This window comes from Arachis hypogaea, chromosome 5 (assembly GCF_003086295.3).
Source record: "Arachis hypogaea cultivar Tifrunner chromosome 5, arahy.Tifrunner.gnm2.J5K5, whole genome shotgun sequence".
NCBI classification, from domain to species: Eukaryota; Viridiplantae; Streptophyta; class Magnoliopsida; order Fabales; family Fabaceae; genus Arachis; species Arachis hypogaea.
Genome location: NC_092040.1, coordinates 10,065,785 through 10,209,963, shown reverse-complemented (window position 1 = coordinate 10,209,963; position 144,179 = coordinate 10,065,785). Strand labels below are relative to the sequence as shown.

Sequence of the window (144,179 nt, the reverse complement as noted above, 5' to 3'; positions counted from 1 at the left end):
CACACCCCTTCCTGGCTCTGCTATGTGTGTTGCTCGCGTCGTTCCCTTTTGAACCCTAATGTGTATTTCTCCGCCACTGTCTTCGTCGCCTTCGTCTACCTTCGCGATTTTATAAAACTACATCACCGATCGCTCATTCAGCGGCACTAACCATAACCAATGGCGTCCGTCGAGCAGCCATTGAAGAAGCGAAAGCATGAAACTCTCCCGGAATCTCCACTGCCACACCACCGCCGCTAGCACCGCCGCCACAATCTCCTCAAACCTTAGCTCGTTCGCCTACTCCTCCTCCTTCGCCTCTGTCACAGGATGAGGTCGTCACCAAGCAGAGGAACAAAGATGAGGTTCGAACCATGTTTGAGAGCTACCGTCGCATCAAGCTCTTCTTGGCAAAGAAGGAAGGTGATTTCATCCATGACCTTGAACAGAGCTTCTTCGCTCTCATAAATGCTTCCAAAGGTAAACACTACTAAACAACACTTCATAGTTTATTCTCTATCTTTTTGGAGGGTATAAATTTGAAATTAAGGTTAATGAATTTGAGTTTGTTTATACCATTCAGACCCTAATGTACCATTCTTCTCTTCTTTAGAATATAGCGTTTTTCTATATCTTTCTAATTCAGTATTGCTTGCATCACCATTTGCAGGTCTGTGAACTGGACTTGATATTCAACTTCCATAAGGTTTGTCCCCACAACTCCATGTCATGATTTATGTTAATAAACAAATAAATTGTAATAATAATTAGTTATTTCCATTGATTCTTTAAGGTGGCCATCCTGAACAAAAAATGCTATGTTTCCCTAATTCCCTTAATCAAATATTATTTTGTGTTTTCAATGCTTGGTTCATTTGTCATAACTAAATAATCTTATAAGAGTAGATGCTTTATTTGAATTTTGATCTGAACTATCATTTCCTGCGTATAATATTGTTTGAAAATTATTCCCAACTATTTATAAGGTTAGTGTCTTGCTTCACGATGCAAAACTAGAAAGAACAAGTTGCTAACATAGACCTTAATCACGCTAACATGATGATCTTCATGGTTAACAAATGAATGCAGTTTCTCAATGGAATAGAGAATTAGGGGAATAACAAAGTACTTCCAAGTCTGCAATGATAAAAAGGTAGGTCATTCATATTCTTTTGTTCTTTGACTTTATTTGATAATGTTTTGAATACTAATTAAAATGAAAATCAAGACCTGAAACTAGAGCTTGCGAAACTAAAAATGAAGCTAAAAGCGATCAAGAATTCCACACTGATCATATCAGAAATTAGCAGCCCTATGGTAAGTGCCTTGCCTTCTATGCATTGAGGCTCTTTATGATTTCCAAAGCATCTTGGTACCTACTTTCTCTGGCTTGGGCATGGATAGGGACTGTAGTAACTGGGGTTAGTTTAACATGCATATTTTACTTAATCCTTATTGTCTGTTTGAAAAATTTTTCTCACTCCTATCTCTAAGAAACTCATCTACGCTTAACATCTTTGTAATGTTCTCTTTTTGCTATTTCTTTGTTATAGGCCATGACTGTCCTCACAAATCATTTTCAAAGAAAAAATTGGTTGAGGACATTGTTGGAGCTCTAGTTTCTTTGCCACTAATTTTTTCATATAAGCCATGGCGATTTAAGCATGACAGACACCATGCAAAGATGGACATGTAAGTAGTGTTTCTCAATAATAATTTTAGTGGAAGATTTTGTAAATTATCAGCAGTTTCCTTATTGTTTTGTTGTGCTTTCAAAACTGTAATATCTCCATTGTTATAGGTTGTATGAAGATATTGATTGGCTCCCTGTTTGGAAAGATGAGTTTGATTCATCTCCTGTTTTGCAAAATGCAATAATATATTTCGAACTTGGATGTCTATAACTCACTAGTATGGTACATTATGAGATTTTTATTCTATGTGATCAACTATGCCCTCTAGCAGGTTGATGTGGCACTTTGATTTGAAGAAGTTCAGGACAAATGAAGTAAAGAGGGTCAAGATAAGTTTAGCTTGTGTTTTTGCCTTTATGACGATTGGATGGCCGTTAATTATTTATAAGACAGGAATCATGCGATGGATCAAATTTGTTGGGAATAAGACACCATTCCCCCTTGAGAAAACACCTTTGACAGAGAAATAAAATAGACACAATCACAACATAAGAATTTAACGTGGAAACTCCAATTATCGGAGAAAAAACCACGGCCGTTGTCAAATGACAACCAGAGAATATCACTATGTGAAAATTGTTACAATACATAGACTTCTTTCTCTCTAACACCGGCACCCCAGTACACCCACACTCTCTCAAAATAAATATCTAACTACACCTCACAACACTCTCTAATCAAAGAGTACAGAGGAAAAGAAAAATCAGATACAAGTTTAAAGTGTTTCTGACTGGTGCAAAAATAAATGGAAAACTTAGCCTCATATTTATAGCCTAGGCCACCCACTCCATTTGCTATCCTAAGCAATGTGGGACTAATTCAACCAAATCCTAACAATCTCCACCTTGATTGAAATAGTCACACATCTTCAGCTTCCATTGTCAACACCGACAATTCTTTGCTGCCATTGTCTATACCGACAATCATAGTTCAGAGAACTATCATACTCCACCATGAAAGTATACTCACTTGGAATTAGACCACTCCAAGCATTTCGCCTTGGTACAGATCGAAATCTTGCTGAAAATTCATGGTGCAACTTTCAAATTGGCTTTTCTTGGAAGTTCTTCAGCCATCGACCTAACTCTGCCACACACCTTGCATCTCAACGCCAACCAATGCCTGTGTGCAATTTGTGGACCCGATTGCCTCAACTTATCCTTATCCATGGCAGTGCGGTAATACCATGAGGATACTTCTTATCTTCTAGAGAACATCATCTTCTCTCATAGAGAGAGCAACCAGAGATCTTCTCCTTCAACGCCTTGTGCAAACCTGATTGTATCAACACATCCTTGACTTGTATCTGCCACGAGCCAAAATTGATTCTTCCATCAAATTTCTCTATTTCAAGCTTCACAGCACTTGAATATCCTGACATTGTTGCAATCGTATACTGGAATAGTATAACTCAACTGTAGACCGTGCACTAGGAAGAGTCCCCAGGAAAGAGAGGTGTGTCACAATGGACACACTTAAATACCAGGTCTTTCCTTAGCCAGAACCTTTCCAAACTGCACTCTCACAGTGTCACACTGCCTTTCAGCAACAATAACAGCAACCAAAGATCAACCTCAAGCTACAGGACAAAATTCTTTTCTGATGTGGAAGGTCAGACTAGGCTGCAACCACAGAGCATACTAAGAATAAATCCCACCGAACCGAAGCTCTGATACCACTTGTTGGGAATAAGACACCATTCCCCTTGAGAAAACACCTTTGACAGAGAAATAAAATAGACACAATCACAACACAAGAATTTAACGTGGAAACTCCAATTATCGGAGAAAAAACCACGGCCGTTGTCAAATGACAACCAGAGAATATCACTATGTGAAAATTGTTACAACACATAGACTTCTTTCTCTCTAACACCGGCACCCCAGTACACCCACACTCTCTCAAAACAAATATCTAACTACACCTCACAACACTCTCTAATCAAAGAGTACAGAGGAAAAGAAAAATCAGATACAAGCTTAAAGTGTTTCTGACTGGTGCAAAAACAAATGGAGAACTTAGCCTCATATTTATAGCCTAGGCCACCCACTCCATTTGCTATCCTAAGAAATGTGGGACTAATTCAACCAAATCCTAACAAAATTCTGGTTCATGCCATGGCTGGGTAATTTCACTTTACATGTAAAATTTGATATATGGTTATACTATTGGAGTTGGTAACATAGTTTTCAGTATCATATCATATTATATCATAACATGTAAAATTTGATATATGGTTATTTATAAGTCGGTAATTTCGTCGGTAACTAAAAATCCGTCTGTAATAAAGACTAAATCTGTCTGTATTAATCCATTTTCTAGTTGTGTATTCGTAGTTTTTAGTCAACAAAATATCGTCAGAAACTGCTTCACCCTATAGTGGTTTCTGCTACAAAATTCCACCTAAATTGCTATACTCTGTAACGAATTACGTTCAATTGAAAATCACTACACCTTGTAATAATTTTTATAGATATAAAAAATTGTAATTTCGTGTACTGTATTAAAAAGTTATAATCTGATCAATTTAATTTCCAAACCATTCATATTAGTAATTTGTCCCAAAAATTAATTTCTAAAAAAGATAAGCATTTATTCTATATTTTATTCATTTATTTAATCTTTTAAAACAAAGCAAGAACAGAAAATAATTCGTTTTTCTTTTTTGATAAATAAATAGGGACATGTGAAAGAAAAAATATGGAAAAATTAATATTACAAATCTAATTCTATATGTTTTTTGAAAAAAGCAAATATATTCATTTATAAAATATAAAACAATAACCACTGTAAAATTCCTATAAGATTTTTCTATTGCACTATTTTTAGTGTGATAAATTACATTGTGGTTATTATTTGTTAGATCTAAAAATTTAACTCCAATTAAATAAAAAATATACTAATGTGTACACAATATGTGGGTATATTTAAAAAGATTTAATTAAAATGTCATTAACAAAATAACATAATCATTATATTCTATTAAAAATTTTTATGTAATTATTTAATTTAAACCAACAATTAAATATATAATTTAATTTTGATATACTATTAAAACAATTATATACGTGCATCTAATTATATAATTTTATATGAAAAATAACCTATTTTTTACATTAACCATGTGAATAGTCATAGAAAATAACTGATATAATAAAATAACTGTGTAAAATATTTTCTATTGTGAATGTATAAATTAAACTCTTAAATATATAACTAAATAATTATACATTTTAACTTTAAAAAATATCATGTTTTGTAAAACAATTTATTTTTTGACAAATATAATTATAATTTGTTTTATAAAAAATCAACTTATATACTTATCATATTCAAACAACTAACTTTTTATAATTCTAAATAAATATTTGTATATATTTTTCTTAAGGTAAAAAATTCACATGCAATTATGTTTATATAAAATTATTAATTAAAATTTTTTAGATAATTTGATATATTTAACTAAATTACTATTTAACTAATGATCTCAACTAATGACTTCATATAAAAATATCTGCCTATGAGTTTATAGAAAGGAAAGAAAGGAAAGGAAAGAAATTGAGTGAATTTTTATTTTTCTTAGATGTGTTTGGATGAAATGAAAATAAGAAAGAAAGAAATATTATAAAAGACAATTTTACCCTTATATTATAAAATATATTAAAAAATAAAAGGATAATATTGAAAATAGAAAAAGATTTAGTTTTCTCTCCATTGTTGGAGGGAAAAAAATTGGTGAATCCCACCAATATTTTTCAACCCATTTTCCTTTCACTCCTATTTCTCTTCTCAACCAAACAAGGAAAAATAATTATTTTCCTTCCAATTTCTCTCTCTCCCTTTTTTTTCCTCTCATTTCCACCTCAACCAACATAGTGTTAATGTTTTCCTTTACCATAAAAGAACACACTGCTAAATAGAACTAGAAGAAAAGAAAGCCTTTGCGAGATAATTGTTGATGACAGCATTGACAAATTCTCTCCGGGAATATTGTCATATATACACTGTCAAGTGTCGTGCAAATTAGTTTGCATGTGATCAAATCTATTTTTGGTCTACACACAACATACATTTACATCTACATCTACATCTACTATTTATCATTGCTTTGCGGCTATACTATTTACTATTTAGCACTACTTTCACTGTCTCTGCAATTATTCCAGAGTTTTGACAGTATTAGCAATTACATTGCAACTAGAAGTAAGAGGAATGGATGATTTGGCAATAATCACACCGTTCACAACCCAAAAACAAAAACAAACCAAATGGCACACTATACACAATACTATACTCTGAATAAACAATCACATTTGTTTATCTACTAGGTTAGGTGTTGGCACAAAAACTCCGATTCAATAAAATCCATGTCCATATATATTAACTATTCCTCAGTTCTCCGGATAACCTGGCATCGTCTTAGGTGACTGCGCTAATCGAACACTCACGTGTCCAGATGAAGGGGAAGCTGAAAACTGTCTCATAACAGAGCTTGCACTTGAACCAGGAGGACTGTAAAGTTGGCTTGGGTTTAGAGAATTGGCACTGGCAGTGCCATTTGTGTCCTCTGCCATCTTTTCAGTGTGGGGGTGGTTACTCTCTGATCTGTCGATATCCATTCCTTGCAAAACATTAGGATGACTGTTTGTCCCACTGGGAAGCTGGGATTGCCAATAAGTTGACTGTTGATTCTGTGTGGGATGGTTGGCGGCACAGGTATTGCTTTTAACTTCGGCCTCATCCTTCCCTCTGGACTGTGGCACAGTGACTGAGACCTCAGTCGGTTTGTTAGGTTTGATTTCTGGCAACTTCTCTGTGTCCAAAGTGGTCTCTATTGCATCAACCTTAGCTGTTGTGGAGCGACCAGAAGCAATTACGGTCATGGGAAATGCTCTCTCTGGAGGCACAGCCGGGGTGTAATTTGATGGAAGCAAATCATCCCAATTCTCCAGTAGTTCCTTGTACACTTTACGTAGAGTGACTTCAGTAAGGCCAGTTACCTTGCAAATTTCAGCCTGAGTTTTACGTTTGTCTTCGAGTTGGCAAGCCAAATATATAGCAGCAGCTGAAATGCTAATTGGATTCCTACGAGTGCAGAAGCATTTGTTGATCACAACCTCTCCTATGTGAGTAGCCAGTTCCTAAAATTCAACATTGAATATGTTCTCAGAATTTCATAATATAAAAAACATAACGAGAGTGATTTCATTTCCATTTTAAGATACATTACAAAGTCACTACTAACTGCCAAAACGTAATCCCAAGGCACCTAACCATGTTACTCGGTGTCCAGCCAAACAAAAACCACCAGTACCCAAACTTTATTCTGCCATACGCACATAAAATTACATCCTATGCATGATATAAATCCCAATGCTCGACAACATAATAAAAGCATTGAAAATTTAGACCAAGCAAATGTAGCAGCAACTATGTGAATGTGATACGAGAGCTGTCTTAGAACTGCACAACCCCCCATAGAGCAGCTGATCATTGCTGAATGTAAAATCACAGCATAATTGATAATTAAACGATTTTTATTTGCACATACATTTTCAGAACAAAATTAGGATGGTGATGTCAACTTTCAAATTGATTACGCAGAAATTGATGTCTTTGTTAAATTTCTGATCATTGATAAGGAATTGCAAACATGATGCACCATCTAGAACACATCAACACTTGAATATACATGACATGGGTATAAAGATATAAACTGCGTTCACAAACCCATAAAGCACATTGGTTGACCGCAGAACAAAAACAAATCACACGATTCAAAAAACACATAAACAGAAACTTAAATATACATATAGCAATATCATCCCAGAAGTAAAATAACAAGATCCATGAAACAGTCAACTATAAATTAAAACATATTTTCAGATACCTGAGCAGATTTGTTGAGCTGTAGGAGCGTGCAAAATCTTGGCATATGGACTGATATGGAATTGCTGTTAATAGGTTGACTTAGCTGTAAAGCTTCTCCCAGAATCTTCATATACTTCCCAATTTCCTTTTGTGGTACATTAGCTGCTATTGAAATTTCCTGCAATACCACAAGAGAAGCAATATCAGACGGCTAAAGAATACAAATATGCCGTACCTAAAACAAACCAGTACTGGTCGAAGTTAGCTACGTTAAAGTAGAAACAAAGAAATCATACATCCCTAAGAAAAGTATCAAGCTAACAGCATTAGCCTCGGTAGAGACAGTGCTTTTACATATATATTCGTTAAGAAGACTGAAATATTTGTCAGTACTAACTATATTGAGTAGAATAACTGAAAGATGATTCTATCTCAGACCAAAGTTCGGAATTGTCCAGTTTATTTGGAATATCATTATTGGAATCAATCTACCAAACACTACCAATTCGAAAAATCAACAATTGCAACATATTAGCAACAATATTGAAAAGTGAAGACCTGAAGGGTTCGAGGCTCTTGGGCCTCTCGAATAGCTTGAACAAGAGCGGCAGTAGCAAGAGCCTCAACGCTACGGTTTCTGAGGCAAGTAGCCGAGCAACAATCCCTGAACAGCTGAAACGCGTGGTCGGAAATATCGCAGTCTAAGCCAAGTATGGAGGCCACATCGATAATCTGCATGTACGCCCTTAAATTATCCACCACAACCGTCGAAGAAGAAGAAGAAGACGACGACGATGAGGAGGAGGTGGATTCGAGAGTGCGCTCGAGCTCGGCGAGGTGGCCGGAGAATGAGAGAGAGGACTGGAGGTAGAGGGGGATGGGTTCAAGGGACCAGGTGGAGAAGGCGGTTATGAATCCCGTGGGCTCGAAAGGGTCGTCGTCCTTGGTGATTGGAGAGGGTTCGGGGTTGGGGAGATCAGAGGTCACGAGGCATAGAGGGTTATCCTGGGCCCGCACGTGGAACAGGTGGTGTGGGTGGGAGTGCCGCTCCTCCACCACGCGCCCGCATGACGTGCACTCCGTGATCGACCGACCGGAGCTCGTGGTGGCGCACCGCCCCTGCGCCGCCGAGCAGAATGGACACTTCATTCTTTTCCTTTACTACCGTGCTTCTCGTTAAGCCCTTTTCAACTGGGTTGGGGTTTGATTTATATTTATTTTTTAAATTTAAGTTAGTGTTTTTGTATAAATTTTCTGAAATTATGTTAACTTTATTCTAATATTATAATTTATGGCAGGAAAGATTTATAGAATAAAATGTTATAGGAGACAAAAATTTCTCTTAGCGTAGAAGATTAAAATTTTCGTAGATAAAAAGAGTTAAATAATAAATTGTTTAGTTATTATTTTTGTGTGAAAGAATTTAATTTTTTATTAAAAATTGATTTTAATATTTATTATCTAAAATTTAAATAAATTTAATGTTTATGTTTTTATATTTGATTAGATATTAAATTTATTGTACAAATAAAAATAATTAATTTTTATGTTTATTATTAAAAAAATTCACTCGCTATATAAAAAATTAATTAGATATTAGTATAAAAAATTTATATTAATAATTATAAAATTAACACAAAATTATTTTGTTTGAAACAATTGAATTTTGGTTATAAGTATTAATCATAATATTAATATTCTCTATAAATTATATGTAATAAATATTTGAATAAAAAAATAAAAATATAAATTAAAAAGATAAATAGTAAAAATTTAAAATTAAATAAAAAATTTTTAAAAATATGCATATAATAATATATTTTTATGTAAATAATATTATGAGATCTTTTTAATTATATTTAATTATAAATTTAATGTATTTTTTATAATTTTATTAATTTAATTATATTTTTTTAATTTTATTTTTGGTAAAAACAAAAATATAGAGAGAGAGATAGAAATGAGAGAAAGAGAGAGATAAAAAAGGAGAGAGAGATTTTAATTTTGGAGGAAAATATTTTATTTTAATTGTAATGAAAGAATATTTCATGACACATTTTGGTTTGTCAAATTAGTAATATAAAATATAAATTATAAGTTATATATAGAGCAGAAATAATAGAGAGATAGAGAAGGGGAAGAGGATAGTTAAAATGATGGAGAAAAAAAAATTTAATAATTTTGGAAGAAAATATTTCATCTCAATTTTAGTTGTTAAATTAGTAATATATAATATAGTTATATTTTAATTTTAATTGCAATTAGAAAATATTTTGTTGCACATTTTGATTATTAAATTTGTAATTTGTCATTGATAATGATATATACGATGGATTTTTTATTTAAATTAAATAATTATGTAATTTACGAAAATACACAACGTATCACATCCTGGATACTCTGAGGGTAACTTAATTATGGACGTCTCCTGGGTACTGAGATCCCGGACTATGACGCAACGGAAGTCTCACATATCCTAAATGCACCTGGGATACGTTTCACGTGGAGAAACGGGTACTGAGCACCTAAGATGCGTTCAAAAGCTTATCAGAGTCTCAGTATCTAAGATACGGTAAAACGCGGAAATTGGATCACAGCACCAATATATGTTTATTATGGTCTAGACATTTCTGTATATTCTCTCTCTCTCTCTCTCTCTCTCTCTCTCTATATATATATATATATATATATTTGTTGTAATTTATTACACTGGTATAGTAAGAAACAGTAATTAAGGAGTGATTTTTTAGTCTAATTTAACTGTGATGTTGTGCACTAACCCTGTTGTTACCGTACATGTGCTAAAGACTGTCATACTGAACAACATGAGGGAATAGGTTCCAAGGAAGTTGGGCGAGTTACAAATAAATTTTTGAACACTCTTTCGAGCGGTGGATTTACCAACAGATTATTCTAACTTGAAGGGGATCAGCATGTGAGGGTAATATTCAACATACATGCAAGTGGAAACCTAATGACGTCATATCCCGGCGGACAAAATGATGGGAACGTATGGTAGATCCAGGACACCATAAGCGGTATGCACCCCACAATGTCAGTCACATCACGTCCAACAGTGGTGCAGAGTGAGTGGTACGTGTTTCCTACAAGAAAAATATTGAGTACCGTCAGAAAGCCTTAATGTTTGGAGGGAAATTAATTCAATTGGCGCGTCCTTTAATTCGATGATAATGCAATTCAGTGAAACAATGCGTTTTGATAACCCGGAATGGTTAACCGTCGGATAATTTGACGCTAAAGATGGCGTAAATTCAAATCACAAACCCCTTCTCCATCATTCGAACCCTCACCACCATTACAACCATCCCTCACTCTTGCGTTCCAGCCCCCTCCCTGTCGAGACCACTGTCGTCGCCACCCATTCTCTGTCGTCGTTAACCCCCACCGCCGACGGCTCCTTCATCTCCTTCCTCTCTAGCGCCGACAACAACCCAGTGTCATCGCCTCCCTTCCTCCTTCTTCATTGCTTTCTGCACCCTGCATTCAAGGTTCAATGTTTGAACTTTTTGTTTTTTTAATTCTGTTAGTTAGTTTTAGTTTATTAGATTGGTTTAATTAGTTTAGTTAGTTTAATTTTTTGTTTTAGCAGATTTAGGTGGTTAGAATAGTTTAGTTTAGATCTATAAGTTTTAAATTGTTGCTGAAAGTGTCTGGAACTATTCTAAGTTTGCTGATTGAATCAATGAAGAAATTGCTATTGAGTTTATTTGGTTAATTGTTTGATTGTGCTTATTCACTGTGTTAATTGTTGTTTTGTTGTTTTTGCTTTTTTGAATTAATTAGACTGTTTGGTTAGTTGTTGTTTTTCCATTGACCAACGTTTTTGAATTTTAAATGTTTGAGATTTCTTACCTAATATAAGTTTGATACACTTTACCCTATAAAATTTGATTTGTTTAATTTTAGTTTAATTTGGTTTAAGTTTGATTAAAATTTCAATTTTAATTTTCAATCAGTTTGGAAGTTAGTTCAGTTGATTTTTTTTTAAATTAGTGGATTTAGGTTTATTAAGTTAGGTTAGATTCAATATATTAGGTTTTGTTAAGAAAAACGCCGTTGATTGTTTGATAATTTGATATTTGCCGACATATCGACTGACAAAGGTGCTGAAGATCAGGCTGCTGGTCGATGTCGTAACCGTGGTCGAGGTAGAGGAAGAATTTCTTTCAGTACCCACAGGATTTATGGATCTCTCCCTCTACCCCGACCACGACGACCACAAATTGCAGGTTTTATCGAATCTTAAGAATTTTAACTTAAAAGTTATTCAAATATCTTTTTTAACTTTACTAATTTTTTTAATTTAAAATAATTTAATCCTAAATTCTAATATATTAAACTTTGTTTATTGTCTTTATTTTTCATATAGTAAATTTAGAATTATTATTCATATAAAATTCTTTGATATTAGAGTAAACTATCATTTTTATCCACGAAAAATAAAAACACTGACACATCTATTCATAAAAAAAGGAAATTATCATTTGTATCCATGAAACATAGGTTTTATACAATAAAATTATCCAAACATTACAAAATTACCTAAAATTCTAAATTACCCTTATTATCATCATTTTCAACTTTTCATTGCATTCAGAATAGAATGCTACCTCCTAATGTCCCTGAACAAATCAATTGCCAAACTCAAACAGGTCATGTGAGAAATTGAATGAATTGAACAATCTCACCTGAGCCAAACTCTGAGTTCAAAGGCACCACCACACCTCATTTTCTTCATCACTATCACACCACCACCACCACCACCACCACCACCACCACCATACCTCCATCATCATCATCTTCACATAAAGCAACAACAACAGTAAAAGCAAAGAGGAAAAATAAAGAAGATAGTGACAGATCCACATAAGAAGCAAATGCTATGGAATTGAAAAAGAAAAAAATTGTAGTTGTGGTGTGGCTTCAAACGGAGGAGACACCGCAGGTTTAAAGATGGCACTTCCGTAACAGTCACTGTCACCTCTCTCAATTTTTTCTCTGTCACTTTCGTGGCCCAACTCATCCACGCCCTTCACCACCATGAGTTTCCTGTTTTTATTTTCTTCCCCTTCCCATAATTCAATCAATGTAGAATTTGCAATCCCATAAGTTGCATGTTGATTCTACATGTTGATTCTAAAGAAAGTCCTTTTTCTAGGGTTTCTATTTTAAGTGAGTTTTAAAATATGAGATACGATAAGAGATGATTGTCAACAGTGCTGCACAGGAGAGAGAGAGAGAGAGAGAGAGAGAGAGAGAGAGAGAGAGAGAGAGAGAGAGAGAGAGAGAGAGAGAGAGAGAGAGAGAGAGAGAGAGAGAGAGAGAGAGAGAGAGAGAGAGTTGACGGACTCTGGCGGAGAGAGAGAAGAAAGAATTGGTAGAGTTGGCAGACTTTGATGGCTACAAGTTCAGAAAATGGAAGGAGAGAGAGAGAGGATGGAGTTAGTAGTGGTAGTGGTAAAGTAATGAACAAATGAGGATAATGAAGTGGTTAACGAAGAGGAGAAAAAATGATGCTAATGATGATAAGGATAATTTAAAATTTTTATGTTATTTTTTAGTGTTCGAATAATTTTTAATAATTTTATTGTATAAAACCCATATTTTATTAGTACAAATGATAATTCTTTTTTTTTTATGGATAAATGTAAGCGATTTTAAGTTTCCTAGGTAGAAATAATAATTTACTATTTATATTAATATTCCATTTGATTCTTTCAAGTGTAGGTAGATATAATAATTTACTATTTATATTAATATTCCATTTGATTCTTTCAAGTAAAGATGATGACTATTGACTCAAAATTTATTTATTGTTAACTTATATGACATCAACTAATAAAGAATCTTAACTAGCAAAATACATTTATTAATAGAATTTAATTTTGATGTATCAATCCACTACTTGTCATATTTGAATTCAGAATATACTATGTTCCACTCTTACCCCTCCTCCAACACAGCAAAACTACCCGTAACAATAATTCAGAATAGCAATGTCCTCTGAACAAATAAAAAAGACTTCTTAATGGATCACTTGATTACAGATAAGTATGCTGGCCTTGATCAAAAGAAATTTCTTAAAACACAACGATGTATAGAACTTGGTTGCTACGAAATAAGAACACTGAAAGCAATATAATCAGTTGTATTCGCCGTGTTTCACTTTACTATTTTCTTTGTGAAGTCTGTGAATTCGTGACTGCAAAATTTGAAAGAACCACAACCTATTAAAATACATAATTATAATGTGCCTCGCCCATCACTACCTGTCTTCATAAACTTATGGTAGCAGATGAGCATGTTCCAGTGCAAAGTAAATCCCTTGAATAATCCACATTCTAACCCTTAAGCACGCCTAGTTGCTTCTTTTCCTTTCTCAACTTGATCGAGGTTCTTGCTAAATTCCCTTGCTCTCTGAAATGGTACACAGTGAAATCATAAGGCCAGGAATACAATAACAACAACAAAGCCTTTACCTATTAGGTATCAAACTGCATATTTTATTGACATAACTTGTAAATAAACAACACCAATAGCAACCATACATTCAGAATTCTAGAAAAAAAAGTTCCAACATCAATAGGAACAAGCTTGAATCTAAAAGTGAAACTGACCTTATTTTTGTTTATCAACATGCAAAACAGTTGCAATATGGAAATGTACAAACCCTTACCAACCATATCCAATTGACTGCAACAAGGAAGGAGAAACTAATTCATGCAAAGATGCCAGAATAATTATGTAAACTAACTTACATTAAAATTTAAATTTCCTAACTGCTTTCTGCAAAATGCTTCTACTACACTTGAGAGTAACATGATAATCTAAAATGTTTTAAAGACGCACAAGAGCAAACAGGAAGGCCAGTGAAGAAAATTAGCAATACAACAAAGTCAATCTCAGCTTAGAAACTATCTGTGCTTGTCAATATCCCTTCTTTTGCAACACTTCTTTTTTATATGCCTCCCAATTTCAAAACTTCTCATGATTTTTATTGTTACATGTAGTCGTGTCATGCAAGCAAACATATTTGCAAGGAGAAAGATATCCACATCCACAAATACATTGCCAAATCTGCAAATTTTGCTGGCATTGAAAGAACATTGTAATAAAGAGATCACAAGGCATGTGGATGCACTAATTTGCATCAATTCTAAAACCATGGGGAAGTGTAAGTCCATGAAGTTTTAAACTTTAGCAACCAAGATGAACCAAAGTGTAATCAAGACAAAAAGGAAGAATTCATAGAGCTTCTTTTGCTAACAAGGTCATTAATGCAGCTAAACATATAACTGAATATTGACTCCTCAGCATTACTCATCCAATACATCATAAATGACTATTGAATAAATTCTACAGATGGAGGGTAACCGATCACAGTCTTATAAAATCTGATTAGTGACCTGATAAATAATAATAAATACTGTTTCCAAATTTATGAAAAACTAGCCTAATGTATAATGCATTTTACTTCCTGAATAATTCATGGAAAAAACGAGCATCTATAGTTGAAATTTTCCAAGCTCTTGCCTATATTATGCCTTGTCTGTTATAAAGGAAACTTTATCCTCCCAAGGGGTACTTATATTATTTTCTGATTTTTCTCCAAATAAACAAAGGACCAAATATCTCACACACAAAATCCATTTCAAGAAACAAAAGAGAGAGAGATGTGATAGGGGAGAAGTAGCGTTAGACGAAGTTCTGACCAGAGTATCTTAACAATAAGTCGCAATAACCAACCACAGCAGTAAGAAGTGAAAAGAATTCCAAATCCAAGCTAGCAAGATTTCTGTTTCAGGCTTTCAACATAATTGCATACCACTCATAATGGAAGCTGTCAACATCTTGCAATCTAAAACCTCCTTCAAATTGATATCGATCAAAGTGTGCAAAATAATCCATGTAAAACTACAAAAATGCAAGCTATAAAGCAATTTCCCAACCAGAAAACACACCAGATCATACTTAATCAATTTCCAGTTTTCCTCACTAACAAATAGAAACAATCCATACACTTGAATGCAATGTATATGCGGAAAGACAGAATCAGTTTTCCTCTACCAAAACAATGAACACCATGAGTTAGACACTAAGAAGAAGGACTGACCGCGGATTGGATGGGAGGGGGATCAAAATCGATGGAGCGGACGGACATCTTGGCGATCTCAGTGATGGCGGCGTCTCTGACGGCAGCATCGTCACTGGTGAGCTCTTCATAGGCAGCCTCAAATGCCTCCTGCCAAAACCGCGGCAGCCTGATCCTGCGGCTGTTGGTGTACACGTCCCACATGTGCCTCACCACCTTCTCCCTCTCCTCCATCTCCTGCAACAGCATGCATCATACATAAATAAAATTTACAAGATCCAACCTGCAGAGCAAAGCAAAGAGAGAAAGGGAAAGAAGCATACAAGGACGTCGAGGTCGTCGTGGATTGGGATGTCGAGGTCGTTGGAGAGGGAGTTGAGTGTGCCGGACCACCGTAGGGAAACGGTGCCGGTGAACATGGACCAGAACGCCAGAAGCAATATGGCCGCAAGTGCCCAGAACTTGTACCTTCCTTTCCCCAACATAACTGAGTCCGAACTTTCCTTCTTCGTGCTCGCTGTCGTCGTTGGAAGCGCGTCTTCATCCTTCATTTCTTCTCTCTCGATTAATTGAACAAGACAACAACCACGCAGCTAACTTGATTAAACGAATCGAATTTCAATTTTGAGGTGATAATTTTCTTTTTCTCTCTTTTTTTTTTTTGGTTATGTAAAATTGGAAATATTTCGCTGTTTGAGTTGGCGGTGGTGCAGTGGCGTCACCACTTTCGGACTCAGATTTGCGAAAAGGGAGAAAATATTGAGCCCGATCTGATATGAATCAACGTGAGAGTGAGTGTGACCGCGTTTTGGTGTGTTACTAATACTCACTCAGATACTCTGCGATGCGAGAGAGTGAATGAAGCAGAATTTTCATTTATTTTTTTGAGAAAAAAAAATTAAAAAACAGAAAACGACGGATTTAATGGCCGTGTGGGGCACCACATTTTGTTACCTTTGATTTCGATGACTTTGGTCTGATGTGGGATAATCGCGAGCGTTAATTTGAGAGATACCATTTAATGTGAATGTTTACATCGGTGCGAACCGACACCAAGACGACATCGTTTTGTATGCGATTTCATTTGACCTGGGTACTGGTTAGTTACTTAGTTGGCACGAGGTGACACTTCAGCCTTCAGGAACCACCCGGCTATAGTCCTCTACTAAGATGAAGAATTAAGAGTCGCTTCACAATGTTACTCACACTTTGCTATTGTATTTTAAAGTATTAACTTATTCAAAAAACAAGTGATTTCTCTCTTTTCTGATCTTTATCTGTTTTTCCAGATTCGTACCCACAAGATAAAAATGGCACAAAGTAATCAGCAATCACTCACAGGAGAGATAAAGCAAAGAAAAGAAATCAACATATAAAACGCAAAACAATTAATAATTCAAATTTACAAGTACGTGCGTCACAGGCATGGAAATACTGTGGTAACAATTTAGCAATTTTGTCAATTTTAAAGGGTGACGCTGCTGCACTTCTCAAGAATTAGGAGTGTCACGCACTCTAATTTTAGTACGTCGTTGTCTCGTTGATCAGCATTATTAATTTAGTATTTAAGAAATAGATTATGTAAGACTTACATAATAACACTTCTTGGGCTGGTCACATCTCTCAATGAATAAAATCGAGCAAAAATTGTGAAACAAATGCATTTCATTTGTAAAACGTGCTTTACTTTAGGACGTATGAGTATATGTACACTGCTAGATGAGTACTACCACAATCTGCTGTGGAATCAATTTCATGCTTGTCATTACATAATATATATGATATGATTTGATGTGGGCAAAAATACATAGGCTTATTTTCTATTATAAAGTATTTGGTGTCTTTCCTAAGCCAGAAGGAGGCATAAAGCTCTCAGCAGTCAAACCCCGTACATTAAAATCTACCTCCTCAATCTTCCACCTCTCTTCCAATTCTCTTTTATGGTTACTTGATTGCTCACCATATCTTGAAACTGTGACTCGAGTCTTACCACTGTGTGACACATTTATCCCATCAACGTACTTATAATCCTCCATCACTGACTCTAGGCTTGTTTCCCAGAAAATATCATTGTCATCTTTGGTTCTCATAGTGAGTAACCTAGAGTCCTCAAACTGGACCATGAGCCCGGATCGTTGGCTGAAATACCCCCATATGGTGTGGTGGATGATCTCAAAGTTTGGGCCTCCTTGGGCCTCACGAATAGCCGGGCTTGTCTCCAACTTTAGAATGAAGCATTCTTCGTCGTTTATTATTTTCTCTCCTATGCACGCGGCATTCAAAAATAAGTTAGCCGTAGCTCTCGGATCCAATCCCTAAAATCCAAAAGCAAATCATTCATATTTGATTTGATAATTGATATAAAATTTGAAACGAATACAATCTGTCATCCTTTGTACGGAATTAATTTAGTGACAAATGTTTTGTTTGTATCCCTATGCGAATTAACATTGAAATTTGTAGGATGCATACCTGAAGGAAGCGACGGAGAGGTCTAGGGGCACCTTTAGAAATGGGAGTTTGTTGGTTAGAGGAATGACGCCATGAGAGCTTGCCATTGCTACCACAAACAACCTTACAACCGGCAACAACCACCTCCAAGCACCACAAATCAGGATCCTTCTGCCACAAAACAAAACCCCCAATCTCTTCAGAAGTCTTCTTCACTTCTAATACCCCTTCCGTCTGATGAAAATCCGAAGCACTAATCTTGATCTGCCCCGTCACACACATGCTCTCCACGGCATTCAACGCCGGCGGCCCTCCCGTCGCCGCTATATATTGTTGCACTATATACTTAGCGGTTGATGCTTCCTACATCATCATATATAGCAGTTGGATTGTTATACGTTAATAATGATAATAATGACGATGATATATGATGGCTTGTTTTCATTTCTTACGATGGAACTATCTCTGACAGGACGGTGGATGGAATGGCCTAACTGGACCTGAAGAGGGATGAGAGGGGATCCAACGAGGTAGAGAAGAAAACGAAGCTCGTTCAAGCGTGCAGAAACGGCAGGGGATGATAACTTGTCCTCGGTTTGAGCCTTCATCCACGTCAGCATGTTCTGCCACCTCACTGTCACGTTGCTTCCCATGGTTGCGAACATTTCCTCCGGTATTGGTATTTCCAGAACAGTCTCCAACCCATCTTCTTTATCAATGTTCGGACAAAGCCTCCTCAACGATGACTTTGCAGCTGCTTGTTTCATCAGTTGTTTCTGTGTGTTTTGTTTCTTTAATTTCTTTCTATTTTCTTGTGGTATGGTGTGGTATGTTAGAGAGAGAGAGAAATGAAAGGGTACAGAGTCAAAGGCAAAAGAGGTTTGTATGAGTGGAGAGGATAAAGATGGATGTATTGTTTTCCTTAAAGGCTCTCCTTGCTTGTAGCTCATGTGTGGGCATAAATTAGAGTCATCAATCTTTGTCAAATCAACTATAATGTCAGGTCCAAAATTGTGCATGCTCTTTAACACCAAATTTAATCTGAACTTTAATTTTAATTTAAACATGGTGCGCGCAGAACATTATGCATGTGATAACAAGTACTAATTAATATTTGGTCAAGTTCCGTTGTGCCATGCATAACATCCATTTGAATTCGAGCGTACTATAATAAAGCAACGATATCTTATTCTTGCTCTATTTCATCGCCACCAACAACCAATGCTACAAGGGGATTGCTCCCATACCCCAAAAGGAAAATGCTACTTGTACAACAAAATTCAGTTTTCGATCAGCCTTTAATACTAAGTGATTGTTAGATGATAAATTTATATGTACCAATATATTTAAAATACGGACAAGTAATAATAAGCCACGTGGAATTTATTTTTCACATCAGCATTTAATTTTTTTTTTTTAAATATATATTATATCACCACTTTTACTAATACACCCCTTTAATTAAATTAAAACAAAAATATATTTTTTATTTAATTTTATAAAAAATCTTAAACATCCTTCCTTTATTTGATTAGACAAAAATACCCTTTTAAATTAATCAAATTTTAGAATTCAATTAATCCTAATTTTATAGTTTCAAATAATTAAAACAATAAAACAAAAACATATTAAAAAAATAAAAATTCAAAATTATTTTTCATCTGTGTTAAACATAATAAAAAAAACAAAAAACCAAAATTGTTCTTCATCTGGGTTCAGAAACTCTCTCGTTCATGCCTCTGAAAGTTTCAGTATTCTTCATCTTCTTCTCTCCTCTTCCTATCCTCTCTCTGTCTCTTAACCGTTTCCAGAAATCTCCTTTTCTGGAATCCGTCCATCGGAAAGTTCAGAAACTTGCCATCGTTGGAAGATCAACGCTTCTCCGTCGTTATCTCGGGGTTTGACTCTAGGGTTCATACTTTGGGATCTGATTCGTGGAGAAGGATTCAGCACTTTTCTCTCAGCAGCACTGCGTGTTGTCCTGGAAGATTCGTGAGCGGCATGCTTAATTGGTTGGATAAGAATTGATTCATTGTTTCCCTCGATTTGGCATTGGAGTCGTATCGATGAATTTCGCTTCCTGATTTTGGAGGTAACAATAGTGATGAGTTTGAATTGACATTAAAAGTCTTCAAGAACAGTTTATGTGTTCTCTCATGCTGTAGCCATTTCACTGATGTTTGGATCATGAAGGATTATGGAATTGCAGTCTTGGACTAAGCTATTGAGTGTACATGATTTGATATATTATCCTGAATTTCTTGGATTCGATTTTAATGTTCCGCGCGCTACGAGGACGATTTGTATTTCCGACGAACCGTGTAGCTTCGGAGGTATATGTTGAGAGTTTGATATCGCCTTATTTATTATGATGCATTCTGTTGATACTTGCTGCCAAGGTTTTTCGAAGAATCTGCACATTTTTGCTTGTAGGTTTGTGAGAATTACTAAAAGCAACGTCACTGGTATGCTTGTTTGATTTAGCCTTGAAGAAATTATATTACTTTGTCATGGTTATTAACTTATACTCTATTATTATATGGGGTATCCCATAGAGTCCAAAATCTGTTAACCAATTCTGTTAGTGTGAGTATATAGATAGATAGAGTCCCTTATGACTTAGCTTTTGTATTCATCTTCAATTGATCTATGAAATCATAGATGATATTCAGTCATTACAATATGTTTAATTTCTAATGTATTTTTGATAATTTAACAATATGTTTTACAACTTTAAACCTTAGTCTAAAATAAAATGGAAAGACATTAAAGAGAGAAAAATGATCACAAAAGGAGAGTTACACTTAGTATGTGTAAGAAGAGGGATATAGTTTGACCAAAAGCTATCCATAGCTATGGATTCAATAGCTTACATATTAAGAGAGCAATAGAACATTTCTGGCCCTATCTCCAACCATGTAACTGAAACACCCAAAATATGATTAGCAGAAAACTATAAGACTTAATACACAACTAACTTTATGAATATTTGCCCAAAAGGTTACCCAAAATAATGTTATCCTAAACTATCATACATAGTGCGTTTATCTTGACATTTTTGACATGTCATATTTGTATGAGGTTAACCAAATAACAAAAGCTGTCATGATCGCATAATAATGAAGCATATCCTGTGTGGATTGATGCCTTGATCACTTTTGCACCAGCTAGTGTGGCTGCATATATTCTCCAACTCTAACCGGATCCATGCGGATCTAAGAGTGATGAGTTTGGAAAACTCTAAATTAACATTTGTGATGACTAAACATTATTAATTTAATTAACTATAAAATATTAATTCATATGGGCTGATTAAATTAATTTTTACAAATACAGGTTTTTTTTGGGCCGAAAGATGTTTGCTAGCCCAAGACACATTCAGCAGTTATATAAAGTTTTATCAATCACTATGGCTGAATTGATTATCATGATACATGGGTCAGGATGAATTTTGTTGTTGCAAGCCCAAATCAAAATCTATAGCCGTGTTGAATGTTTCCTACTTTATTGGGGCTGAATTATTATTATCGGCCAAGTTGATATATTATTGTTACAAGCTCAAGACTTTGGTAGTTGCCCCAATGCATGATCCGAAAAATAATCCATCAGGAAAGCAAATGTTATCATTTGCCTTGTGTCTTCCAACGGATCCCATTCTTTTTCTTAGGATGGATTTCAAATTTAATTTGCTAGCATTGGAAACATGAGAGAGATTATCATTGATATGATTGATGGCATTGAAAGCTACACGCTTCTCAGGGAAGTAAAAATAACTTTTACCAATTAATTTGTTTAACTTATTTAATTGCTTACCTTCCAAGTTGTTTCTTCTCTCTCATCTCTCTCTTCCTTTCGGACAATACCTAGGAAACCATGGAAGCAAAAATGAGCTACCAAAGGAAAAGAAAAGCAAGTCTAAAGACCATCATGATGATGGCAAGAAAACATAAAAAATATAAAGTATGCTGTGGCTTAGATCTTCAACCATGAATGGTAAGATATGGTGACAAGATCTTGGCTTCTTCATACCAAAAAAGGTAGAAGGAGATTCGGCCAGCAAGGAGGAGATCCTTGGTGGGATGGCTTATCTCTGATTCTGCTCAACTACCACAGAAAGTAGCTAGTGTGGCGAAGTGATGGAAGAGGCAGAGATTGGAGCAGATGAAGCCATCATCATCATGAAGCATCAAGGGCCAGAAATCCATCTTGGAGAGTAAGCCATGGATGGAGCGCTCAGATTGATGAAGTCTGATGACCAAGGAAGAACTAGAGGTATATGCATGTTGGGTTTTGCATGGATTACCCCTTCTCTCTCTTTGGCCGAACCGGTTATATGTGAAGGAAAAGAAGTTAAGCTTGGTTTTGTTTCAACTGTGAAGGCTTCTCCTCTTTATAAAAGGGGTGAACAGTCATGGTTTGATTCAAGGAAAAAGAGTGAGAGTGCAAGGCATAGAATTCTCAGAGCTACCTAAGCTAACAGATTTTCTTCTCCTTCAATGTATTCTGTTTTGTATTTTTCTGTTTAATTTTATCATGTCTTGAGTCTCATGGAAAAAGGCAAACAGTGAGGTTTGTATGAAAAAGCCATAGAGCGGAAAAAGGCAGAGAGTGCAAAATTAAAAGAAAAAGCCATAGATGTCCTTAGAGTTCATTTGTTCATCTATGTTGTGTTTCATGATTCTGTGGGAATCCCCTTGTAAGTTGGGTTAGCACTTTACAGTTTGTAATCAGAATGATTATAGTAAAATTCCATCATTATTGTGATGGAGACTGGATGTAGGCTGCACTACACTTAGCAGCTGAACCAGGATATATCTGGGTGTAATTTTCTTTCTCTTTTACTCTATTTCTGTTTCTACTGCACAGGAGCCAAAACAAAAAATATCTCGTGCCAAGTGACAAGACAAAAAGAAAAGTCTCGTGGCTAGGGACGAGACAAAAATAAAAAAGTCTCCTCAAAGACCAGAAAGTGTAATAAAAAAGGGGCTAAGATTCAACCCCCCTTCTCTTAGCCACTGAAAACCATCAATTGGTATCAGAGCTTGGTCTCAAAGAGATCAAGCTTTGCAGCTTGGAGAAAGGATCCACATGGCAGAAAGCAGTGGCACAAATCTGGTGTCCTACAATCTTACAGAAGGACAGTCAAGCAACAGACTGCTTCTTTTCAATAGGAAAAACTATACCTATTGGAAGGAGAGAATGAAGATCTTTGTACAAGCAGTAGACTATAGGCTTTGGAAGATCATCCTAGAAGGCCCTCAATTTCCAACCAACACAAGTGCTGAAGGAGTAGTCACACTTAAACTAGAAGCTAGCTGGACCGAGGAAGATAGAAAGAAGGTTGAGCTAAATGCTAAAGCTGTAAATCTGCTCAACTGTGCTATCAGCTTCGAGGAATACCGACGGGTGTCACGATGCACAACAGCAAAAAAAATTTGGGACAAACTGCAAATCACTCATGAGGAAACCACCATTGTAAAGAAGACTCGGATAGACATGTTAAACAGAGAGTATGAAATGTTTGCAATGAAGGAAGAAAAATCTATTGATGAACTGTTCGAATGGTTCAACACCATCATTGTTGGCTTGGATTAGGGGTGTAATCGGTTTCAGTTTGGTTCGGTTTTGGACCAAAAACAAACCGAACCGACTTGATCGGTTGAACGTTAATATCAACCATTCGGTTGACTACTTTCTGGACAACCGAACCGAACCGAACCGAACCAACAGCGGTTTGGTTCGGTCGGTTTTTTCAGTTTTTTTATACCTAATAAATAGAATTTAAAATATCATAAAATAAAGTTTAAAACCTTCAATAAACCAGAATAACAAGAGTATATCACATCCAAATCCAGTACAAATTCAACTTAATTAAATATAAAACAAAGGCAATTAAAAATGTCTAGCAAAACAACAAAAATAAACACACTTTAAACCACAACAGTCACTTTAAAACAAATAAAAACCAAACAGCCAATCAACCACCATGCTTAATCTGAATCCACACCAGACTCATCCTCATCTTCTCCGGTTGGTGCAATTTCTACAAAAATAAAACAAGAAAATCAATATAGATTATAAATATAATATAGATTATAGATTATATGCATAAACCATGAAAGGAACTACAAATTTCTTTTTTGCATACCTAATTCAAGTTTCTCAAACTCTTCAATAAGCTCCTCAAAATCAGTTGTCATTGGAGAAGCACGAAGCCAATTTTGTGTGCATATCAATGCCTCAACTGTCTTTGGAGTTAAATAACTCCTATAGTTGTTAAGCACTCTTCCACCAGTGCTAAAAGCTGATTCTGAAGCAACAGTTGAGACCGGCATTGCTAAGACATCTCTAACTATTTGGGATAAGATAGGATACTTGCTAGAATTTACCTTCCACCAATTCAATATGTCAAAAGTATTTTGATCACCAGGCTTCTCTAAACCATCCATCAAATACAAATCCACCTCATTCTTGTTGATGATCTCATGAAAATGCACCTCCTTAAAAAAATCACCAGCCATGTCGCCATCAGGTACTCCCACATCTGATGCACCATCCATTGTTGTTGAAGTAAAAGATCTTCCCCCATTATTTGCATTCATATAGCATTCAAACATCTTGGAGAAGGTTTCTTTCACTTTTGCACCCAAAAAATCAGCATCATCCTTATCATATAGCTTTTCAAAGCTAAAGTTGACAAACTTCAACTTGTATCTAGGATCAAGAATCACAGCAACAAAAATCATCATGTTGATATTTTTAATGTTACCCCAGTACTTGTCATACTTAAGCTTCATCCTCTCAGCCATACTCCCAAGTAATGGATCTCGACTACCACAAGAAGCTTTGAACACACGCAAAATCTTACAAAACTCATGAAAATATTGAGAAGAAGTCACAAGCAAACTACCAGACACACTCTTTGTAACATCATGAAAAATTTTCAAGAATTCCATAAAGTGTTTTGCATTGTCCCAATCAATATTCCTCGGAATACCACCTTGCATTAGAGCATATTCTGTATCTCTCTCCCCTAGCCTCTTGAACGCCTTTTGAAACTTCAAACCACTTTCAAGCATGGTGTATGTAGAGTTCCATCTAGTGGGAACATCGAGTTGGACAGTACACTTGTCTTGTATCCTAGCTTCCTTAATGAAATTTTTGAACCTATTCATACGACTAGGGGAAGCACGCACATATCTAATAGCATTTCTTATCTTGCTAATAGATTCATGCATCTCTTTCAATCCATCATTAACAACAAGATTAAGAATATGTGCACAACACCTAACATGCAAATGCTCTCCTTTCAAAGGATGTAAATTCCAATCCTCCATTCTAGTTCTTACGTAAGATATTGCAGTATCATTAGAACTAGCGTTATCAACAGTAATTGTGAACACTCTAGATATCCCCCACCCCAAAAGACATCTCTCAATCTTTCTACCAATTGTTTCTCCCTTGTGGTTTTTAATAAGACAAAAATTAATAATCCTCTTTTGCAATTTCCAATCATGATCAATGTAATGAGCAGTGAGACACATATAATTCAGATTTTGCACAGAAGTCTAACAATCAGTAGTTAAACAAACAGATTGATTCGGTTGCTTGAACACAGTTTTCAACCTATTCTTCTCACTAATATAGAGATTCCAACAGTCCTTAGCAACAGTAATCCTTCCCGGAAGTGGAAATCTAGGTTGCACAATACTCATATAGAATCTAAATCCCTCCCCCTCAACAAACTTGAATGGTAGCTCATCAACAATTATCATCCTAGCAAGGGCTTTTCTACACATTTCAGCATCAAAAGTAACTGCAGTAAATACCCCTTCACCCTCTTTTTTTTGTTGGAAGGTAAGGATTGTTTGACTAGGGTCACCCGACTCCCTAGGAAATTTTTTACATTGGTTCAACAAATGATAACGCATATTAGTTGTACCATTTCTATGAGAGTCACATGCATATGATGCACCACACCAATTACATTTAGCCCTAGGATGTGATGGCTTGGACTTAGGATCCCTTGTAAAGTGTTCCCAAGTCAAAGATCTAGGTCTAGAAGGTTTTCTGTTACCTTCATTAGCTTCATCCTTGCTATCCTCTTCATCAGTTTCCACAGTGCTTGGAGATGGATTTGTTGGAGTTGCTCCCGGAGTTGCACCCACATTAGTTGAATGAACCTTCCTCTTCTTTGATCTAGGATGGGGCGGGGGTTTGGTAAGCACGCCGCTGTCCATTGAAGAACGTACCGCGGACTTAACAATTTCACCCCCAATGAGAGGCGTCCGCTCACTGGGCACCTCATTGCTTGTTGGCTGCATATATATATAAACAGAACAATGAAAAATTAAGGTTTTTAATTCATGAATAGCACCAAAAGTATTGTTTCCAGCAACAAAATAAGCATCATTAACAGCTCTAACAGTCCACCAAAACAAGCATCATTAACAGCTCAAACAGTCCACCAAAACAAGCATCATTAACAGCTCAAACAGTCCACCAAAACAAGCATCATTTAATACTCACCAACTGCCATATAATCAACAGAATTTAAATTCATTAACAGCTCTAACAGTCCACCAAAACAAGCATCATTAACAGCTCAAATAGTCCACCAAAACAAGCATCATTTAATACTCACCAACTGCCATATAATCAACAGAATTTAAATTCATTAACAGCTCAAACAGTCCACCAAAACAAGCATCTTAAAAATTTAAGGAATAAAAGGTGAAGGAAGTAAATGAGGTCAATCATCATATGGGACAGGTATTCCTGTAAGCATTGATTGCATGCCAAGAACATGTTTCATAAAATGGCACCAAAGAGAAATAGGAACAAATTTTTAACATCCTTTTCAACAATTCCAAGTAGCAATATGAAATAATATGCAATTTCACTTTCAAAACCATGACAGATAAAAAACAACTTTCAAAACCATAATAGATAAAAAACAAGGCAAATACAATGAAAATTATGGACAAATAAAATAAGCTGTAGTCGGGTAGAACAACCAGCTTTGAAAGTTTTAGAGAAATCATAAGGAACTATATTCCCATCTTTAATGATCAAATAACAGCCAAATAACTTCAGCGTAAACAAGCTCTTTGATTATTAACATAAATATTTTTACATTTTAATCAATGTAAGGATGTTGAAAAGACCAAAGGAACCAGTAACACTTCACCCAATTTAATTTGTGTTCAAAGTGTTTCAACAATCATATATAAAAGGGCTTCAAAGTTACTACTTTTCTGTTCATATATTTGATAGAATACACAATATTCTTGCAATATAGAAATGGATTCTACTATCTTTATTCAACCACATAGTCATGCAAAAAGTAAATTCTTTATCACCAACTACAAAAAGTAAAAACAGATACCAAGATCAGATTGCATAGTAACAAAGAATTTTCTTGGAATTGAAGTTCATAGAACAGATTCTATGCAGTTTGTCCCAAACAAAATATATAATAGACCTTCTATCAAAATTGGGAATGAGTGAAGCTAGTCCAATGCCTATCTCAATGATTTCATCCCTAAAATTACTATCAACTGCCACTTTTAGCCAGTTCATGCATAATCCACTAAAGCTGAATTCTAAAGCTTGACAGTTGGTGAAGCAGAGATCACATGGGTTTAGAATCTACTTCAAAAATTAAACATCAAACTTCATATTACCTCACAAGTAATGTATTCAATGAATGTCTCTATTTTTCATCCAGGAAAAAAATTAAAATAAAAAATAAAGCGATGCATTATCCTGTGAGTTCTTAATGCAGCCAATACAAACAGAATTTCTAGCTACATAATTTCTAAAAAACATAACCACAAAGGCACAAACAGAATTTCTCAAAATCATAACTACAAACAGAATTTGTAAAAACAATTGTTCAGGTTAAATCAAGCACAATATCACTAAACAGAATCTCTAACAATAATTGTTCAGAATTTCTAACCTCCGAAGAAGACATTCTGGAGTTGCTTTCTGCAGGAGATGGCTTGGTGACAGGAGGGCTGCTCGGCGCTCGATTTGGATTGCGACGGCCACTGGAGTCTTGCTTGGCGACTGGACTGCTGCTCGGTGACAGGACTGCTTCTCGGTGAATGGATTGCGCCTCGGCGACGGTGACCCAGCGAGGTAGCGACGGCAACCCAGCGACGGTGACCCTGCGAGGCAACCCTGCGACGGCGATGACTGAAGACAAGAAGAGAGGAAGAGAAGCTAGGGTTCTCCTTCAGGGTCTCCTTCTCTCGAGCATGGTGGAATCGAAGGTGGAACTGTGGAAGTGTGGAACCGTGGAAGAGAAGAACAGAGGAAGAAAGCTAGGGCTCCGGATTCATTCGCGTAAAAGAGAGGAAGAAGGCTAGGGTTGTGTGTGAAGTTGCCCTTTTATACCTAGGTTAAAGGGTAACTTAGTAAAAACACACCATTGAACCTTCATTTTTCGGTTCGGTCCGGTTCGGTTCGGTTTCTGCCGAGTCAACCAAAAACCGAACCGAACCGATCGGTTTGCTTCGAAAAAAACAAAAAAAAAACCGATTTTTTCGGTTTTCTAATCGGTTGTTGTAAAATTCGGTTCGGTTCTGCGATAATTTTCGGTCCGGTTCGGTAATTTACACCCCTAGCTTGGATGCTATAGGAATAACACATTCTGATTCTGTGCTTGTGAGAAAAATGTTGAGATGTCTCACTAAAGAGTGGAAAACAAAAGCTTTATTTATTTCTGAGAGCAGTAGTCTTGATTCCATGACTTTTGATGATCTGAGAGGAAACCTTCTTGCTTTTGAAAATACTTATTTAAAAAAGGATTCAAAAAAGAAAGGAATTGCTTTTTCTTCTGTGACTAACCCTCTGGATGATAAATCCCGTGATAACTCCTCTGAAAATGAATTTGTGTTGTTTGCCAAAAAATTTAGGAAAATGGTGAAGTTCAAAGGCAAAGGCGGCAGCTCAAGGAAAGTGAAGAAAGGCCTTAGCAAAGTAACTTATTACAACTGCAAAGAAATGGGGCACTTCAAATCTGATTGTCCCAAGTTAATGAAGGAGGAGAAGCAAAAAAGGGAGAAGAAGAAGGGTCTGATGGAATCATGGGAAGACTTGGAAAATGAGTCAGAAAGTGATGAAGAATCTGAGACCAAGTCACAGCCTAGTCTCATGGCAAATCATATAGATCAAGTATTCTTTCAAAACCCTAACACTGAAGACCTTCATCTTATGATAGATCACCTCTCTGAAAAAATAAGATGCTTTCTTCTTGATAATCAAGATCTTGAACAACAAATTACCATCCTTAAAGCTAAAAATAATTTTCTCAAAGAAAAGCTAAGGGAGGCCAAAACTGCTTGTGATCTTGTGAAAGAAAATAAGCAGTTGAAAGCTCAACTTAGAAGTTGCGAAAGTGATCATTCGGTAGTTGCATATGTAAACTGTTTTAAGAAAAATGAAGAGTTGCTGAAAAAGGTTAAAAGTCTTGAAAATGACTTAGCCAAATTTACTCAAAGTTCTGAAAATTTAAATAAAATATTGGCTAGTCAAAAAATACTCTTTGATAAAGCGGGTTTGGGGTTTTATAAATCTGATAAGAAACCTTCTTTTAAAGATAGAGCTTCTTCATCCAATGACACAAGGTTTCAAGATCCCACCTACTTTAACAAAACAACAACCCCAAGGTTTTGTAGGCTATGCAACCGAAATGGTCATTTTCCCGTTCAGTGTTTCTTTCGTGAAAGAATGATTGGTGATAAAGTTTACAAAGTTGTTTTTGATTACAATGATTTGGGACATAGGAGATGGTTTAACGTGAAAGGATCCAAGAAGATTTGGATACCTAAGGTCACTTGAGCTCATTTTTGTAGGTATACCTAGCATCCAAGAGGAAGGAAAATACATTGTACATGGACAGCGGATGCTCTAGGCATATGACCGGAAAGACAACCTTCTTCATAAAGCTTGATGAATATGATGGAGGACTTGTCACTTTCGGTGATGATGGTAAAGAAAAGATAGTGGCCGTTGGAAAAGTTGGTAAAAGCTTTTCATCTTGTATAAATGATGTTCTTCTTGTAAATGGTTTGAAACATAATTTACTTAGTGTAAGCCAATTGTGTGACTTAGGTTTTGAAGTTATTTTTAGAAAGTTTGTGTGTTTGGTTGTTTGTGAAAAAACTAGGGATATTCTTTTTGAAGCTAAAAGATGCAACAATGTGTATGGATTAACTCTTGAGGACTTGAAGGAACAAAATGTAACATGTTTTACTTCTCTTGAATCTGAAAAATGGCTATGGCATAGAAAGTTGGGTCATGCTAGCATGTACCAAATTTCTAAGCTAGTAAAGAAAAATTCTGGTTAGAGGAATTCCTAAAATCAAATTTGATAATGATCTTACTTGTGATGCTTGTCAATTAGGCAAACAAGTGAAATCCTCTTTTAAACCAAAAGATGAAATTTCAACCCAAAGGCCATTAGAAATGTTACACATTGATCTTTTTGGTCCAACAAGAACTCAAAGTCTAGGAGGTAAACACTATGGTTTGGTAGTGGTAGATGATTACTCTAGATTTGGTTGGGTACTTTTTCTTGCTCATAAAAATGATGCTTTCCATGCTTTCTCAACTCTTTTCAAGAAAATTCAAAATGAAAAAGATTTAAAAGTGGCCCATTTGAGAAGTGATCACAGAAAAGAATTTGAAAATCAACACTTTGAAAAATTCTGTGATGACTTTGGAATTACTCATAATTTTTCATGTCCTAGAACACCTCAACAAAATGGGGTTGTTGAAAGAAGGAATAGAAGCCTTCAAGAAATAACTAGGGCTATGTTATGTGAGAATGAGGTTCCTAAATTTCTTTGGGGTGAAGCTGTAAATACAGCATGCTATATTTTGAATATGACAATAATTAGAAAAGGGTTAAAAAGAACTCCTTATGAGCTATGGAAAGGAACCCCTCCAAATCTTAAGTACTTTCATGTTTTTGGATGCAAATGTTTTGTGCTTAACAACAAAGAAAATCTTGGCAAGTTTGATCCAAAATCTTATGAAGGAATGTTTGTTGGATACTCTACCACTAGCAAGGCCTATAGGATTTATCTCAAAGATCATAGAACCATAGAGGAATCCATACATGTTACTTTCTGTGATTCTAATTTAATTCCCAGTATTGTGATAGATAATGATTCAGATTGTGAAGAAGTTGGAACAAGCAAAGAAAATCCCAAGTCTGCCCAAAATGAAGAATCTGCCAGTCCAGTTTTATCTCGTCAGAATGGAGGAGATATTTCCATTTTGTCTCCTGAGCCAGCAAGAGAAACTGAAATAGTGAGGCCCACAGAAGCTCATCAAAGCTCAACACCTTAAAGGAAGCCTAGAGAATGGAAGTCTATGAGGGGTTATCCTCATGACTTTATCATTGGAGATCCCTCTCAAGGTGTAACAACAAGATCCTCAACCAAAAGACAATCCGAACCAAGCCATCTTGCACTCTTGTCACAAATGGAGCCCAACAATGTCAAACAAGCTCTTGAAGATCCATCATGGGTGAAAGCCATGCAAGAGGAGCTTGCTCAATTTGACAAGAATGAGGTTTGGACACTAGTACCTCATCCGGATGGTAAGAAAGTTACGGGTACTAAGTGGGTTTTTAAAAATAAACTTGGTGAGGATGGAAAAGTTGTTCGTAACAAGGCTAGATTAGTAGTCCAAGGTTACGATCAAGAAGAGGGTATAGATTTTGATGAGTCTTTTGCTCCAGTGGCTAGAATGGAAGCAATTAGATTGCTTCTTGTCTATGCTGCCCATAAGGGTTTCAAAATATTTCAAATGGATGTTAAATGTGCTTTCCTTAATGGCTTTATTGATAGAGAAGTGTATGTGGCTCAACCCCCCGGTTTCGAACATAAAGATTTTCCAAATCATGTTTTTAAATTATCAAAGGCCCTTTATGGCCTTAGGCAAGCTCCAAGAGCTTGGTATGAAAGGCTTAGTGCCTTCTTATTAGAAAATAAATTTCAAAGGGGTACCACGGATAGGGTTGGGCATGGTTTGGATTTTTATAAATCCAAACTGGATCCATTTCAGAACTAGTTTTATGGTTCATGAAACCAAACCAGAACTGGATTGAAGAGAGAAACCGGTTCTAAACCGGTTTGGAAAAACAAAAACCGGTTTTAAACCGGTTTTAGAATTTAAATCCGGTTTTACATATAAAACCGGTTTTAAATCCAATTTTACATATAAAACCGGTTTTTAATCCAGCTTTACATATAAAACCGGTTTTAAATCCATTTTTTTAAAATCCAAATCTAAAATCCAGTTTTTTTAAAAAATCCAAATCTAAAATCCGATTTTTTTTTATAAAATCCAGTTTTAAAACCAGATTTTTTAACCAAAAATTTAGTTTTAAAACCAATTTTTGAAAATCCAGTTTTAAAATTGGTTTCTTTAAACAAAATCCAATTTTAAAACTAGTTTTTAAAAATTCAATTTTCAAACCAGATATTTTAACAAAAAATCCACTTTTAAAACCCGTTTTTAGAAATTCAATTTTCAAACCATAATTTTTTTAAAAGTAAAATTAATACTAAAGTCATTTTAAAGTGTATAGGTTCATTACAACTAGAATTTGGTTCTTTATAAATCTAATGACAATAGCTAATCTATATAACATTTAATCATTCTCAAGACATCAAAAGAATACCACTAAAAAATCTCTCTAAAATCTCTCTAAATCATCCTCAGGTGCCCAACTACTGCTTCCAGTGCCTTAAGCACCTTCAAGACTTCTCCCTGCAGCTCTACAATCCTTTCATCGGCCGCAGCATAAAATGGCACCTCATCTATCATGAAAATGATTTGGCATCAGAAACATTCCAATCTTTTAACCAAAAGTGTATTTAAAAAAGAATGCTCATTTCGTTAGGTACATAAAAATGAGAACAGGAATCTAAACTTAAGTCAAATTGGACTCTGCACAAAAATTAGGCTCAAGAAAAGAGCATCGACCAACACAAATCTGATTGAACATAGAATTCAGCACACCTTAATAATCCAAAATCACTAGTTGCTGTTAAAATACAGGGAAAATCATAGGTTCATTATGTAAAATTACAGGAGAGAATGCTGTCTCTGGATCTTCCTTCCCTGATATAAGTACCGACATTTAATCCAAAGAAACAGCAGCCAATAAAACTTCAGCACGATTCATAAACTAATGCATGTTCATATATCTCGCAAGACAGTAGCAGTGTTTAAATAAAAAATTCATATAAATTGAGAGTTATGTACTCAAGAATCTACTGCTGCAGAATCAGAATTCAGTTTCTTTCTGCACAAGGCACCATTTTTCAAAAGGGGAAGCGTTTTTATAACTCATAAATTTCTTTAGGGATATGCAGCCTAGTATATCTAATCTAATCATGCAATTAAACATAGGTTCAGCACTTCCCTAAACAACAATAACATGAAATAAAACTAAGATTCATTCAGAGGCCCAGATTGGCAGTAGTAAATCTAACAATTTTCGGTTTTTACTGCCTAATTCTGCAGAAAAAGCTTTGGTGTATTTTATTGATTCTCAACTATCCTTAAGCTTAATCTCAGCCCCAAGTGTTTGATTAGCATTCAATCATCACAATATAAAATCACATATTCAGAAGATCAATTAAACATTTGCCATAACATAATCAAGCACAAATCCAGCAACACAAACTCAACCAATACAGCTTCATAAAATCATACTTGCATCCCTTCCCCAGTAAACAAACAATGAACTTTGATGTGTTGTATCCTCAGAAATAAACCATTAGCAAAGTGAAATATCCTATGCTTTAACAGTATGCTAGAACTAAAAACCTGGTGCAATGTCTCAACAACAGAGTAGCATGATGAATGAACAGGAACAAAATTCAAAGCTAATTAAAAAATTTAAACACAAGGCAAGGCAAATACCTGGTGCTTGGTGAGCCTCTGCGAATGGCTCTGGTCTTCTTACTTCTTAGGGTGGAGATCAAGAGCTTGACGTGTACTTCTTCTTCTTATAAACTTCCCTCAAGATAGCCTTCTACTTCTGAGAAATCACCGTCAACACTTGACCAAAGGACAACCACACAACCTTGCTGCAAAAAAAAACCCCAAAATAAAAATGGCATTAACACAAACACTTGATATGCATAATAGCATAAGCAATCAAACCTTGTTCAGTTTTTCAAATTGATGGAATGGAACAAAACAGAAAAGAACATGGAAGCACCTTTGGCAATTTCAACTATATAATCACAAATGTAGTAAATCCCTATCTACCACTCAATTCCTTTTCTCAGATGATAGATTCACTCTGTGGTTCTTCTCTGTTGCTTCACAACATTTCAATCTACCAAATTAATTACTTAATGGTAAACCTATCTAACCTTGAGGGTACCCAGAGAATGGAGAAGAACAGAGCTGGGTCACGGCGAGAAAAGGTGGACGGCGCCTTGAGGGTACCCAGAGAACAGAGAAGAACAGAGCTGGGTCACGGCGAGAAAAGGCGGACGGCGGAACCGCGGATGGCGGAACAGAGCAGTGGTGCGACGCGCTTGTGGTGGTGGTGGCAGCTACGAAACTGCAGTGTCAGTTGCCTGCTCCGGTGCGGCGGTGCCAGCTGCAGGCGAAGGAGAAAAGGATTCGTGACGGTGCTCTGAATCTGGATTTTTTGAGAATCAAAAGTTTAGAATTAGGGTTTTGTGAGATTTGGATTTTAATCTGGATTTTAATGGTTTGGTTTGGATTTGGTTTAAAATCCAAATTTTGGATTTTTTTGCCCACCCCTAACCACGGACACAACTTTATTCATTAAAGCATCTAATGATGATATACTTCTAGTTCAAGTTTATGTGGATGATATTGTGTTTGGATCAGCCAATTAGTCCTTGTGTGAAGAGTTTGGAAAACTCATGACTAGTGAGTTTGAGATGAGTTTAATGGGAGAGCTAACTTTCTTTCTTGGCCTCCAAATTAAACAAACTCCTAGTGGTACCTTTATTCACCAAGGAAAGTATGGTAAAGAATTAATCAAGAAATTTGGCCTAGAAAATTCCAAACCAATGGGAACTCCAATGCATCCAAACACTAAGCTTGAAAAAGATGATAATGGAAAAGATGTGGATGAAACAAGGTATAGAGGTATGATATGATCACTCATGTATCTTACATCCTCTAGACCGGACATTGTTCAAAGTATGGGTGTATGCTCAAGGTTTCAATCTCACCCAAAGAAATCCCATCTTTCGGCCATTAAGCGCATCATTAGATATATTAATGGAACTAGTGATTATGGCTTATGGTATCCAAAATCTGATGATTTTTGTGCAGTAGGATTTTGTGATGCAGATTATGCGGGAGATAGAGTGGATAGAAGGAGCACCTTTGGCATGTGTTGCTTCCTTGGAAGCTCACTCAACATGTGGTCAAGCAAAAAACAAGCCACAATAGCTCTATCCACAGCTGAAGCTAAATACATATCCACTTCTGCATGTTGTTCACAATTAATTTGGTTAAAAACGCAGTTGGAAGATTACAAATTAAAGATCAATAGTATACAATTATTTTGTGATAACATGAGTGCTATAAATATTTCAAAAAAATCCTGTCTTGCACTCAAGAACAAAGCACATTGAGATCAAATACATTTTATTAGAGAACATGTGCAAAAGAGTACTATTGATATTCAATTTGTAAAATTTGAAGATAAACTTGCTGACACTTTTACAAAACCCCTTTGTGAAGACAGATTCTGTTCATTAAGAAAAAGCTTGGGAATGATTGATCTTGTTTCTGTTGAAAATTTGTAAAATTTTGATTCTGTTCAGTTTTGTCTCGTAGGAATGGACGAGATAAAAATAAAAGCATGTTGGAGAGGCTGTGATCAAGGGGGAGGCTGCACAGAACTTATTTTTCATGGGTCCCACAAAATCTCTTTGACCCCACCATGACCGTTTTGTTAGTTTCTCATTTTTTGAAAATCAAAATCTTTTTGTGGTCTTATCAAATCTAGTTGAAAGAGGCATAGTGTCAAATCAAATCTTTCCTTTCAACTAATCCCTTGTTTTAAGGAAACCACTTTTTCAAATTCTTGGAAATCCCCTGGTTATTAACCGTGCTCTTAATGGTTATTAACCTCCTTCACCTTCTCTCTCCAATCGACATTTAATGCTTCCTATCTTCCCTCCTCCCTCACTCCATTCGGTTCCTACCAAACCTCTTCATATTCCACTCCTCCATTCTTACTACCATGAAAAAGAAAACCGCCCATAGGAAAAGCGAATGAATTCTTCTCCCTCAAAAACCGTCCACACCCAATTTCATACTCATATACACATTCATTTCACCACATCATCATCACCCTTACCTCCCTCCAAACATACAGACACCATGAGAAGAAAAGTCATAGCCAAGAAAACTTTTTCAAGAAGGAAGAAGGGAAAGGAACCTGAGGAAGAAGAAGAGGAATCACAAACTTCCTCCATTCCATCACCACCGCATTCACCACCCAAGAAGGCTACTCATGGAAAGAATACTCAGAAGACAGACGGTTTTGCACTGCACGACACCACCGAACCTGCCAACTTGGAATCCATTGAATTCAAGAACAAGGTCAGCAAAACACATTCCCACTATGACCCTGCCAGATTCAACTCCTGCGCTTCATTTGAATTCCACAAAGATGTTCTAGAAAGGCGTCATCTCTGTCAAACCTACATTGTCAACCTTGACAATCTCTCCAATAAAGGAATAAATGTGTCTCCTCTGTTTGAATTGCTTCAGTGGACTCCATTTCTTCACATTCAAAAACCGGTTTACCCTGGTTTAGTCCGACAATTCTATGCCAACATGAGACTCATTGATGGCACCATCCACTCATATGTGAAGAAAGTTCATATCACTCTTGACACTGCCACCATTGGCACGGCCTTGGGATATAAAGAAGAAGGGCCGAGAGCTTACATGGCCGAAAGGTGGGACTCACAAGTCGGCGTCACCTATAAAGTTGTTCTTCAACACATATGTGAGAATCTTTCAGGCTTGGATGGCACTACCGTTACCCATAAATCCCTTGGTCCCGTCAATTCGCTACTACACAGGATCATCACCCACATCTTGACTCTTCAAAGCGGCTCTCACAATAGAGTAACATATTCTGACTCTCTCATCTTATTTGCACTTGTTACCTCTACTCCTATTTCTTTCGGTTATCTTATGATCTGCCATATGTGGGACTCGGTAAGAAGCACCAAAAAGGCAAATCTGCCTTATGGTATGTTATTAACCAGTATTGAATTTTTTAAAGTTGACCTTTTGAATGAGACAGTAGAAAACAAAGTGTCAATGGTCAAAGGTGGTGGAGCTGTTAAAGGAACCAAGAGCAAGAAATCCATGGCTTTGGAGAGTGACTATGAGAGCAGACCTGAGTCATCCAAAACCACCGAGTCCATCAAAGAAATTCTTACTAAATTTTCATCTATGTCAAAATTCATGGTCCAATCTCACAAGGCGGCATGCAAACTGGCATATGAAAGTGAAAGAGCTTGGATGAGATGCGAGGACAGGGTCAGTTTGATGTTAGAAAATTTGGAGAAGGATCTGGGAGATGAAAGTGAAGACGGGGTTGAGGAATCTGACCTTCATCTATCTGATGATTAATTCTCTGTTTAGTTTTAGGATATTGGCTTAAGTAGGCTCAATCTGATATTATGTTTTGTTGGGTTTGATACTTTTTGCTACTTTGTGATACTCTGTGATACTTTGTTATATTTTGCATATTATGTTTCATGTGTCAAACTCTTTTTGCAGGTGCCCCTTTGATGACAAAAGGGAGAAAAAGTGATGAAAATTGAAATTATAAAAATAGGGGATAAAATCCTTGTGGATGGATTTATGATCACCCCTGTTATACATTGTGATGCATTTGTTTTTTAGTATTGTGCCTGCTGATGTTTGATTAGAAATATGTATCTGTGGAGGCAATTGATTTACCTTGATGAATATGCTTTGAATTAGGAATATACTTTTGATGTATCCTGGTAAATATGCTTGCTGAATACTTTATCTTTAAGCAGTTCCTTTAAGCATTAATCTGGAAATCAAATCTTTGATAGTTGCTGTGATTGAAATAATCAGGTCACGATTAAAGTGTTTTCCTACTATAACTGTGTTGCTTTGATTTGTTAATTGAAAATGTTTTTAAAACAGCAACTTATTTTTCAAAAATATTTTGGTTGGTTATTTTGTGTGATTGAGCAGAAAATCAATTTATGATATCAAATGAGTTTTGATTATCAATCCAAATCTGCTCATAAATCAAGCATTTAACATCATGTAATAAATATGCTAAATAACATAGTTACTTGAGGCTTGATTAAAATGTTACAGGTTAGTGCTTCCCTTGGTAAAATGGCATATATTAAGGGGGAGCCTTGTGACAATTTGAAAGGGGGAGAAATTCAAAAAAATTCAAAGGGAGTATTCTTTACTCAATCTTAAATTTCTTTCCATTTCAATTTTAATAATGTTTATCATCAAGGGGGAGATTGATGAGTTTGGAAAACTCTAAATTAACATTTGTGATGACTAAACATTATTAATTTAATTAATTGCAAAAATATTAATTCATATGGGCTGATTAAATTAATTTTTGCAAATACAGGTTTTGCTTGGGCCGAAAGATGTTTGCTAGCCCAAGACACATTCAGCAGTGATATAAAGTTTTATCAATCACTATGGCTGAATTGATTATCATGATACATGGGCCAGGATGAATTTTGTTGTTGCAAGCCCAAATCAAAATCTATAGCCGTGTTGAATGTTTCCTACTTTATTGGGGCTGAATTATTATTATGGGCCAAGTTGATATATTATTGTTACAAGCCCAAGACTTTGGTAGTTGCCCCAATGCATGATTCGAAAATTAATCCATCAGGAAAGCAAATGTTATTATTTGCCTTGTGTCTTCCAACGGATCCCATTCCTTTTCTTAGGATGGATTTCAAATTTAATTTGCTAGCATTGGAAACATAAGAGAGATTATCATTGATATGATTGATGGCATTAAAAGCTACACGCTTCTCAGGGAAGTAAAAGCAACTTTTACCAATTAATTTGTTTAACTCGTTTAATTGCTTACCTTCCAAGTTGTTTCTTCTCTCTCATCTCTCTCTTTCTTTCGGACAATATCCAGGAAACCATGGAAGCAAAAATGAGCTACCAAAGGAAAAGAAAAGCAAGTCTAAAGACCATCATGATGATGGCAAGAAAACATAAAAAATATAAAGTATGCTGTGGCTGAGATCTTCAACCATGAATGGTAAGATATGGTGACAAGATCTTGGCTTTTTTATACCAAAAAAGGTAGAAGGAGATTCGGCCAGCAAAGAGGAGATCCTTGGTGGGATGGCTTGTCTCTGATTCTGCTCAACCACCACAGAAAGTAGCTAGTGTGGCGAAGTGATGGAAGAGGCAGAGATTGGAGCAGATGAAGCCATCATCATCATGAAGCATCAAGGGCCAGAAATCCATCTTGGAGAGCAAGCCATGGATGGAGCGCTCAGATTGATGAAGTCTGAAGACCAAGGAAGAACTAGAGGTATTTGCATGTTAGGTTTTGCATGGATTACCCCTTCTCTCTCTTTGGCCGAACCGGTTATGTGTGAAGGAAAAGAAGTTAAGCTTGGTATTTGTTTTAACTGTGAAGGCTTCTCCTCTCTATAAAAGGGGTAAACAGTCACGGTTTGATTCAAGGAGAAAGAGTGAGAGTGCAAGGCACAAAATTCTCAGAGCTACCTAAGCTAACAGATTTTTTTCTCCTTCAATGTATTCTGTTTTGTATTTTTCTGTTTAATTTTGTCATGTCTTGAGTCTCATAGAAAAAGGCAAACAGTGAGGTTTTTATGAAAAAGCCATAGAGCGAAAAAAGGCAGAGAGTGCAAAATTAAAAGAAAAAGCCATAGATGTCCTTAGAGTTCCTTTGTTCATCTATGTTGTGTTTCATGATTCTGTGGGAATCCCCTTGTAAGTTGGGTTAGCACTTTACAGTTTGTAATCAGAATGATTATAGTGAAATTCCATCATTGTTGTGATGGAGACTGGATGTAGGCTGCACTGCACTTAGCAGCTGAACTAGGATATATCTGGGTGTAATTTTCTCTCTCTTATACTCCATTTCTGTTTCTACTGCACAGGAGCCAAAACCAAAAATATCTCGTGCCAAGTGACGAGACAAAAAGAAAAGTCTCGTGGCTAGGGACGAGACAAAAATAAAAAAAGTCTCCTCAAAGACCAAAAAGTGTAATAAAAAAAGGGGCTAGGATTCAACCCCCTTCTCTTAGCCACTGAAAACCATCAAAGAAAAATTGCATTAAATAATTAAGCAACTCGTAGATGCTGATTACATGCTTCAGATGAATGATGAATCCATGTTTAAAATTTTGGGCTCACTCCATAGAACATTATAGAGGAATCCAGCTATCAGAAAGAGTGAGCATTGCGGGCTTCAAATTTGGGGATTAGGGTTTTAAGTTGAATTGAAGGACCAAATTGATTCGGGAGAGTTTACTCTGCCACATCAGCTAGCCGTTGTAATGCCCACGTGTCACGAAGGCTGCCAACTCAGCTTTCCAGTAGCGCTAGGTGGCCAAAAATTGTCAGAAGGACAAGTTTGAGTCCCAGAGTGCAACTTCAGGGACGAATATGGAAAACTTTTAACTTCAGGGACTACTATGAGGCTCGAATGCAACTTCAAGGACTACATTGAGGCTTAACTCTTAAAAAAACAAAAAATCAAAATTGTTCTTCATTCGGATTAAACATAGTAAAAAACAAAAAACTAAAATTATTCTTTATTTGGGTTCAGAAACCTCTCGTTCACGACTCTGAAGGTTTCAGTATTCTTTATCTTCTTCTCTCCTCTTCCTATCCTCTCTCTCTGTCTCTCTCTGCTCGATCTCTCTCATCTGTCTCAATGTGTGTCGCACGCAAGATCTCTCCCTCTCTCCTCTCTTGTCTCGCAATCAAGATCATCGCCGGCGACAGAAGCACTTGTCGGATCGTCGTCGCTCGTTGTCTTCTGGTTTTAAGTAATCACTGTCGCGAGTCGTCATGGATCGTGGACCGTTGTAGGGTCGTCACTTGCTTCGTCGCTCGCCCTCTTCTGGGGTCGGGTCCTCTTCGTCACCCAATCGCCCTTGGTAAGTCCATGCATCATCACTTCCCCTGTTCTCCCTTTCCCAGATTCCCTTCTCCCTGTATTTTGAGATGATGTTGAATTGGTAATCAATTAATTTGTTAGTGATTGAATCTTGAATTTGTTGTTGTATTTCTGAATAATCATCGAGTTTAATTTTTTTTCTTTGCTAAAAATCATCAGAGTTGAATTTGTTACTGATTATCAGGGTTGTTGACTGATTATTTGATCTTTGCCTAGCTTGTTGAATGATTATTTGATCTTTCTCAAGTTTTCGTATAAGTTTTCGTATAAGTTCTGTTTTGCTCTCTCTGTTTATGTTTTGTTTCTCATGTCAATGAAACTTGAAGCTATTGTCATCTGATCTACTGATTAGGATTACGGTGAATAGATAACAAACTTTACAATATGTGTTCTATGTGAAATAGTTTGCATATGAAATACTTTATCCCACTGTTACCTTCAATGGAGTTGGTTCTGTGTTTTTCTTTTGTTTCTGGACCTATCAGCCCTGTTATTGTTACTTGTTCTTGCTTGCTATGCTCCCTTTACTTTTGATCATAACTTTATATCTATAGGGGAAATAATGCGACTTTGTGATTTTTGTGCTAATTCATGTGATGTTCAGCTTGATTGGATTGTTAACATTGCTGAGAAATACAAAAGGAAGAAGTGTGGGATTTTGGAATCTAAAAATCATTTTGGAACTTCCTTAGATAATGAATTGTTAATTTTACTCAATATTATGATTGGGAGTTTGGTGTGATTTCATGGACTGGGGCTTCTAACTTCATTTAGATTCTTCTGTTGGCTTATTCCAATGTTCTAGTTATGAAAACAGAAGCAAAATCTAAGTAGAGTGATTCTGATGTATATATTTTATAAATGAAAAGGTTCATAACAATATGTTTTGCAATACTTTGTGACTTGCTACCCTTTTTTTCCTAAAAGAAAAAAGTCATCTCTTAAATTTCTTAGACCAGAAAATTGGTTTTAATTTGATTATGAATCGATTTTATATAATCCAATCCATGCATAGCCTTTTATTGATCATTGCGTTGGTGTTCTTGCTGCCTCTGCTATAAGTTGAATTTTGCAAAATGTTATTGTGTTTTGGCTGCTAATTTTTGTTGATGCTCAATTCCTATAAACCTGTACTTGCTCTAAACTATTTTTAGTTGAACTGTCGTTGTTCTTCTGCATCACTTTTTATTTGTTTTCTCTTCCTGTTAAATTCTTACTTTCCTTACAGGCTACTAATGTTAGACCTTAAATGAACTGGGGAACCTGTGGAAGATTATTTTGAAGAAGATTATTCAATGATTTGTCACCGAAAATTGCTCTCTGCCACTACAAATCTTTGCAAACTCACCCACAGTCTCTTTGGCTCTCGCTCCTTCATTTCCCCGGTACCTTTTGAGCAAAAGTTAATATCTTATAGCTCTATAACTGCATTCACTTCGGTTCAGAGAATTGCAGGTTTCTGCAAAGATTTGAACTTTGTTGAGCAGCTTAGTTCAATCAGATGCTACTGCCATAATGCTGGTGGGCATAAGGAATGGACTGAGGAAATTGAGTACTTGGATGATCGGGTAGTATTCTTTACAAGGGTAAGGGTATAAGGTCCGTGGAGCCTGGGATTGATGATCATGTGGTGGTGGTTGAGGTCAAGAAGCCCTTTGTAAATGCTGCAGCTATGGCAAAAATAGTTGATGTTGTGAAGAGGTGGAAATGGAGGCCAGAGTTGGAGACACAATTGGACAAGCTCCAGTTTGTGCCTAACATGACTCACATTGTTCAATCCTTGAAGATCATTAGTGATAGTGATGCATGTTTGAGTTTGTTTAGGTGGGTGAAGCGGCAACCTTGGTATTCATCTAGTGATGAGTGTTATGTTATCTTGTTTGATTCTCTTAACCAGCGTAGGGACTTTGATGGAATACAATCATTGTTTGATGAGATGGTTGGTGATTCTACCAGTACTGGAGCTTCCTTGTCTATTTCATGTAATTGGGTGATTCAATATTTGGCCAATGCTGAGAAGTTGGAGGTCTCATTTTGCTGCTTTAAGAAGATATAGGAGGCCGGTGGTGAGATTGACACCGAAACATACAATTCCCTTATTAATTTGTTTTTGGGTAAATGTTTACCTTATAAAGCATTTGAGATATACGAGAGCATGGAAAAGGCCAGCAGTTCATGGAAAGTTTAAGCATGGGAAATTTAAGCATGCCAAATTCGGCAAGCGTTGGAAGTATGGGATGTTCAAGCGATGGAAGTGATATTGTGGCCAATATGGTGTATGGTCATGACTCATGAGGGTTGTATTCTGGGATGAATAATGTTTACTATTAGCAACTTAGTTTTTGTTGCAATGCATGCAATGAAATAGTTTAACACTATTTTGTCAATTGTTTTTGTTTTGCCTTTTGTGATTATTTTTTTATTCCTGTATATATGTATATAAGAAAGCCATCTTCCTTGATGAGTTTGTCTTGTTTTCTTATGATTTTTTCGATTTTCCCCTCTACAACTGGTTCATGTTTGATCGAGCAGTTCAGTAAATTTTACTAATAACCCTTCAAAGTCAAACACTGTTTACCTTTAACGCAATTTAACATGAATTTGGTGTATCTTTGCATTCAAAATGAAACACTTTTCACGGGTTATTCTGTTCGCATAAGTTAACATGAAAACTTATATTTAGATGTCAATCTACATTATCTTAATTTGTGTTATGACTGTTATTAATTTATATAATTTTTTGGTCATGTGCATTATATGGGTTCCTCATTTTAATAATTTAGTACATTCTTACATCAATTTATCTAGATAACGATGTATAGAATTTTTTCCATGACATGAGTTTATTATCCAAAGACCATTGAGGTAGAATGGCATCACAAAGATCATTGTGCTCAAATGCCACAAAGGACAAAATGATCAACTTCAACAAATAAATAAGGCATAAAAATAAAGAGCCAACATAATGAAATTAGAGGAAACACTCCCTGTAAGCCATTATAGGCAAACTATTAGCTTGAATATCAGTGATACCGGAAGTGATCAAATACTTTCATATTCATAGAAACTCAGAAATTACCTGGCAATCATTATACTATTCTAAATAGTATATTTAGTTGAAAAACTAATCACCAGCATCAACTAAACCATATTTTTTTATACATCTTTGGCATATTCTATTGTAAACTCGATCATTATTGTCACCATGTTCAGCTTCGAGATTTAAAATGTCATTGATTATAGCCTAATATGTTTCCTGACTCAATTTGCCATCAGCATTAGCCAAAATGTATTATAAATAAAGAAAGGAATAGTGAAAGAATTGAAGGATGTCTCTTTACCCAGGATAATACAATAATGAAAGCATGTCCATGTTCAACAATTTGCAAATCAAAGACACTAATTCCATTGAGAACAGGGTCATAAGTGTTGATTCTATTGCTACTTACGAATAACCAAATATAGCCAATAATTTAAAGGAAGCTGAGGGAGTGAACAGAATAGAGACCAAAGTAAGAAGAGGAGCAACAATCAATCTCTAAACCAACACGAAGCTTGAACGGAACTATGGTCTTATGCTTAAATAACCCTATTGGCAATAACAAAATCGTAATGAAGTCTAACATAAAAGCATGAATAAGTCTGACATATAGCAAAGAGAAGGCATGTGCTAATATCTGCTAAGGTATAAATTGGTACATGAGAAGGTATAAATTGGTACAATAAAAATACCAGGTTTTTGTGTTGAAATTAGAATGTTTCAGCAGAAAAGAAAGAAAGAGGAATTAAGCTACTTTGAATAATACAATTTAGGAATTGATCAGCAGTTCATCATATTGAGATTGTTTTCAACAAATCTATGATCTCATTCATACTAATACTTAAGGTCAGTTACCACAGAATTAAAGAACAGATCACCCAAGAAGAACTACATGGTAATCATTAAAATTAAAACTTCTATGGATTTCAACTAATGACCTAAATGATAAATAGCTATAACGAGTAATGTTTCTTTCAAGACTCGTAATATATACAAAATAATATAGTATTTGACAGGTCCTTGTGCAAAATTCAACTTGCCGCATATTCAGACAAGACATTGTTGTTTTCATGGAATCAATAAATTCTGAGGAATTAAGCTGACTAGAAAGGCCTACCAAAACGGCAATACATTTTCTGCATGTGTCACCTTCCTCAAGAAACATTATGCCAATAGCAGCACTGGATTCATCGTCTACAATGCCTTGATTGATTGAGTGTTCAAAGCATTAACAATTTCTAGATTTAGATTATTGCTCACTCTTCCTGTGGAACCCGTAACTTCCATCCTGTTGCAAGAGGAATTATTATTTATTAAACAAACACACAAGCCCCATATCCAGCACACAACTAAGACAGAAAAAACAGAATACTAGATTGTATAAAAGAACTAAATTTCAATCACCAAAAGAGTATACATTCATATATAGGCAATAAACACCTCGGCAAGTCACCACACATATCATTCTCTATCCCTCAACATCCACTAGATTCCTCCCCAAAAAATACAAACATATTAAGATACATACATGTGAATCTAAATATACATATGAGCTGAGTAACTTTACCTTTTTTCCCTAATCAGAAGCATATTCAAAACTGAGCATAAATGAACTTTTAAGTATTTAAACAAAAGCTGCATCAATCAGCCCCTTCTCTCGGGTATAATCCAAATCACTCGAACTCCCACTTCCACTTCAAAATCCCAGAAAAAAGAGAAAATCCCGCTTGCACTAGAACTCCCACATTAAGAGGGAATGATCAAAATGCAAAGAAATGTCCCTCAGAGCTAATAAATACATAGGATAAAACAAAAGTAAAAGGAAAAATCTTCACTTCAAATCCCAACAGAGCTCAATTCATATATCAAAGATACTAATATTAGCTAATATGTATTGATTCTGAATCTATCTAATTATGATCAAATCATTCATAATGTCAAAATGGCATAATAATAAGCACCACTAGCGGAAAAATAATAAAACATAGAAGTAATAATGATGGTCAAGAAAACCCACCCTTAAAAATAATAATATTTATATCTCTAGACAAATGGAAACATTAAATAATCCGGCAAACAAATACCAACACAAACGTAAACAAAATATAATGTCGTATGTCACTAAACGGTTCATATGCCCACAAGAAAATAATAAAAATAAAAATAATAAAAAATATCCTATGTTGTAAATCTAATCCTGTGGGAATTCATAATCATCATGATAGTGATTATCATACAACTTATCAAGATTTTCAATGGCATTTCTTTTGACCCTATAGCTGATCATATTATGATTCTTTGACACGAGTGAGAATTCAATCTTCATGCGAACTCCATCATCCACCTAATAAAATTTGAATAATTACACATTAGGCTTAACTACCTAAATATAAAAGAAAGAACGAAGGAAAAGATTAGTGCATAATATTACCTTTATGTTAAAATGATCATCTTCAAAACAAGCTATCATCCAACTTGCAACCCACACACCCGCGTCATTCCTATATATCGAGGAAGCTATATTAGAGTATTATATAATTGCATAAATTTCATATAAATAACAACTAATTATACGATCTTACGACCCAGCTTCGAGGTTGGGAAGGCCTTCTGGCTCTTCAAATTCAAACTGTGAAGAAATCAGATTTGGAGTGGTCTTAAAGTCATAGAATGAACGATCTTCCAATACCTCGTCCAAATAAATGGCCTGTTTATGTCTAGTTAGAGTTTGCTTTTTTAGTCATATATGTAGATAATTAACAAAAAAAGAGGAAAATATAGTTACTAATTTCAAGGTTGTCCTCTTTCGCTTGAACTGTGTTTCTCAATGGAAAATGGGTCTAGCAAAATGATTTGTCTTTTAACACGTTCAATCACTACGAGGTACCAGTGTTCATGACCTTCGTCAATAGTTTCAGATACATGGATAAAGACCTAATCAAGAGAAAGTCATTTTAGTTATTAAAATTATTTTATGCCAATATTTGCTAATATAAATTTAAAATTATATAAACTTACTCTTTTTAAGCAGTCAACTTCGCCCAAATAAACATACGTGATACAAGACGGTAGATGGTAGGGATCCAATTTTGTCTTCTCTGACAGCTACATTATTTCAGCCACTAGTTTATATGCGCAATACAAATAACAACTACCAATATTATTTTAGTATACACTCCTATATACTGACTGCAAAAGTTGTGGGTAAAAACCAATAACCACTTTCTCTGGTCAACTCTATCCTCATCATATCTGCTACTAAGTCTAGCACAAGAGAAACGATTGACTTTCCTGGCATCAAGCTCCTGAATACATCTCTACGAGCTGTAAGCTCTGAAAATACTATATCCTCCTCGTAGCTGCCAAAGATAATTTAACATAAATAAAAATAGCTAAACAAATCAACAACACCATTAACAAATAAAATTCTAATTGAGTTTACTTACTTATCCATCAAATGATTACCATACAAGTATACTGCAATTGCAAGTTCAATTTCGTCCAAACCCATTGAAGCTGTTGGTCTAAAACAGACTTGCACCCACTAAATATATAAAAAAATTATTATTAGTGAAATAATAATAATAATAATAATAATAATAATAATAATAATAATAACAATAATAAACTACTTATTACTTAGTACTCACACTAGGTAGCTCTAATCCAGGAATATTGATTGGAGCAAGTGAATCTGTTCTCCTTTTTTTAGCAATGGAGAGATCTGTCTTGGCCTTCTCAATACACCATAGCAACAATAGATTATTCGACGCACTACTTTGTTAGTTAAGAGTCTTAGAATTAGAACCAAAGACCTTAAACACCTTAGAGGGAGAGCTGACATTATTTTCCAATAGTTAAACAAGAGATTGGACTATTTGGGTCAAATGCTCAACAGAATTAGCTATTGAATCTAAAGTCATTTTGTCCTTCAATGATGGATTGGGTTCACTGTAACATTAGAACATTGCATGTAGGATCAAAATCTCATTTTATTCACTATGAAAAAACCAAAGTCCATTTAGCTTTTACATAAAAGAATACAAAAATATAATTAACATGAAGAATATGTACAACTAATTGAGAACAAAATTTCGAGATTAGATCAATAGCACAAAAATTCAGATCAAAGTAAAAAATTAACTCCGAAATTTGAAAAAAAAACAATAGTAAGTAACTCAACAAAAACAACAATCAACAATTCTTCCTGTTAACAACAGTCAATAATCAAAGAAATTAACTCAGAAAAACAAGAATACTCAAAGAAATTGAATGAAGGAGGAGGGGAAAGCGCGGCAGAACGGGGGATCTGCGACAGACGAACGAGATGAAGGAGACGAGTTGCGACACCGCATAAGTTGCGACACAAGATGCATTACAATGGAGGAGGCGAGCTTGAGCAATGGTGCCAGCAAAACAGGGGCAGTGCAGCGAAATAGGAATGAGAGAGATACAAGTTGCAAAGCGAGTCACCTGGCGACAGAGGAGAGGAGCTTGAGTAGTGGGGATTGCGGCTGGCGGAGATGCGACGACAGCGCCAATAATGGTGAGGGTGCCTAGCTGTTATTCTGCTCTAATGGGGTTTTTACCTTTTAGGGTTGGGTTTGGTCCCCTTTTGGAGAAAGAAGGAGGAGGGGGCGTAGTAGCAGCATTTGAACCGTGTTTTTCTTTTTTTATTTTTTTTAAAAGAATCAACATAATCTCTATTTTATTCTTTTAATCAAAGATGTGAATAAATATATTCATTATTAAGAAATTATACAAGACCATTCAGAATAAATTTATAATACAAGAAACCAAAAAAAATAGTACGTACTTGTTCAAAATTCCAGTTGGTTCTTGACAGATCTTTATGTTAGGAATAGAACTTGCCTCAACAGAAGTAACTCGATTATTTCTTCACGTTTTTACCATTGTTAGCTTGTAGTGTTATGTGTTTGAGAATAAAAATACATAACAATAATAAAAGAGAGTTGTTATTATATATCAATTTATGCTAAATCTATATTAAATACAAATTCATTCTAATTATTGACGATCTAATTAGTTTATAATCAACATAAATCACATCAATTATATTATTTATAAGTAAACCATATATTCCGTCAAAATCAATATTATATCTAAATCAATATTACATATTTAAATGTTAGTATTACGTAGAGTTATAAATTAAATAATATCTATTTTAAATCATGTTTTAATAAAAAAAAAGGTTAAATTACACAGTTGGTCCCTACACTTTCAGTGAAATTGCAAATTAGTCCCTACACTTAAAAGTTTATAATTGGGTCCTTAAAGAGAATTAAAATTTGCAATTTAGTCCCCGCCGTTCAAAAAGTGTTTGATTTAACAGAATATTCTCAGAATATTCTCTATTTTGAACATGTGACCTGCACATGTTTGACAACAGGGACCAATTTGTAATTTTAGTGAAAGTATGGGGACCAACTGTGTAATTTAATCATTTGAAGTGATAAAAAAACTTCCTAGGCTATCTGAACCTACCCCGTCCCTCCCCAACTCTCTCACTCTCACTTTCTCATTTTCTAAAACGACACCCAAACCCCACCGCTCTCTATCTCTCACCTCGGTTCACCGTCGCTACGCCGGATCCACCGCATTTGTGCTCACGAGTCGGGTCTCGCCTCCTTTCTCCATCTCGCCTCTCTCATCCGACAACTTTTTCTTCTCTTCCAATCCCAATACTAAACACCGACGATAAATGAAAGAGAACAATTCCAATCCCAAGCATGCTCAAAGCGAACAATTTAATGTCTAAGAAAAAAATAGCAACAAATCAACACAAAAATAGCAACTCAATTTATTAGTGAATTCGGCGTGGTGACGGAGGCAAAAGGCACGACGATGGTGAGTCGAGGTGAGAGACAGAGAGCGTTGGGGTTGGGGTGCCATTTTGAAAAATGAGAAAGTAAGAGTGAGAGAGTTGGGGAGGGGTAAGGTGGATTTAGATAGTCTAGGGAGTTTTTGGTCATTTTCAAATGGTTAAATTACACTGTTGGTCCCCATACTTTCACTAAAGTTGCAAATTGGTCCCTATTGCAAACATATGCAGGTCACATGTTCAAAATAGAGAATATTCTGAGAATATTCTGTTAAATCAAACACTTTTTGAACGGCAGAGACTAAATTACAAATTTTAATTATCTTTAGGGACCCAATTACAAACTTTTAAAGTGTAAGGACCAATTTACAATTTCACCAAAAGTATAGGGACCAACTGTATAATTTAACCTAAAAAAAAAATAAATTTTTAGTAACTTAAAAATATTACATATTTATTGTCAGGTTGAATAATAAATTTAAATAATAATATCTATTATGAATAACTTCGACATAAAAATAATAAATTTACAATAATATATAATTTTAAAAATATTATATATTTATTATTAAATATTATGTATTTATTATCACATAAAATAATAAAATTAAAATTAGCAGATTTTGGTAATGTTATGATCTTTTAAAAAAATTAAATATTTATTAATAAATATTATGTATTAATACGCAAAGCTTTCCACATTATACTATCACGTACATTATAGTATCAATAATTTAAAATAATAAATTTGAATAATAATATATATTTTAAATAATTTGTAAATAAAAATAATATCCACTTTAAATAGTAAATCTTTTTAAATTACAATCATAGGTACACATTCTTTATAATTATATATATATAAAACAATAAAATCTTTTTAAAAGATATTTTTCAATAATAAAAAAGGAACAAACAAATAAAATTTTATTCTATATATAAAAACATTGTTCAGCATATCATTAGAAAATTATATTCACATTATAATTCTAATTATGTTACATATATGATTGAGTGTTTGATATGGATAAGCGAGAATCATCCAGATCACTTCAACGTAGTGAGAACAAGAAAGACATAAGAGATGTTAGCATCAATGCTATTGATAACCAACTCTTACATTATCCGTACTTGAACCATATACCTCACATACCCCAATTTTTCTATTCTATGTACCACGATTTTTATACTGCTGCAGTATATTCTAACCAATATCCGACAACTTTGCATCCATCACTATACAACATATTCACACCATCATTTATTGTAGGTCCAACTGTCACAAATTTTTAGCCTCCTACTCTCTTATATCTTTTTCAATCTACTAATTCAAGAGATACAGATGAAATTCTTAAACTGCTAAAATCTCCACAAAATCATTAGTCTAACTCTGGTACAAATAAAAAGGCATCAAAACAGACAAGTGTACGCGATAAGAAGATATCTACGGCCAAGAGAAGAATTATCTGAAATTCACATTTGTCTGAAATTAAGGTTGGTGCGAATGTTGCCTCTATTAAAGACAACTTTTCAAAAAATAAAAAAAACTCCACCAGGGACCTCACACAAATCTCTAACTGAGGAGCAAAAGACACTCTTAAAAAAGAGTACACCAAGTGGATATTCTATGAGCATGCCTACCCTAAACAAAAAAAATCGAGCACAATAAACGGAGAATTGAATGGCCATCTGTAAGTTCTCATATCACAAGCATTCGCATCAAGCATCTATGGTTACATAACTTAGTGATCTCACCAATTTTTTTATTTTGCAGTAGATCCCGATTTTATTTAAGCCTCCTGCATACATAGATTTGGATGACTTAGATATTAAAATGGCAACCTATGTGTTTACACCAAATAAAAGGAGGTTAAATATCTCATTATCTATCTACTAAAAATTTAAAAAATAGTTCAATATTAATGTGATTCGTATTTGTAATGATAAGGTATTGGCCACAACAAACAAATTTAGCGAAACTCGTGACAATTTCACGTCATTAACTCCCAAGGAGTGAGTGCATGGGGATGTAAGCGCATAATTAAACTGCTATCTCTAGCATACTTTCAATTCCTAATAAATTTATTATTTACCACATAGGTGTTGAATTTGGTGGCTACTATGCTAATCATGCAGGAGAAAGAAATAGGATGTCAAACACACTGGTATTTGCCAGCTGTATTTTCAGTACGCAATGTCTTTTTCAGACTTGTTATCATTTTTATTTATTTTATATTATTACTTAATTGGTGTCACTGACTTAGCCCCTAACTATTAAATTCAGTAATTCATACTGCAATGTGATACCAAAATTGAAGTTCTGTTGAAATATTATCAAAAAAATTTATGGGAAAAGTTGATGAAGGTCTAAAAAAGGTATATGATTTATTGTATTTTTAATTTTTTATTATTTAATGGCATTTATCTTTATGAACTGATCTATACCTTTTATTTTTTTTTTAAAATTGTATCTAGTAATATTCTAATACGTGAAAGTTGGTACTAGATTTTTTTACCTGTCAACGAGAACAACACACATTGGTATTTGGTTGTTTTTGATTTGTGTAATCATCAAACAATTTTGCTAGACTCCCTACCGATTGCTTCAGATAAAGAGAAAAAGAGATCGAGTATAGTAAAGCTGGTAAATTAACTTTCCCCAATTTCATTTTTATGACATTTTTTTAGGTTTCAAATATCGTCCTTTATTTAATTTTTTTCCTAAATGAATAGGCAAAATATTTGGAAGATATGCTCAAGTATGACTTGTTCTATAAATACAACATTCCGTTCAGGCCAATGATACTTGATTTTGCATTTGTCGATATGCTAGAAACAGGAGAACAAGCTCCTGCCTCATAAAGAATATCTGTATTTGTGTTTTCCTCTTTCAAATTTTTATCTGCATAAGCTAACCGCGTCTTATATAACACAGGAATAATTGTGGGGTATGAGTGGCAACCTGGATGACAAACTACAAGAAGACGTATAGTTATACAGTAAATGTAATTTTTTTTGCTAAAAAAATAGTACTTCAATTGCTAATGTGTATGGTTTTGTTGGTAACCTAAAATATTTATATTTTTCAGGTTAATGATGGTACAAGGATGCGACTTGCATTGCATTTTATTTTAAGGCCCCACAACTTGATGCTGCGTAATGTCATTGACTCTGCTACCAGGAATTACAATAAGTATAAACAAAAGGAGTCAAACAAAAATTAAAAAATCGTAATTGTCATGTAGTCATGTTTAGTTTATATTAACTACTAAGACTTGTTAGTTTCATCTCTTAAAAAATTATTATGCACTATATTTTTTATGGACTCTTTTTGAAAATTAATGTTTTTTTCACTCTAGCATTTTGATTCCTTGAACCACTTTTGTGTTGTAAGCTGGACAAGTAATGGTTTTAATCAATGTTCTAAAAACCGGTTTGAATCGGCCGGTCGAACTGGTTGAAAAGTGATCCGCTGCGAAAATGACTCGGGTAGATGCTAAAACCGGCATTTTGAAAAACCGATATAAGAACGTCGAACCGGTCAAAAACCGGTTAGTCGAACCAAACCGGGACCCGGCCAGTTTTTTGAATTTTTGCAAAAAGCCAAAAACGGCGCTGCTTGGATTCAAAAAACTTCATATATGCATTTTCGACAAGGTTCTAAAAATCGGTTCAAACCGGTCGATCGAACTGTGAACCGGTGAGCAAGACGGTTCGGCTAGAAGCTATAACCACTAAATAATAAAAAATCATTATTGAACTGTCGAACCGGCCAGAAACCGGTCGGTCGAACCGAACCGGAACCCGACCGATTTTCAAAAAAACTTCACCAAACGGTGCCGTTTCGTTCATTGTGGAAACCCTAATTACGTGAACCTCTTCCCCAAAATCCAAACGAAGCACTCTGCCACTCTCTCACTCACGCGACCATCCTCCTCCTTCCTCTTCAACTCGAGCTCCTCCCTCACTTCCACACATGCTTCGTCCAGCCACCGTCGTTGAAGCAACTGCCTTGCTTGCCGGTCATCTCTGGCGCTGTTCGAACTTCGAAGCCACCGTTGTTGCCGCAACTGGTCTCGCCTCGTTCCTCTATTGCGCAACCACTGTCCCGCCACGCCGCCTCTGTTCCACCGCGTCAGCCCTACTGTCGTGCTCCTTGTCTCACTCTGTGCTTTGTCTTGAAGGATCTAGTTCGTTCCTTAATTGATTGAGCAGGTAAGTACATTCATCTTCCCCCTTGACTAAGCCTGGTCGAGTTGGATTTTTCACAATGATACTACAATCTCTGCTCTCTTTAGAAGTTTTTTTTTTTATTTTTTTAACTATAATTGTTGTTTTAAACTTTTAATTGGTTAGTTAATATATAAATTTTCATCTTGCTTCTTCAATTGTTGTTATCATTAGTCATTACTGTGATTTAGGATTGTTAATGATCATGAATATTAATTCTGATATGCTCTGATATGCAAGGGTTCTGAGAATGGTGACACTGTGAACTATGCAACTGTGGTCAGGGAAGTGAAAGCATATTTAAAGAAAGGTGTTGCAGCAAAAGAATTGCAGTCACATATTGCTGCATTTCCTGTATCTGCTTAGGAGAAGATGAATGCACTTCTTGAAGGATTATTTGATGACGTCAAAAAAGCGTTTGGAAAAGAAGCTACCAAGAGGAAGAATCACCTTGCTGGTGCAGTTGCTGGAGATGACGAGGGATCGCAGCTGTTATTGCTCAATGCTGCTGAGGAGTTCTATTACAAGAAATGTAGCAATGAGTTGAATGAGGTTGCACTTATTCTGAAAGCCCTCTATGATGTTGATTTGGTGGAGGAAGAGCACGTCATGCATTGGTATTCAAAGGGACTGAAGGGTGATAAGAAGGACTCTCAAGTATGGAAGAATGCTCAACCATTCATTGATTGGCTTCGGAATGCTGAATCAGAATCGGAGGAAGGATGAGAAAAGTTTGTGCTCAGTTATTGAATGGAATTGCCTCAGTTATTGAATTAGTGGAACCGCATATTCAAGGGTTTAAAGTGGATTTCAGTGTTTCTTTTAAGGATTTTCGTTTGTTGAATTGGTTTCTCTCTTAGAGATGAATCAGAATCAGAATGCTGTCCATCCAGGAGGCTTAAACTAGTTAGCTATATGTTATAGAACTCTGGTTTTGGTCATTTCTGCTTCTCCTGTATAATACTTAAGTGGTTCTTGATGTTTTAAATGGCTTGTACTTGCTTCTTAAGCAAAACCATAAGATATAAATGTAACACTAATGTTAGTTTTGCAGTTTATTGTTGCTTCTTAGTCTTAGGCATTGCCATATTTGAAAGGATAAAAATACAAACATGGAGAAGTGAAAGTAGTTGTAAAATGGAGATGCATATTTTTATGGTTTTAGGATTTCAACAAAACTGAACAAAAAGAAGCCATTTTTTTCGATTGACTAGGTTACAACTTACAACATAACTTCATATTACAGCAGAAGTAGCATCGCCTTGTCCTAACTGCACACAACCAGTGACGCTCCTAAAGTGATGAGAAAGCTTTTATGTGACTTTGATTGGTACTAACTTTGAATAAATGTTGTTGAAATTTGGACTATCTTTTAAATGTGTTTTGGACTTGGTCTCATCATTCTGAAGCTGAGCAACTAACTCCTTGCACATGTACCACAAAGGTCATCATGTGTTTCACACCTTAATTACGCACTTCAGTAAATGTTAGTATGTACTAATCAAGAAGTGTATTTTTGGTATCTAAATAACACTGATATTTGAACAATAACCTTATCTAAATTATTCAGGTCCCTCCCCCATTAATCAAGCCAATAAGTTTAAGAAAATAAATCACATAATAACAACATTCACACATTTCCAAACGATTTAAGTATACTACTAGTCCCCTACTTGTCAATAAACTCATTATAATGTAGTGGCAACAATTCAGTAGTTTTTGGATTAATCCTCATTGCTTCTAACTAGTATTGTCCTATCTGAAGTGGTTCAATCTTGATAAACAACTAAGTATTGCCCTAATTGCTTCTGCTGGTATATAACAAATACTTCAATCTTGATATACAAAATGATATTTCATTAACCAACACAATTTAGTGCAATGCTACAACAGGTTTAGTGTGGTTTTAGTCATCTTTAAGCCAATGACGGATCACAAATACAACAAAACAAATGCAAATTCCTGTAGAACTTGATAAACCAATGATCCTAACAAACAAAAAGGATTGATATGCATCCTGAATAAAAGCATCCATAGCCAATACTACACAAGAGACATAATGGAACCAATTGTAGCCCCAACAACCACCTGGATGAAGAATGGGTATAGGGTGTGTATCCATCATTATACCCAGCAATATGCCCTTATGTATCATACCAGCATTCCCAAATTTCAGAACTAGAACAGAAGCATCAAACGACAAAGGACAACTGGCTATCAATTGTCCATAAAACGTAGGTTCATAACGGCCCCTTGCAGTCTTTTCCAGTGCATGCATCTGAACAAGTGTGTTCCATGCATCTTCAACAACTTGAGGTCTGGTGCATCCAGAGATTTTTGCAGCAAAATTGCCATAAAAACCATGACAGTTGATCAATGTACAGAGAATTAAAGGAAAAAGCGGGAGAAAAAAGAAAGGAGGGGGGAAAGAGAAGGGGGTGGGATAATGAAAATTACATCTACAATCAATAAGGCATTTAAAATTATCAAATATTCTGCAACATCCAAGATACAGTATTTAAAGTTATTGCCCACTCTAGATGAATAAACTCAAGCACTACTATAAGTAGTCTTAAAAATTCAACTTAAATAGAGAGTCTTATCACTATGATTTAATAAATCCCACAACTGTTAAGAGATATCAGAGCAATATTTGGTAAATATACAAATATTCAAAGTGCTATAGGGATAGAGTTTTTATATAAAAAGCATTAGTAACTAGAGTTTTCCTATAAAAAGCATTGATGATGATAATAAAAATAACAACAACAACAATAACAATAATGGTAATTACAACAATTTCTGCTCAACATATCAAGATCATATTAACTAACCTTCTGGATCATTAATAGCCTTAGATCTAGCACAGCACAGTGAAAGAACTTGAAGCCTCAAGGATAACTTCAGAATAGATGGACTTTCATGATCCTCAAATTTGTTGAAAAATGAACCAGTGACCGATCATATAAACGTGACCATCACAAGTTCGGCCAGTTCTTCCCTCCTATAAAAGTTATCATATTTTTTGTAATGGTTTGACTTAAAAAAAGAACTCAAACATCGAACTTCAATATATATATATATATATATATATATATATATATATATATATATATATATATATATATATATATATATTCAAAATCAGCATCAATAACACAATAAAAACAGCGTCGACAACATTTGTAATGATACAGCCTTATGAACCATCCCTAATTTTTATAAATTGATAACACAAGCACTTGAAAGGGAGATATAATAAGCAATTTTAACATGCATAAATTAAAAATATAATATATAGATTATAACTCTATGGCTTTTTGTTGTTGATGACATCATTCAAAAGTCCAGCCCATGTATTGCTATCACTGGGTCCACTAGAATACGACGAGACATGAGAAAACTGAGGATATGATGTAATTCCGACAGTAGAAGGATATTGGTTGAAGTACGCCATGCCATTTGGAACAGGATGAAAAGGAATAGGGAGGACTCCACCATAAGGTTGATAAGGAAGGACCATTGGATAATGATGCATAGGATATTGTGGCAATCCTGGTATCTTGGTTGTGGCTGCATCTGGAACTTCGGTCACTTCTATTCCTGATGTGTTAGTCTTATCTTTTAATGTCTCTTGAGTTAGAGTGATTTCTTCGGTCTAAACATTAAATCATAATTTTTAAATAATTATGATACAAAATTTAAACAAAATAAATAAAGAAACTAGTCAGACAAGCTAGAGTTGAGTAAGACTTTTCTCAAAGTGTTGGCCTCACTCACCCTTAAAATCTTAGTTGCACTTATGGTATTGGATTAAAATAATTTAAATTCAAATTAAGACTTAATTTTTCTTCTTGAATTATCTAATATAAATTATTAGATATGCGAAATGTTACCTTCTGTCGACTTTTTTTTGCTATTTGCTCTAATCTTCGGTGTCTCTGTCAATTTAGATATAGACTTCTTGCTTCCACAACCCTTGAATTTTTTGTAATAGAATAATAAGAAATAATATAAACACTACGAGAATAATATGTTGCAAATTTGAATTGAAATGACAATAAATTTGATAGATGGTATAACATGGACAAGTACTTACTTTAAAATTATTGTTATTGTGCACGTGTGTATTTTTTACTGATTTTATGTTCTGAGAGGGAGTCTGTTTATTGGCATCATATTCTTCAACCAACTAAAAAAATTTAAAAAATTGCTCAAATGTAGCATTATTTAATAGTTCTGCGAAAGATATTAAAATAATAGGTAAGCATAAAGTAACTAATTAAGCAAGGCATTATATTAATACCATTGATTCATCTTCAGCATTTGAGTGTTGGCGGGGGAGTCCTCCTTGGCGAGTAATGGACATGTCCTAACGAAATGCCTGCTTGACTTACAATGCAAATATCTTCGCCTCTTTTGGCCTTTTGAAACCTTTCTTGGAGCCCCTTTTGACTTCACAACAGCTAGATCACCTATTAGCGCTGACGTGGGGAAAAGCCTCGCTTGTGCATCACCTTTATTTTGCACCTTCGAAATTAGCTTAAGTAACTCACCTGAGATTTTCTTATAGTCGGCTGAATTTTTGGAAGAAATATCACAAAGATTCCAAAAAATAGATGCCATTGCACCGCATCTAAGTGTGTGCACTATATCATCAGCGGTGTCTTGCTCGCCAATTGAGCATATAAAATCACTCTTTGCATCTCTTGTCTATCTTTTCAGGATAAGAGATGTAGGGACGCATTTTGCATTGCGATGCTTCAAGACCCCAAAGATGTGGGAGCACGGTAATCTACGAGTCTCAAATAGCCTGCATTCATCCGCAAACAGGTCCTTGTCTTTATTGTAAGATACTTTAAATTGCCATTGCTGATTAAAATACTCACTCGTATTGTACTCAATAATGTCTCTACTATTTGGGCATTCAGTCACATTTAAGGCACCTGCTGCATCTATCTCATCTTTCACAAGTTTAAAAATATTTCTAGTATAAAGTTCAGCAGCTTGTTTCTCAAAACTTTCCAAGCACGTAGTCAAAACAGGAAACTTATAAAAGGTTTCAAAGTCAGCAGTAAGATGGTTGTTTTGATAATGCCTCAGTACTTCACTAAATTTATGCATGAATTCAAGGAGATTGGTTTTACTGTCAACATAGTTCTTCAATAATGAATAAATTCCCTCACACTGTGATATAGTTCTTATGCGGCCAAAGAAGTGCTCCCTCAAATATGCGGTAGCCCACTTCATTCTGTCATTATAAATGCCCTGGACCCATTCATTCTCGGCAAGTACGTATTTGGATATGATCTTGTTCCATCTCTGTTCAAATATTTGTACGGTAAACTGTTCATACAAAAATACACTAAAATCGTCCAAAAAATGCTTGTTTTTTATATTTTGTACCGTATTATGATGGAGATGCCATGCACAAAGGCGGTATAGTATACCAGGAAATACTTATAGGATAGCCTCTCTCATAGCACGGTCTCCGTCTGTCATAATGTCTCTGGATAGTTTTCCTGACATGATTTCTGAAAATTCCTTCAGTGCCCACTTGAAAGTTTCAGACCTTTCATCTGAGAGCAAAGCGCATCCAAAGATAGTTGTCTGGCAATGGTGGTTGGTCTCTGAAAATATGACTAAGGGCTTGTTGTAGACATTTTTCTTGTAAGTAGTGTCAAAAGCCAGTACATTGCCAAAACATTCGTAATCAACAACGCTTTCTCTATCAGCCCACACCAAATTATCCAACCTACCATCCTTTAAGGTGAACTTTCCTAGAAATAACGGGTCACTATATGCCTTAGAAAACAAATAGGCCAACACAGCAAATGCATAACCATCTTTCACTTTGCCACGCCTAGTCTTACTAATGTGGTTATGTAAGTCTTTGCTGGTAAAATCCACTTTATCATATCCGCCTTTTTGAAAACCCATGTAACCTATTATGTGGCAAGTTTTAACACCAAATGCTCGCAAGCTGTCTGCTTGTGTTTTATCAGCCTCATCAAGCCCATGATTCACGACAATAAGATGTCTGTACTTAGGTGGACACAGTGGATGATTGTGTTCACTCTCAAAGACACTAACTTTCCATTTACCTGTTCTATAGTGACGAATGAACCGAATCCTCGCCCTGCAGTTGACACGAGTAATTGCCCTATGCTCCCTTTGCCGATTGTCCCTTTTAAGGTGCTTCCAATGTCTTTCTCCTGCTTTATTTCAAACCAACTGTCTTGTATTAATGTTGCCATTAGCATCCACCATCTTCAAGTCTTTTCGGGACACAAATCCATAGCACTTGGCATATTTGGCATAAAATTCACAAACTTGAGATTCTGTATCAAACACCAGTCCCCATATGTCTTCGATGGTCAAATCAGTTATCAACTTTTCAAAACCATTAGCATTAATTATATGTGCCTCTACTTCATTGATAAACCACTATTTTATGGTTTATCTTATGCTCAATTGAGTAGTTTTTATCAACTCTTTACTCACTTATTCATACAATTCGCATGTTTTACATTTTCCTTCCTGATTTTGTGCTATGATTGAAAACATACTTCTTTGATCTTATATTTTCTTATTATTAATCCTCTCTTATTACCATTAGATGCCTTGATATGTGTGTTAAGTGTTTTCAGATATTATAGGGCAGGAATGGCTTGGAGATGGAAAGGAAGCATGCAAAAGTGGAAGGAACAATAAGTTGGAGAAATTGCTAAGCTGTCCAGCCTGACCTCTTCAAACTCAAACGGCTATAACTTTAGCTACAGAGGTCCAAACGACGCGGTTTCAGTTGTGTTGGAAAGCTAACGTCCGGGGCTTCGATTTGATATATAATTTGCTATAGCTGCCCCGACGCCAGGCGACGCGAACGCGTGAGTCACGCGGACGCGTGACCTGGTAGGAATGCAACCCGCGCGGCCGCGTGAGCCATGCGGCCGCGTCACTTTTCCGCGACCTGTACGGACTAGAAAGTTCTGGAAGTGACTTCTGGGCTGTTTCTGACCCAGTTTTTGGCCCAGAGAACACAGATTAGAGGCTATAAATTGGGAGAATGCATCCATTCACAATCATGCTCTCATAATTCACTTTTCATATTTTTAGATGTAGTTTTTAGTGAGAGAGGTTCTCTCTCCTCTCTCTTAGGATTAGGATTTAGGACTTCTCTTAGTTTTAGGAGTGACTCTCAATCCCAGGTTCTTTATTTTTATTTATTTTTCAATGTTCCATGTTTAGATTGATTTTCTTGATTAATGTTATTTGAGATATTTCAGATTGATGACTGCTGTCTTTTATTTATATAAATAATTTGGATTTTTCTGTTGCCCAATTGGCTTATGAATGTCTTCCATGTTAGATTTTACTGCTTTGAATGAATTGAAGGTATTCCAGATATTTATGATTTTAATTTAGCTTTTTACATTCTTGGCTGTGGTTGATTAATTGGTGACCCTAAGGTTATCAGCTCCATTGTTGATTGAAAATTGGATTTCTTTATTTCATTAATTCATATTCCAATAACTCTAGCCTTTCCCAAGGAAAGACTAGGACTTGAGGAATCAGAATTAATTTATCCACTTAACTTACCTTCATAGTTAGAGGTTAACAAAGTGGGAGAAAAATCCAATTCTCATCACAATTAATAAGGATAACTAGGATAGAACTTCCAGTTCTTACACCTTGCCAAGAGTTTATTTTACAGTCATTCATTTACTTTTATTGCTTTGAAAATATACCTGTGCCCATTGCCCAACTAACCTTTTACCTTACTTTCAAAACTCCAATTTTACCTTTTTCATAGCCAATAATAAGAACATACCTCCCTGCAATTCCTTGAGAAGACGACCCGAGGTTTAAATACTCGGTTATCAATTTTAAAGGGGTTTGTTACTTGTGACAACCAAAAGGTTTGTACGAAGGGATTTCTGTCGGTTTAGAGACTATATCTACAACGCAACTGTTTTTATGAAATTCTTTATTGGCAAAAATCCCAACGTCTACAGTTACATCCACTATATCATCACTTTCATCAGAACTGCACTCATACTCAACACTTAAATCCTCAGATTGATCACCATCCTTATACGACTCTTTGCCATCATTCTCCATGACTAAACTTAAAATTTTAACATGTTAGGTACTAACTAAATGCTAGGAGAATGGAATAGGCAAAATGAACTAAACCTTTTTTTTATTAAAATTATTGGTCAATCAAATTCTATGAAACCTAAGAGCTATTAGTGCATAAGAATGTTAAAACAATTTTTAAAACTTAAAAAATTATAATAAACAAGTTTATAATAAAGAATAATTTATTTTTTAAATTCTTTAAAATTTTATAAAATATTTTAAAATAAAATAATTTATAAATAAAAAATTCATAATAAACATAAATATAATAAATAAACTCTTTTATCTTTTTAACTTTAAAATTTTACATATGTATCATAAAAATTTATTTTATCCTAAACATCATCATTAAAAATACTAAATTACCTAACTCAAATTTTAGAGACTAATAGTTCAAATTTTAGAGACTAATAATTTAAATATGTACTCCTAATTCCAGATGCAAAATCAAAACAGACAAGGAGATCAAAATCAATAAACTGGGGAGAAAACTAATCAAAATATATTATTTATATATAGATAAAGCAAGGAGATCAATAATCTTCAAGTAGGCAAAGAGCAATAATACTGAAGCAAAGCAAAAATCTTCAAATCAAAGCATTAATATTGAAAGCATTTGCACTTATGTAGTTATGTTAGCAAATGATAGATATCGAAAGGCAGCTTCATCCACAAGGATCCACCAAAACCCAGATCAAATCACATTAAAAGGAAGCATTTTTAGGCAACCCAAATGAAAAGATAAGACCCACAAAAGAAACACAGGTAGAAGTAAGAACCTTGCTGGGTACAAAGAATGATGGGAGAGTAACTTGTGATTACACTAATACATAAAGGAACAGAACTATATCAGTTCCATAAGAGTATGTTTTTGGTATACTTTTAATTCATCATCGTGAGGTCAATGAAGATTATAACAAGACAACCATATAATACAATCTTACATTTAATGGGTAGTTCCTATCAAACAATGACTTGTTCTTATTATAATGCATACCTCGAATTTCAACCCCTTGTTTTACGTTCTGTATCAACTTCAATAGTGAGAATAAGAAGAATTAAGAAGTGAGGTGGTCTTATTCTTTGCTTGTTGGTTTGGATTTCTCAAAAAGTTCTCAGCTTTTAACATGTGGAAGTCTAAGCTCAACTTCTAGGTGTTTTCTCAGTTTTCTTAGTCATCCCTTGCATTTTCTCGACAGGTTCAATTCAATTTCCTTCTGAATTTCTTGAATTTCTGTGTGTGATTGATTTTCCCTTTTTTGCTCTCAATTTCCCATTAGTTTCTTATAAAGTTAATTCATTTATCATGTGTTTTCCAGTTACGGTTTACTACTTGTGTAACTGATTATTCTTTTCTTTTCTTTTTTCCTCCAAAAAAATCCAGTTTTCTATGAATATGATTATGGAAAAGAGAAGCTTAACATCATTCAATTGTTACAAAATATGACTTCGGACAAAGATGAGACAAATATAGAATTCTGAAAATAAGGCAACATTTCTTATGAAATTGACTGTATTTGTTATTGTTAATTACTTAGTTATCTTATGTAATAGTACTGTGCAGGAGAAGATGGCAGAAATCGAGTTTTTATCACCAGTGGTGAAGTCTCTAACAAGAGATGCAGAAGAGAGGAGGGAAGCAGTGGGACTGCTGCTAGAACTCTTTGATCTTTCTGCAGTTCGAGGGCAAATTGGAAGAATTCAAGGGTGCATTGTAATGTTAGAACGATCTTCCTACTTGAGGTTGCCTTTATTGAGTTCTCTCTAATCATTCTTTCATTCATTATTAATTTTGGTGAAGTAATTTTGAGCTTGCAATATGATAATATCTTAGGTTGTATTGGTAATTAAGGATAACATTTGTACAGCAGAGTGTATAAACCACTCAAGTTATTTATTTTGCAAATAAAAGTGTCATCTTTTTCTCTTCTTATTCTTGTTTATGGCAACTTTTTATTGCTTTTGTTGAACTTCAACTCTACAAATTGTACAAATTAAGTTTTCCAGAGAGAGAAGACAAGAATTTAATCATTCTCACAATGGCACCACTGAAGGATATCTTTAAATATATTGGCTGGTTTATAAGTTTAGTAGTTGTATTGTTGTATTGTTTCTAGGGAATATAATAAAGCGACCAATTTTCTAGATCAGCAACATAATAAGCATAAAAGTATATCAAGCAATTAAACCTACAAGAGAATCCAAGCATGCAGCTGTTACAAGGCACCCTTCCAGGTTTAGTAAGGAAAGCTTTTGCAACCCTGAAATGAACCAAGACATCATCAAAAATTAATAAAACATAGATAATTATGAAATACTGAAACTCAAGAATTTTGTTCAAACTAGCAAGCTGAGATGCTAGTATTGTATATCGGTACTATTTATAGTTCACACTGCAACATCTCTACTGACTAACATAAACAATATCAACTTCAAAAATTACAAGGACAAATGGAAAAATAAAGAAACTTTTCAAAGAATGATTTATACACCTGAAGTCTACATCAAAGAAATGAAGCACAAGGAAGATTGGATATATAACTGAAATTTTTTTCCGGAAAAGACAAATTGATTGGTTGATAGCTGCATTCAGAATTATAACCATATATTCACATAAAAATAGAAAACAAAGAAAAATCCATGGAAGAAGATGAAAATGCTAGGTTGAACCTATAAAATAAAAAATCCTGATTGTTTTGAAACACCACAATAATACAAGGAAACGGAAGTACCTTTTAGAAAGTTGATGCCAAAATTAGTGACTTTACTGCAAGAAATCTCAAGACTCTCCAAACACGCCAACTTTGGAAGCAAATTGAATAAAATATATTGTTCTATTAATCATTGAACCATGTGTTGACTAAGACAACAATGACTATACTTCCATATGTACACATCTCACTGACAATTATATAGTAGTTAAGCACAGTTGCAATGTGTCTTTCTTAGAGAAATAAAAGTATTCACACACTTGAACTCATTAGCCTTCAGAAGCAAAGGTTTTGATATCTTCAATGCCATACAAGATAACCATAAAACAGGCTCTGGTTTATCTAATTCCTAAACCAGCTCACCTTGTAACCATTGAAACAGCACCACTAATTACTGATATTAAAGAAATACTTAAATATTTTGGCAGCACCACACCCGACCAGTAAAAGCATAGCATACGGCAGACAACATGATTACATACCATCAGATCAAATTCATAATATTATATTTAAAATGTTTAAACATGATCTGGATCTCAGAAGTGTTAATCTTTCTAACTACCTATCCTAAACATCGTAGTTTCTAGCCATTTAGATCAAGGTTCTCGCACTCTAAACATGACAAAACCTTGTTGATCTTAGAATCTAGATCAATTATGTGAACCTACTTATTTTAAAAAAAATGCGACCAGCCATAAGTAACTAATTCAACTGAGTTGGCATTTCGATCAAACCAGGTATGCTCAGCTTTCACCTAAAATAGCAAAGAGAAATAGAATTTGAAAACACAATTATCCATATCCACTAAGCACAATTATCCATATCCACTCGTTGTTTTGTTAACTTTTAATTCCACTTTCTACTTTTAATTCTACAATAGAGTTATTGACTTATTGGCCATAGACCGAGACACCTATGAAATAAAGGTAGAGAAATTCTACAATAGTTCCAATCAACCAAAACAGCAAAGACAAAAAGAGAAGCTGGTTTCACACAGCTTACCAAACTTTATAGAAAACAACTAAAAGGTTTCACATTAAAGATAAAAGACCAAGATGAACTGCAACATGTCTACTCACACACTAACCCATTATAAAACCTTAAACACCAAGCAAAATTCCAAGCCAAACACCACAAACTACATAAATCAAGCTCACCAAAAAAAGAATTTTTTTTTTCAAAATAATAATAATAATAATAATTTAAAGGGCCAGTTAATTACTTCAAGTCAATGTCATGGAATAATTGACAAAACCCATTTTCAAAATTAAAGTAAACAGTAGAAAATGCCACTCAGAGAAAATATAACAGTTCAGAGAATCACAAAGAAAGTTATAAACTTTGGTCAATTAACACACACCCAAGATACTGAAAACAAAATAAAATAAAAATTGAGGATCAAACCTGAAAAGGGTCACAAGACAGGGTTTGAGTGATTGTATGAAGAAGAGGAAGCTTAGTGTTGTAACAGTTTCATGAAGCAAAATTAAAGAGCTGTGACAGAAACAATAGAGAGGAGAGTATGTGTGAAAGTGAAGTAAGTGAGTGAAAACACAGAAACAGAAAAATAAAGACATTAACTACAAAAGAAAATGAGTGAGAAAAAATGCAAAATTTAGAAATATATTATTATTATTATTATTATTATTATTATGAAGTCATGAAATAAAAATAAAAATAAAAATAAAAATAAAAAAAGTGAAACATAGACGAGGACAAGAATTTAGCCCTTAAAATTGGCCAAATCCCTGAAGCATATTTAGTACTATTATAGTGGCTTTACTAATATTTTAAGGTACAAAAAATAAAATTAGTTCTATGTCATTGAAGAAATATTAAACCAAATATAAGATTGATAATGACAATCAACAAAGAATTAAATAGTAAGTATTTTCTTCTTTCATCGCTGTCTTAGTTTCTTAAAACTCTCTAGTTTGCTCATCAATTTTACAGTGATAAACTAAAAGTCATTAAGAGAGACAAAAATCTGTTTAGTCAAGAAGGTAAAAATAATACATATTTAAGCTAGATAAGTAACAATGATCAAATTCTTTGTAACATTACATGCATATTTAAACCAAATACCTATTTCTGCTATTGACTACTAGAAAAGAGTTAAAACAGTACTATTATTGAAGACCTCTAATATCAATTTAAACTCATCACTATTGTTACCTTCGAAATCAGGAAGCGAAATTCATCGATATGACTCCAATGCCAAATCGAGAGAAACAATGAACTGATTCTTATCCAACCAATTAAGCATGCCGCTCATGAATATTCTAGGACAACACACAATGCTGCTGAGAGGAAAGTGTTGAATCCTTCTCCACGAATCAGATCCCAAAGTATGAACCCTAGAGTCGAACCCCGAGGTAACGACGGAGAAGCGTTGATCTTCCAACGACGGCAAGTTTTTGAACTTTTCGATGGACGGATTCCAGAGAAGGAGATTTCTGGAAATGGTTAAGAGACAGAGAGAGGATAGGAAGAGGAGAGAAGAAGATGAAGAATACTGAAACCTTTAGAGGCGTGAACGAAAGGGTTTCTGAACCCAGATGAAGAACAATTTTAGTTTTTTGTTTTTTTAATATGTTTAACACAGATGAAGAACAATTTTGAATTTTTATTTTTTTAATATGTTTTTGTTTTGTTGTTTTAATTATTTGAAACTATAAAATTAGGATTAATTGAATTAAAAAATTTGATTAATTTAAAAGGGTATTTTTATCTAATCAAATAAAGGAAGAATGTTTAAGACTTTTTATAAAATTAAATAAAAAATATATTTTTATTTTAATTTAATTAAAGGGGTGTATTAGTAAAAGTGGTGATATAATATATATTTAAAAAAATTTAAATGCTGATGTGGAAAATAAATTTCGCGTGACTTGTTATTACCTGTCCGTATTTTAAATATATCGGTATGTATGAATTTATCATCCTACCGTAGCAATCACCTTAATATTATTTAATTATCTTTTAATTAAAACATATTCCTATTTTGTAGGATACATATTTATAATTAAAATTAATTTAAATTTTTTAAAAACTAAATTTTTTTTTAACTTTCTACTCACTTCATAGTTAGTTACTTAGTTATTAGTTCCTTCTTTTATGTTTCTTCTCTCTGTAACACAGTTTTTTTCTTTCTTCTATTCTGCTACAATATTCCAATTTGTATATGCAGAAAAAAAATTTCAAAGTCAAAATTAATCCCTTACTTATTTTACCTTTGATAAAATGCAGGATCTATTTTATGATTTTTTAGTAATGAATGGGCGAATATAATTATATACACAAACTAAAATATTTTCAATTGTAGTTTTTTTTAATTGTAACACATCTAAAATTTTAAGTTATACAAAAAATATTTTTAAAACACATTCAAAATCATAAATCTAAAATTTAAATTTAAATATTAAAAAATAATTGTAACACATCTAAAATTATGAAGTTATACAGAAAATATTTTTGAAACACATCTAAAATCATAAATCTAAAATTTAAATTTAAACATTAAAAAATAATTGTAACACATTTAAAATTATGAAGTTATACAAAAAATATTTTTGAAACACTTCTAAAATACAGAAATTGTACATGCAAAAATAATTTAACATTGCAATATATATGAAAATCTCTTCAGGCCATCTTATTCGATTTTTTATTTCAAAACAATAAAAAAACTTATACAGAATAATAAAATAAAGTAATGGTGTCAGAGACCCATCCAAACCTTAGGTAAGTTTTCGGCGTGGCGACGTTGATGCGGACAAATGGCGACGATGAGGGAGACGAGGAGGAGGAGGAAGAAGGCAGTGACAAAGATGAGTGTTAACGAAGAGGAATGTGGTGTTGTGAATGAGCACCGAGAAGGAGGAAGGTAGCGTCAAGGATGAGCGCGGAAGAGGAAGGTGGCGCTGATGAACAACGGCGGAGAATGACTTCTCGATGTGCGCCTTTAAAGTTTTCCATGTGCACCTCTGGGTTTCGATGTGGGGCAAACGTGACTTTTCTGCTTCTTTTGAATGTTTTGTACGGGTTTAGTTAATAATTAGATGGTTTAAGGTTTATTTTATAATTTTAAAATCAAAATTTTAAATTTTGAAAAATTTTATTTTTAGATATGTATTTAAATTATAATATATTAATAATTAAATATAAAAAATCTGAAACAGAAATTTAAAATTTAAATTTCAAATTTCAGTTTTATTTAGTTTGTATTTTAAATGTATATTTAATTTTAAAAATGCAGTAAATCTATTCATAATTTTTAGATGTGTTTATTTTAATTTTTTAAAAATTATTATAATAAAAGGCTAAATATTGTATCACTTTTAAAGAATACCTAGTTGAATTGACCCAAAAAATAGTGAAAGAATTCATACATTGTATACTGAACCAATATAATATAAATACGTGGTATCATAAATTTTAGACAATTAATAATTAAATAATTTTAAAAAATTAAAATTTAATATTTTTAAAATATATTAAATATTATTTGTGTACAAATATATATATATATATATATATATACATCGATTATATATATATATGATCATAGTTAAATATTATATTTTATTAAAATTAATACAAAATAAAAAAATTTCTTTTCTCTTATTTTTTTCATTCCTCCTTAACCCCTAAACACTAAAGAATAACGACCCTTCAACTCAGAGAAACACTTTACCTTCAGATTTGAATCTTGATCATTGGCAGCTCTCCCACTACTGCCGTTCACCACTGCTCACCAACATTGTCACATCCCTTCTATCTTTCGCTCCTTTCTCTATTTCTATCACCATTTATCTCATCTTTAGCTTCCGTGACCTCAACTCCATCATCTCTATTTCTGCCTCCAACACCACCGTTGTGTCTCGCTACTGTTTCTCACGTCCTGAGCCTCCGTGGCCCCTGTGTCTGCCTCCTCCGATCCATCAGCATCGTCGCGTCTCCATCATCATCTCTCACATCCACACGTGACCCCTGTTCGCGCCATCCGCATCTAGCTCCTCCAACAGCGCCATCCTATCTCGCCATAGTGGTAGCAGTCTATTTCTCCCTCTTGAGTCAAGGGCACAGAGCCAACGATAACATTAGGTTAGGTTTTTATTCTTCAAATTATTTTCTGTACTTATTTTAGTTATTATCTGGACTTGTATTAGTTGTATATCTGTTCAAATTATCAATTGTATTTTGTTGACTCTTTCTGGATAATTACCAAATCAATTATTAGTATTGTCATCACATTTAATTTATGGATTAAACTTGTTGTCATGAATACAATGTTTTGAGCTATATATCTATACAGATTGAAATAAATAACCCTCTTATTTAATTTGTATCTTCATATCTGATTTTATTTGAATTAAAGAATCTTGTAGAATAGTTATTTTTTTACAATTTTATATTTAGTTTCTGGCACAACAAGTGATTATAGATCATTTAAATAGTTGTTAGTATTTTTTTATCTAAACTCTTAAAAATTTGGTAATTAGTTTGTTGGGATAAAATGGTTTAATTTGAGAGACCACAAAAACAATTTTTGTTGAAATTTGCATATAAGTATTAGATCTCAAAATCACCAAGAACAAAGTACATGAGACTAACATGTAAAAATAAACTTTTAATTATAATTTATTATTCAAAATATATTTGTTTTAGTTTTTTTTTTTACATATTTGTTGTAAACTTTGTAACTATCTTAATTAATTATTTTGGCCGCTTCATCAATTGTAACAGAAAATTTGATTAAGAAGTATGTGACGGATTATAATTGCTTAATTTATTAACTTTTTACGGATTTTTTAATGGGAGTTTTTGAATCAGACGAATTATAATTACTTAATTTATAATTTATTTATTTTTTTAAGTTATTTTTTAAAGTTTTTTAGTATCTTAATTAAATACTATTTTTTATGATTTATTTTTCAAATAGAATTTTATTATAAACATAAACATTGATGACAATAAATTTTTAAAAGAGCCTATCGAATGTTATCGAATGTGATGAATTGTGTTTTGAGTATGATAGTAATTTTAATAAGGAGGAGTAAGATATTATCAAATATAAGAATAAAATTAGTGTATTAATGGAGGTGTTAAATTATAGCTACAACATTCAAGAAATTAAGAAGAAGTTGAACGAATTAAGCTATAATGACATGCGGGTTTTGAGTTTGATACCGTAGATTAATATTGTGACATCAATACAACTAGTTTATACTAAAATATTAAGTCTTAATATTTTCATTGACTATGATATTCAAACCAGTTAGTAGCGCTTTTTATGTATATTCTTAACTGGTTCTTGAAGGAAAAAAGTTAACACAATAAATATGAAAGAAGGCTGTCCAAGAAAAAAGGTAAGGCATGTAGGATATTTTATTTCATCCCACTTTTCATTCCTTTCTATCTATCCATAACTCCACTCCATCCTTATATTAGTAAAAGCTTCAAATCTAGATTAAGCATCTTAAATCCATTGTAATATACATAGAGATTCAATCACAACCAGGATTTCAAAGTGAAATCAAGTTTAAATTGTCAACAAGCAGTACATGTATAACCTGATAAAATTTGTAATTTGAACATCAAAATTGATGTCCCATTTTTATATATATTTGTTTTGTAGAAGTAGTAGTAATAATAATACCGTATATCTACAAACACAAACATATATATCATACGTACTATCTCGTATTATTATGAGTTTCAGCAGCAGCAACATCTCTATGACTTTTTCTGGTGAAAACCATCTCCATTTCTTCCAAGGCCTTACCCTTGGTCTCAGGCATGAAGAAATAGAAGAACAACCAAGCCACTATAGATATTCCAGAAAACATGAAAAACGCTCCCCCTATAGTAATGGCCTTGTAGATCGAAATAAAGCTCATAGAAACCGTAGCATTCATCACTCTATTCACCGCAACACCAATACTGGCCCCTTGAGCCCTCAGTCTCAAGGGAAATATCTCTGAGCTATAGACCCACGTCACAGGCCCAAGCCCAATGTTAAAGAACGCAACAAAGGTGTAAGTAGCAACTATGCTTAGTGTCAAACCCCACGCGAGCTTCTTCTCGGGGGACCCCTCCACCATTGTTAAGCTGAACCCTAACACCGCAAGCGCACAAACCATGCCGCCAAGGCTTACCAGCAAGAGCTTCCTCCTCCCAACTCTGTCAAGCAAGAACGACGCTATCACCAAGAAAGTAATCTTCGTGAGTCCAACCCCGATCGTCGTTAGTAGAAGATGCTCCTTGCTCGTAACACCGGCTTTCCTGAAGATTCTTGGACTGTATAACATAACCGCCTCGATCCCAGTGGCGTGTTCGAAGAAGTGAATCCCAATCGCCGTCATGAGCATCCACCGAACCGGAGGAGAAGGATGCAACAACAACTCTTTCCAAACGCTTTTGCCATTTTGGTTTTCCTTAGCTGCTAAAGAGTTATTTTCATCACCAATACCTGCTGCGAGCTTTATATCATTGAACCGATTCTCTGCTTCTTGTTTGGTGTTCGAAATTTGCAGCAGAACTTTCTTTGCCTTTGGTAGATGGCCACGAATCACAAGCCACCTTGGGGATTCTGGCATGAAGAGAATCCCTATAGCTAAGGCGAGTGAAGGAATTGCGGCTACACCAAGCATCAATCTCCAACCAAGCTTCAATGGCAAGAATTTTCCGAATACGTAGTTTAGTATGTAGCCAAGTAAGATTCCGATACCGATGCAAAGTTCGGGGAGGGAGGTTAGAAGGCCGCGGGATTTGGCGGAGGAGATTTCTGCAGAGTAAACGGGGGCTATCATGAGTGCGAAACCGACGCCAACGCCGGCGACGCACCTTCCAGTCATTAAAATTGCGTAGTTTGGGCCGTAGCCCATGAGGATTGCACCAAGCATGAAGAGGATGGAGGCCATGGAGATTGTATAGCGTCGACCAACGTAATCGGAGATTCTTCCGGCGGCTAAGGAGCCAAACAGTGCGCATATGTTGAGGATTCCAGCGAGCACTTCTTGTTGTGTGTCGCTGATTCCGAGTTCTTCTTTGATGAAAATCATGGCTCCACTCATAACACCCGTATCTGAATTCAGTTCATGCAATGCATGCGTTTATTAGCAAATTAATATTGAAATGTAATTTCCACACACAAGAATATTAAAAATAAACTACAAACTAGTATATATTTCTACACAAATCATTAATTGTCAAGTTAAATTATTAACATATAAAATATACTTTAAAAATAAATTAAATAATATATTTATATATAAATTCATACTGTATAATTTAGTGACTATTTTCTTTGCATGCACATAACATTTTTATTCTAGTTTATATTCACATATTAATGGATTTATTATTTATTTCTTCTATTGATAATAATAATAATCTTAATATTTGTCTTTAGTTAACTGATATAATGTTTTACTTAAAAAAAATACAAAATAGATAATAAAATTAAAATTTAAGAAAAAGTAAATAAAATAAAAAGTAGAAAATAGTTAAAAGATCATTTTTATTGTGATAAGTATAGATAAAGTTGAAGAGTATGATTTGATATTTATAATTTAAGTCTAAATAAATGGTGAGAATAATCTTAAGTTGTATTTGGTGAAAATAGTATATTGACAAAAAATACAAAAAATTTTGTACTACTGAATTTATTTACTATAATTTATCAAGCTAATCAAAATATAGTTTCAAATATTATTAACAGCACGTTGTTGGCCACTTTTTGTTTTATTTTTTAGATATTAGTATAATTTATTATGTTAAAATATTAAAATTAAATTCAAAGTTAAACTTAGAGACATCAAAATAGAGCAAGATGCATAAATTATTGAAAGTATATAAACGCACTATATATATAGCTTAGTTTGTGTTGGAGAGAGAATAATATAGTGGAATCTAAATATAGTAAGACAACAAAGGGTTGAGAAAGAGTGAGAGAATTGAAGTGATGCTTACCATAACCAAATATGATGGACACCATGGAAGCAACCACAGCACAAGCCAAAGCATATTTGTTGAACTTGTCTTCGTCTCCACCACCACCTCGCTCCATCTTAAATTCTTAATTATCAGAGATCAGATCTCTCTGCCTCGGCTATCTACTTTTCCAACTGAATAAATAAAAATAATTGCAATTATGTATATGATATGATCTTTGAGGATCGGCAAGCCAGCTGCTGCATATATCACCACCCTTAATCCTTACACGTTTATATAGATATAAAGTAGAAGAGAACGAACAAGAAGATCAGAAGAAAAAGATTGCAGTGAGCAGTGAAAAGCTTATGTATGGTGGGTCTCTAATATTTATAGAGATACATGGATGATGTTACATTATTCACACAAGATAGGAATGATGGGTTAGAAGAACAGAAAAAACGGAAACTCCAAATTCATTCACATTACGTGAATTAGGGTAGAGAGAAAGTGGAAAGATTTGATGGAATTCCGTCATTGTAACTGTCATCATATTCGTGGCTCTGCCACACTCCAATCTACCTTTCAAACCGCTTCCCCCTAATATGTGGAAAACTTTTAATATATACCTAATAAATAAGTAGAAATAAATGCCTAATTGTCAAAAAAAAAAATTGCCTAATAAGTAGTTACTAGATGATAATATTTTGGATTATTGCTGTTGGATAAGGATTCTTAATTATCCGTGAACACTATCTGACCTGAATATTGGTATGATCCTTGTTGGCAATTTGGTATGGCTGTCGGATAATAAGCTAATTAAGGATGTTTGAACGTCAAGTTAAGCTCAGCCACACGAAAAATCGTTAATTGACCTACTACTACTACTACTACTACTACTACTACTACTACTACTAATAATAATAATAATAATAATAATAATAATAATAATAATAATAATAATAATCTACAAGATTACTCTGGTATGGGTTGTGAGTTGTGAGGTGGATCATAAGTGCGATCGAAATGGTGGCCAAATTGTATGATTGAAGTAATAGGGTGATATTTGCAAAGATACTTTAACATTTAAGTTAAAATGAGTCTAAGAGATAAGAGGTGAGTAGAATGAGGCTTAGTTTGGTAAAGCTTTTGCTTTTTAAAAGTAGCTTATGAAAACTGTCTTTTAAAAGACAGCTTTTTAAAAGCTGCAGCACTTACGTTTGGTAAAATCAAATTAAAAATGGCTTTTAATAAGTACAAGCACCATAATTGTGTTTGGTAAAACAGCTTTTAAAAGTTGAAAAAATTATAATAAACATGTTTATAACAAAAAAATAATAGATCTACTGAAAAAATACAAAATTAACGCAAAAAAAAATAATATAAATAGATAGAAGTTCATACCTAATATGTGATAGAGATGTATTTGTGTTGAAATTTGTGAAGATTAGGTTGAAAAATAAAAAATATATGTAGATTGTGTTAGATTTTATGAAGGTTAGGAAGAGAAGTTAGAAATATATGAAGATTTTAATGGCAATATAACAGCGGGAAATATGTGCGGGAAAATGAAAAAAATTTGGTAAGCATAAGCCAGCTTTGAAAAGCTCCCTCCTAGGTGCTTTCAAAAGCACCCCTAACTTTTAAAAGCCGCAAGCACAAGCACTTGAGCTTTTTAATTTACCAAACGCAAAATGACGTGCTTGTGCTTTTTAAAAGCACAAGCACCTCCTGAAAAAGCTTTACCAAACCCAGCCTGAGTGGCGTATATGAGAAGAATTTAGGACTCCTTTTATATAGGTGATGGTAATTATCTTATCTATAAAAAAGACATTTGAATTTAAATATTGCCTAGAGACTCTAGTAGACCGATTTTAATCCTTCTAGTAGAGAAAAGTGATCCGATCCGGTATTTCAGGTTCGGAGACTATTCCAGATAGAGATCCAAAGGTCGGATCGGTAACAAATAATAATAATAGAACCATTTCTCAAATTGATAGATATCACTATTTGACTCTAACTATATATATATTGAGGGACGGATTCAGAAATATTATCATGGGGCCAATAACATATATAATATTAAAAAATTATACAAAAAGTTATATAATGTAAAATGTATTACAAAAATATACCGATAGAGAATATATTTTAAAATACAAAAAAACATGTATGTATTTTTTATTAACGAAGTGGTCGATTTTTTGTATCATAAAATTCATCGATAATAGAATCTGTGTCAAATTTTTCAGTAATTTTCTTTTTAATATAATTAAAAGACAATTAACAAGAAATTCATTTTTCATTTTATTTCTGATTTATTCTTCATAACATTCATAACTGAAAAAGAACTCTCAATTGTAATAGTTGAAACATAAAGAATTAATACCAAATGAATCAAAAAATTTTATTTAATTTAAAAATATTAGTAATAATATCTTTTCATATTTTTTTAATATTGCTACTTACTTTTTAGATATTAGAAATTATTAATATTTAAATTAGGACTAAATATTAAATAATTTTTTTTAAAATTAAATCATATTTAATAATTTATTACTATTAATCATTTTTTTAAAAAATTGGGGCTGAGATCTCCACTCACTCCGCATGCCGGTCCTTTTATATATATATATAATTAAGTTAGTAATTAATTTTTTAAATTATTTATTTTGATAATTATTATATTTAATTTGTTTCGTTAAAATAAAAAATCTCGAGTCTTTATGGATTATTTTACTTTTACAATGGTACGTAGAATTTCATTATAACAAAAGAAAATAAATAACTTAACATTATGTGTCCATGATAGAACAATAATATTAGACGGTCAGCAAAATTATTATTTTTTAAATGTATTATTGAATTGTTAAATTAAAAAAACTAAACTGATAACTAAAGTTGCTATCTAAAATAATAAAATATGGTGATACTTCCGCTTTTCTCTTTAGAATATTAAACAAGCCAAGTTGATCGAGAAAATGTGCCAAAACAAGTAAAACATGCTGATTGCATTTTGCGAAGAACCTGCCTCTGCCTCAGAACTTGTCATAGGCAACACATGCATACATTGTGGGTTGATAGCACACCACAATATCGAATTATAGGGACCTTACATATATGTGGAGCCATTATTAATCATTAATGCTTTGAAGAGCGATTTCGCGCACTACTCACGGCCATGGACCAAATATTTGTCCAAATTCAATGGTATAATTCTGCAAGATACACACAATTCATAAAGGCATACACAACACGTGATCACTGTAATGTAATTAAATATATATATGATAACTTAACAAGGTCAAAGGCGTGTCTGTTAGGATTGAAGTCTCAATAGTGGCCTAGCTAATACAGGATATGCTCTTAAATAATGTATTTTTATGTGGAGATATTCAGTGAGCCCTTGTGGTATTGAAACGAGATGTATTATTTCTGTCGTTTTGGATACTAATTAAGTTGATATGTGTTTGAAAAGGATTTGCATTATTGTGGAAATAAGGTTACTTTGCTTATAGACCAATTTATATGGTAAAGGCTATGTAGTAATACAAAAAAATTGTTGAGTACTATCAAATTTATTACTGCATAATAGTGGCTGATTTATCGTTAGATTTATTGACGATAACTACGTTTCAAATTCTTTGTAAGATTAAATAATTATTGATAGATTATGTTTTCTGATGGTAAATTTGTCGGTAATATTTGGAGTGAAAATAAATTAGATTTCGTAAAAAAATCGACAGTAACTCAATTTAGTGCGAGACAATTCATTTTGGTGATCTACAATTTGACGATAAAAGGAGTGTAAATTTAAATCACGAACCTCTTCTCCTCATTCGAAATCTCACCACCATCACTACTATGGTACAAAGAGTTTAGGAAAGAAACGAAGAATTATTTAAAAAAGTATTATTTTTGTTATTCATATTTTTCATCTTACCAATATATAGACCAATAGTACGCTAAAGAGTACGCTCGTTATGGAATAATATCCTAATAAATTACATTGATTTTTTTCTAATCCTCTTTGATATTTTCCTGATTTTGTTCCCTAATTATGATATTCTAATACTGGCGTCACCATCATTTGCCGCCACCACAATTTTGGCGACCAAAGCCACAACATCCACCTGTTCTCTTATTTCTTAATCAGTTCTTCATTACAGGTTCTTAAACAACTCTTTTTCAATTTTTTAATTTTAGTTTAATTTAGTCTTTGAGTAAAATTTTAGTTTTAATTTTAAATCAGTTTTAAAGTTAGTTCATTTTAGTTTTTTAGTTTTAGTGGATTTAGGTTGATTAATTTAGGTCAGATTCAATATATTAGGTTTTGAATTGTTGAAATGTTTGAAATTCTCTAATTTTATTACTTCCTGTGTTGATGACTGTTTTGCTGAGAAGTTGTTGCTGAGATTGTTTGCTAATTATTTAATTTAGTTTAGGTTTGATTAGAATTTCAATTTTAATTTTGAATCAGTTTTGAAGTTAGTTCAGTTTATTTTTCTAATCTTAGTGGATTTAGATTGATTAAGTTATGTTAGATTCAATACATTAGGTTTTGAATTATTAAAGTGTTTGAAATTGTCTAATTATGTTAATTGTTGCATTGATGACTGTTTTGTTAAGAAATTGTTGCTGAGATTGTTTGATAATTATTTAATTTTAATTTCATTTAGTTTAGCGTTGATTAGAATTTTAATTTTAATTTTGAATCAATTTCAAAGTTAGTTCTGTTTAGTTTTCTAATCTTAGTGGATTTATGTTGATTAAGTTAGGTTATATTTAATACATTAGATTTTGAATTATTGAAGTGTTTAAAATTGTGTAATTGTGTTAATTACTGCGTTGATAATTGTTTTGTTGAGAAATTGTTACTGAGATTGTTTGATAATTTGATGTTTGCAGACATTTCGACAGGTAGAGGTACTGCGAATCAGGCTGCTATTCATGGTCGTAGCCATGGTCGGGGTAGAGGAAGGGTTTCTTCTGGTACCTCCGGAACTTCTGGATCCTCTCCCTCTACTCCGACCACTCCGATGGCATCACAGGATGCAGATTTAACGGACTAACCGTTCATCAGGGTCTTTAACGCAGTCTCTTATCGCTCAGCAGCCCGCATTTACGTCGACATCGCCTCCAGCAATGGATGCTGCATCCCCAGAGTCTAGCCACGGAAGTAAGGCAGCAGCTGATGCCCCTCCACCACCTCCCATTGTACGGTTGAAGATTTATCCAGATGACTGCACGGGGTAAGTATCACGTTGAGTTTCATGTATTTCCTATTTATGGTTATTGCTGAGAGTGTCTGAAAATTGATTCTAGTTTAGCGGATTTAGGTTTAAATGCTGGTTAGTATTTTTAAGTTTCAATGATTATGATTAACTTTAATTTGTTGCTAAAAGTTCTTGAAAATTGATTCCTGTCTAATGGATTTAGATTGATTTAGTTATCTGGTTAGTGTTTTCTGTTTCAATGATTATGGTGGTTGTTGAAAGTTCTTGAAAATTGATTCCTGTTTAGTAAATTTTAGTTGGCTAGTTAGTGTTTCTAAGTTTCAACGATTATGATTAACTTTATTGCTGAAAATTCCTGAAAATTGATTCTTCTCTAGTAGATTTAAGTTTATTTGGTTGCCTGATTAGTACATGTTTCAATGATTATGGTTGTTGCTGAAAGTTCTTGAAAATTGATTCTTATTTAGTGGTTTCGGGTTGATTTGATTGGCTGGCTAGTGTTTTTAAATTTCAACGATTATGACTAACTTTATTGTTGAAAGCTCCTGAAAATTAATTCCTGTCTAATGGATTTAGCTTGATTTGGTTGCTTGGTTAGCATTTTTTGTTTCAATGATTATGATTGTTACTAAAAGTTCCTAAAAATTGATTCCTGTTTAGTGGATTTAGGTTGAATTGGTTGGCTGGTTAATGTTTTAAGTTTTAATGATTATGATTAACTTTATTGCTAAAAGTTCTTAAAAAGTGATTCCTATTTAGTGGATTTAGGTTGATTTAGTTGGTTGGTTAGTGTTTTAAATTTCAACGATTATGATTAATTTTATTACTAAAATTTCTTGAAAATTAATTCCTATTTAGTGGATTAAGGTTGATTTGGTTGCTTAGTTATTGTTTTAAGTTTTAATGATTATGATTTCTGTTTAATGGATTTAGGTTGATTCCTGTTTGTGAGTTGTTAGGTTTGTGCCGAACAATGACATCTATACTTAGGAGATGACCAATGTTATTAAGCTGATGTACGACCATTCTTGGTCCAGTTACATAAAGATCCCCGCTGAGACTAGGGAGGGATGGTTTTAAAAATGGGCGGTAATTAGTCTATTTTTTTAGTTTCAAACCTTTTTAGCTAGTTTATAGTTTCTATCTTGCTTAACTAATTTTAAAGTTTCTGTGTTGTAGCTGCACTTTAGGTGGGATGCTGAGTACGACCTAACCATCGTGAAGATATTCGACCATAAAATGGGTCTGAGGCTCCAACAGATGTTGGATGATGTTCGTCAGGGACGAGACCACTGGACGACCTAAGCCATTTATACTAAACCTTTATAAAGAAGGCCCTGCTTGTTCATTGGCAGACCGATGAGGGGTTCCAGTATCAGCGTCTCATCAACAGAGCTAATAGGGTCTCAGCAAGATCGTTCAAGTATACTGGTAGCTCAACGACCTTCATAAAGACTAAGGTCAGGTTGGTATGTAACATGAATTTAATTTTATTAATAACAGTTATATTCTTCTACATATCATTACTAGGCATCCTAATCATATTGTTTCAATGTAACATGTGTAGACAAAATCGTTGGATCGTGAGACGACATTGTACACCTATACATTGAAGGAGAACAAAAAGACATTTGATGATCAGCGGTCTCAGGACCATTATGTGAGTAAACATACATCTAATTATCTTCTGCTATAAAATTATTAGATATTAACTGTATATCTATCGTACTAGTCAAAATAACTTGTGTTAATTACACAGGAGTCCTACACATAGAAACTAGAAGTTGCGACTCAGCAGTCTTAGCAAGGTGGGGAGGATGCCACCGATAGCTCTCCAGCTTAAATCGTTGATCCCGATGCGGTTTGGCGCGAGACCGCCTCAGCGTCATACAAAACTCATATATACGTGATGGGGTCATTCTTCGTCAGTAGCCTCCACACCTCCACGTTGAGGTTATCGTCAGGCTCCGCCACTAGTCAAGCCGTTGAGTCTGAGGAAGACGTGGATTTGAGGCTGCAGGTGCAGGAGCTCCAACGCAACCTTCAATAGCAGACTCAAGAGTTTAACGATTATCGGGAGATGTATCAGGAGATTCTCACCCGAATGACATCTACGGATGAGCTCAGGCTGGAGTAGAGGGAGTCGCTGGAGCAGATGCAGTGTATGGAGGCTTCAGATGGAGGTGTACCGGGCCTAGATGCGCGCTGTTGGCATCGACCTTGCTGGTGGCAGTTGTCCTGCTGGTGGCATATGGATATCACCGCCTTCTACGCTGCCGACTCAAGGCCACAGGACTGACGACGACGATCTAAATCTGTAATTATTAGCTTTCGTTTTATTGTTTCATTATATTTATTTGATGTACTTGCCTTTTAATCAGTAACCAATTGGTTTTCCGAGCTGATAATCCATCGCAAAATTACCATCGAACGAAAAGATTACAACGATAAACATTTACCGGTGAAGTTTATATTGCTGATTGTTCCGACGGTATTCAACGTTTTTCTTATAGTATTGTTGTGGATCACATTCGATGTGTCAAATTTTAGCTGAAGAAAGAATATGAATGTGGGTCAGATGCGTCGCCTATTTTTTTTCCTTCCGTATTTTCTTTGTCAGCATACTAAAAACTAATTTATTATGAATTGGAATTTCATTTAAAGATTATAAATTACTGCATACATAAAATAAAATTTGAATCATTGGCACTTACTCAACTAAACTAGTGAGCTAACTACTTGATCAATATGTTGCCTATAAAACTTGTATTCTTGTAATATGAATTAAAAATGTTGGAGAGACAATAAAAAATAATCCAAAATAATTAAAATTATCTTATTTTATATTTAGTTTTTCTTTTTATTTTGTATGCTTTAATTATCACTAGAATAATTAGATAATTTTAGATGTAACTAGAATAATTAGATAATTTTAGATGTAATAAGTGTGTAACTATAAATAGTTGGATACTACATGTATAAAATTATGAGTATTAAGTTGAATAAGATACTTTTAAATTATGATCTCTCTAGCATTATTGTATGAATTTATGTCGTCACTAGCAGTAATGTCAATTAGAAATTCAATTTTTTTCAACCAACATAAATTAATTTTTTTATTTTAAATTCTAAATTTTAAATTTTAAATCATAAATCCTAAATCTTAAATTTATATCTTAAACTCTAGCTCTAAATCCTAAATTCTTAAAAATATAAGGTTAAAAAAATAATTTAAAAAATTTGTAATATTGGTTATTTAAAAGTTAGGTTTCTTATACTTTCTATAATGTAAAAGGTTATTATTAAGTGTTTTTAGAGTATGAGATTATATACTTTAACAACTTAGAAATTATGCTTTAATACAGTTTTAAGTGATAGAAAGAGCATAATATATAATACAGATAGAGCACCTAATATAATTTATGACTTTTAATTTAGTGGCTTCGTGTATCTAAATTTTGCTCCCTTTGTCTAGCTACTTCAACTTTCAATTCTGTAGTAAACTTCCAAACAAACTTGAACAATCTGTTAGTGGGATATCAACAATCAAATGAAGTATATGATCTCATTCTGGTACTAGAAGCTAATGAAACTTACAAGTTGCACGTCCCATATGACTAAAAGTTTGCTGAAAACAAAAACTTAGATTAGCCAACTGAAATATTTTCAACTTAAAAAACTATAAAACTTCATGGGTTTGGTTCGGTGCCTTTTGAACCACTTCTAACATTAAAGTCATTTCTCTACAGTATATAATAAAGAGCTAGATTATGCCATCTTCTCAACAAACTTTGAGAAGTGCTTTTAGATGGACTTTTAAAGGAGTAAATTTGGGGAGTAAATAATTGCATTTATTTTCTTGGTTTAGTTCTCAAAAGCAGTCTCATTTGAAAAAAAGAAAAAAATATATGAGTTTATCTACGTCATGCATCATTTTTGGAGATGTTATCTTACGGTTGATGAAACTTGATAAAGAATAATACATGTGATCCATAATTTTATTGGCGAAGATATAAATTATCAAACAAGTTTAAGGGTAGTTTGCATTGGCTTTGAAAAAAGTATTTATTTATTTAAAAAATAATTTAAAAGTTATTTCATATTTAAATAAATTTTTTAAAAAAAAATTAAATATTTAAAACGTCTTTTATTTATATTTTAAAAAAAATAAAATATGATTAGTTTTTAAGAAAAATAAATAGTTTATTTTTTTAATAAAAGTACTTTTCTTAAAAAATATATCTAGACATATTTAAAATTTAATAAAAATATATTTTTATAAAAAATATTTTTTTCACTTAAATAAATCAATTTAAACCAACACTAAATTACACAAATATGATAATAGAATCATTTTAGTAAAACTATGTTACCGTAACTAACTACGGTAACTATAGTATTTTAAAAATATTGTTAAAATTAAAATAATAATTTTTATTATTAAATAATACTTTTATTTTTTAAATATTATTTAAAAAAATATTATCAAAATATAAAAAAATATATATAACTTTAATTTTAATAATATTTGCATAATTATGATAGCACAGTGATACTAGAATCCACCATATCATAATTGAACTAAAATTGATGCATGGAATTAATAAAAATACAATAACATAAGAGAGAGAGACATAGATGAAAGAAGTATTGAAGCCATCCATATTATTACATAGGGAAAACTCATCAAGAAATGGCTAATGTATGTCAAAACTCATGGAGCAGAGAGATGTCAATACTCAATACTACTATTATCTCAATGGAGGGGAAGAAGAAATCTATAGTAACAATAATAATGATGATACTAAGAAATAAAAGCTAAACTACTATGCATTGTTGTAGCCATTGATGACATGCTTCACTTGGTTATTATTATTGATGTCATTAGTTTTCCCAAATATACTCTCCATGTCCTCTAAAGACCTACCTTTGGTTTCAGGCAAGAAGGAATAATAGAAGCACCAAGCCAAAGCTGTGATAGCAGTATACATAAAGAAAATCCCAGCCATTGTAATCTTCTGATAAATTGAAATGAAACTTGTAACCACCACAACATTTGTGAACCTGTTGACAGTGACACCCACACCAAGACCCTGTGCTCTCAACCTGAGTGGAAAAATCTCTGAGCTATACACCCATGTAACAGGTCCAAGGCCTATTGCAGTGAAAGCCACATAGATGTAAGTGAATACAATGGTGAAACTTATTGCCCAAGAAACCTTGTCATCTGAATGCTCCACTATTCTCATGCATGCACCTAAGCCTAGAAGAGACACAGCAACACCACCAGAACTAACCAGCAACAAGATCCTTCTTCCAACTCTGTCCAACAAGAATGTTGATATCAACACGAAAACGGCATCGCTGATTCCCATTCCAACAGTTGCTAGTAACAACACGCTCTTATCAGTGATTCCTGTTCTCTCAAAGATTCTTGGAGTGTACATGAAAATAGCCTCTATCCCGATGATTTGCTGGAACAAATGGACGCCGGTGGCTGCGATTAGGATTCGCCGAACAGGCGGCGAAGGATTGCATAGAAGCTCTCGGAGCGCTCCTCCGCCACTCCGACTCCTCTTTGGCACTTGGACAATGTCTTGTGTGCTTCTTGGATCGATGCCTGCGGCGGTTTTTATCTCTTGCAACCGTTGCTCTGCTTCTTGTTTCGTGTTTGACACGCGCATCAGAACTTCCCTCGCATCACCAATACGCCCTTGCATCACCAGCCACCTGTTTAATTAAGCCGTCATCAAAACCACTTATCTCACGAGCACAAGGTGAAAACTCAGGTACAGTTTTATTTAAAGGTGAAAACTTAAGTGTAATCGATTTCACATGAAGTTGATACCTGAAAACCGTTAAATGATTTGACTGATATGACTAAATTTTTATCTAACGGCTCTCAGCTATCAACTTCACCTGAGTTTTCACCTTAATCAAATCTGTCAAATCATTTAACGACTTTCAACTATCAACTTCAAACACAAAAACAATAAAAGAGTCCAATTTGAATGATGATCACCTTGGCGACTCAACAAGCTTGAGCATGAGAATGGCCAGAGCCAAAGAAGGGAATGCAGGAACAAAAAGCATGGTTCTCCAGCCAATTTGAAGGGGCAAGCGACCGAAGAAGTAGTTAGAGACATAGCCCAATAAGAGACCCAAGTTGATGGACACGTCAGGGAGAGCGGTTAGGAAGCCTCTGTAGGAAGGAGAAGAGATCTCAGCGCTGTAAACTGGTGCAATCATGAGGGCAAAACCCGCACCAATACCCGCCGTGCATCTTCCAGCCATCAATGCTGAGTAGTTTGGACCGTACCCCATCAAAATGGACCCCAACAAGAAGATGATGGAAGAGAGGATGATGGTGTTTCTCCGTCCTATGATATCAGAGATTCTTCCTGCCAGCAAGGATCCCGGTAATGCACATGCATTCAAGATTCCTGCTAGCAGTTGAACCTGTAGATCACTGATTCGTAGTTCTTCCTTTATGTATAACAATGCTCCTGCCATCACTCCTGTAGCTGTACAAGAACAAAATACATTTTGCTTCTTTCTTAGAAATCTTCATTTTGATTGCTTATACATGTCTTTGTTTAAGCATTAAAACTGAAAAAGAGTAGTGATATATATATACTCACTTGAACTCATCACCTCATCACCATAAGATGGAGTGTGACTATCACCCACAAAAAATAAATAACACGCACAATAAGTCACACTAATATTTTTAATTAAACAATACCAAACATTATTTCAAAGTGTTACTAAGTTGTACAACCCAATTAATTAAAATGTTTTCCAAAATCTATTCCATCCAGACCTACTAATAGCAACAACAGTTAAACCCTATTCTATTTAGGTAGCTTTTATTTTGAGATACTAGATACTGAGAGACTGAAATTCAGTATTATGTTTGTTAGTTTAGGTATTAAAATTTCTGTCTCTTTGTCTTCAAAATTTCAATATTTCAATACCTTCAAAAAATAGATATAGGAGACTGAAATTTAAGAGATAAAAATTGAAACTTTAATAATATTTTATACTTAAAATATTCTCATTTTAATTAATTAATTCTAATTTTATCTTTTGAACAAATTAAATTAGAACTTCATTTTTGTTTTAATTTTTGTCTCCCACTTTACACCAAACAAAATATTGAGATTTATTTCAGTCTTTGTCTCTTAGTTTCTGTCTTTCAGTCTCTGTCCTTCTACCAAACGCTACCTTAAAGTGAGATTCGTTATGTGGACTAAAGGATATACTGAGTTAGAATTTAGAACATAGTAGAAGAAGAAATAGATACTCACAGTAGCCAAATATAGCAGAGATAATAGAGGCAGCTACCACACAAGCACAAGCATAGTTGTTAAATTTTGTATGACTATAGTCCTCATTATTGTGGCCACTACCATCTTTCATGGCCCTTTGGCACTGGCATTGCACGTTTGTTTCTTGTCCCGGACACATTGTGTGAAGTTGCTAATTGTGTGATTTTTGTAAAAACTGAAAAATGATGCAACACTCGTATATATAGTGACTACATAGAGACTCTAATTTGGCATTACAACAGTCCATGAGGCCAATTATTTATTTATATATATTGTTTAATCAAGCAGATGTTGCTTCACTCTAAGAAAGAATTATAATGCCTCCACCTCAATTTGCGGTGATTTTCATTGTGTATTATTTAATTTAACATAGAGTATTATATAGTGTATTTTTAATTTCAAAATGCCTGCCTCTTCAAAACTTGTTGACTCAAGAACTATGTAAATGACTCTTCAAAATGAGACGAAGGTAGTTAGTATCGAGTTTTCTTGTATTATGTCGTTTTTATTGTGAAATTACTTAGTGATGTCTACTCTTCATTTCAACAAAAACCAATTTCACTATCACCCCTTCTCTTCTCTTCCAAAGGGAAAAACAAATTCGCTAATTTAGTATGATATAAATTGTCGTCAAATTCGCATCTATCAACGTCCATAGGGAATTTACATATATTATTACAAAATATTGTTGCCATGTGGAGTTTATGAATGTAATCGGTATTCCTCATGTGGAGCCTATTGGTTTCTTGATTTACTTTGTGAAGGATGATCGTCCATACCGGGATCATAAAGGTCGTAACTTATTGACAACCTAACCAAATTTTAGATTTTAGATTCCCTTCGAATCTTCCCATCCCTTTTCCAATTTCTTTCTACGTGTTCTAATCAGATCAATCAACCTGTGTAAATTTACAAAATGTTAAAATAATTTAATTTTTATTTCCCGAGATAAAACAATTTTTGCACAGGCATCCAATTTAATATTATCACATCATAAAATATAACATTTTTAAATTCACTACTTAAAAAGTTTTTAAAACATAAATTTAAATAGATGATCACATAATACTCTTTATATTATTATTATTATTATTAGTACATTAAAACTAACTCAATAGTTATTATAGAACTTTTGTCAAAAAAATCATTACTCAATTCTTAGCAACAAATTAGTGTCTAAACTCTAAACTAATTATGTATTCATAATATGTGAAGATCATAGGTAACATAATAATAAAACCAATCATTGTACAACAAAAACCACTATCGCATATATAAATATGTATTTAACATCTCAAAAATATTTTTATTATACTCCATAAATAAGTTGATAATATAATAATATTTTCATTATTTAATTAAAAAATATGATATTAATATATATAAACTTATAACAATTAATTTGTTAGTTAATATTAGTACATATGAAACATTTTTTTGTAATAAAACAACTTTTGAAAGAATAAGTTCATCATTTCCATGCAATTGAACTCACAATTTATGGTTAGTCTTCGAAGCATTTCATGTGATTCTTCTCAAAAAGTATAACTAAACTTTGTTGTTAGTCCATTTGAGTCTGAGATAAAGTGTTCGATTCTCATTCCCTTCTCCCTTCAATTATAGTACATTGAATTATACTTTTTTTTATTTTTATTTTTTTCAGTCCCACGTCACTGCCTAAACTATCGTTTCCAAACTACAAAACAGGCACATCCAAAGCCTCAATAATCTGCATTCTGCAATTTGCATCTTATTAGAGTTTCCTTAAACTTGAAGTCTAAATTGAGCACATCCAAACTAACTAATTTGAGACTTACATAGGAAAGCAAAAACATGTGCTTACTATCAAGAAGCAAACAATTAACAAGTCGGAACTTTTACGCAAAAATAAATAGATGCACCTACATAAATTATCCAAGGACATGAAAGAGTTTGGCAAAAGCTTACACGGCCTGGAAAGAGATTTAAAATGGTCTCTCTGGAATTGTCTTCCCCAAAATTGCCTCCCAAACTGAAGGTGAAAATGGTGCTTTCTTGTCCAAAAACTCCCTCACAGCCTTCTTATCAAGATTAAAGCCCTTATCTGTTAATGTCTTGATAGCATCCTTTGCTTCTTCAACACCTTTTTCCTTGCAGAAACTGTCTACTAAGCCTACAAAAGTAGTTGTGTTCGGATAATGACCTGCTTCCAACATCTCCACACAGAATTCAAAAGCATCCTGTAATCTGCCACATTTGCATAGTCCTTGTACAAGGACAGTGTAACTGAAAACGTTTGGTGAAATGCCATTGCTTTGCATTTTCCGAAAAATCCTTATGGCATCGTCTGCTTTGTGGGCCTTCGTAAAGCCTTCCACTACAGCTGTATATATGACAATCTCCGGAATGGTACCCTTCTCCCGCATCAGGCCAAAAAGCTTCAAGGCTTCTTGAACAAAGCCATCTTTGCATAGACCATCAAGCATGGCCACAGCATTGGGGATAAGACCGGTTTCCTTCATCTTCTTGAAGATCTCATTGGCATCTTGGGGCATAGATTCTGAAGCTGGTTGATTGGGATTTGACCTCTTCGCTTCTTCGGATTGGTTGCCCGAAGCAGACTCGGATGTGTGTGCTGTTTTATTATCAAACCCAAGCTTGAATTTATCAAGGAAACTCTCTCCTGATTGACCAGCAGCCCGACCTGTTTCAGCCATATTTCTGCCATGGAATGCAAGATCAGGTCTTCCATGATCATCCTCAAATTTTGGAGGGAAGGAATGGGAATCTCCACTACGTTCCCTCACACGCGGACGAGGAGGCTGATTAGTTGGCCTACCACCTCTCAAAGGTCTATCTGGAATTGGTTCTGGCGGAAACTGTTGATTGCCATATCCCTCCTGGCTTCCATTGATACCACTGCCATTAAAATTTGACTGTTTAAGAGAAAAATCCTCATCATGAGATTCTTGTACATGCTGTTTGCTTCTTCCACCGCCATCATCAACAAAGCTATAATGGCGCAAAGTCTTAAAGCATGGTGCCAGATATTGTTTGGAAGATGCAGGGGGAACTAGTTTATGAAGCCGCCCTAGCATTGTTGGCATGTGAACCTGTTCATAAGTTTCATAAGCTTACAGTCAACAAACTCATTCCGAAATCAAAGAAACAACAACTACACGAAGGAGGGAAACAGACATAAATCACACAATAAATGTTGAATATTCATGTATTCAATTAATTTATCATATGAAAGTGCCTGCAATTGTTATCAATTTAAAATTGTATCTTAAATTGTCAGCAAATGGTGCTGTTATATTAGCATTAAACCAAAGAATGAAATGAAAAAATGCAATGCTCAGTGGTGGTTTTGTATGGACTCAATCCAATTCACTCAATAAAAGAGTAATCAGATGACCCAAAAAACTAATAAGAGTAATCATGATGTCCTCCTAATAAAAAGGACATGAGTATATTACTATATTTACATACAATAAGATCCCCACACAGTAGATTTTCCAATAAAAATGAATCAAGTTATGACTTAGATCAGACCTTTCAATTATCACATATACATTGATTTCCTTTAATCAAGTCAACGGAAAGAAAATTAATTTCCTTTTATAAAAACTCGAGTAATCATAAAGGTCTTCAATGTTATATTTTACAAATAACAATAATATCAAGCATATACATGAAAATATTATCCTACTAGGTGGGATTGGTTATATAAATCAAACGATGTTACGAGTCTTATCATAGGTGAGACTATCTACACATAGATCATATATCAATTATCATATATACATATATATTGGGTGGTGGGCGGGCCGACTCACCGCGCCCAAACCCGGCTTTAACTTTTACTTCTTCTTTTTTCAAAAAAAAGTTACTAAACCATTCATTGAAAAAAACATACAATTTCACAATCCCTAACCAAATTTGTTCCAAATAGTAGCTACCATATGATGCTTCTAATATGAATATGAAGCAAGCAGATGAATTGATGCAACCTTGGATTAGAATTCAGAAGTGCCACTTGAAGGGTCACTTTTATTTAGATCAAAATAGCAAAAGGAACAACTTCATTCCTATGCCACAATTCATCAACTCATGTCCGTCTTTAGACTAGCTGCTAGCACCTTTCACCCAGGAAGTCAAAAAACAACATTATTACAAACGTAAACTCGGTTTAAATCATGTTAACTTAAGAAAAGAAAAAAACATGTCCAATGAAGATTTACATCCAAAGATTATAGGTCAAAAAGTGAATATTGGAATCATGAATAAACCACCTCAGGAAAAGACACTTTGCATAAAACACACAAACCCCAGCCGTAGCTTTCGCAGTACCAGGAAGAATGGAAGATACATATATAGATACACAGGACCCAGGGGCAGCAGCAACGGAGAGGGTGTGAGCCTGCGACGGATCCACGGAGGGGACAGGTGCGACAGCGAGGCGCGACAGCGAGGCGCGACAGCGCCGGCGCCCGATGTTGTAGGTCAATGTGTGTGACGGAGAGAGCCAGAGGCAGAGAGCCCGTGGGTGTTAGGGGGTGGAGGGCTGGAGGTTGATATGAATTCTGTTATACTTACGGGTTATGAGTCTGCTAGGGTTTTTTGCATAGTTATTAGAATTGAACCTGTAATGGACCTGGCCTTAATTGACCCAATCATACGAGCAGGTCACCGGTTCAACCGATAAATCATTGATTCGACCGATTAATCCGATTATAATTAATATAAAATTATAAAAAAAATAAAATCAAAAGTTAAAATACTTTTTCAATTTAAATGAATAAGAGAGCAAAACATATTACAGTCAGTAAATTAATGACTAACAAACTAATCAAAAACATAAATTCAATTTATAAATCAATCCATCAAAATACCGTTATACCAATAGTCCAATATTGCCTGTGTAATTGTCAATACTCAAATATTAAATCAAACTCTTATTACAATAATTGAAGGCTAAGACTAAGACTGAGTCTCTACACATTACACAGAAACTATCTAATCTTACAGCAATAAATTCATCTCGGTGACAGATTTTCAGCAACAAATTCCACTCACTCATAATTTTCAACCAAAAAAAAAATTTAGCTCAGTAACAAATTCAAGAAGTATAGCTCAAAAGATATTTACAACAACAAATTAAACTCAACAGCAACAATAAATTTAGCTCAATACAGCAACAAATTCAACTCAATACAACAATAAATTTGACTCAATACAGCAACAAAAGATGGTTCAGTGATGATTTACAACAACAAAATTGACAGGAGCAAGGGAAAAGAAAAAACTGAAAAAGATAGAAGAGAGGAATGCAGGGATAAAAGAAATAAAAGAACTACAGCAATAAAAGATTTAGCTAAGTGACATTCAGCAACAAATTCAACTTAGAGCAACAATTTAAAAGCAATAGAAGATAGGTATTCCATCATACTCATCTGTCAGCAGAAAATGCTTCATCAATTCAACATGTTTTCCAGAAACAAAAAAAATTGCTCAGCGATATATTCAGCAACAAATTCAACTTACAGCAACAAATTCAGCTCATTGATAATTTTCAACAACAAAACAACTATGATAAAATTGAAAAAGAAAGAACAGGGCCGAAGGAAGCTCACCTGCCCAAGGACCACTTGACGGTGAAGGAAGCTGACCGACTGAACTGACGGCCGAATAAGAAGACGACGACCACCACCACCACCCGAGGGACCAATTCGGTCTGCTTTCTGCCGCCGGCGAAGCGATAGCAGGGAAGACGGCGACTGAGTGCGAGACGTGACGACACAGTCCGCGACGACGAGCTTGAGTCCGCCGAGTCCGAGTCAGTGAGTGCGACTGTGCGAGAGCTTGAAGGCGAGGGAGAGAGTGACGAGAAAGAGACGAGACTCGAGAGAGAAGAGAGACATTGAGGGTACTTGGGGATTGGGGGTGATCCGCTTTAGGGCAACCTGGGGGTGGGGATGTTTAGCAGCGTCGTTTTTCATTTTTTCAAGAGAAAAAAAGCGTGACCGGTCCGGGTCATATAAACCGGCCGGTCACCGTTTTTGCTAAAAAACGCCGGGTCGAACTGCTTTTTACCGAATCTGATGTTTAAACAGTCTAATTAGCGACCCAATTTGATAATTATGATTTTTTTTATTTAGATTTTTTTTTTTTTGCACACGGTATTCTCCAACCAACAGGTTAAAAATTAATATGTTGTGGATCTAAACTCCATTTAAGAGTTTTTCGTTGGCCAATGAATTGCTGCATGCACAAGGCGGAATTCGAACCCTCGACATTTGTTTAAGCGGACGAATAAGCTGACCACTCAAAAATTGGATCATCGGGTTTTTTTTATTATAGCATCTAGTCCGATTATTTTTTTGGGCAAGTTAAATGAGTTAGATCAATTAAATTCTATTTTGGTCTTTAAAATTGGTAAGTTGCATTGATTTAGTCTTTGATTTTTTAATGGTTACAATTTGATTTTTTATATTAAAAAAGTGCATCAATATAGTCTTTTGTGTATTTTCTGTCACCGAAACTCAACATTATTGATAACGTAACTCAAGTCTTGCCACGTTGAACATATTAAAACGACGTCATACACGTTTTAACGCTAAAGAAGGCATTAAATGACATCGTTTGAGGGTTATGACTTATGACAAGCTTGATTATGATAAGATTATTCAAACTCTCAAACGACATAGTTTAATGGCTTATTTATCGTCAAAATATGTACAGTATTGCTTTAATATGTTCAATATGACAAGGCTTAAGTTACGTTACTAATAACGCTGAGTTCTAGTGACAAAAAATACATAAAAGACTATATTAATACACTTTTTTAATTTAAATGACTAAATAAAAATAATTAAAAAATCAAAAACTAAATTAGTATAACTCGTCAATCAATCAGAGATCAAAATAAAACTTAATTTGAGTTGAACAGTAGACTTTGGCTCGTTTATATATATATTTCTTAGAAGTAGACAAAAATTAGAAGCAAACTAATAAAATCCATCATTATTGAATACGGGCCTGCTACACATACAAGCAAAAACGAGTTACAAGTTTTACAAGTTGGCCCAGCCCATAAACAATACACGCGCATGAAGAGGGATTGAATGGAGCGTAACATTCATGCGCTCCAATTCAAACGGTTACATACGGTTCGAGTAATGGCAGACTCTTCCACTTTTTCCACTTCTCAAAGCAATTCGAAGAAAACGTAACCCTTCCATTTTCGAGCAAAATTCCAAAATCAAAATATACAACTCGTCGCTAACCTTCGAAACCTCCATCAACACACCATCAAACTCTCCATAAAGAATCTCCAGAGAAAACAAAGCAACAATACTCAAGGTACGTTACATTATGATTCCTGTATATTTTCCAGATTACGAACTAGGTTTTACTTTTCTTCTACGTTGTTGTTCTAGGGTTTACTGTTATTCTTGCTTCTTTGTTACACTGTTCTTCTACGTTGTTGTTCTAGGTTTTACTCTTATTCTTGTTGTTCTAGATCTTCTGGTAACTGATTTTTGGGGGTATATTCCGTAGATTGGGGATGTATATTGCTTGACCTTGTAATGTTGCTTGACCTTGTATATTGAAGCATGTTTGAGTGATACCTGACTTATATATATGGATGTATCTGAATCATATCTATGGGTGTATCTCACTGTTATCAATGGGTGTATCTGACCCATATATATGGGTGTATCTGACTCATATATATGGGTGTATCTTACTGATATCTTTGGGTGTATCTGACTCATATATATGGGTGTATCTTACTGTTATTAATGGGTGTATCTGACTCATATATATGGGTGTATCTTACTGATATCTTTGGGTGTATTTTTTATTTCAGAGAAAATGGCAGCAAGAAACCAAACAAAAGACCTTAAGTGTGCCACACATCTCCTAAGTGATAAATTCAGAAACATGACTGAGGAGAAGAAGGCAATTGTGAGGGATCTCGGATTCGGTGGGTTGATGCACATCCCACCACTAAGGGTGCATCACCAACTGTTAAGGGAGCTGGCAAACAACTTTAAACTTGGGGAGAACAGACTGGAAACAAGATATGGTTCTTTCAAAATAACACCAAGAAAGATAGGTCATGCGCTTGGCATCAATGCAACAGGTAACTAGCTAAAAATTATAGGTGTATATTAAGTTGATGATTGGGTGTATTTAAGTTGATGCTTGGGTGTAATTGAACCAACTTTGATACTTTGTTGTTTTTCTTTCTGTAGGAGATCTATTTCCTTAGAAAGTCGATTATAAGAAACTTTTTGAGGATGACAAAATAATATTTAGAAGATTCCAGGGTAAGACCCTCAAAAGTCTTACTGATGAGATGATGGATATCGGCGTTGGTAACGAAGAGGAACGCCTAATGTTCAAGAGGATTTTCATCCTCTATATACAGATGGCGTTCCTTTTGCTAACGACGATAAACAAAATCTCGCCTGTGCACCTGGCCCCAATTTTTGAGATGGACAGCATCACGGAGCGAAACTGGGCGGGGCATGTTTTGACCTTCATCGTCAAGGGCATCACAGACTACAAGAAAAAAAAGAAGAAGGCAATTGATGGCTGCCTCTTTGCCCTGGTGATAATTTACTTTCATCTTTCAAAAAACAAAGGCAAGAAGAGGGCTGAAAGACCACCAAAACCCTGGATTGCCAACTGGAGTAAGGAGCAGTTGGTGGAAAGAATGAGTGCAAAAACAGAGGAAATTTTGGTAAGTAAACATAATATGTTGGGTGTATTTTATTTACCTGAATGCTGCTAACTAAAATATCTAATGTTTCAGGGGATTGTAAAGATGGCGGAGACAAGAGAAAAAATGAAAAAAATAGAAAAAAAAAGGAAAAAACAAGAAATCAAAAAAACAAAAAAAAGGAAGGCGAGTTCAACATCGTCTTCGGAAACAGAAACAACTACTGACAGTGATAGTTCTACCTCTGAGTCTGAGACTCAAGAAGACTCAGAGGATTCACCAAGGAAACACCCCAGCAAAAAGGGAAAAAAGTAAGTACCATACTTGGGTGTAATTTCTTTTTGGAGTTGGGTGTATTTGGTGGAACCATTTGGGTGTATTTTGTTGATCAAGTTGGGTCTATGTAGTTTATTAAGTTGGGTGTGTTTCTTTCGCTGCGTTGGATGTATATTGTCCATTCAGTTGGGTGTATCTTGTGCATTCATTTGGGTGTATTTTATATCTTTAGTATGTTCTAAATAATGATTGTTTGCCTTCCAGATTGGACTCCAGAAAAAGAAGGAAGAGTCAAGAGGAGTCAGATTTTGATTCAGAATCTGAATCTGAATCAAGTGATGAGTAATGTTCTGAAATTATTACTCCTTTCTTTTGGCTTGATTATAAAGATTTCGTGTATTAACTGAAGTGTCTCTTATTAACTTATAGAAGCGAAGAATCAATACCGGTGGAGAAGGAAAAGAAAAAGAAAAAGACAAAAACAACACCAAAAAAGTAAGCACTTCTTTGGATAAATATTCTGTGATAAAATTAATTTTTTATTTCTGATTCATACTTTTTTTTTCCACCTAGAACACAATCAAAAAAGAAAAAAGTTGTTGTAGAGGATTCATCTCCTGAAGAAGATCAATACTTTGATGGGTACAGTACCTCGTAAGCTATATTACCGTCTATCATCGTAATTATTTTTGTTAACATCTTCTTTTATGAATGTAGTAAGAGATATGAAATATCAAGTGAAGAACTAGATGAATTGCTAAGGGAAAACGTTGATAAATCTGCTGCAGAGAGGTATGTCTTGCTAGGGTGTCTATTTCAGATTTTGGTGTGTTTTTTTTGCTAATAATTGTTTCTTCTTTCACAGGGAGAATGAAGCTGACCTGCGATCGACAGAAGGTCGCTATGTCTCCTCTGAAACATAAGAAGCTTTATTTAATAAAATCTTGTTATCATGATTTGGGTGTATTTTGTGGAACCATTTGGGTGTATTTTGTGGAATTATTTGGGTGTATTTTGTTGATCAAGTTGAGTGTCTGTTATTTATTAAGTTGGGATATTTCGTTTGTTGTGTTGGGTGTATATTGTACATTCAGTTGGTTGTATCTTGTGAATTCATTTGGGTGTATTTTATACATGTCTCTTATTTTGTCTGAATAACATGAAATCTGTGTAGAATACCAGCTATGAACTTGGAAAGTGATGATCCTTCCTCTCAAGGACGCACAGAACAGAGTAGTGTAAACTAGTCGTCAGAGAGCATGTAATTTCTCTTTCAAATAACCGTTACTTTTGTTCTTCTATCACCTTCTACTTCTAATTCTGTATATATTTTTTTTAGAAAAAAAAAGCCCTTTATTATTTTATTCAAGAAAAAAAAGGCAGGAAAAAAAAAGCAAAAACTGCAAGTATGTAAGTTCTCAAAAAACAAAGCCTGTCTTCTTTTTGAATTGTTCGGGTGTATTTTAAGTTGAGTCCGGTTCAACAGTCAGCCAGTGGGCCGGCTGATTCGAATATGATGGTTGTGAGGGAATAGACACCGTCGGATGCGCTTGTAATGTGAGTTTTTCAAGAATATTTCAACCTTATAACCTTATTATTTTCAAAGGCGTTATTAACCTTTCATTTTTCTTCTTGTTTAGAGTCCCGATTTAAGTTTTTGTGCTGGCGTCCCAAACAACCACTGTACCGGAACTTCAAGAAACACCTGAGTCAAATTTTGAACCAACCCCTCTGCTACAGATTGAAGGAACTACAGAAACGTAAGAAATAGTATTGGGTGAATATTTGTTTAGAGTTTGGGTGTATATTTGGTAACAGTTTGGGTGTATATTATTTCTGAGTAGTTTTTTTTACGCCATGATTAATTTTGTGTAACTGTGCAGCACTCCTGAACCCCCCAACAACTTCAAGAAACCACACCCACACTTCCCCCAGCTCCATCTAAAATGTAAGTTCATCAGACTAAAATCAATCTTTGCTTATGATCCGTATATTCTTACTCTTATAATACGTTATACATGATGACGCAGTCATCCAGCCGCAGAAGACGTTGCTGCCCTGATGATGATGGCACGGACAGCATCCTATGTTCCTAAAATAGATCCAATGCCATCATTCAGCCTTGGCTTGACTGATTCAAGCCAGGAGGGAGCGTCAACGCAGGAGACAGAAAGGGCAAAATCTCCAGAAACTGCAAATTTGATAGAACAATTAGCCAATTTGGTACAAAAAATAGCAACCAATGCGGCGAAAGGAGAGAGTAAAAGTCCACAAATTCAAAGAGAGACTGGGGGAGAAAGTTCTGGGAGATTTGAAACTCCTGTGGGAATAAATCAGAATACAGATGATATGAAACAGAAGTGCTACATGTGGGGGACGCGAGTGACGACATACGCAGATGGCAGAACTAACGAGTATGAGAACATGTGAACTTTGATGGCCCAAGATAAATACATTTTGACAAAAATGCACATTGCATCACTCCAGCCAGCAACTTATATAGAAGCTGAGGTAATATTAGAATAACACTAATGTTTTTACACCAAAGTTTACTGCAATGTTTATTAATATAAATTGATTTCGGCATATATTTCTAGATTGTATCTGCCATGTGCCTCATTCTCAACCAGACAAATGATAAAAGGTTTCAAGAACAAGTATACTGTCCCCCTCCCCCCGATATTGTGGTAAGTGTTACTTCTATGCATTTTGGGTGTATTTTCTCTATTCATTTGGGTGTATTTTTTAAATTCACTTGGGTGTAAATTGTGTATTCATTTGGGTGTATTTATAGTATTCACTTGGGTGTATTTTCAGTATTATATTTGTTGTCTCACAATTGTTGCAGAACAAGGCCATTTCGAAGCACCCAAACGGGGAATTCATATCACCTAAAACCAATAAAGAATTCAGGGTGGAAGACTACCCAAGTTTTATTCCCTTCATAGATGTAAAAAAATTAACTTCGCATCCATATGTAAGTTTTCATTTGTAAAATTTGTTAGTACCGTTCTTTACTTATATCCCAAATAAAATAACACACTGTTGAAATATGGCAATCCTTCAGATTTTTGCACCTGTTTGCCACGCGGACCATTGGTGGTTATGGGTGATTGATACAAGAAAGCGGAGATTTCATATACTTGACCCGCTACACAAGAAAGCTCCAAGCGAGGAGAGAAAGCAACTTAATAAATTCACTGTAAGTTGCCTCTGTGTTCTCCTTTGGGTGTATTTTGTGGAACCATTTGGGTGTATTTTGTTGATCAAGTTGGGTGTATGTTGTTTATTCAGTTGGTTGTATCTTGTGTATTCATTTGGGTGTATTTTATATCTTTAGTATGTTCTAAATAATAATTCTTTGCATTCATTTGGGTGTATTTCATTCGGGTGTATTACTGATTTGTTTTGGTATTTAAGGGATATGTAATTTCAAGAATGAGAGCATATGTTGGCGGGGAACCTCTAAAGAAAGGCGAGAAGGAGAAGGAAATTAAAGCATCATACGTCAAAATATCAGGCCAAAAATCAACGTATAAATTTGTGACTCTGAACATTAAACTTTTCTAAATGAGATTTGTAATTTATTTTCTTCATTTTCAGATATGACTGCGCTATCTACGTTATGAAGTGGCTTGAGTTAATTGAGCCGAAAAACATTAAAAAGGGGAAGTATGAATGGGATAATTGGAAACAGGTAACTGTATTTAGAACTATATAACTCTGTATTACTTTACTGAATTAATATTGCTGTTTAAACAGAATATACTTTTTAATTGTAGGACGAGGTGGACCACTATAGAGTGGAGTATGCTTCGCGGATACTATTCGGTGAAATGAGTAAAGAGATAGATGAAGCAATTAGAGCGAGTAATGCAATAAGACTGTCGAAGCCATCCTCCGTATTATTGAGTCCATTTTGTCAGATAAATTCTACTAATATAGAAAATGAGTAATCCAACTGCTAGCTAGTTTGTAAATTGAACAAATGCTGTAAAAAATTGCCATTTATAAACAACTTCTATTCAATGAAATTTTTTTCCATAGTTAAATTATATGTGCTGTTAAACTGTCTGTGCTGTATTCAAAAGCTGTATTACAGGTGGTTAAATATGAAGGAAAATATCAAGGCAGATCTAAAGACAGATTATAAATTTTACACCCAACAGGGGGTTTAATATACACCCAAGATTGCTTAAAACATACACCCAAACTGTATATGCTGTTAAACTGTCTGTGCTGTATTCAAAATGTATAAATTACAGGTACCAAAATATGAAGAAAAACATCAAATCAAATATACACCCATAACCTGTGATTTTTTAAACCCAAATAAAGTTGAATATACACCCTGAAATCTATCCCTCCATGATGCTTTGAGACTAAAACCCTGAACCCTAAACACTTAAAATGTAAAATGTGAATTCACAAAAATACACCCAAGAGAAACAATTCTTTTACACCCATATTCTGTAAAACTATACACCCAAAGAGTTATCCACTGCTGCTGGTACCGTAAACTGATAATTCATAACATGTCCTTGATATTGGATGTTATTTGAATGCACCACTGATGCAGCATCAAACAGGTTTATCTGAATATAACACTCACATATTAGATAAACTATTAACGAGAAAAATAAACTCAATCACCACAAATTTAAAGAACATTACTTTTACCTCGCTTAAAACTTTCGTTTTCTTCTTCTTTGTGGCATTTGCAATCTGTTTGTCCAACTTTGAACCTAGCCTATTTTTTGGACGTCCTCTTGTTCGGATCCTTGGCGGGCTTTGAAGCTCGTTAACAGATTCCAAGTTGGCGTCTTCGTGGGACAAAGATGTCCCCTTCCGTTTGGCTTTTAATGATTCCATCTCAGCCATGACGTTATCGTACGCACGGTGCAGAAATGCAGTCAGCTCCTCCGATTCGGATGCAAATTCGCAAATATTTTGCGAACGAAAAACTAATTGGTCAAACCTCTTGCTTCTTGGCTCCATCAGTGGCTCGTCGTGGCTGCTCTTGAGGTGTGTGTGTGTCGCCTCTTTACCTTCTTGCTCCATCGTTCCAGTATATATCTAGGTGACACTTGGCTTACTTGTTCAAAGCTTAACACGCTTAGTGCATGACGACACAGTATCCCTCTCGACTCGAATAATAAGCATTGGCATTTTACCTCGGCTGCAACTGAGTCATAAGTAACCACAAACTTGTTGAATATTGAGCTGGAAACTTGTTCTCCGACTTCGTATACTGAATAGCCTAAAGCGGAATTCGTTAATCTAGTGATGCAATTCGCCTTTCCTCTGAATTGCGCTTGGACTTTCCTAAACTTTTGATGAGTGTACACATCTTGAAATTAAGCTTCAATGGAGGATTTGGTTGCACATGGTATGACCGTATGAAAATCTGCAGCATCTGATTCTATCTCTGCTTGCTCCCTGCTTCCGAGGCAATTATCGTATTGTTTGACTAACTGAATAAGCGAGCTGTTGCGGGTGATAAACTTGTTAAAAAATGAATGCATGCTCTCGCTCCTTTGTGTGCTTCTCATCCATGCCCAGAAGTGGTGATCCAGATAGATAGGAACCCATATATGACGGTCTTCATACAGATCTGCAGAATACACCCAAACACAGAGTATAAATACACCCGAAAAAACATGCAAGTTATACCTCTGCTGCAGATTTTAAACAAACATTACCCGAAAGCCACTTGTTGTCCAGAAGACCAAAATTCAGCAAAAAATCATTCCAATTCCTATCGAATGAGTCTTTGCTATGAGAGCTAAAAATAATTTGGCTCATTTCTCATTCAATATCTGCATGTCCCTTGTACCTGTTTAATTTGCTTGGAATCTTCTTCATGATGTGCCAAATACACCAACGGTGAATTGTTGTTGGCATACAGGCCTCTAAAGCCCTTTTCATTGATGCGCATTGATCGGTGAGAAACCCTTTCGGAGCGTTTCCTCCCATGCAATGAAGCCAACATTGAAATAACCATTTGAATGATTCAATTTCTTCGTTTTTCATCAAAGAGCATCCGAGAAGTGTTGACTGACCGTGGTAATTCACCCCGACAAAAGAACCACAGACCAAATTATACCTGAAAACAAATTACCATAGTGCAGAATGCAAAATTATTAGGTACACCCAAACACATGCTTTGTATACACCCAAAAAACAGCCAATATACACCTCTGCTGCGGATTCATAAAAATACATTAATTTAGCATCATAAACAGGGGCAGTTTGTTACCTGTTTGTATTGTAGGTGGTGTCAAATGAAATGACGTCTCCGAAATACTCAAAGGCAGCTCTACTTCTTGCATCGGCCCAAAAAGCCAGCTTAATCGATTGATCCTCCTCGAGTTCAAGCTCAAAAAAGAAATTCTGATTCTTCTCTTTCATTCTTAACAAATATTTCCCGAATTCCTTTGTATCTTCTTGTTCGGAAACATTCCGCACTTCCCTGCTAATGTAATTCCTCACGTCCTTTTCGATAAAATTTAACTCGCGGTGATCACCGGCAGCCGCAACAAATGATTGGTAGGTTTTGCTTGGTCTGATACCGGCCTCCTCGTTATTCTCTATTGTACGACGAATGGACATGCTTAGTTCCCTGTGCTATTTGAGCATCTCTGCTTTACTTGGACAGCAGGGGTGTGAATGATCTAACACAACCTTTGAAATGATCCAAGCACCGACATCCTTCAATGTGTGTATATAAATTCTTGCGGGACAGTTTAAACCGGCTGTCGGATTTGTCTTCTCGGTCGGAGATATTTTAGATTTCCATGTTCCCTCTCTGCTACATGTAATCAAGTGATTCTTAATCTCGTTTCCCTTTCTATTTGTGCTCCGAACTCTTGTAGAAAAACCTGCAACCTTAGCGTAGTTCCTGTAAAATTTTCCAGCATCTTCAAGGGTGGTAAAGGTCATTCCAACCTTCGGAATAAACTGGTCATCAACAACAGAGAGAGGCTGCAGAATACACCATGTCAAAAACTATAAATACACCCAACTATTGCAAATATAATACACCCGAACGGCACCAACTCAACTAAAATGAAAATAAAAGCCATAAGTTGTAAACACACATGCTGCAGAATACACCGTCACAAAAAATAAAAAACACACCCAATCATGTCTGATATAATACACCCGAACGACAACAACAGCTAAAAATAACAGAAAAAGTCATAAATGTAAATACACCCATACTACCGAAACAAATACACCCAAAGAAAGCTCTGATCTACACCCGAGCGTCTGCTATAAATTCCAGATAATCAATCAAAACTAATACATTACATTCAATCCACAGATTTATGTTGACGCGTTAGTCTCACAGTCAATGTTCACGAATTATTCAGCTACACAATGCTATACAAATTAATACAGCAAAATTCAGAGTAAACGTATGTAAATCAAACCTCAGGAACTTCGTTAGATTCAAATTCATAATCCACTTCGCCCTGATTCAACTGAAAATCTGACGTTGAATCAACCATTATCTTCAAAACGAATCCAAACTTTGATTTCAGTAGACAAAAATCGATAGAAAACGAAGCTGGAGTTAAAAGAGAGAAGAACGAGAAAAAGAAGAACGAGAAGAAGAAGAAGAACGAGGAGAAGAACGAAGAACGAAACAAATCTAGAAATAAGGAGAGAAGAACGAGAAGAAGAAGAACAAGAAGAAGAAGAAGGAGAAGAAGAACGAAGAAAGGAAACAAATCTTTTAAATTTGGTAGTTATATATAGCGCGTGTATGTGACGTAACCATTGGAGCGCGTTTTAGGTTTTAGGGTTTTAAGTAACTTGTAAAGCATACAAGTAGTTAGCGCTTGTATGCAGAGCTTTTCTGTATTGAATATTCTTAAAATGTCAATTCTAGTGTTACAAAAATCTTTACCATACAAATACAAATTCGATTTCTTTTTAGGCCACATCGTTTTAATAAAAAACGATACGATACAAAAGATGTTAAGACAGTAATTAACTTAATTTTATTCAGCTTTTTAGATATAATTAATGCATCCTATGTGTATAGCAAAGTATAGAATATAGTATTTGATAGTTTATTTAATATAATATTTGTTATATTATTATAAATAAATTTAATTATTCGCCTGTTACGTGTTTAATTATTTTGATGATAAATTATTTAGTTAAAAAATGTATAAATATATATAAAACGTAATGATTAATTTAATAACTGTTTTTTTAATAATATAAAATATTTTTGTTAAATTAAGCTAAAAATTTATAATTTCAAAAGGTAAAAATTTTCCCCAATATTTAATAAAACTGAGCCACAAATTTTCCAATTATATGTTTGGTAAAATCTTATGTGCAATTGTTTTCTCACATAGTTGATAACTAAAAATTATTAAATAATAATTTAATTAAATTTATTAAATTATCTAATAATTTTTAAATATGAACTCTCTATAAAAAAAATTATTAAATAATAATTTAATCAAATTTATTAAATTATCTAATAATTTTTAAATATGAACTCTATAAAAATAATTATACGTAAATTTCAACTATATGTTTTCATATGTATAGTGCAGGTAATATAACCCTACAATATGTTCAGATGTCCAGATATCGTTGAACCCCAGATGTATTACGCAGCATTGAATGCACCACCGACGTGTCCATGTTTTCATGTTAAAAAAAAAAGTGAAAACTGACGTAAAGTCGGCTTCACGTAAAGTTGATACCTGAAAGTCGTTAAATTATTTGACTAAATTTTCATCCAACGGTTTTCAGATATGAACTTCACTTCTGAGTTTTCACCTAAAAATAAATACATTTGTTCAAAATGAACTACAGCGAAGGGATGCAAAACGGTGACGTGGTTCATGGTTGGTCGTCAGTAGCGTTAAAGATACAGGCATGTATTCGTGTGTAACCAAGAACTATATCTCTTTTTTTTCCGAGCAAAAAGAAGCAGCGTTTAATCGCTTATGTTCAACCCAACGAATCTTTCGCCCCGTCCCAACACCAAAAGGAAAAAGAAGGTACATACATGAAGATGAAGGTAGCAGGACGAAATCAGTAAAATATTTGGTCAACCTACTCAGTAGAACCTACAGCTCATTGCATACTTCCATCACCGCTTTTCAAATGCCAATAAGAACCTTTTGAGACACACAGCTCACTCATGACCTGAAATTGTAAGAGATATCAAGCAATACAACTGTTAATAAAATGTGAAGTGTGTGTTTCTGTAATAAATTTTTAAAAGAAATACTCCTAACAATTTTAAGTGTAAGTTGCATGTGATTTTCGCCAAAAGCGACAATAATAAAAAGAGGAGGAGATTTTCGGCCTTTTTGGAAGTTGATTATCTTATAATAATAAGAAATAGAAGAGAAAGTTTGGCAAATTTTTATTTTATTTTTTAAAAAAAAGTCGTTTTAAGTGCGGATCATTAAGCATCGTTCCAGTTTGTATATATATAGACTGCACATCTTTTGCAGCAATTTCTTTTGCTTGTCTCTTTGATTCTATCCTTTGGACAATTTATCTCTCTTTTGTTTTTATTCTAATAAACATTTTTTATCCAAGTTCCACATAACGATCCAGATTGAAACTAAGTTGCATTATGTTTTCTTTTAATTTTGATAAATGATGGGAGAATCGTGGGTATAGAACTGCATGAAATATAACACTGTATAAATCAAGACAACAATAATATATTACAGAGAGATCTGAAAAAGAGGTCAAGTCGATAACTTGATTCAGAATCTTACCCTGGTATATTCATTGCTTGTGACTTCTCTATTAAGTGTTGCTGTTGCAGCTGCACATATTTCAGCCTTCTTCAACTTGCCATCAGATTTTCCACGAAGCAATGTGATTACAACATCTCTGCAAGAACCAATATAGTCCCAACTATCATTTAACAAATGGAAAGCACTATTTTATTATTATATTTTTGGTTTCGTGGGGAACAAAAACAATCATTTCCTTTTACCTTCTGTTCTTTTTCTCCCCCTCTTTTATCTTCTTTTGGAAGAGGAGTGGAGAGAGACTAGAGAGATAGAGATTAGAGAACCAACCTAAATGGGTCTTCCTGTACTTTCAGAACATAAGAACCGTGGATATCATATGCAACTTCGCTTATGACAGCCTTCAGCTCTTCTTGTGGACCCTCGAAACCAACCATTGCATCACTAGCAACTTTTGATTCTGTCTTTGAAAGAAGACTTGTGGAGATTGCCATTTCACGCAATCTTTGACGCATCATTTGGAGGCTGCCAACACAAACAGAAGCAGCATAAATAAAGAGTCAACCAAACAAAAACATAGCTACTTAACTTCTGCAGAGCTCACTTCTCTTTAAGACACGACTATTCAAATAAAATCCCCCATCCCCCCCTCCCCCTCTCTCTCTCAATGAATGCCATAAACTAGACTTAAAGATTAAAGACTCTTTCGCTCCAGATTTTCAGAAAACTTTCTCACTAGGTTACTTGAAGCCTAGGTTAATTCAACCTCAAGCCTTTTGCATATTATTGTAAACTACCACTATTCATTCTTCCAAAAATGACTCTCATGGGGGTTATTTAGCAACCTCAAAAACCTAGATAATTGGGTACAAAATAGAAATGGTTACTCCAGTCGGGCTAAAAATGAACTAGATTTTTTAATAGGCATTTGGTTTCACATCAAATTTAATTCAAAATTACTCTAGGCAATGGTTGCCGGCTATGAAAGATGGTGATCACTGGTGGCATGGTGGTGACTGGTGATTGTCAGTATTGAGGCAGTGGTGATTGGGGGTAGGTTGTGGTAGCTAGAGAAAGAGAAGTTTTTGCATGGTGGAAATGGTGGTTGCCGAGGTAGGGTTGGTTGCCAATGACGAGCTGTGGTTGTCAGTGGCACTGGTTGTTGTCGGGGTAGATGGTGGTCACCAATAACAAGCAATGGTGATCAGCGGCAGCGGTGGTCAGCAGCGTGCGGTTGGTGAAAATATAGCATAAAGCAGGTAAAATATAGTAGAGCAAAAAATTGGCTTCGAAATAAAACCAACTGAAAATTGGCTTTGAAATATGGTGATCTTAATTTTTTTTGAAAATTTAGCTGTCAAGGGTATATTTGGTACAAATTGAAAACTTTTGGGACAAAATTGAAACAAAATAAAACTTAGGGATATTTTTAAAACTTTTGCCAAACTTTAGGGACAAAAAATATACTTTACCCATAAATAAATAATAATGTTAGGCTGAAATTAGTTTAAATAAAAACTAGTATGATTTATTTGTGGAGCTACTTTACAACTAAAAAAGAACTAGGCTACATTGTACCTGCTTAACTGGATATTGGTGGTTACCACTTACCAAATACCCCCTTAGTGATCAAGAAAGGATTGAAATCTCAAAAAGAAAAAGAAAAAAAAAATACCTGCAGACTCTGTGAGTCTGTAGAAGTTTTGTGATGGCAACTAGCAGTGCTTGTCTAGTTGCATTTGACATGGTCATCCTCCCAGAAGACGCTCCGCTCAAACTAGTTACCTGCTCAGACTTTGCTGATTTGACAAGCTCACTCTTGATGTGTTGGCTTGCTACACCATCTTTATCAAACTTCCGCTTTGCAACAATAACACGCCTTCCAAAATCAGATAGTTTTGCTTCCAAATTTTTCAACATTTCCTCTTGTCTTTCCGCAACATTTGGATGACGTTTTTTAAATGAATCATCAGGAACCTCTGGGAACTTCCAATAAAGAGTTCCGCCAGATTTAAGTGGATCACATCCTTCCAAACCAAATTTATTCAGCCATTCTTTTAAAACATTACCAACTTTGCCTCCCAGATTCAGATCTGAAGCCTGAACTCTCAAACTCTTGCTAAACAATAGTATGACAAAGTCTCTAGCTAATTCTCCAATACCAGAATCATCCTTAAGAGAAAGCAATTTACTTTTAGCAGTCCAGAACCCCTGAATTAATATTGCGTGCTTGTGCAGGAATTCCGCAAGTTCCTCATCCGAGTACTCACGAGCAAAATGCTTAATAGCACTGAATCGGCGAAATGGAGGGTCCTACAATAAGGAGCTCTGTTAGAGATGCAATAGAAAGGGGCATAGAGAAAAGGAATAATAATAATAATAATAGATGATGTGTAAGATTATTAGTATACTAGAATATAAGTCTTTTTTCTTAAACTAAACTTGATATAAAGCATGCATTCATTGATATTGCATTACTGCATTAACATTCTCTGTCTACATGCATGCACCTCTATCATAGAACATTGATATAATATAAAATTTCAGTTCGGTTGTGTACACCACCCAAATAACTAGATAAGCACTTTCTTATAAATAAGGAACTCTAGATGTTTTCACTAGATACGAATTACGTTCACACAGCCACACATAAAAAACGGTAGATGTCAAATCCAACAATAGACACTTCTAAAATTTAAAAGTAAGCATGCTTTTGGCTTTGACTGTCCCATTCTAAATAACAAAAAAGAAAAACACCACAAATACAAGTGCTACAAACCTCAACAAGCAATTTCTTAAGACGTTCTTCCACGGGCAATGATAAAAGATGCCTGAAATAACAAGAACAGATGATACTTGGATAGTTAAAATCATAAGCAACTTGCAACAGTGCAATCAAGTAAACCAAATCAAAACATTAAACCAGAAAGAGATGATACGCGAGAAAAAAAGGTAGTTGGCAAAATGGTAATCAGAACTAAATCAATTAAGTTTTATATTAAAGGACGACGGTACCTTTTAGAAGAGATGTTGTTCACTCCAGGACATAGTGCAGTTACATAGTCATCACTAGAAACATTCAGAAATTTACAAACTTAACAAATGAACATCTTCAAATAAAGGAAAGTATACAAAAAAGTATAAAGGGACATATTCTTACACATCCATTGTAAATTTAATGGGATGACTTTCGTGCATCATCATTTGATCTAAATATCGAGACGAGATATCACTCTTGCAGCTATGGTACTTGAGAGCAACCCAGCCCTGCACAGGATAATAGAGAAAATGACTAAGTAGAAAATGGTTTAACCGGAATACACTGACAAATTGACAATGCAAAATTTCATTTCTTTGTCATCTAATAAAAAACTGCCACTCAGCCATAATCCATTGATTTAACCACCACGACCTGAATAGCTATGCATATTGGAGAATAATACTAAGTCCATTCAGTATATTCTTCAGCATATTGAAACTACATAACATATGTTCCAGAAGAAATAAGACTGAATAACCATATGATTTCCAAAATCTCGAATCAGATGAGAAAATCATGAGGTAGCTGTATCTTAAGCATATTATACCTAATATAGGTAAAACACGTGTGAGGATTTCTCGTGTTTATGCAACAGATCATATCTACAGGCAAGCCATTTATGGTTTCATAAAAAGTTCAAGTGTTATACCTCATCGTCATCACTCTGTTTCCCAAGTGATAACTCCGTCTGCTTATTCTGTAGGAAAGAAAACAAATGGATTAGCAAGTTGGAGACTTGGAGAAGAAAGAGAGAAATAGAAGAGAAGATAAAATGAAGTGCAAAAACCCTCTAATAAAGATACCAAATATAACAACCCACATAGTAGTTAAGCTAAATGCATCAAATGATACCATTGTCTTATCACAAGTATATCAGTAAACAAGCCATTTAAACCTAGACCCTATAGTGGTTTCTCCATAGTTTTTTTTGGTCTCTTATTGCCCCCTCATTATTGAATTACCCTACCAAAACTTCTCACATAACCAAATTATTTAAGGTGATCCTCTACCAATTTTTCCACAATATGTGTTACCTTATCATTCTCCCTAACTATTTTGATCTTAAAGTACACTTGGCACAAATGGAGCCAACAAGATAATGCTAACTATTACATTCATCTATATATTTATATTTATATATAACAATAATCTCAAGGATTTATGAAACTCGCATATCATTCAGGTTCAAATTTCTTAAAGCAACAAAAAGTTTGATACAACTCATACACCAGTTAATCATTTATAAAAAGTACATACACAATTATTTCAAGAAGTGTCAAGAAATTTGAATCATTTGTAAAAATCATAATTCCTTATCCTTGTACTTGTGCAGTCATCACTAGATTGCTGTAACAAATTATGTCCATGATGAATACATCTTACCTGCTTTTTTGGTGCAGCAGCAGATTTTTCTTCAATTGACCCCTCAATTTTGACAGTGGCATTTTCCCCAGTGGAGACCTGGTTCTTTCTTTTTGAACCACCAGAATGTAGGTGATGAAATGCTGGTCGAAGCTGCACAACTGCATTAACTGGATGCAGTTGGAACTGCAAACCAGAATGAGAACACACAAATTTACAAATTTCCTACAAATTTAAAAAACAACTATGCATTTATAAAATCCTCAACCTATTAGACACATAATAGGACTGAACTGTGGAATATTTTTTATGCTATTCATATAATCAGCATAAGCAATAACTAGAAAGGGGGAATATAACAAGCTTGCAAGGTTGTAACTCATGTAACAATCTAAAACAGAAAACTAATTATGTTAAACATGATATCTTATTTGTGCATCTGATCTTACTAATTTTCCACTTCCACACCTAATTCGAACATACCATGTAACCCAATCCTTGCTGCAATATCTATCTATTAAGTAACACAAGAATAATTTCTTGTAAATAAGAAAGTCATCATCAGGAGTATTTCCAGCGGAAAATCCATCTGCCTATTTTAATAGAAGAAAGTATCATATGTTCAACTATAGTAAAACAATCTTCCACTTAGTATCGGCATACGTAACAGTACATCTAACTGCTCGAATAATATACCACCCTGAACCTAAGTTAGACTGACATCACAGAACAGAATGTGAGACATAATACCTTATCACCCTTGAGAAGTCCAACAGCATAGCAGTTTGCAGAAGATGGATTCCACTTAGTTGCTAAAGTCTGAAAGAAGAATAACTAAATAAATAAATGTATTGTACCATATCTTGGAATCATGGATCCTAACTTACTTAGTATTCAACAAGAGATCATGAACCTTTCTCATTACAATTAAAAAAAAAGCACGATTTTATTGCTACATCAAAACCCAAGTGAACTCTTGCATTCAAAATACAAGCAAGTTGGAGCTCCAGTTGAATGCTTGTTGAAAAAAATAAAATAAAAGAAAGAAAGAAGCGAACTTCAACTAATGAACAAACCTGCTTAGTGAAGTTGAATCTGCTAGCAGTCTCAGTGTCAATATTACTTGAGTCCAAATCAACAGATAAATCAATCTCCATGTTTGAACTCTTAGGATTCAACCTTACCTACCAATCAAAAGCAAAAAAACACAATGACAATACCTAGCTCGATTCTTCATTTAACACAAGGACCAAACAAGAAGAAAAAAGAACCGCACCTCTTCGCATCGTTCTTCTAGCTCATATGGCCGCCAGCGCGGTCTCAACGGATATTGCAAAACGTATAACTAACAAAAGCAGCGAAGAAAATATACACATCAGACTCCTAAGGAGCAACCGCGCGCGTAAACGAATTCGCGTAAGCATGTGTAAACATACCTGAGTGGCAGCATCGACAGAAGGACCAAAGAAGACGTCGAATTCGCGAACGACGGTGTCCTCGGCGGTTTCTTCCGGAAGATCCAGGGACATGGAATCGACTTGGTCAGTTTCATCTTGGGCCTCGGACTTGGGTGCCAGCTCGGTATTGGCGGTGTGGTTGGGCTCGGGCTTCGTGTGAGTTGTTGGTGCGACAATTTCGTCAACATCTTCCTTCTTGGCTGCGAATTCCTGTGGCTCTGGTTTGAAGGGGGGTGGTGGTTGGGGTTCAGGTTTAGGTTGTAGGTGAGGTTCGGATGGGGGTTTAGGTTTGGTTTTAGGCTTGGAGGATTTTGGCGCGAATTTGGTGACTCGAGAAGGGAGTTTGCCCGTGGCTTCGACCTCGTCTATGTCCATTTTTTCAACTGTCTGTATCACTCACACACTGCGTTCTCAGTGCTGCATTTGAGGTTTGGCGGTTGCTGCTTCCAAAACAAAATCCCCAAGGCGTGACGAACACGAACCAAAACTAATTTCTACGAGTAATTAGTTACGTTTCCGGCCCAATGCTCAAGCCCGGCTCGTTTGTTCCTCTGTTTTTTTTTTTTTCAAAAAAATTCTCTAACCACGCTTCTTGGCTTTTTTATCTAAATAAATGTTAGAAAAATATTATTTTCGAAAATACGCACAGCAGGAATCTCTTCCAGAAATGCGCAGGACTACATCTTCGGAGGTGCTTGCGAAATGAGTTTGCACGTCAACTTCAGGGGTCGCCAGCTAAATGGAGCTGAGGCAGGCTTTACCATTTCGTGGCTGCCATCAACGAAATGCAGCATTCCATGCCAGGGGCACACGAATTGGAGCATGTCAAGGCCAGCGGCAATGAAATGGCCAATGCACTGGCGGCGACCACGAATTGGAGAGCTTCGTGTGTGGCGCCCATGAAATGGCTGGTCAAAGTGGCAGCAGCAGAAACCGTACCTCACATGCATTGGGTGTGTTGGGTGGCAGGAGACACTTGGAAAGGGAGCCAAGACAATTATAAAAGGGTTGGGAGGAAAAAAATTTGTTAGAGTGATAAAAGAAATCTAGGAGGTGGGTTTGTGGTGCTGAGTTTGAAAAAAAAATTAACTTAATATGAGTGGGGGTGGGGTTAACGTGGAGGAGAACTTGAACCGGTTGGACGAACTTCATATAGCGGCACATTTATTCCATAAGGTTAGTTTAGGTCGTTAAGCTGATTGATGTTGTTAGCGATTGTTAGAATTAATTTTTTCGATATTAAAAATTTGTTATAGTATTTTTAACTATTGTCTTTCTTGCTACCTTATGTTGCAGCCCACGCGTGTTCTTACTCCTCATGGCACACTCGTCGATGTTTTCATGTTAGATCCTGCAGATCCAAGCATGGAAATTAGGCGGTAGAGGCTTGAGCCTTATCTAAGACACACCGGATTTTACCATGCCTCTTTGATCAAGTGCTTCGAGTACGACAATCCACTTATTAGTGCCTTTGTCGAACGATGGCAACCGGAGACACACACATTTCACCTCCCTTGGGGTGAGTGTACGATAACCTTGGAGGATGTAGTAATGCAATTAGGTCTACCTGTTGATGGTCAGCCTGTTAGTGGTACTTTGAGGTCATTGAGCAAGTTTCACCAAAGAGATATTTGGAAATGGTGTCATGAACTTCTAGGTGAGGTTTCCGCCGGCCACGTAGGGACAACGAAATTCAACATCAAGTTGAAGTGGCTCAGAACTCGTCTTCAGCAGATGCCGCTTGACTTAGAAGATAATGGCATCATGCAGTATGCACGTTGTTACATACTTTACTTGTTGGGAGGTGTGCTTTTTTCGGACAAGGCCAACGGTGTTCGATATCTGCCGTTATTGGCTGACTATGATGCCATCGGCCGCGTTTGGAGGTCAACAATTGTCCCTGGTGCAAAAATGATTACTTAGTCAAACATGTGAAGGAGTAAATGGACAATGAATAGAAAAGACCATACGATAGTAAAATGCAAGTAATACCTGGGATGAAAGCTTGCAGCGCATTGAAGTATCTAGTAGCTGGTCATACGAATCGTCCCAATCACCATAGATCCTTGTGATTGCCTTCTGCTTCGCGTGCCAAACCTTCTTGTAAGACATTTTGTACCCGTACGCTGACTCTACCGATCCTTGCAACACCTTTACACAAATTGTCGCATCAGCATGCACCATGGGGAATATGTGCTGGCAGATCATATTACTATCTAGTTGAGCGTGGTCTTGAGACATCGAACTTGCCAAGCAATTATAAGGCCCTTCGTATTTTCGAATTTCCCAAAATCTGGAAGACCTTGTCTTTCCAACCCGTACCATCCAACGACATTGATCCCCGAACTGCTTGCATCGACATACATACCTACTTTGGTCTGACTCTACCACCTTATATTATGCACTCCTCTGGATGCTGTAGTTTTTGACTGCCAACATCGCTATTTTCCTGTTGAGAAACTTCAACTCAATCTCGAGCTCCATCTCGCCTGACAAAGCGTAGCTGCTCGGTCTGTCCTCTGCGTTACTCGAATGCATTGCTCCAAGATTTAAAGACAGGTAGTGTGCTAATGTGCTGGAGGAAACACCACCACATCCCGGTTCGACACGTATTGGAGGAATAGAATCGCCATGCAAAGGCTGCGTTTTCGGAACGGCTTCTACCTCATCACCGCTGAAATCTTCAATCTCATCCTCGTCAGACGTTTCTGCAATGCCAGCATCAGGATACCTATCGAACCCAACAAGGGTAGAAGGGGAGGGGCGTGCTTCACGAATATTTGCATTCTGTCCCCGCGTAACAAACGTGTTGAAGCTTGGACTATGGACTCTACTAGTATCTCGACCCGGAACAAAAATTAGCCGCTTCTAGATTTCTCACACCCTCAACATTATTGGAACTGGACAAGCTTCCACTAATATCCTGAAGATTCAGACAAAACTCCAACGAATAGATGCTTCATGTGCTGCGATGATAAGAAAACATCATCGACACATGCTGATCAGATTTTATCTGCATTTTTTGATACGCAAACAAGTTGGCCACTGCAACCGACATCCTGTAAGTCAGATTCGTGATTTCTTTTTTCCCAACCATTCCAATATGCATCAGAATCAGATTTTTCAGATCTTGCAACGATGTCTGTGGCGGAATCATTATCCACAGTTGATCGTCGCAAACGAATGTAACACCTTCTGTTGTATGAGAAATTTCTCCATTAGGGTATATAATCACATAAACGTTCTCCGAAGCCATACACAAATCAAACCAATCTTAACACCCACAAATTTTTTAGAGAGGGAGAAAGTTGTGACATTGAGAGCAATTTTGGAGAGTAGGAGGAGAGTGGAGATAGAATGACTTCTTTCGTGGATGATCCACCAGCGTTTATATAGGCACATTAAGATCCCACTTCGTGGGCAGTACACATGAAGTGCGCCATCTCGCAAGTACTGACACTGACTTGGAACCAATTCGTGACCGTCGCCCCAAATTTTTCCAATTCGCGGATGTCAGCCACTAAATGGCTTCTCCACCATTTTGTCTGCGCCGCACCAGACATGGGCCCTGCTGCTATCAGGTCCATTTCGCGAACGTCGGGAGTGAGTTGATGAGAAACTCCATTTCGCAGGTGACAGCCTAGAGTTGGCCCTGAATATTTCAGAAACAATTTAATGCGGTGCTTGTTCTGGAAATTAATGTTTTTTAGATATTTAATTATATAAAAAAGCTCACACTTCTTCCTTCTTTTGTCATCACGTGCTAATTTCTTTAAAATCAAATGATATATTTTTACTACAAGTTTTCTATATGTTATTTGATATCTATATAGAGATTGAATAAATTATTATTTTTATCTATAAAAATTTAAAATGTTGACAAATTTATTAACAAAAAAAAATAAAATTAACTTTATACTTATAAAAAATAAAAGATAAATTTTTACAAATAAAATTATACAAACCTTAAAAAATTAAATAAAATTTTTAAATTATCCTCTAATATAATCTAACTTATGATGCATGGACACTGACACAGACACGGAATACGACACAATACGAGATACGCCGACACACAAATTTTAAAATCTTATAAGATACGAACACACACATACATATAAAATATATAGCATTTTTTAGATAAATCATAATGATATTTTGATGTTTTATTAATATTAAAATATATTTTTTAATTTTTTAATTATTTTTAATGTCTTATTTTAATTATATCAAGTATTTAAAATATTTTTTATTTTAATAAATAATAATATATATTATATCTAAATTTATTTCAAGAATATATGTTAAGAATAAGATTAGACACGTTGACACGTGATGGTATTTAGGTATGTCCAAGTGTGTCCGGAGAATTATTTTTTATTTTTTATTAAGACACAGTTGGATACAGCAAACACACGTGTTGAACGAGTGTTGATAAGTGTCGTGTCCGAAATGTGTTTGACACGCGAATACGGCAATTCAGCGAAGTGTTCGTATTTTATAGAACCTAACTATAACTTCTAATTTTACTCCACGCCACTACTCCAATCCCAAACTCTACCACCATTCTCTTTCAGTCCTTCTCAACTGCCACCATCACTGTCGCCATCATCACCATCACTACCCTTCTTCCTCCCTCCACCTCTTCGATCCCGACCTCAACTGTAGGCTCTCCTTCCCCGTCACTTTCCTCCCCTTTCTGAAACTCCAATTCCGTCACCTCCTCCCCTTCTATTTCATCCTTCAAATTCAACACAAATATCCATTCCATAAATTTTAAATCGCAAAGTGAACTACTAACCTAAAACACACTACAATTTTCCTTCTCCTCCAAAGCTTCAAAAGATAAGAGCTTGATTATGGTTTTGGCGTTAAATTGGAAATGGGTAACAGAAAAATGAGAGAAGATATGAAGAGTTTGAAGGGTACCATCGCATAATCAAACGTTAAAGCCACTAATAATGGTCCTCACCAAACTCGCCACCTTCTATTTCTCTGGCGACAACAATTACTAATAGATGAAATTCTCTTCTAATCTTCCTGCAAAGCCACAAAATCCGATTCACGTCAGAGACCGCATCCTCGCGTTTTGCAATGTCGGCTCGCCGTGGCTGATGGAGGTCACGCGATGGTGCTGATGGTTGGTGGACTGAAGTCGTTGTTCTCGTTGAACATGCTATGCTTGATGATCTTGATTCTACTGCTTTATTTGACGACGATGGAGTGGGAGGAGGTAGGGAGGATGCGGCCGAAAATGTTCCAGTGCTTCTCGATGAAGTGGATTAGGAAGAAATTGGTGCTTTGGGGCCAGTTCGAGGGTGGTGGTGAAGGTGATTATAGCAGTGATGGTGGTAGTTAGGGATGAGAGTAGTGACAAGGTTTGAGATTGAAAGAGTGGTAGTGTAGAGTGAAATTAGAAGTTGGACTTAAGGTCATATTAAGGTCTAGTTTGGATAAATACTTTAATTAAACTCTTTTTGAAAAAATAACTTAAAAAATAAATGTTTATATTAAAAGTAGCTTATAAATAAGTTATTTTGGGTGTGTCTGAGGTTCACGTTGGGGAATAAAAAAGTCTGTTTGAGCGTTTTGAACTTCTCATTGTTACGTTTGGCAACTTTTTGGAACCACTAACCCATAAGTGCTTTCACCTCTGAACGTAAGTTCACGTGAAACTAAAAATTCTAACTTCTGCGTTCACGTTGGGAAGGCTAATTACTATTGGAGGAATTAGGTAATAAATTTATTCCATATCTACCAACTGTACCCTTCATTTCTTCTATAAAAAGGATGCACATAACCACATAATTTTACAGTAATTCTCTGTATGTTTTTTGTTACAGATTTTTTTCCATCAAACTCTTTCAGATTTGTTTCCATCACTGCCAAAGTAAAGATTTTAATTTTTTTCATTATTTTTAATTCTTTCTTTCATATTTTAATTTTTATGTTTTTTATTGTATTTTTTATTTATATGATAAATATTTTTCATATTATTTTTTTAATATTCTGATATTATTTTTTAATTTTTTATTGTTATATTTTTATTGTATTTTTTATTTATATGACAACCATTGTTGATATAAATTTTTATTTTTATTAATTTTTATAATATTTTTATTATTTTTTGTTTATATAAATTATCTTTTATCATTTATTGTCCTATATTTATATTGTGTATAAAATTTTTTATTTTTTATTTGATTTTATTCATATAAATTTTATTTACTTTTTATTATAATTTTTTTTTCATATAATATATGTTGTTGGTTGTAATTATTATATACTATGTTTGTATAAATTTTTTTTATTGTACTTTATTTTTGTTTTTATTATATACTAATTATAAGTAACAAAAGAGTTCCTGCCTCAAAGCAAATTGCAGATGTAATAAGTAGAATTGCCTCTGTATCTGAATCACGCTCAACTATTGTGTCCACATTTCTAGTACCCAGTGCATCTAGTGGGAAAGTAATGACTGATATTCAAAAGATGAAAATGATCACTAATGATTCTGATTTTCATAGTCGTTATTGTCAACTAATGATGTTTAAAATTGCTAGAGAAATGTTTGTATTCTTAAAAGAATATGAGCAAAAATTGTTGGATTGGCTCAAACATGCATCATATAATCTACCACCATTCATACAATTTTTTTTGTAATTTTCATACAAAACTAATTAAGTTATTATTGTACTCTATCTTAATTTGTTTATAAATTTTTTGTTATGCTAGAATAAGATAATAGAAAAATTTGTGTGTTGCTTATTTATCATTTTATAATATAATGTTTGTGGTATTTAATTATTGTTTTTATTATATATAATTTATTTCTTAGCTTGATATTGATAAGAATTTATTTATATTTTTATGTATAACTTAATTTTTGTTAATTAATTTGGAATGAATATGGAGTATTTATTTGAAGAGTATGAAAAAGAACAACATAAAGAATTAAAATTACTTTCCATTATAAAAGAAGAAACAGATAAATTGAAAATATTTTTACATTAATTGGTCAATATGCAGTCAATTATTTGTGTAAAAAACCATGCAAAACTAGTAAACAAACAGGTTATTTATCGGTGTAAGAAATTTTATGTGGCCATGGTATTCGTTGTTATGAAATGTTTCAGATAGAAAAACATGTTTTTTTTTTAAATTTTGTGATGAATTAGTTGAAAATGAATTAAAATGTACAAGACAAATGAGAGTTTAGAAAATGGTTGCAATGTTCTTAAATACAGTTGGTCATGGAGTGGGTAATAGGATGATACAAGAAAGGTTTTAACATTTTGGAGAGACAGTAAGTAGACATTTTCATGAGGTATTGGTTGCTTGCTTGAGATTATCTATTAAATATATTAAGCCATCGGATTCTAAGTTTCAAAATGTTCATAGCAAAATAAAAAATAACCAACGATATTGGCTATTTTTTAAAAATGCTATAGGAGCAATTGATGATACTCATATCTCATGTGTGGTGAGCCCAAGTGATCAATCCAAATTTATTGAAAGAAAATGATATCCAACACAAAATATAATGACTATATGTGATTGTGATATGTGCTTTATTTTTACTTTACCTGGATGGGAAGGCACTGTGCTCTGTGCATATATGATGCTCGTGTATTTGATAATGTTATTACAATTCTTACCATGAATTTTCCGCGTACTCTTCAAAGTTAATTTTTATAATTTTCTTACAAATAAGCTATATTTACTTGGTTATCATATAATTAATTTTATTCCTCGTTAGGTAAATATTATTTGGTAGATGCCAGTTATCCAACACCGAAAAGATATATTGGTCCATATAAATGTGAACGCTATTATCTTGCAGATTTTAGGCGTTCTTCTGGATTTACAAATCATAATGAAGTATTTAATTATTATCACTCAAATTTAAGATGCACAATAAAAAATATTTTTGGAGTGTAGAAATATAGATTTGCTATCTTGCGACACATGCCGAAGTCCAAAATTAAAACTCAAGTGCAGATAGTATGTGCAACAATGTTTATTCATAATTTTATTAGAAGACATTTTAAAACAAATACTGAGTTTAATCAATATGAACATGCAAACATTCTTGATGGAGAAGATAATAGTTATGTTAGTGAAAATTCAGATCAAACTCTAACCATTAACTCTTCTGCAGAAGTGGACCGTATTCGAGACTCGATTAGGGGTCAAATTATTAATCACATGCAGTAGAAATAATAGTGTTCTTATGTACTAATTTTGTATAAGATATTATTTTTTATGTATTTCATGAGTGTTTTATCTTTTAATTTAATATTTATTAGTGTTTTTATGTATTAAAATATATTTTGTCAATTTTTATATGTTACTTTAATTTAGTAAGTAAATATTAACTTTATTATAAAATGAATTAATAAGATCTATTTAAATATCTAAAGTAAAATAATAGAATAATATAAAAAATTATTTTAATTGATGTCTCTTTTAGTAATTTTTCATTTAAAAGTGATTTTGAATAGTATAATCCGAACAACATTTATTTTACTATAACCCATTTAATATAAAGATTACCAAACATAAATCACGTTAACACAAACTTATTTTTCATTAAAATCAAATTTACAAAATCAATTTTATGCAAACTCTCGTTTGCAAACTGTAATCCAAACACAAACTTTGTGTTTAATTTTTTAGTTCTAAAAGTGTTTATTTTAAAAGAAATGTGATAAAAAAATTTATTATGAAAGAAGTCATTTTTTTAATTTTTCCATAAACACTTAATAAATAGCTTCTTAGAAAACTACAATTTAATTTTAAAAATTGTACTAGACATTAATGGTTAGTTCGCATCCTAATTTGTGTATGTAGAATGTAGTAGGCCAACAGCAACTAGGACTGACCATACTTTATGTGCGGATACCCAATTCGATTCGATTAGGACTTATTGTGGTAGAATATTAAAGCCACAACCTCCTTTTTGTAAAATCTCAAAATAACCATTAAGCAAATCATTTAAATTACTAATTTATTACGTTTGTTATTTAAAGAGTAATTTTATAAGAATTGAGAATTAGAAGAAGAATGACAAAATAAATTATTTTTGTTTGTGTAATTTTAATTTTATTAAAAACTTAATAATTATGCTATTTATAATTTTATGTTAAATTTTTTAAAATTTTTTTATTTCAATTTGAACTTAATTTTTTATTTTTTATTTTATTAATATGTATAAAATATAGAATTATTAAATTTTATATTTGCTTAAAAAATTTTATTTTCCTGTGACTCTGTGAATAGGGTTGAGAAATTTAAAATATAGATAGAGTATGATTGAATTTTAAGAAAGCTTTTAACTTTTGAGTAGGGTTATAATATAGTCCAAACTCTATTATTGCCAGTTCTAGTAGCATCTCATTGACCAATAATAAATTCTTAAATAGAGTTTAAATTCATACCAGATTAATCCTTAATCTATCAAGATGAAAAATACAGTGAGAATTAAAAAAAAACTGTTATTTTAATTTTTGAATTTTAACGTACCACTTAAATATTTTGAACTTGAGCCAAGCAAAAATTCAAACAAAATAGGCGGATAGTCCCAGTTTTTCTTCAAAATTAAAAACAAATTGATTTTATATTTTTGTATATATATTAAACTATCGTTTCTACTTATAAAAATTAAAAATATTAAAAATTTATCGATAAAAAAACAAAATTGACTTTATATCAAAAGAGATAAATTTTTGCAAACAAATTATCTAAACCATAAAATATTAAATAGAATTCTCAAATTATTCTTTAAGGGCCGTTTGAAAAATTTCAAATTTTTTTTTTAATTTTGACTTATAAAGAATAATAATATTAAAACAACTTAATTAAATTAGAACTTATTTTAAACAATGATAACATAAAAATTCAAAAATAAAAATAATAGAATTTTAGGCATTAAACATCGGAACAACTTCTACATTCTAAACCTAACAAAAATAAGTTGAGTCATGCCAAGTTGGGAATTGAACAATCCCTGTGAATAAGTTGCCAACCATTATGATTAGTTTACTATGGCGTTTCACTCATGTGTGTATCATTATCAACATCAACTAATTTAGTGCCCGCACTATGCGTGGTTTGTGTATTTAACTATTTATCGTATTATATAATTGAATTATTATATATATAAATATATAAATAAATTGTGAAATGGAATGATATGATTTAATAAGAATAAATTTTAAAAACAATGACTCAAAATTGACTCCAAATTAAATATTATTTCGTATAAGTTAATAATTGGTATAATGTATACATTAAAATATTCGTTAGATCGATGATTTCGATTCATAGAAAATTCATTCAAGTAAATGGTCTAATTTATATAAAGTATATTAATAAAATAATTAACAATTTGAAAATATTAGTTAACGTTATTGCACATGTATCATTTGAAAAAAAATTAAAGGACAGTAGATTTTTGTATTTGAAATAATTTTAATATTTAATAAGAAATAATTATTCAAAAGAATTATAAGCTTTTTGTTACGTCAACTAAAAAAAATAATTTTTAAGTTGATATATTTTAATAAGAGTAAAATGTATTTTTTATTTTTAAATTTTTTTAAAAGTTAATCAAATATTTAAAATTTTAATTTATTTTAATTTTATCTTAAAAGTATAGACTTGACAATTAAAATTTTTAAAAAAATTATGATCTATCCAATAATAATATATGACAACCATATTTGATTAACTTGTGTTAAGAATTATTTTTGTTAACTTTTTGTTAAATTAGTTCAAAATTTAATAAAAAAATAGTAATTAAGAATATATTTAATGTAAATTAAAAATTGTTGAGATAAAAATAAATTAAAATAAAATAAAATCTTTTTAAAAAAATTTACATATTTTAAAAATAAAAAATATATTTTAATTTTTTTAATTTATTTTTTTTGTTTGATAACTATATTATAACTTTCTAATAATTGGTGAACTAAATATTTAAATTTATTATAATACTATATATACTAATTGAATTAGAGAAGATCATAACTCCCGCTTAAAAATCATTTTCAAACTTATTGTCATGAATAAAACATTTTAATAATAATAAAAAAACGTATCTTTCTCTCTTCCACTCCCACTTGTATATACAGATATACACATATTTACTATTACTACCATTCAAATTTAAATTGGCACCTAACTTTTCACCAATCAAGAAAAAGATGCAACTTTTAATAGGTTAGAATATTAAACAGTCAGAAGAGTTGGGAACTTGGGATGCTCAAGAGTTAGAAAGCTGGATCAGATCAGGAACTATAGTTCTTGAGTCTTAGTGGATTTAGATCAGAAGTTCTCCTCACTAATTACACGCATTAAGAAAAATCAAGAGAAATAGATCACTTTCTTGTCACCAGTGGTCTTCTCCTTCTTGGAGTTGTTGACCTTGTCAAGGAAAGGATTACCGTTGATGGTGTTGACGGTGCTAATAACGGTGCAGCTGATGATGCAATTTCTGCAATTTTTTTACCATGCCATCCGCCATAATTCTACAGGAGATTTGTAGTTTACCCCATGAGCAGCCATCTGAAATATAAAGGTACTTATGAGATCTGATTTGAGAGTCTCCGATTATAAGAGCGTTCTATTTCTAATAATAACAGGTGTATCTTTTTTTCGGAGATCACCAAATTATATTATTTTTGTTTTTGATTTTTCAAATTGGGTTTCTGTTGAATAGATTTAGTTTTACACATGTTGGTTTTCACTAACATAGTTTATCTGATGCAGAGATATTGCAGATTTATAGATGATACTGATGAATTTAACGGGTTGGTTATGGGATTTGCGTCGATCTACTTCTTCACCAGATTATAAGTAAGTTAGTGAGATTCTCAAAATGTGCCTGCATAACTTGATCTGTTTAAATTAATAGATTATGCCTCCATCTTTAAATTTAACAAATTAAATTAAATCTATTGTTAATGTTTCTGTAAATTTTATATAATTTTTTTTTGACTTTTATTACGTGTTTCTCTCTTAATTTGTGTGGAGAGTCCTGCTCCTGACAATGGTGGATAGGATGATATTTAGATGAAAATTGGCAAGATTGTAGATAAAGTTTTGTTAACAAAGTGGTGACCACTCATGACAGAAGCTTCATACCATGAGGTAATTAAAAAGTAAACAATATAAGAACATGATGTTTTTTTGTGAGTATAGTTGATAGTTTTTATTACAATTGTATGATTATATGTTTATTGATTTGCCTTTTTATCTGTTATACATGATAATGGTAGTTGGCTTAATTGTTTTGCATACTTTTATCTATTTGCCTTTTTATATGCTTCTATGTTTCTATTTAGCTTCATCCAATTTGTGAAATCTCATATGTTCGAACAACTGATAATGTAAGAGATTTTTTAGGGATATTGCTTCCATGTAAAATAATACAATTTTACATAGAGATGGTTTTGTAATGATATTTTGCCAAAACTTATCATCTGGATAAATTTATTGTAACTTTGAAGTGTAAATAATCACTTTTAAATTTGAAATGTTTATTTATCATATTTATAAATGTTGATATTTAAACAGTCATTGCTTGTTTTAAGGTAGATGATTTTTAAATAAATTGATTTCAGCCAACTAATCAATGCAACTCGCTGGATAACGATTCTATTGCTAATTCTCTTTAAATGTTGTTACATCCATGTGTGAGTGTATTTTTTAGGCCTAATTGAAATTTTCTTTGCGTGTATAGTGTTGTTTTACAACATAATTAAGAGGAACAGTGGGAATACATTGTTATTTTGATAGAAGGTGCTGTCATTAACTACATTTCTCTCATGGTGAGAACTATACTGGCACACCAGGTATGTTACTGATTCATAATATTCATCTTTTAACTTGTATTTTTCATGCCTTGATGTTTCATAATATTATTTGAGCATTTGATTGGGTTATCTTTGTTGTGTGTTGTGGACAATAATTATGTGTTTTATTAGTTATGTATATATTAGTTCAGATTTAGGTGATAATTTTGTTTTAGTCTGACTAATAATTGATTTGTGAGTAGTGTTTTTTTCTTGTTATAGTTGATCACATTGTTACTGTTTTAGTATATATGTATATGCACTATTCAAATAAAAACTTGCTACAAATAACATGAAAATCATAATCATGATTAGAACAAAAAAATATGTCGAATTCCAGAAATTTTTAAATAATGAAAAAATAATTGATCTTTCAGCTTATTAAAATATAAGCTGAGAGCAAAAATATGTTGAGAATTATCCACTGCAATCTCTAGAAACTAATGGAGAATACCTCTCGTGACATAACATTCTCCGTCTCTCTTTTTTGAATTGTCTCCTCACACAATAGTAAGTGAACTCAATTAATTTGTTTACACCAGGCACCTAAAGATAAAAATGTTCATTAGTGCACATCAATAATTGAATATATAAAGATAGCGTGGTTCAATATGAAATTTGTGGTGATTTGGGCGAGTCTATCCAAAATAATATAGAATGCTTAAATAAAACTCTTCAAATCTATAAATTACCTGAGATGAACTTTGATATAAAATGTGGCAGACATATAGCCTTTGTCAAACATTCCTAAACACTTCTTTGAAAACAACATTATCTGTCTCATTGCTCCTTTCTTCTTCATGACATAAGAGTATCTTAAGACCTTTTTTATTTGTAACTCTCGAAATAGCCACATACAATTGTCCGTGGGTAAAAACAGGCTTCTTTAAAATCAATCCAACTTTTGATAAGGATTGTCCTTGACTCTTATTAATTGTCATGGCATAGGATACCATTATAGGGAACTGTCTGCGTTGAAACTTGAATGGTATTCTATGGTCAGATGGACTAAGGGTCATCCTTGGAATAAAAACTTTCTGACCAGCATTCTTTCCTGTCATGCTTTTAGCTTCAATAATGTGTTTTCCTAGCTTTGTTATCACCAATCGGGTTCCATTGCATAATCCAGCCGAGTGATCAATATTCCGTAGTAACATGATAGGTGTTCCTACCTTGACTATCAACTCATGGTTTGGAATCCCCGAACACCTAATTGTGTTTAGAAATTCTGGAGTGTGTATTGATGCGATTAACTCATTAGATGGCTCTGTTGGACATGCTTTGTCAGAACTATAGTATGTTTGTGATTCACGTGGATTTAAACTCATCATGTATCGGTTAATCTCATCTACTATTTGCAATGTTGGGGCAAGGATAGCTCGATCTTCGACTTCATAGACAGAATTTGAAGGCCAAAACATCTCGGGATAAATTGCTCTACATATAGCAGCTATAGGATCCTCCCATTCTTTTATCAGAATGTCATTGGGAATTTGAATTGTATCAATTCCATCTTTAGACTCCCCGCATTTACCATCGCCAATGCTTAGTATCCATTCTGCAAAATCCTTTAACTCAGACGAATGTACATTATCATCATCCGCTTGTAGCCGCATATTTCTTGTTAGTTTCAACATGTTGCAACTATTCCAAATGTAGGATGAATTGATAGTCGCATTCACAATATCCTGCCTGCTTCCTTTGGGTATAACAGGGAGTATCTGTCTAAAGTCACCACCAAACACAATTGTTTTCCCTCCAAAAGGTTGCTCTTCACTATGAACATTCTTGAATCTCAATAAATCTCGCATTGTCCTATCAAGTGCTTATATACAATGCTTATTGACCATGGGAGCTTCATCCCAAATAATAAGTTTTGTTTTTATGATCAATTCTGCCAATGCACTGCCCTGTTTTATATTGCAAGTGGAAAACTCATCAACATTAAGTGGTATTGCAAATCTTGAATGAGCTGTTCTACCACCTGGTAATAACAAAGCAGCTATGCCACTTGAAGCCACCGTCAAGACAATTTGACCTCTTGATCTTAACCCTGATGCCAATGTCTTCCAAACAAAAGTTTTTCCTGTTCCACCATATCCATATAAAAAGTAAACACCACCTACTCCATCATTGACAGATTGCATAATCCTATCATAAACATGGTGTTGTTCATTTGTCAGCTGTTGTAAATAAAGGCTATGTTCATCAGCTAATCTGTGTCTATCATATTGTTGCTCATCAGAAATTAACCGATTGATGCCGCTTGAAACCAAATGAGAGGAACACATTTCCATATCTGAAAATGGCATGGAAGAGAACTCTTTTAGACTCTTGTTGTAAGTCTTCAATTTATTCTCAATATCTATAAGAGTTAGATCCTTCAATTCCTGCTCTGTTAAACTTAAATCTGTGAAAGACACCAACGTAATGGAGAGAGTTAAATGTGTAAAAACACATAGAAGAAACTACTATCAAGATCACTTTTCAAATTATTATCATTTTACAATATACATGATTTCATATTCATAAACACATTAAATGGTAATTTAACTTTTTGAGTAGTTATACAGAGTAAAATATCTTTTTTCTTCTATTTCTTTACATTAATATTGATTGTATACATTCTAAATATGAACAAACATTGTTGATAATAATTTCTTTTTGATCATAAAATCTTACTGTCTCGTATGAAGTAGTCATTGTTAATGCCTAATTTACAAAAAAAATTAGACTTTGTTCAACTAATTTTTTATATCATGAGAACTTTTTATTCTCTATTACCACTCTTTTATTCTATAATACATTTTTTTAACCAAACACTAATGTAATAAACCAACCAAAACAACATTATAAACCTAATCTGACCTATTAATATGTATTGGCCAGTTGTATTATGTACAAATTAATAGTATGTCAGATAACTTAGGGGTAAATCAACTTTAGAATACCTGGATTGTCAAGAATTCTCTTTTGCCTATGTAGAATATCATCAGATAAAATATGCCACGTGTTGTCCCATACATATTCTGGCCTTGTCATAGAATTTGAAAACAAAAGTGTTGCAAACAATTTTCTCAAATATTCTCCGGAACCCCAATTATTTGCTTCTTGTATTGCATCAATATATTCTCTGTCATCATCTAAAAGGCCACGTGCATAACATGCATCTCTGAAAGTTGAGTACACAGTTCCGTCAACAGTTCTGATATCTTCATAGCAAGTAGGGCCTTTGACTAAATTCAACAGTAGTCTTAAATAGTAAATTTCACCAGATCCAGGAGGCACAAAAAAAATTCTTCCAATGACTGCATGCGATTTTCGTGGAACCCATATCCGTTCTTGGGCTTTCCATACAAACTTAGTAGGAAGCTCAGCAAATGTTAGGGACCTAGCCTCTCGATATTCTTTATTTGCTTCAAACCAACCAAGAAACATAGATTCCTTTACCGAAGCCTCTCTAGCTACCTCATCTAAGTTGTCATGGTCTTTGAATATCACATTTTGCTCATCCGGCAAATGAAACCCCAACCTAACGACTGAAGGATCTCTATAGTGAATGCTATAACCGAAAATCCTCCAAACTGCTTCACATGGAGATATGTATCTACAATCATAGTACATACTAATCTCATCGATTTCATCACTTTCTACGTCTTCACCAACACTTTTGTAAAATGCAGTAGTTACACGATCATTCCCTTTATTCACATACTTAAACAAATATTTAATTGATCTCGATTGATTACACCACTCAACATTAATGTGTGCACCATACAGCAGCAAAAACCTATTATGTGGGACTACGTAACAGTCATCGAGATCAACACCACTTTTATTAATAATCCTCCCATCATCTCTGCGCCTGTATAATGGATAGCCATCTTCATCAACTGTTGTCTCATCAACAAATCTTTTTGGAAAGTGCCTTATGCATTTTCCATTTTCCATGCACGGTGATTGTTTTCTAAAATTGCCACATGGACCATGCATCATATGTTTTTCAACGGCATCAAAATAAACAGGATCTTTTTCTCTATCTGGAATCTCAGCTGAAATAATCTGGTCTATCTCTTCTCCAGTGGGATACTTATCATCTGGGTGTAGGAAAATTAGTATGTGGGCATGAGGCAATCCGCGTTTTTGGAATTCAATCGTGTACACCACTAAAAATATAAAAATTTATTATGTCAGCCTTTACTTGGTATAATGATTGTTTATCTAATAGCTAATGACTCATTATTATAAGCTATGAAATGGATAAAAATCATCACTCATTAATAAATTAACATGTGACTGCATCTAAACTGCTCTAAAGCACTCTATTCACTTTCAATATGATCACATTTTAATGCAAAAGACATATAACTTGCTCAAATAAAAGGTTTATATTCATAGAAAAATATCTCTATTTTTCAGGTTCTGCATATCAAAATTAACCCTATATTTATAAACAGGTGTAAAATAAAGTTGCTAAAAAAATATAATTTGGAGTATAGTCAGTGAGTCACCTGCACTAACCCCCCAAAAATGCGATTTGCTTTGATGTCCTTGATAAGACAATCCAACTTCACCTTAAAAGCCCTGCAAACCATGTCTGGTCTATCTTCTGCACGTAGTTCTCTATTGTCAAAAAAATCTTCAAGCTCTGGCCATTTAGGATTACATGTAAATGTAATAAATAGGTCTGGATAACCCACAACTTTGCAAATTGCCATTGCATCTTGATAATTCTGTATCATATACCTAGGACCACCAGTAAATGAAAAAGGTAGTATAATTCGCTTCCCTTTACATGAGGGTGTAGTTTCACCATTCAAAACAGCATCTTTTATTCGTTTGTACATTTCACATCTAAATTTGTCTTGATTATGACGTATATAATTCAATCTAGATGATTCAATCATTGAATAAGCATCCACCAAGAACTGTTGGAAGAGCCTCCTTGAATACAACAATGGAGATCCATCTACTAGTCTCTCTTGTATTCTAAAAGCAAAAAATTCTCTCATAGACATGTGTTGTCTCCCTTTTCCATCATTAGATGTAGGTTTGCTGAGAGAGATATCTTCCTTGAAACCATCCTCACCATAAGGAAATAAAAGAGGGTATTGTAATCCAAGATAAGCTGGATTAAGTTGATTAATCCGTTGTAATTTCCCAGTCTGTGTCTCTACGACAATGTCTCTGTCATTCTTATCAATATCAAAATCACCCACTATTAGTGCAGCAATCTCATTTGTTGACGGAAGATTATAGCGTCTACCATCCTTACCCCTTTTACCCAAGAGCCTAAGCTTCACAGAATTACGTGAGTCAACTCTCATCGACTCCCTAACCATACGAAAGGCCTTTACCAGGACATTGTGCTCGTCTAGCATCTTCTTTAAATCCTTTACAATATCTTCATGAATTAACTGGTTTTCTGCTCTGCTGTACACCAACAACAATGTACATAAGATATTTAACATTTTCTAAATAAGAAGTCTCTATACTCTCCATTATAGAATCCTAACAGGAATTTGTCGTTAAATTTTAGTATTTTGTTACAAACCTGAAAATGTTCATACGATTCTGGATTTCATTCTGTGTATCATACACATATAGCTGAGCAAACTTGGCGACATTGCCTTCTGGTGGTATGAGGCTACCCATCAAGTGATAATTTTCTCCACAAAGAATGAAGGTAGCCGGTCCTTTGCTGCGATTGATGCTTCGGTCTATCTTTGCACCCATTGAAGTGAATTGGAACATGTTATTATAAGCTCTAATGTTGTCACGAAAGTGCTTGCTTTTAGGACTATCTTCATACAACAAATTGTATAGTTCCTTTGGAGCATCTTGTAAATGGGGTATTTAAACTTGGCCTCCTTTGCAACAATTTGTGTATTTAGGTTCAGTTGCTTTGTAGTGCTTGTTTGTGCGTTCATCATACCAAAAGAGTGCATTACAATACTCACATTGATGCATTGGATCTCCAATGCTCAAGTATTCAGGACCTATAAACAAATAATTAACATATTACATAGTATTCTAGACAAAATTCACTATCTTATACTAAAATAGCCAAAGTCACTGCACCTGAGCTTGCATTGTTATGTGTTGTTTTGGGCTTGTTTTTCAACAGTCTTATAATACTTGTATCTGTTTAGCAATGCTATATAAAGTGAGATATAAACATAACAAAACTTTTAATTTTACTCATGTTGAAAAACTTCTAATACCTTTTCCAGCTTGTAGTGTTCGTGTGTTGGATCCTACAGCTGGTGGCGATGTCGTTGGTCCCCTAATAAACTTCCTTTGCTCTACTGGGTCAATATAAATATAGTATATTATTCAAATTCTAGACTAAGTACAATTTAATCAGGGATCATATATATAATATAAAACCACTAAACATATATTAAAAAAATTGAATTGCCTGAAAACTCATTGCTGCACCGAAATGAATTAACCTCCATATTGTTCATTTTCCCTATGTCTGGATTTGTACTTTGATTGAGACTAACTTCTTGTGTACTTGTTATTGAGCTCAAGTCTAGTTCAATAATGCTAGAATCTCTCCTGCCTAAAAATACAGATATTTATTATCGCCCTCTTATTTGCAAATACACTTGTCTATTAAGCTTTGATAACAATAGTGGAATACCTCCCGCAGATTTTTTATGAATGGTTTGCCTTTTTCCAGCTAGTTTCAAAGCTCTCTCTCGTCTGGCATTCTTGGCATCATCTGTGTAGATTTGAAGTATTAACTACTTTGCTTAATGATAATGTACAGTAATTGCATTTTCAGTTATAATGCATGAAAAATATTGTCAAGATATAAATGATTGTAACTACAACAACCACCATGAGTTAATGATGGTCTTTGTATCATAGAAGTAGATTTATCAAAACAACCTTAATATTATTTTTGCTAATATAAAATACCTCTTGAGTCAGGTGTCTTGCTTGCTAGATTTCTTTCTACAGGAAAACCCAAATTAGGTTCGTTGTTGACCGTGCCTTCTAACCTTATGGAAGTTTGTATGCTTGTGTCACCATTTTTCCAATAAATATTATTCTCTTTTCCTGCAAGGTAATTTTTATATAGTTGTATGGAACCTGATTGAATCGGACGCGCATGGCTTAAATGTATTAGCAATTTCCATGGTGTCAAAGTATAAAGTTATTATTTAGTAAGAGTATTAGTTATTACTTGACAAAGGAGTTCCCATCATATGATTTAGTTCACTATCTCGAGATATTGTCGGTCCCATTATCTTCTTTGTTGGTGTCCTAATATTATCATATAGATCCGACACATCAACTTTCCTCTTGTTCTTTAAATATGTATGTATTTCTCCTGAAACCAAATATACAAATTATATTATCCTCTTAGAAAGTTTGACATATCCGAACACAATATGTACTTTGTCAGCTGGCCATGTAATGAACCTAAAGATTTAACGATTTTTAAACCAATAAACATCATTTTGCATTCTGTATTCATTCTTCTATAATCTGAGTTTTGTTCATAGTATATTTTAAAATAAATGACATTAATAACCCATATGCTTATGCACGAATATGATACCTGAAGAGGATGTGTCTGAGTTTAAGTTTATTGTTTGAAGAGGATTTCTGCACTCCTTTTGAGAACCAGTGTGAACTTCGTTTGATATCCTTGCCTTCTTCCTCTTCTCTTCAATAATAGCTCTCCTTTCTCTTCTTGCTATGGAAGCATTTGCTTTTTCCATCTTTTGTATATTCTCCATGTTAAGCCAGTGTTGATGATTGACTTAAACAACCAATGTTCACAAACTTTTTTTTGTTAGTATTACATGAGGGGTAATCGGGCAGATAATATGATGGAACTTTCTTGGTATTTGTGGGATTTTTTGCTTCAAGTGACCAAGTTCTATCACCTGATGGCATAGGTGATTTTAATTGATACCACTAACTTATTATTGAGTATTGGTAATAGCTATTGGTAGGAATAAAAAACCGTTCGGTGACATAAAGTATGATACTCCTTAATAAGCTAATTTAGATAATCAAATGAAATTTTACTTTTTGCTCGAGTCAAATTATAATTGACATTACTAATTTGTTTATATATTTAAAAGATGTTTAAAGGTTTTATAAGTATTGCATAGAGTTTTAATGGCAAGATGCGAATCCATATTATGGAAAACCATATAGATGCCTGTTGAGAATGGTTTATCCTCATAAATCCTATAGGTTATTAACCTCCTTTTTCTAAGTATATATATTGCACATCTGATGGCCTGAATTCCTTTAAATTAACAGAGGTTCATTCTATATTTTTTATAATCTATGTAATGGATTTGTTATATCAATTTTATGAAGTTTATTTTGCTATTTTAATTGGTTTTTATATATAAAGACATCGTCAACTGTTTGGGATGTGAGGCTGATTAAGAGATAGTTATCTCTTCATGATGTTAATTTAACTTTTGACAACATATTAAGGTCCAGAATACAGAAATACTTTTCTAAAGTCCCAATGAGAATGAAAACTTGTTTGCATAATTTTTTAGTTGTAGTATACACATGCATATATTCCATCAACACAGGCTGCACATTGTTTGGCAGACTCCATTAACCCTTTTATAAGGCTGGATTACTAACAAAAGGTAGCAGTTTACTTAATATTGGTGAAGCATTACTCTTACGTGAACAAACTGTAAAATAAAGCTGGCTCAAAACATGAAATTGACAACCATAATAAAAATTAAAAACATTGCCATAAACATTTAACTCCAAATTACACACACATAGAATAGTAGAGTAGAACACACTAATATATGGAGGAGGTTTCTGGAAGTGATTCAAACTGGATAGAGTCCTTGCAAGTGCATAGAAATAGACTTAACATAAACATTCTCGTTCCAGTTCCTATGGAGAAGATGCTTCCTGCGGGCAGTCATGAACTTAAATCTTGATATAAGAAGATCTGTGCTCTCAGAGTCATTCGCACTCCCAAAGCTACCCCGAAACTCCATAACAGAAATAATGTCCTTTCCCACAAAGATAGTTGGGTTGTATGGGATACCAATTCCCGATACCTTGATCATTTTCTCCCACCCAAGTTTATCATTAGCTTTGGGAGTGATTTCCCAGACAACAACCTCCCTTGTGAATCCAATATTGTTATATGATATGAAACCAACGCCATTATTGAAGTTTGTGAGTGAATTATTTGATGATCTCACTTCATGTGGAACATTAACTTCAGAAAATAATCTGCTCTGCAGAGAGAAAGTGATTATAGAGGTTGGTTCTTCAAATCTAACCCCTTCCCAACCTATCCAATAGACAACACCTTTGTCTACAATATTCTTTGGGCCAAGTTTTTGAGTCTTGGTTTGGAAATTACCGGAGTAGGTCCACTCTGCTTCGTAAGAATTGTAGAGAGTCCATGAGAGTACTTTGTCTTTGTAGTGCTTCTTGTAAACATGCACTATGCGATACTCAATGGTATCAAGCACATAACTAAAAGCATATAGAGAGACCGCATGTGAGCAATGCTTTCTAGCCTTGTCAGTAACAAAAGCCATCCTCCTGGTGAGAGGATTCAATATCATAAGTGTAGAGTTGAAGCCACCTTGTGAAAATTTCAGACAAATGTTGCCCTGGTCAGAACCAATGAGAACATAATAGCCAAAGTTGTCTATGGGTATAGGAATGTTGAAATCGAACTGTTGTCCGCTTGCAACATCAACGCACAGAAACCACTTAGATTTTTCATCAAAAGGAAGATAACCAACCCCAATGATCATTTGCTTATCCCTGAGCTTGTTCTCCATGAAATGTTGTTTGACAAAGTATGGGCTCGATAGCTTGTGCCTCCATTTTTTGCTCAGCATTCTGCACTTCCCAACAGTTTTATGATGAGACTTGCTGAAAATTTTCCACAACAATTCATCGTTGATATGGGGAAGGGGGACTCTCTTGTGTGTAATGTCACTCATATTAGAAATGATTTTGAAAAGGCTTTTAGCTAGGTTAGACAAATGATTAGTAATAGATTTTTTGGTGGATTCATCCATAAGGCCGTAAATGACATTTATAAATGAATATCCTAATTAAGAAGAAATTATGGCGTTGTGCTGTTCTCTTTTATAAGTTATATTTAAACCTCAATAAAAGGTGGCACATGCACCTATATACATAATAACTGATGATTCTTATAGAAGTGTTTCATTCATCTTTTAAAATATCTAAATTTTTGTACCTGAACTTATTTTTTACCAACATTACAAAGACAAATATAATACATAAAATCTAATATTTTATCCTTTGAAAATATGTGATTTTTATTATGGATATAAGCTTTATAGAAATTACCACATTCTATTCTTAGTTTAATCTCCTAACCATCATTTTTTATTAACGCTAAATATGGACATTTTTTTATTAACTGCCATGACTTGTAGTATATGTCGAACAGTACCTTCTTAGTATGAACGAAGTAGTTAGAAGGCATATCTGAGTATATTACTTATAACTTTATATTATATTTTAATCATATTTTTCAGTAATAATATATCGGTCTACTATAGATATCTATACAAATTTTGTGATTGATTGGTGCACCTTGAATGTAGTGCCTATATCATCCTTATGGTTGATATTCCTTCCGAGTATAAGTATCACTTTTCAATATTATTTATAATTTTATGCAAACCATAAAAAGTAAGACATTATCAAATACATACTCTGCAACTATATTAGGAGATCAACTTTTAAAGCAATTTTTTTATAGGAAATAATATTTTCAAGCCATGTTCAACGGTCAAAAAGTATTCAGTAGAGCCATTTGGAATCACACATAATATTTTTATAAGTTTTGATTTTATAGTAGTTTAAATTTTTAAAAACAAAATATCTGACATTTTCCCCATCTGTATAATAAAATAATTTAGGAAATGGGCAAATACATGACTATATGCTCGTGTAGCTATATTATGAATTTTACCGGAACATTATATAATTGACAATTTATTTTAAATATATACAACTTCAAAAAATGATTTAGAATGCATTCATCTTATATTGACTGATGTGATGCTGTATTAATATTCCATGGAGTTGCTTTAGTGGATATAAGACATAATGTGGCCCATTGCTAGATATCTTTGCTATATATATATATATATATATATATATATATATATATATATATATATATATTCCCATTTTGTGAATAACTAATTCATCTTAGATGTAGTTCCTATGAGATACATTTGAAATATTTTACTCCTGAGAGACTTTTGTCTTATCAATCTTATTCACTTTTTTATGTAAAAATTATATCTGCTTTAACTGCAAGTATTTCACCTATTGTAAATTATCAGTGAGAATGACTTACAATAAATTTTTACAATTCTTTCTTCCGTCAAATTACATTTAGATTTAATTTAAATTTCTATGTTAATAACTCTACTTAGTACGTGCTATGCTAATGCATTTAATGGTTGAATTATCAATATACATAATCCAATATTTCAATATTGAATTAGGATGATTAAAATTGTCATGTACTTATTAAATCTTTTTTTCAATTCTTCCTTATCACAATCATGATTGTAATTTCCTAATATATTTAATGTTTTTATTTGCAATGCAACGATTGAAAAAGCCAAATTTGAAAATACCCATTTTGCTGTGATTTTGAAGAGACTTGGGATTAAAAAGAGTATATAAATTCTTACGATTCTGACCATACCTATCTAAGCTAAGTCTTTATTTAGTTGGTCCTTGTAAGTTGTAATGGATGATAGATAAATGATAAACACAAAATTTGTAAACACAAAACTTATTTAATGTGTAACATTTTATATTAGTCTGAGAAGGTTATTTTAACAAAAATAAATTAACTACTGGGTCATATAGCATCGCGTGATGTCCTCCTGAACCTAAGATATGCAGTTAATAGGGGTTGGCTTTATTTAACTTTCATCCTTTTAGATAAACTCCAAGCTTTGAAAATTTCGAATAATATATATTACTATGTAAAATCAATAGCACTTTACACAACTATCATAGCTCATTAAAAGCTATCCGATTATTGACCATAGGTTCAGCGGTAGACTGTCTTAGTTGACATTTTATAAATGCCAAAAGTGGTATCAACAATATTACTTTAATCTGTGGTGTTATTTGTTAGCAATGTATGGTAATGTATATTAAAAACATGTACATCGATAACCTCATTTAACACTGCTTTGTTAAGTTTTTGTACATATTGAAGACGCTTCTTCTTTACGCAATGTACATAGGAAGGACTTGATTATAATAACAATTAATAAATTTATCTTTTACTATCTATATTGTGTCTATAGCGTAGAAAAATTATTAGAGTATCCATCATGCTTTTTTTCATTGTATCTGGTTTAACATGTTTTTACATGTTTTGACCTTTCTTTTTCACGTAATGTACACAGGGATTACTTGAAATAAAGTTAGTTTTTTTATTGTATACTGTGGCTATATTTCAGAAAAAGCTTTAGGGTCTATACTTTACGTAATATCTCTTATACTATAAATTAAAATTGATCATGTGACCAACAAATTTCTTCATTGATAATAAAACTCTGATAGTTACATTTTAAATATTTATATTCATTGTTTTGAAATTGGGTTAAATTTAACATATAGATAGTTCTCATTTCAAAAATTTTACCTCTATTGCCAAAGTTAGTATATTAAATAGCTTAAATCAGATTAATTATTTGTCAATATCCCTAACAAATAAGTTCATAAAGGTCACATTTCACTATGTTCCAATTTATGGCATATTTATTTCATTTAATATATCTATTAAACAAAAAACATATTTAATCACTTAGGTACAACTCAAACCATATTTAGTGAACCCACTTTAGTAAAGATACATATAAGTTAGAAATTTAATATGAAACTGAATTATATGTATCCTTTCACCTATAAAAATTTGCGTAACATAGTCCATCATAAATAGATAGTTTATGTATTTCAGCTGGATATTGCTTTATATTATACCTGACCATCTTTTCTATTAAATTAAATTCTATTAGTGTTATAAGATAAGAATGTAATTGTATTTAAATGATTTTTTTATCCTTATCTACTTTTTGTTCTAATATCACGTGTAAAATACTATTTTGACTCAATCACGATGCATATAGTAACTTTTCATACGTAGTTTAGAAATTATTATATTTTAATATCTAGCATTTCATACATATTTCACACTATTATCTAAGTAGTTGTAGGGGCCATATCAAAATTTCATAGTGAATGCATACTTCTTTTTACTCTAATGTGTACATAGTTTATTTCTAACCATGTGAAACAATTTTAGTTGGTGTACATACCGAAATTAGCCATAGTATACATTAGATGATTAAATTCATTCAGAAGAATTCTTACTAAAAACAATTCTTTTAAGGTGTATATACAGGTACTTACTGACCATGTCAAAACAAAGCAAAGTATTTAGAAATAAAATTAGGAATCAATCAAGTTTCTAAGGTAAGTTCATCATAAATTGAATGCCACCTGACTAACCAAGTCTTACATGATAAAAAGATAATAAGAAAGTCATACAATTACAAAACACATAATTAGGTAAGTTCATCATAAATTGAATGCCACCTGACTAACCAAGTCTTACATGATAAAAAGATAATAAGAAAGTCATACAATTACAAAACACATAATTAGGTGACTGCAATAGAGTTTCTTTTACTACTCAAAATATAAATCAAATTTTCAATTACTCATATATCTGCATCAAGGTTAACACATTTCTGTCTCTTTCCCATCTTCCTACTGAACCTGTTGGTTGATAGCTGGCCTTCTTCCTCATCTTCATTCAGACTTAGAGGAGAATTCTTCAATCCATTGGTAATATTTTTGGATGGTGTTTTGTACTTGAGGGATGAGATGCACTCCTCCACAACATCCTATAACACATAAATAACAGAAAACTATCAGGTTAAACAATTCATCTTAAAAGCTGCCAAGAAATCTGCACTTGTTTGTAACAATATAAAAGAAAATAGATATTTTGAACATACCATAGAAGACTCAGTATCACAGTCAGTTTTAAGATTAGCCACATTTTCTGAAATTTCCAAATAGTTGTTGCAGCCATCTTCCTGTGTTTAGGGAATGAATTGGTCTGCTTAGATGTTACAGTGAATTGACCATGTATAAGAATATACGCTTATCGGTAGCACTAAATTGTTTAAAGAACTTACACTGACATTACTCGGAAGATTAGTAGACAACTCTTTGGGAAGATTTTTGTCAATGATATCCTCATCATCACAGATTTTCATAACCGTGTACACATGATCAAATTGATTAATGTTGGCTTCTTTGATATTTATCTTGAAAAGGACTCTTTTTTCCATCATGTTATCAAGTGTCTTGGGATATTCATCTCCCACTATAACCTGTACACAAATAAAACACTTCACTCTTGCTATATAGCTTATAGATAGCAATTCTTAAGAATAACAATAGGTGCTTACATCGTCCTCCATAATCTGTTCAGCTCTCTTCCCACATAGCATACTTGTTTCCTTGTCCCATAGTAGCAATCGGATGCTACCAGTTCCATCAAAAACCATCACCTCGACTTTGAACCTATAATACAAACAAAATACAAATGAACATGTATTTATTTAAAAAGTTCCATACAAATATTATACAAAAGAACCTTAGGGCTGCAGATCCATGTGTATGGTCACACTTCCCACATTCATATCTGTTTCCAATAGGAGTTTCTACTTTCTTTGGACATTTTCTACATGATTTATAGAACCAATCATCCTTCGTAACATTAATCGCAACAATACTTGCAGCAATCCAAGCTGGACCTTCCTATTAAGCCATATTAAAATGTCAAGTATTTTTGCATCAGCAACCAATCTAAATAGACATTGGGCAACAAAAATTTGAAAAAACATAGTTGTGATTACCTCATGTTGGATAAGGACTTCTTCAATTGTTTTCACTGACACAGCACCTTGTTTAAGCTCCTCAACCCCTGACCAAGCTGTTTTTGATGGAACTTGACTAATCCTCACAGAGGATGATGGTTCACCGCCAAGCAGCCTACACATTGGTTCAAAAGGATCATCAACTTCATCAACAAATATACATATAGACCACAGAATTTTTCATACAAAGTATAAAAGCAAGCCACTTTAGTGATTATATAAGATAGACTCAACTAACCTGCTCCTAAATTCAGCAACATCTTTAAGGTTGGAGTCTATGTGCAGCTGTGAAATGTCAAAATGGCTTTGGACAGATGTCTTGCCATTCCATCTGGTTGCCTTAAAATACTGGACCACAACTATTAGTGGCTCAACCCTTCCATCTTGCATGTGACGAAGTAGCTGGTCAACCATTTCACCAAATATAGTGCACCCAATCCTATTATTTCTGAAACATTATAAATATAAAAGACATCACATTAACTCTTTGAAAATAGAAATTTCTACATACGCACAGAAATATAGTTGTTATAGTGTTGAATGTACATACTCTAGGTCCTCCAAGATAACAGTCAGTCGTTTAGTCTCCTTTCCTTTGCTGGTGATCAACTCTTTTGGATCTTCTTTACCAACTACTTCACCAATCATGTCTAAAAAAAAAATAAACAGTACACACATTTGAGAGAACCATAGCTAGGCATTGCATTTGAATATGAAAGAAGTTGAACAACTATTTAATAAAACCAACTTACCAAACAATGCAGAGTCATCGATCTTCTCAACATTTAGTAACTCACGGATGGTTCTAAATCGAAAAGCATTTAGCGGAAAACTGGGATTCTCAACATGACTGACGATTGTCCTATGAATGAAGAATAATAAATACTTTCCCCTTGATATGTTACCCTTTTGGTTGTCAACAACAATGAAGTTGGTCATAATGTACATTTGAAACTGAACCAAGACACCCCGCCACTTGCTCACCAGGGATTTAGGGATCGAGACTTGCAACCTTGTGCCCTGCAGTTATTTGAATATATTTAGAACTTGCTTATATCACGCAAAATTTTGAAACTTTTGAATAGAGTAAATATATTTACCTGACTATCTTCAATAATCACTTCAATGGTGCCAACTTCTCCTTCATTGTATCTGTTAGGGAGTTCCCACACACGTATTACATATACTTTGAAATTCTATTGCAGTTTTCTTGCATTTAAATCAGCCAGGTAATCAAAGGTTTGAGACATTTTCCCTTCTTTTTTTTGTTTACTTGTGAGAATGATTTGTGCATGTAATTCTTCTTTCAGATGGGATTTTATATGATACAGATGGAAAGAGAGTACAAAAAGAGAAAAATGAAGACCTTTACTGGATCCTTGTCTTTTATTTTTTGTTGAAATTTGTTAGTAAATATTATTTTTTTTCTTTATCATATGACTCAACACGTGTCGGGTGAATAGATCCACCACTTGTCGAGCACCAAATCAACCACTAGTCTCCTATTATATATAGGAAGATGGAGAGACCCCAAACTTCACTTGGTCCCAAAACCATCGAGAAAGGCAAAGGCAAAAGTTGTGAGTTGTAACTACTACCACTTAGTGAACTATGAATAGATTATTTGCTTTTGCTGATGAATTTCCTATTAGGATTTTATGTTTTCTTTGGCATTACGAATTAAAAGAGCCAATAGTTGCTGCTAGAATGGGAGTCAAAGACGATTGGATCTTTAATCACTACACCTTTGAACCTCTTTCAGGGCACACTTCAACATCAAAATTATAATAATGCCACACAAGAAAGACTAGCACAAAAGAATTTCATTCCAATACCTAAAATAAAAAACAGTATAAAGTAAGATTAATTATTAAAGTGGTAAAGTAACAAATTTCATTTCCAGTATAGAACTCATTAGTTTAATTTATTAAAATTGATACTGCATGAGTCTAATCAAATAAAAAAGTTATCTACTTCTATGTTCTCTTTATTACACGAGAGAAGGGGGTGGCATTGTTGAAAGTATGGGCATCTATAGTCGCCATCGCATCTCACAAAAGAGAAATTTTGATGGAATTTTCCTTTTTACTAACGTCTCTGTCAAATGCAGATGCGAGCTTCCTAAAAGAATTGTTACGTTCACCGTCCAAATCCTCCATTCTTATCCAACCCTATAGTCATTAGTGGGAGAGGCAAACTTGTGATTGACATGCTATCCTATTATTACCATTAACAACATTCTTGCTGCCCACAAATATATCTTTTATATATAAAATTATTTTTTTTATTTTTTCTCATTTTTATTAATTATTTTAATATTAAAAATAATAGTATTAAAATATATATATATACACAAAAATAGTATATATACATCTCTCAATATGTATAATAAAAATGTTCGGTATTTTAAATTTAGTTATTAAAATCAATCATCAATGTATTTGTATATAAATATGTATGTGATTTAATTTATTTTTAATATATATTTTATATTAATAGCTGATTTTGATAGTTAATTTTAGTGTACACATAATATAAGTATAATAATAAGTTTAATAAAATAATTTCTAAAAACATTAGTACACCTCCATTTAATTGTTATGCTTATCTAAGTAATGAAAAACTATTTTACATTACATCATTTTCTAAGTAATAAAAAATTTAATTTTAATATACTAGAAATGTAAAAAAATTTACATATATATTTAATTATATATTATTGTATTAGTAAAAATAACTAATTTTGTTATAATTATAAATAATTATCAAAAAATGAATATGATTGAATTTTATTATTAGCGTATTAAACAAATTCATAATTTTGTTATTATATTTTTCAAAATGATTGTACATTAATTCATAAATAAGAGAAAATTCAGTGAAGATGATGATGATATAGGTAGAGAATTTTGATGACTTCATCGTGTGTTATAACTAATTTAATTATATTAATTACATTGGTGGCGTATTTGATTTTGCATCTAAAAGTCTAGAATAATGGTTTGCAAAAAGCTTCTCATTTGTTAACTTTTCATACCTTATATACACTATTATGAGTTTGAAAGTCTACATGACACGATTAGATATACTAATTATTATTAGTATTGAGTACTTCACTTTTAATTTCCGGTGCATTGCATTTTAGATAACCATATATGGTACAACTTAAGATTTAAGAACGTTGAGTTTGATTGGTGGACCAAGGACCCATCCTTTGCTTTAGTTCATTCATTACTTGGGATGAAAGAAGTGGAGTTCCACAAACAAAGCAAAAAAGTAATTACACACCAAAATTGTGGTCGTGGTCTAATGATCCTAAATGGATGCTTTAACGATCATGCATCCACCCATGGAGTTTGCAAAAAAGTAACCCATTCCTTTTTGTTTCTCTTTTAGTAAGAACTAAGAAGCCGATCAAAGTTCTATAACTATTTTATTTTCTGAATAATTAACTATCAATTTGATACCTGATTTTTTTTCTAATTAATTTATTCCTTAAGTTTTGGAAAATCAAGATAGTAGATCGCCCATGTTGGTTGCAATGCTTTCATTTAGCCTGCGTTTCTGAGAGATAAAGACACAAAATTGTGTTTGATAGATGAAACGTAAATAGAGATATTATATTTAAAGACACTGAATTAGTATATTTTATGTCTATTATGATAAGAAAGACACAAAGACACTAATAAAAAATACAAGTTATTTTTTATTTTTTTATTATTTTTTTAATTTTTTATAATTATATTTTTTATTATTATAATTTTTTCTTAAATTTTTGATTGAAAAAAATAAATTAAATTTTTATAATTTATTTTAATTTATCAGTAAATAAAATATAAGAATACAAAATTTTATGTCTCTATTCATTATGTTTTGTTCTTAATGTTTTATCTTATTCTGTTTTAAAAAATAAATGCAGTCTTATTATCTTTTTTATTTCACCAATCCTCCTCTCTATCTTTTTTCTTCAATTTCCGGGGAAAAAAAAGTAACTAGAAAAGAATATCATATGCAGAAGAATGATTCTAGCTAAAATCTTCACCCTGCTATAAAAGAAAAGGAGTTAGATGTCATAATTTGAACCCATCACATATGAAAGTTCACATTCTGCTAAAAGGAGTTTATTGTCATGATCAGATTTGGAATATTTAGACATCTTTAGTGTTTGTTTTTCTTTTCAGTATTTTTCTTTTTAAACTTTCATAAAAAAATAAAAAATATCAATCAAAACATATCCTTAATTAAGTTCCGGAGTATACGTAACTGAATGGGCTTGAATTTGAATGTGTAAGTTAATGTGAATATAGCTACGTTGAGTGCTGACTCAAAACTCAAAAGACAGTGATTGGTTTCCTCTTGGATGTAAAGCAAGAAAGTTGAACACCTTAAACAAATTAAAGGGCCCATTCCTGTGCCCAAAAATAATGCATTGTTTGAACTTTGAACTATAACCAATTTGAAAATTATAATACTGGATCAGATCATTACAGGACTTTAATTGCCATTGCAAAAGGTAGAGATTTACTGGCAGACGTGTCCATTATAAGAACTTCCACCATTGACACTAAGCAACTTGATGTGCCAACAAATATAATAATAATTTTTTATAAATGCAATTATATGAAATAAGTGATGGATTATCAAAATAATCTTAACTTCTCTCTAAGATTATTATGATTCATTCAATCGACCACTCTTTTTTGGTAATTGGTTGAAGGGATAAGGGCATGAGACTTCGGATTTAAACTTTGAAGCTAAAGAAGATGAGATTAATTAGTTTACACTTTACATCATCGTTTGTAAGTTAACAAATATTATTAAATTATATAATTTTTTTTTAAAATAAAAGAATTCAACACATTAAAGTAAAACATATATCAAATAGTTAATTTTAAAAAAATTTATT

At 33.8% G+C, this 144,179-nt stretch overlaps 14 protein-coding genes and 3 long non-coding RNA genes across 22 annotated transcripts; 1 reads left to right on the top strand and 16 right to left on the bottom strand.

The window, feature by feature from the left end:
- Positions 1-5,877: 5,877 nt before the first annotated feature.
- Positions 5,878-8,822, bottom strand: LOC112800690 (plant-specific TFIIB-related protein 1). Its single transcript, XM_025843050.3, has 3 exons — positions 8,103-8,822; positions 7,564-7,722; positions 5,878-6,814 (listed from the first exon to the last, which is right to left on the bottom strand). Exons 1-3 carry the CDS (start codon positions 8,691-8,693, stop codon positions 6,065-6,067), a joined length of 1,500 nt encoding a protein of 499 aa, XP_025698835.1. The 5' UTR covers positions 8,694-8,822; the 3' UTR covers positions 5,878-6,064.
- Positions 8,823-13,413: 4,591 nt separating this feature from the next.
- On the bottom strand, positions 13,414-16,574 carry LOC112800684 (uncharacterized). Its single transcript, XM_025843046.3, has 3 exons — positions 15,981-16,574; positions 15,679-15,894; positions 13,414-13,982 (listed from the first exon to the last, which is right to left on the bottom strand). The coding sequence occupies exons 1-3, from the start codon at positions 16,206-16,208 to the stop codon at positions 13,914-13,916; spliced, it is 513 nt and encodes a 170-aa protein (XP_025698831.1). The 5' UTR covers positions 16,209-16,574; the 3' UTR covers positions 13,414-13,913.
- Positions 16,575-17,378: 804 nt separating this feature from the next.
- LOC112800687 (uncharacterized) lies at positions 17,379-18,993 on the bottom strand. Its single transcript, XM_025843048.3, has 3 exons — positions 18,561-18,993; positions 18,130-18,471; positions 17,379-17,972 (listed from the first exon to the last, which is right to left on the bottom strand). The coding sequence occupies exons 1-3, from the start codon at positions 18,873-18,875 to the stop codon at positions 17,481-17,483; spliced, it is 1,149 nt and encodes a 382-aa protein (XP_025698833.3). The 5' UTR covers positions 18,876-18,993; the 3' UTR covers positions 17,379-17,480.
- Positions 18,994-23,897: 4,904 nt separating this feature from the next.
- LOC112800683 (zinc finger BED domain-containing protein RICESLEEPER 2-like) lies at positions 23,898-25,445 on the bottom strand. The gene is made up of 2 exons (XM_072237982.1): positions 24,257-25,445; positions 23,898-24,151 (listed from the first exon to the last, which is right to left on the bottom strand). The coding sequence occupies exons 1-2, from the start codon at positions 25,443-25,445 to the stop codon at positions 24,099-24,101; spliced, it is 1,242 nt and encodes a 413-aa protein (XP_072094083.1). The 3' UTR covers positions 23,898-24,098.
- Positions 25,446-32,653: 7,208 nt separating this feature from the next.
- On the bottom strand, positions 32,654-33,269 carry LOC112800688 (uncharacterized). Its single transcript, XR_003201461.2, has 2 exons — positions 33,154-33,269; positions 32,654-32,951 (listed from the first exon to the last, which is right to left on the bottom strand). It is a non-coding gene; the product is annotated as an uncharacterized lncRNA (long non-coding RNA).
- A 7,744-nt stretch (positions 33,270-41,013) lies between these two features.
- On the top strand, positions 41,014-43,811 carry LOC112800689 (uncharacterized). Its single transcript, XR_003201462.3, has 2 exons — positions 41,014-41,330; positions 42,579-43,811. It is a non-coding gene; the product is annotated as an uncharacterized lncRNA (long non-coding RNA).
- A 1,320-nt stretch (positions 43,812-45,131) lies between these two features.
- Positions 45,132-47,737, bottom strand: LOC114927687 (uncharacterized). Its single transcript, XR_011881620.1, has 5 exons — positions 47,409-47,737; positions 47,176-47,324; positions 46,822-47,097; positions 45,958-46,734; positions 45,132-45,678 (listed from the first exon to the last, which is right to left on the bottom strand). It is a non-coding gene; the product is annotated as an uncharacterized lncRNA (long non-coding RNA).
- Positions 47,738-59,178: 11,441 nt separating this feature from the next.
- LOC112803245 (protein FAR1-RELATED SEQUENCE 5-like) lies at positions 59,179-62,586 on the bottom strand. Its single transcript, XM_025846755.1, has 5 exons — positions 62,485-62,586; positions 60,799-60,858; positions 60,570-60,680; positions 59,938-60,471; positions 59,179-59,787 (listed from the first exon to the last, which is right to left on the bottom strand). The coding sequence occupies exons 1-5, from the start codon at positions 62,584-62,586 to the stop codon at positions 59,179-59,181; spliced, it is 1,416 nt and encodes a 471-aa protein (XP_025702540.1).
- A 9,097-nt stretch (positions 62,587-71,683) lies between these two features.
- Positions 71,684-75,040, bottom strand: LOC112800682 (probable polyol transporter 6). Its single transcript, XM_025843044.3, has 2 exons — positions 74,295-75,040; positions 71,684-73,407 (listed from the first exon to the last, which is right to left on the bottom strand). The coding sequence occupies exons 1-2, from the start codon at positions 74,389-74,391 to the stop codon at positions 72,017-72,019; spliced, it is 1,488 nt and encodes a 495-aa protein (XP_025698829.1). The 5' UTR covers positions 74,392-75,040; the 3' UTR covers positions 71,684-72,016.
- Positions 75,041-84,127: 9,087 nt separating this feature from the next.
- On the bottom strand, positions 84,128-87,001 carry LOC112800681 (probable polyol transporter 6). 2 transcript variants are annotated; one of them, XM_025843043.3, is made up of 4 exons: positions 86,803-86,936; positions 86,134-86,171; positions 85,515-86,016; positions 84,128-85,222 (listed from the first exon to the last, which is right to left on the bottom strand). In XM_025843043.3, exons 2-4 carry the CDS (start codon positions 86,141-86,143, stop codon positions 84,319-84,321), a joined length of 1,416 nt encoding a protein of 471 aa, XP_025698828.1. In that variant the 5' UTR covers positions 86,144-86,171; positions 86,803-86,936; the 3' UTR covers positions 84,128-84,318. The 2 variants fall into 2 exon arrangements, with proteins under 2 accessions (XP_025698828.1, XP_025698827.1); XM_025843042.2 differs by lacking the exon at positions 86,134-86,171 and having other exon boundaries at positions 86,803-87,001.
- A 1,540-nt stretch (positions 87,002-88,541) lies between these two features.
- On the bottom strand, positions 88,542-92,815 carry LOC112800680 (uncharacterized). Of its 5 annotated transcripts, none has more exons than XM_025843039.3 (3): positions 92,439-92,815; positions 90,816-90,944; positions 88,542-89,915 (listed from the first exon to the last, which is right to left on the bottom strand). In XM_025843039.3, exon 3 carries the CDS (start codon positions 89,907-89,909, stop codon positions 88,788-88,790), a length of 1,122 nt encoding a protein of 373 aa, XP_025698824.1. In that variant the 5' UTR covers positions 89,910-89,915; positions 90,816-90,944; positions 92,439-92,815; the 3' UTR covers positions 88,542-88,787. The 5 variants fall into 5 exon arrangements, with proteins under 5 accessions (XP_025698824.1, XP_072052477.1, XP_025698823.1 ...); XM_072196376.1 differs by having other exon boundaries at positions 91,098-92,764; XM_025843038.3 differs by lacking the exon at positions 90,816-90,944.
- A 7,129-nt stretch (positions 92,816-99,944) lies between these two features.
- On the bottom strand, positions 99,945-103,347 carry LOC140173311 (protein FAR1-RELATED SEQUENCE 5-like). The gene is made up of 5 exons (XM_072196375.1): positions 103,249-103,347; positions 102,072-102,796; positions 101,515-101,918; positions 100,493-101,426; positions 99,945-100,407 (listed from the first exon to the last, which is right to left on the bottom strand). The coding sequence occupies exons 2-3, from the start codon at positions 102,422-102,424 to the stop codon at positions 101,621-101,623; spliced, it is 651 nt and encodes a 216-aa protein (XP_072052476.1). The 5' UTR covers positions 102,425-102,796; positions 103,249-103,347; the 3' UTR covers positions 99,945-100,407; positions 100,493-101,426; positions 101,515-101,620.
- A 1,385-nt stretch (positions 103,348-104,732) lies between these two features.
- LOC112800678 (uncharacterized) lies at positions 104,733-112,129 on the bottom strand. Its single transcript, XM_025843036.3, has 13 exons — positions 111,397-112,129; positions 111,237-111,305; positions 111,037-111,144; positions 110,711-110,779; positions 109,982-110,146; positions 109,248-109,295; positions 108,719-108,825; positions 108,574-108,627; positions 108,338-108,389; positions 107,234-107,871; positions 105,889-106,083; positions 105,580-105,697; positions 104,733-104,992 (listed from the first exon to the last, which is right to left on the bottom strand). The coding sequence occupies exons 1-13, from the start codon at positions 111,790-111,792 to the stop codon at positions 104,921-104,923; spliced, it is 2,091 nt and encodes a 696-aa protein (XP_025698821.1). The 5' UTR covers positions 111,793-112,129; the 3' UTR covers positions 104,733-104,920.
- Positions 112,130-125,011: 12,882 nt separating this feature from the next.
- LOC114927744 (uncharacterized) lies at positions 125,012-126,085 on the bottom strand. Its single transcript, XM_029298675.1, has one exon. It carries the CDS (start codon positions 126,083-126,085, stop codon positions 125,012-125,014), a length of 1,074 nt encoding a protein of 357 aa, XP_029154508.1.
- Positions 126,086-126,100: 15 nt separating this feature from the next.
- On the bottom strand, positions 126,101-128,225 carry LOC112804111 (uncharacterized). Its single transcript, XM_029298674.1, has 2 exons — positions 127,226-128,225; positions 126,101-126,684 (listed from the first exon to the last, which is right to left on the bottom strand). The coding sequence occupies exons 1-2, from the start codon at positions 128,223-128,225 to the stop codon at positions 126,101-126,103; spliced, it is 1,584 nt and encodes a 527-aa protein (XP_029154507.1).
- Positions 128,226-137,758: 9,533 nt separating this feature from the next.
- On the bottom strand, positions 137,759-138,982 carry LOC140184554 (uncharacterized). Its single transcript, XM_072236514.1, has 4 exons — positions 138,803-138,982; positions 138,527-138,724; positions 138,344-138,424; positions 137,759-138,229 (listed from the first exon to the last, which is right to left on the bottom strand). Exons 1-4 carry the CDS (start codon positions 138,899-138,901, stop codon positions 138,044-138,046), a joined length of 564 nt encoding a protein of 187 aa, XP_072092615.1. The 5' UTR covers positions 138,902-138,982; the 3' UTR covers positions 137,759-138,043.
- On the bottom strand, positions 138,866-140,758 carry LOC112803244 (replication protein A 70 kDa DNA-binding subunit A-like). Its single transcript, XM_072236513.1, has 6 exons — positions 140,374-140,758; positions 140,026-140,293; positions 139,824-139,923; positions 139,512-139,721; positions 139,253-139,388; positions 138,866-139,154 (listed from the first exon to the last, which is right to left on the bottom strand). Exons 2-6 carry the CDS (start codon positions 140,219-140,221, stop codon positions 138,918-138,920), a joined length of 879 nt encoding a protein of 292 aa, XP_072092614.1. The 5' UTR covers positions 140,222-140,293; positions 140,374-140,758; the 3' UTR covers positions 138,866-138,917.
- Positions 140,759-144,179: the final 3,421 nt, after the last annotated feature.

Coding starts and splice junctions, on each gene's coding strand:
- LOC112800690 (XM_025843050.3), bottom strand. CDS start 8,693: ATGAAGTGTCCATTCTGCTCGGCGGCGCAGGGGCGGTGCGCCACCACG. Junction 7,723..8,102: donor AAGAGCCTCGAACCCTTCAG/GTCTTCACTTTT, acceptor GTGGTATTGCAG/GAAATTTCAATAGCAGCTAA. Junction 6,815..7,563: donor AGCTCAACAAATCTGCTCAG/GTATCTGAAAAT, acceptor GTTGAATTTTAG/GAACTGGCTACTCACATAGG.
- LOC112800684 (XM_025843046.3), bottom strand. CDS start 16,208: ATGAAGGATGAAGACGCGCTTCCAACGACGACAGCGAGCACGAAGAAG. Junction 15,895..15,980: donor ACGACGACCTCGACGTCCTT/GTATGCTTCTTT, acceptor ATGCTGTTGCAG/GAGATGGAGGAGAGGGAGAA. Junction 13,983..15,678: donor CCCCTCCCATCCAATCCGCG/GTCAGTCCTTCT, acceptor GTACCATTTCAG/AGAGCAAGGGAATTTAGCAA.
- LOC112800687 (XM_025843048.3), bottom strand. CDS start 18,875: ATGAAACAAGCAGCTGCAAAGTCATCGTTGAGGAGGCTTTGTCCGAAC. Junction 18,472..18,560: donor CTGTCAGAGATAGTTCCATC/GTAAGAAATGAA, acceptor ATGATGATGTAG/GAAGCATCAACCGCTAAGTA. Junction 17,973..18,129: donor CTCTCCGTCGCTTCCTTCAG/GTATGCATCCTA, acceptor TTTGGATTTTAG/GGATTGGATCCGAGAGCTAC.
- LOC112800683 (XM_072237982.1), bottom strand. CDS start 25,445: ATGGAGGATTGGAATTTACATCCTTTGAAAGGAGAGCATTTGCATGTT. Junction 24,152..24,256: donor GTTTGAGAAACTTGAATTAG/GTATGCAAAAAA, acceptor TTATTTTTGTAG/AAATTGCACCAACCGGAGAA.
- LOC112803245 (XM_025846755.1), bottom strand. CDS start 62,586: ATGGAGAATGATGGCAAAGAGTCGTATAAGGATGGTGATCAATCTGAG. Junction 60,472..60,569: donor CATTCGTCACTATAGAACAG/GTAAATGGAAAG, acceptor GGGCTTGATGAG/GCTGATAAAACACAAGCAGA. Junction 59,788..59,937: donor GAGACCGTGCTATGAGAGAG/GCTATCCTATAA, acceptor ATATTTGAACAG/AGATGGAACAAGATCATATC.
- LOC112800682 (XM_025843044.3), bottom strand. CDS start 74,391: ATGGAGCGAGGTGGTGGTGGAGACGAAGACAAGTTCAACAAATATGCT. Junction 73,408..74,294: donor GTCCATCATATTTGGTTATG/GTAAGCATCACT, acceptor AACTGAATTCAG/ATACGGGTGTTATGAGTGGA.
- LOC112800681 (XM_025843042.2), bottom strand. CDS start 86,962: ATGTGTCCGGGACAAGAAACAAACGTGCAATGCCAGTGCCAAAGGGCC. Junction 86,017..86,802: donor CTCTGCTATATTTGGCTACT/GTGAGTATCTAT, acceptor GTTCTTGTACAG/CTACAGGAGTGATGGCAGGA. Junction 85,223..85,514: donor AAGCTTGTTGAGTCGCCAAG/GTGATCATCATT, acceptor TTAATTAAACAG/GTGGCTGGTGATGCAAGGGC.
- LOC112800680 (XM_025843037.3), bottom strand. CDS start 91,176: ATGTATCTTCCATTCTTCCTG. Junction 89,916..91,155: donor TGTATCTTCCATTCTTCCTG/GTACTGCGAAAG, acceptor ACTTATGAACAG/GTTCACATGCCAACAATGCT.
- LOC140173311 (XM_072196375.1), bottom strand. CDS start 102,424: ATGTCCATTCGTCGTACAATAGAGAATAACGAGGAGGCCGGTATCAGA. Junction 101,919..102,071: donor ACCACCTACAATACAAACAG/GTAACAAACTGC, acceptor ATTTGTTTTCAG/GTATAATTTGGTCTGTGGTT.
- LOC112800678 (XM_025843036.3), bottom strand. CDS start 111,792: ATGGACATAGACGAGGTCGAAGCCACGGGCAAACTCCCTTCTCGAGTC. Junction 110,147..110,710: donor GACTTCTCAAGGGTGATAAG/GTATTATGTCTC, acceptor TCTGGTTTGCAG/TTCCAACTGCATCCAGTTAA. Junction 108,390..108,573: donor AACAACATCTCTTCTAAAAG/GTACCGTCGTCC, acceptor TTGTTATTTCAG/GCATCTTTTATCATTGCCCG.
- LOC114927744 (XM_029298675.1), bottom strand. CDS start 126,085: ATGCGAGATTTATTGAGATTCAAGAATGTTCATAGTGAAGAGCAACCT.
- LOC112804111 (XM_029298674.1), bottom strand. CDS start 128,225: ATGGAAAATGGAAAATGCATAAGGCACTTTCCAAAAAGATTTGTTGAT. Junction 126,685..127,225: donor GAGAATTCTTGACAATCCAG/GTATTCTAAAGT, acceptor TGTCTTTCACAG/ATTTAAGTTTAACAGAGCAG.
- LOC140184554 (XM_072236514.1), bottom strand. CDS start 138,901: ATGGTTTTTGATGGAACTGGTAGCATCCGATTGCTACTATGGGACAAG. Junction 138,725..138,802: donor AACAGATTATGGAGGACGAT/GTAAGCACCTAT, acceptor ATTTGTGTACAG/GTTATAGTGGGAGATGAATA. Junction 138,425..138,526: donor ATCTTCCGAGTAATGTCAGT/GTAAGTTCTTTA, acceptor CCCTAAACACAG/GAAGATGGCTGCAACAACTA.
- LOC112803244 (XM_072236513.1), bottom strand. CDS start 140,221: ATGTACATTATGACCAACTTCATTGTTGTTGACAACCAAAAGGGTAAC. Junction 139,924..140,025: donor CGATGACTCTGCATTGTTTG/GTAAGTTGGTTT, acceptor TTTTTTTTTTAG/ACATGATTGGTGAAGTAGTT. Junction 139,722..139,823: donor GTTATCTTGGAGGACCTAGA/GTATGTACATTC, acceptor ATAATGTTTCAG/AAATAATAGGATTGGGTGCA.